Below are 111638 nucleotides of genomic sequence, written 5' to 3'. Positions count from 1 at the left end.
TCCATGATATATACACCACATCTTTTAAAAAAGAATACCAGTGCCAGATAGCTTCACTGGCAAATTCTACCAAACATTAAAGGAAGACATAACACCATTTCTACACCAACTCTTCCAGGGGAGGGACCACTTCCCAACTCATTCTATGAAGTCAGCATTATCCTGATACCAAAAGCAGACAAAGAAAATATAAGAAAACTAAAAACCAACATCCTAAATAAGAATACATGCAAAAATTCCTAACAAAAACTTTAGCAAATTGAGTCCAGTGATATATAAAAATGATAATACATCATGACTAAGAAGGGTTTAATTCCAGAAATGCTAGATTTATTTAACTATCAAAAATCAATATAATCAATGTAATTTGACAGATTAACAAATTAAAAAAGAAAAGCTATATGATTGTCTCAATAGCTGGAGAAAAAACATTTGACAAAAATCCAACATCTATTGATAAAAACTATCAACAAATTAGTAATAGAGGTAACTTCCTCAACCTGATAAAGAGCATATATGAAAAACCCATGGCTAACATCATACTCATAGGTGAAAGACTAAATGTTTTCTTCCTAAGATCAAGAAAAAGGCAAAGATATCCACTCTGATCACTTCTATTCAACATTGTACTGTAGCCAGTACAATAAGACAATAAATAAAAGGCACCTATAATGGAAAGGAAGAAGCAAAACTACCATTTCTCACAGATGACATGACTGTCTATGTAGAAAAGCTTAACAGGATCAACAATAGCTACTAGAACTAATAAGTGAGCTTAGCAAGGTTATGGGACACAAGATCAACATGTGAAAGTCAATTGTATTTCTCTATCCTAGCAAATAACTATTGGAAATTTTAAAATAATTAATACCATTTAAAATAATATAGACATATGAAATACTTAGGGATAAATTTGACAAAATGTGTAAAATTTGCATACTAAAAAACTACAAAACACTTCTGAGAGAAATGAAAGAAGACCTAAATAAATGGAAATATATACCCTGTTCATGGATCTGAAAACTCAATATTATTAAAATGTCAATTATTTCCAAATAGATCTATAGATTCAATTCAATCCCAATCAAAACCCAAGCAGGCTTTTTATAGTAACCAACAAGCTGATTCTAAAATTCATATGGAAATTTAAAAGACCTAGAATAGCCAAAACAATTGTGGAAAAGAAAAGTAAAGTTGGAGGACTTAACACTATCTGGCTTCGACTTATTATGAAACTACAGTAATCACTAATGCTAGAGTAATACAGAAGTTACAACAATGCCAATAGTGGTACTGGCAGTAAGATAGACAAATGGAAAAATAGAACTGAAGTACTTCCAGAAATACAACCAATCAACTGACTTTTTAACAGAAATGACAAGGCAAGTCAATGGAGGGAGGATAATGTTTTTTAAAACAAATGGTTCTGGAACAATTGGACAGCCATATGCAAAACAAAGTGAACCTAAACCCTTTCCTAAGACCATATACAAAATTAAATCAAAATGGATAGCAGGACTAAATGTAAGAACCAATATTATAAAATGTCTAGAAGAAAGCATAGGATAAAGTCTTAGTGACCCTGAGTTTTGCAAAAATTTCTTAACCATGACTCAAAAAGCATGAACTATAAGGAAAGTATAAATGAATTGGACTTACTAAAATTAAAAACTTTTGCTCTTCTGTTATTCAAATGAAAAGGCAAACTTGGGAGAAAATGTTTGCAAAATATATATCCAACAAAGGACTTATATCTAGGATATACAAAGAACTCTTACAACTGGGCAAAATATTTTAAAAGATATCTCAACCAAGATGATATATAGATTGTAAGCACAAGATGATCTATAGCATTAGTTATTAGGAAAGTGTAAGTTAAAACCACAGTGAGACACCACATCACTCCCACAAAAATGGCTAAAATTAAAAGGAATAATCATTCCTAGTGAGGGCAAAGATGTGAAGCAAATGTAACACTTATATGATGCTGGTGGAAATGTAAAATGGTACAGCACTTTGGAAAACAGTTTGCAAATTTCTTAAATAGCTAAATATACACTCAGTATATGACCAAACTATTCAATCCTAGGTATTCACACAAGAGAAATGAAAGCTACATCCACACAAAGACTTGTATTCAAATGTTCATATCAGTTTTATTTGTAATAGCCAAAAACTAGAAACACAGATTGCTATCAACACATGAATGGATAAACAAATTTGGTACATCTATAAAATGAAATACCATTTAGCAGTAAAAAGTAATTAATATAGATACATGTAACAACAAAAACGAATCACAAAATAATTATGCTGAATGAAAGAAGCAAAACAAAACAAGAATGCCTACAGTACGATTCCATTTATATAAAATAGTAGAAAATTCAAACTAATTTATAATGACAAAAAACAGATCAGTGGTTGCCTGTGGATGGGGGGAAGGGTGTGGGGAGGGAGGGTTGGATGACAAACGGGCATAAGGAAACTTTTAGGGGTAATGGATATGTTATTTTTATTGTAGTGATGGTTTTAAAGGTACATACATATGTCAAAACTCATCAAATTGTACACTTTAAAAAAGTTCTATTTACTATATGTTATTATACCTCAATAAAGTTGTAAAATATATCTTGGAGACAATGAGAGAAATTTGAAAATGGACTGGATATATCATATTAGATATCATATGAGAATTAGATTGATAATGATGATGTAGTTATGGGGGAGAATGTCCTTATTTTTAGGATATGGATGCTCAAATATTTGAGTGTAATGCTATAATGTCTATAATTTACCATCAATTATTCAGGAAATATTTACATATACATTGTTGAATCTAGATGAAAGTTGTATGTGTGTTCATTGTACTGTTCTTTCAGTACTTCTACATGATTGAAAATTGACATAATTAAAATGTGGGGAAAACACAATATTGTTATATTGATTTATTGCCCATCCTCGTCTTAGGAAGAGAGACATTACCTTTATTGTCCTAGAATGTAAGTAAATCTTCTCTGGGAATGTCTCCAGGGAGGGAGACATTCTCTATCTTTACTGTTCTGGAATGTAAATAAACCTGAGCACACTGGCTGTTAATGTCTAGACATTAAGAATTCATGGAGAATTATCTCTGAACAGGAGGCTAGAGCCAATCACAAACAACCAAAAAGAATAATGATATGAAACGAATGTAGAGTGGTAAGAAATGGACGGAGAAGATGACAAAGACACATTACATAGGCATACTTGATGTCCCTGAAGAAGAGAAGAGATGGACCAGATAAAAAAGTTAAACAAAATAAAACTTCCCTGAAATAAAAGGCTTGAATCATGATTGGAACAGCTCACTATAACCCAGTTAAAATTAGCTCACAAAAATCAAGACTAAGGCATATGCTTCTAAAGATCCTTAACTTCCAGTATAAAAAAAGAATCACGTGGCAGAAACATACAAGAAAAATAGAGAGCAGGTTAATCTAAGACTTCTCAATGGCACCACTCAATTTTAGAAGAGCAATGTTTACCAAGTTCTCAGGAAAAGAAAGTGTAACTTTAACAATCAGGGTTCAATCAGGGAAGTGGATTCATTATGAGTATTATGGAATAAGGAATTTTTATATGAATTAGATCATGCACAACTGTGGGAGTAGCTGGGGAAGTAAAGGTATGGAAGGGGAAGCTGGAAGATTAGAGAAGTCACTAAACCAGCCCTTTTGAAACACTGGCATGGGTGGATAAGTCAGTGCTTGCAAGAAAATCTGAGAAGCCAGGCACATCCAGCTGCTTAAGTGAGACTGTGAAAGGGGAGCTGATGGAGAAATATATGAAGAGCTGTTGCCTTTGTGGGTTGCAGCCAGGCATCTGGTGGCAGGCCTGGGGCCACTGTAGGTAAGCAGGGCTGGGAGACAGAAAGGGCTGAATACAGAGTGGAAGAGAGTGAGGAAAAATTAAGACCTTCCGGGTATCTCTGCATCTGTCCTTCCCTGTATCTAATCTCAAACTTTTGGAGTAATGGTTGCTCCTTCACTTTGACCTCCCGAATCTCATGCAATTTCTACTTTTGGCCGACTCTAACCTGGAGTCACACAGGATTCTTGAAAACACATTTCTGAGCATAACCCAGACAACAGTAGAACAATACAGCCCAATAACCTAATTTTTTTTTCTACTGGAAAAGTTTTGTGGTGAAGTAACACCACCTGAGTTCAGAAACTCCTTCAAATTTGCTCAATTGTTTTCCTTAGTTAAATTCACTTCTAAAATAACACTCACCAAAGTTAATAATGACCTCCTTGTCACAAAATCCAAGCACCGGTTTTCTTTCCTCATGTGAATTGACCTCTAGTCTGGACAGTTCCTTCACTGAAACACTCCTTGGAAACACTCTGTTCTCTGTGAACCCCTTGCTCACCTGGTATGTTTTCACCACTCCAGCTGCTCCTTCCCATTATCCTCTGTAGATGAATCTTTCTTGGCCTGGTCCTCAAATGCTGATAGCACAAGCCTTGGTCCTCGGCCTGCTTTCCCTGTCACTCTAAACATTTTCTTTAGGTAGTTGGATGAGACTAAGATACCACAGACAAGCTCTCAAATCCTGCCCAAGCATAGAGAATGGTAGGGGGGCCTTGGCAGGCTCAGGAAGTGGGGTGTATCTAGTATTCATCAAGAACTTCTCCTCACACATAGTTCTAAGTGCTTTACACAGATAAGTGCATCAACTTCTTGTTAAGAGTAATTGTGTACCCCCCAAAGATATGTTGAAGTCCTAACCTCCAGTACCTCAGAATGTGACCTTACTTGAAAACAGAGTCTTTACAGAAGTAATCAAGTTAAAATGAGGCCAGTAGGGTGGGCCTAATCCAATATGACTGGTATTCTTATAAAAAAAGGGAAAATTAGACACACAGACAGACTCGCAGAGGGAACACGATGTGAAGACGCACGGGAAGAAAATGGCTGTGTGACTGGAGTGATGTATCCACAAGCCAAGGAATGACTGAGACTACCAAAAACTAGGTGAGAGGCACAAAACAATTCCTTCTCTAGTGGCTTCAGAGGGAGTGTGGCCCTGCTGACACCTTAATTTCAGACTTCTGCCCTCACAATACATTTTTGTTGTTTTAAGCCACTCAGTTTGTGGTACTTTATTACAGCAGCCCTAGGAAGTTTATACACATCTCATGTCAAATCTATGAGATAGGTACTACTGTGAACATCCATCCTTTACAGCTGAAGAAATCAGGACAGAGAGGTTAACTAACCTGTCCAAGGTCACATAGCTAGTAACTGGTAGAGCCAGGATTGAAACCCTAGCTGACTGGTTCCTGAGCCTATCTACCCAACCACTATGCAAACTGCCTCAATATTTTGAACAGCATTGCTCCTAAGTTGAAAAGGGGGTGTATAAATAAATCTTAATATGCAAATGGTTGAATAAATTATTGCATATCCACCCCACGAACTATCATGCAATCATTCAAAAGAGTTATTGTTGAGTAATAAAGCAAGCAGAGATAGTTGTATGACATGATCCCATATTTGAAAATCAAGGAAGAAAACAATCCTTATACAGCTTCTATCTGATTATAAGCACATAACATATGTATGTCTATATACAATTATGAGCACAGATTAAAACATGAAAGTGTTCATAGTAGTTAATTAGTACTGGTTATCTGTTGGGGATAAATAGTGGAGGAGGAAATTCAGTAAATAATAAATGTATTAGTTAGCTTTTTCTCGGTAATAAGCCACCCAAAACTTAGTGGCTTAAAACAATCAACATTTTAATCCACGATTCTGTGAGTTGTCTGGGATGGGTGGGGTGGATGGCAGAGCTTTTCTAGTCTAGGCCAGTGTATTACTATTGTAATCTATTACTATCTAACAAATTACCCTAAAATTTAGCAGCTTAAAACAACATCTATTATCTCGCAGTTTCTGTGGGTCAGGAATTCAGGTGAGGCTCAGAAGGGTGCCTTTGGCTGAAGGTCTCTCATAAGGTTGCAGTCAAGATGGAAGCTGAGGCTATGGTCTTATGTGAAGGCTAGACTGGGAGAGTATGCTCCCAAACTCACTCATGTGGGTCTCTCCATAGGGCTGCCTCATGCTTCCCCTAGAGTAAGCCCTCTGAGAGTGACAGCATCCAAAATGGAAGCCCCCATCTTTCTGTAACCTAATCTTGGATGTGATATCCCATTACCTCTGCCTCATTCTATTCACTAGAACCAAGTCACTAATCCAGCCCAAACTCAAGGGAACAGAATTACACAAGGTTGTAGATGCCAAGAGGTGGGGATAATTCAAGGTCATCTCAGAGGCTGCCGACTACAGTGGGCTTGACCATGGCTAGATGGATAGAATGGCTTCATTCACACATCTGGCAGATGAAATATGGTTGGTCTAGGGCACCTCAACTGGGATGGCTCATCTCTGCCCCATCACTGCTCTGTAAGGTCTCTCATCCTCTAATAGCATAACCCAGGCTTTTTCACACTTGGGCTCAGGATTTCAAAGAGCAGCAGGAGTGGGCAAACCTCAGTGTGCAAGTACTTCTCAAGCCTCTGCTTGTGTCATATTTGCTAATGTCCTACTGGCCAAAGAAGTGGCCAAATCCAGTTTCAAGGGCTGGAGAAACAGACTCTACCTCTTGGGTGAAGTGGCAAAGTCATATTGAAAGGTGGCATATATTCTGATGGTAGTGGCCAAAGGAGACCATCCAGACTTCTGGGTTCTGGCTAGAATGTAGACACCTGAAAAGAGCTCCCATTCTTATAATTAGAAAAAATTCAGGTAATCTACAAAATCATAACTTTTCTTGAACTCATCATAGAGCAACCAACTAGCTTGATATATAAGACAAATGCCTCAAAGGAGACAGGAAGTTATCACTGGTCACCTATGGCAGAGCAGGAAGGAAGATGGGTCTACCACACCAGCAGTAAGAATTCAGCAAGAATTTTAAATAAATTTCTAAAGGCTGAGTGTGGGATAGTGTGAGAATATAGGACCTCTGAGAGCTGGAGACCTAGGGGTAGTTGGCCCCCATTTGCAGGTTCTTCTCCACAGACCTCCACTGGGTGCTCACAAGAAACACTGGGGATAGGGTGGGACTGGAGAAAGCCTCTCTCAGTGGTGTAGGCCTGCAAGGGGACAGCTGCTGATACAGAAATGGCACAAAGCCCCAATGGGACCCTATTCCCTTACAAAACAAAAGCTTTAAGCCACTGGGGGACGTGCAGCAAACCTTGTTGCCCACAGGACATAGGTGAAGATCCACTGTGGCTAGAGGAAAGGAAAAGGGAAAAAACCTTCCACTCACAGGGGAAGGGCAGGAAACCATCCTAGGCCCAGACCATTGAAGGCTTTATACTAATGGGGAGGGCAGGATCACTGAAAAAGCCTCACCCTCCAAGACCTAGGGATACAGGGCCTGCCTAAGACTGAGGCTGGCCCAGGACAACTCCTGTCCCCACACTCATCAGGTCACCAAGACCCAGGTAATAATAGAAGTCTACTACTAAGGGAGAAGCAAGAGCATAGAGAGGGAGCCTCTCTGAGATGCAGGCACATAGGAAACGCCTAAAGGCAAGGGTGGTTCAGGAATATTGAGAAAAATTATCTGGAAAACCAGTGCCTATTCTAAGCACAAGGTAACACTAGAGAAATTTGAAGTCATTGACACACTGCAGGTAAAGAGAGCAACAAAACCTAAACCCAGACTAAATCCTGACTAGATGGACTCAATTCCCCTATGCTAATGACCTATAAGGAAAGCAGCCATTATCTACTCCCAGGAATAAATATTTACCTCAGTTTCTACTCTCCTACATACAACATCGGACATTCAGCCAAAAATTACATGCAAAACAGCAAGAGAAAACAATCTACTGTCAAGAGACAAAGCAATCAACAGATCCAGACTCAGTTGATCCAGTTGTTGGAACTGTCAAACAGGGAATTTAAAATAGCAATGATTAATTAATATGTTAAAGAGGGTAGTGGAAAATGTAAACAACAGGTATGAACAGATGGGGAATTTCAGCAGAGAGAATGGAAATACTAGAAATAAAAAGAAAACATAACTGAGATGAAGAATGCCTTCAACGGGTTCATCAGTAGATCTAACAGAGCCAGGGTAGGGGTTAAAAATCAGTGAACTTGAAGATAGGTTAATAGAAATTATCCCAACTGAAATACAAAGCAAAATAATGACTGAAAACAGGCATACATATAGGGATGGAAATTTGTAGCATTTTCTATCTAACAGTCTCTCTTCTGGTCATAAGTTATTTACATTATCATACCATGCAAAATATGTTCACCTCCATTCCAAGACCTCTAAACGATTATCCCAAATTATAGCATCAGGCTCAAATCTAAGACCTTAAGTCTTCTGCATCAGGTTCGGATATGGCTGAGGCTCCTTGGGTGCAGTTTCTCAGTTTCTTGATCCAGAGACCTGTGAGTTAAATGACAAGTTATATGACCACCCCCCCAACCCAACACACACACACACACACACACACACACACACACACACACACACACACACATAAATATAAATACAATAGTGAGATAGGGACAGGATAACTGCAACAGATACTCCCATTCAAAAAGGGGAGGAACAAGAGGCACATATCAGTCACTGTTCCATAATAATTCTGAAATCCCACAGAGCAAATATTGTCAGGTATTCCTGCCCCAGAGGCAAATAATGTTTCTTGCTTAGGTCACAGTTCTACCTGGGAATGGCTTCCCAGTCCATTTTAGTACACTGTTCTTGGGTCTTCTCTCTGAGATAGCCTTCTTTTCCCATAAGAAATGGCCCATGTTTGCAGCTGAGTAACTTTCTCAGCGTGCTTCCTGTTCACAGAAGTTAGAGAGGGGAGTCCAGAGGCCACTTTTCATTTTGGACTGTTTCAGTCCCTTTAAGTCCAACCTGGAGGTAGTTTTGATAGTAAAGCTCTATTAAAAATGTTACAAGTTTCTATGAATCTGGTTTGTATTTACTCCATGTCCCAAATGCGACATCAACAATTCTTTTTACCCTCCCTACCGTGAGCAGTGTGTCAGGCTACTGGGATAATGTTGTGAAGTTTTTAGAAGCTGTTTGACTTAGCTGAGAGAGTCTCCCAAACTCCAACCTAAATATTTCACACATTTTAACAAAGGGTCTTAGAGCCACATCTACGATTTGATCTCTACCCTTGGGCCATTTTTTCACCTTGAGAATATTTTGGTGGCTGGAGAGACTGGAGATGTGAAGCAGTTATTTTCCAACCCAGCCAAGTCCTGGCTTTTCTGTTATTTCTTCTGAATTCTGCTCGCAAATGGAACAGTTATTTGCTTAGTTCATACTTTTCTTTCTGTATCTTATCATATGCAGCTAAAAGAAGCAAACTGATACTTCCAACATTCTGTTGGAAATCTCTTTAGCCAGATCCACAAGTTCATTTGGTACATTCTCTATCTTTCCACAGAGGATGGTGACTGTTTTGCTATTTTTTTTCCCTTACTAAACAACACAGACTGCCATCTTTTCCAGCCTTTCTTAACAGTTTTCCTCATTGTTTTTCCAGTCTCTGCCTGATGCTCAGGCCCAAAGCTAATGTCACGTCTTATGTTTTGATACAATACCCCCAGTAGGCGTACACTTTTAGGTATTACTTAGCATTTGCTGTGCAACAGACTACCCCAAACTTAATAGCTTAAAACAATAATCATTTTATTTATCTCATAATTCTCCAGGTTGGCTGGGATAACTGGTGTGGCTCTTCTGGTGTGGGCTGGCGTGGCTGGGGCTGGAGGTTGATGAAGGCCTCACTCCCATGTCTGGCATTTGGTCTAAGGGGCTTCAGCTGGCCTGGTTCATCTCTGTTCCATGTGGCTTCTCATCCCTCAGTAATGAGTTTCTTCACACGAAGGTCTTGGAATTCCAAAGAGCAGCAAGAGAGGGTAAGACCCGAGGCAGGCTTTACACACTTCCCCAGCATCTTCTTGAATCTCTTTGTTAATGTACATTGGCCAAAACAAGTCACATGGCCAAGCTCAGAGTCAAGGAGTAGAGAGAGAGCTCTACCTCTTAATAAGAAAAACAACAGAGTAATATTACAAAGGGGGGTGCATAAAAGGATGGGAGAGATCTGTGGCTATTTTGCATTGTACCACAATGAAGGAAGATAAAAATATGATGTCATGGAAACCAGTATGAATGATAGGATTATATTTATGTGTTTGTGTAAAATTATATCAGCAGATGTGTGTATATATATAAAACCATAATGACTTTAAAACTGTGGATTCACATGAGCAAAATATTCAATAGGAAACATATTTGATAGACACAATTACATTAAATCCAAAAAAAAATTTCAATTCAATTATTCCTCCCATTGTGCAATGTGTTCTGCTACAAATACCCTACAGAACTGAGAGCAGGTCTACACATTAAATATATCATTTTGTTGTCCTACCTTTTGTTTTGTTGCCACTTTAAATTGCTTAATATAACACAGTAAACATTACAGTCATTTATATAATTTTGCATACTCCATCTGTAAAGAATTTGGTAATAACTTGCCTTATATAATACTTTGTACAGGAAGGCTTTTCCTAATGCCTCAAACTGACAGCATTTTCCCCAGTATGAATTCTATTATATTTTGTGAGGCTGTGAAAATATGGAAGTTCCCCTTCATTCAGTGCATTCTTAGAGGGTCTCTTCCAAATAATTTTTCTCATCTCAGGTGAAAGAGCCTGATGAATTCTTTTTATTATACAATGTATTCATATATGATTGGTCTTGGTTGAATTTTATAATACACACTTAGACCTGATTTCTGTGATAAGGTTTTCTCATTTTCAAGAAACAGGGTTACTTTCATGTATGAATATTGCGATGCATACTCAGAACTGATTTCTGAGTGAAGCCCTTTCCACAGTCACTACATTTATAGGGTTTCTCTCCAGTATGAATTGTCTGGTGTTTATTGAAATTTGACCTGTCAGTGAAAGCTTTCCCACATTCTGCACATATATATGGTTTCTCTCCTGTGTGAATTCGCTGATGTACTTTGAGATGTGGTTTCTTGGAGAAGGATTTCTCACAGTCAGAACATTTATAAGGCTTCTCTGTAGTATGGATTCTCTGATGTGTAATTAACTCTGACTTCTGGATGAAGGCCCTCCCACAATCAGCACAGACATAGGGTTTCTCTCCAGTATGAATTGTCTGGTGTTTATTGAAATTTGACCTGTCTGTGAAGGCTTTCCCACATTCTGCACATATATAAGACTTCTCTCCAGTATGAGATTTCTGGTGAGTATTGAGATTTGACCTGTTGGTAAAGGCCTTCCCACAATCAGTGCATATATAGGGTTTCTCTCCTGTGTGAATTCGCTTATGCATCTGGAGTTGTGACTTAGAAGGGAAAGATTTCCCACAGTCACTGCATTCATAAGGCTTCTCTCCAGTATGAATTCTTTGATGTGCAATCAAGTGTGCCTTTTGGATGAAGGCCTGCCCACATTCAGTACATATGTAGGATCTCTCTCCTGTATGAATTCTCTGATGCATTCTGAGCGTTGATTTTTGGGTAAAGGCTTTCCCACACTCACTGCACTTGTGGTGTCTCTCTCCAGTATGAATTTTCTGATGTACATTGAGGGCTGAGTTCAGGGAGAAGCCTTTCCCACATTCACTGCATTCATAAAGTTTTTCTCCAGTATGGGTTGTCTGATGCCTAAGTAGAGATGACACTTGGAAAAATGATTTTCCACATTCACTACATTTATAGGGTTTTTCTCTAGTATGAATTTTCTCATGCATAATTAATTCTGAATTTTGGATGAACGCCTTCCCACACTCAGAACATATATATAGTTTTTCATCTCTATGAACTCTCAAATATATACTGAGTAGTGGCTTCTGTGTAAAAACATTCACACATTTGCTAAGTCCATGAGGTTTTTCCGTAGTATGAATTCTCTGAGGTGCAAAGAGGTGTGACCTCTGGGTGAAGATCTTCCCAAGTTCAGTACACATATTTGCTTTCTCCCCAACAGGAAATTTCAGATTGTGACTGAGTGCTTGTTTGAGGCTGAAGACTTTGCCACACTGATTGCTGTCACAGAATTTCACTCCTGTATGTGTATTTTCATGGTTAGTATAAGAAGAGCTCTGGGTGAAAACTTGACCGTGTCCAATAATTTTATCAAAGTTCTTTGTTGCATTGTTTTTATTATGAATAGGTACATCTAAATTATACTTTAAACTCTTTCCAAATGAGTCACGTTTATGGGATCTTTTCTGTGAAGGAATACGATTTGGGCCTGGATGAACAAATTTTCCACTGTCTTTATATTCATAATCCCATTCTGTATTCAATATTTTCTTATTGATGAAAGCAGCATGACTCAGAGGTTTGTTCTGTTTTTCCTGATAGCTTTTTATCTGTTCAGCACCGTGCCACAGTTCTTCTAAAATGGAATACAATGAATCATCTCTTGTATCTTCACCCTCCATTTCACTATGAAATGAAACTTTTCCAGAAATTCTTTTTTGTGAGGTCTTAATCCCAAACTTTCCATCTAAAAAGAGAATGAAAAAGTAAAATTGACACAAAGAATAGACAGCAGAAGATTAAAAGGTACATGTAAATTAATCCAAATTGAACACAGGGAAACCAGTAAATTTGATGATGATGATGATGATGATGATGATGACAATGACAGAAAATACATATATAGCACTTATTATGTGCCAAGCTCTTATATGACACGATGTTCCAGGCATTGTTCTAAGAAATATATACATATGAACTCATTTAATCCTTTCAAAAGCCCTATGAGGTATTTTCTATTATTATCCACCATTGTAGATAAGGAAAGTGAAGTTCAGAATGATTTTATATATATATATATATATATATATATATTCAGTGTTGGAGATTGGAGTTCAGCTAAGCAATCTAGCTCTATTTTGGTAGGGGATATCAAGAAGGGTGAAGTGAAGATTAAACAGACAAGGGTTTTAAGGGGAAATTTCTGTGGAGGGCCTAGGCTTGAAGGGGTGACTCAGAGTCTAAGTCCTCATTAGCGTTCAATTCTAAATCCTCACTTATCTCACTGCTTCTTGCTTATTAGCAACAATATCAAATTAAGGTGATAAAAAACAGTTAAATTTGCTAAGAGAGTAGATCCTAAAAATTCTCATCACGAGGAAAAATTTTTTCTTTCTCTTTTTTGTATCTATATGATATGGATGTTAACTAAACTTACTGTGGCAATCATTTCATAATATATATGTCCAGTCATTATGCTGTACACTTTAAATTTATACAATGATGTACGTCAATTATATCTCAAAAAAACTGAAAAAATTAATTTATTCATGCCTATAGGAAAAATATTGTGATCACAGCCATCTTGACCTATACAAACAATAAATGGATGTCTATACTCCAACTCTCCATCCAGGTGTTATTGTTTTCTTGGAACAAAAATTATATATATTTAACAAGAAGTACAAAATCAGAGAGATGACAAACCAACTGTGGTAGACTGAAAGCTGCCCACCAGAATCTGTTTCATCATTCTTTTGCAAAAACAGAGTAGTAGCCAGGCATATGGCTGCCCAGTCATATAACATTTCTCAACCTCCTTTGAAAATTGGTGTGGCCATGTGACAATGTTCTAAACAGAATGTGAGAGAAAATAATGGGTGCTACCTTCAAACCAGAGCATTGAAACAGTAGGCATGTTTTCTCTATACCTTCTTCTACCCTCTTGCTTACTAAAACCTGGACTTGACAGCAACATGGATTCAAACATGCAGATGCCACAAAGAATCCAAGAGACAGTGGAGTTGAGTAATGGAAGGAACCTGGATTCATGAATAAGCAGGAGCAACTAGGTTTTCCAATGGCCTGTGACATTAGAGACTTTATATAAGAGAGAAATAAAATTCTGTATTTAAGTCACTGTATCTAATGCTCTCTTTACTACTGTGAATTACCTTTAACACAATTAATATACTATTCTTGCCCAGAGTGGGAATCACAGATTGTTCCATTACAAGTACAGTTCATGAGACATATGCCAATCTCAATAATTGTAAAATGAAGAATTACACACTATCTCACCAGCAAGAGTTTTCAGATACTGAGAATGCTCTGAATCATCAAATCCAGTTTTCCCGTTAGTCATTTTGATACTGTACTCTGAACACATGTCCCATAAAAAATCTCATCCTCTTCTTTTTTTTTTATTTTTTAACATCTTTATTGGAGTATAATTGCTTTACAAGGGTGTGTTTGTTTCTGCTTTATAACAAAGTGAATCAGCTATACATATACATATATCCCCATATCTCCTCCCTCTTGCGTTTCCCTCCCACCCTCCCTATCCCACCCCTCTAGGTGGTCACAAAGCACCGAGTTGATCTCCCTGTGCTATGCGGCTACTTCCCACTAGCTATCTATTTTACATTTGGTAGTATATATAAGTCCATGCCACTCTCTCACTTCGTCCCAGCTTACCCTTCCCCCTCCCCGTGTCCTCAAGTCCATTCTCTACGTCTGTGTCTTTATTACTGTCCTGCCCCTAGGTTCGTCAGAACCATTGTTTTTTTGATTCCATATATATGTGTTAGCATACGGTATTTGTTTTTCTCTTTCTGACTTGCTTCACTCTGTATGAAACACTCTAGGTCCATCCACCTCACTACAAATAACTCAATTACGTTTCTTTTTATGGCTGAGTAATATTCCATTGTATATATCTGCCACATCTTCTTTAATCATTCACCTGTCGATGGACACTTAGGTTGCTTCCATGTCCTGGCTATTGTAAATACAGCTGCAATGAACATTGTGGTACATGACTCTTTTTGAATTATGGTTTTCTCAGGGTATATGCCCAGTAGTGGGATTACTGGGTCGTATGGTGGTTCTATTTTTAGATTTTTTTTTTTTTTTTTTACAAATGAGCTTATTTATTTATTTATTTATTTATTTATTTATTTATTTTTGGCTGTGTTGGGTCTTCATTTTTGTGCGAGGGCTTTCTCCAGTTGTGGCAAGCGGGGGCCACTCTTCATCACAGTGCGCGGTCCTCTCACTATCGCGGCCTCTCTTGTTGTGGAGCACAGGCTCCAGACGCGCAGGCTCAGTAGTTGTGGCTCACGGGCCTAGTTGCTCCACGGCATGTGGGATCTTTCCAGACCAGGGCTCGAACCAGTGTCCCCTGCATTGGCAGGCAGATTCTCAACCGCTGTGCCACCAGGGAAGCCCTATTTTTAGATTTTTAAGGAACCTCCATACTGTTCTCCATAGTGGCTGTATCAATTTACATTCCCACCAACAGTGCAAGAGGGTTCCCTTTTCTCCACACCCTCTCCAGCATTTATTGTTGGTAGATTTTTTGATGATGGCCACTCTGACCAGTGTGAGATGATACCTCATTGTAGTTTTGATTTGCATTTCTCTAATGATTAATGATGTTGAGCATTCTTTCATGTGTTTGTTGGCAATCTGTATATCTTCTTTGGAGAAATGTCTATTTAGGTCTTCTGCCCATTTTTGGACTGGGTTGTTTGTTTTTTTGATATTGAGCTGCATGAGCTGCTTGTAAATTTTGGAGATTAATCGTTTGTCAGTTGCTTCATTTGCAAATATTTTCTCCCATTCTGAGGGTTGTCTTTTGGTCTTGTTTATGGTTTCCTTTGTTGTGCAAAAGCTTTTAAGCTTCATTAGGTCCCATTTGTTTATTTTTGTTTTTATTTCCATTTCTCTAGGAGGTGGGTCAAAAAAGATCTTGCTGTGATTTATGTCATAGTGTTCTGCCTATGTTTTCCTCTAAGAGTTTGATAGTGTCTGGCCTTACATTTAGGTCCTTAATCCATTTTCAGTTTATTTTTGTGTATGGTGTTAGGGAGTGTTCTAATTTCATTCTTTTCCATGTAGCTGTCCAGTTTTCCCAGCACCACTTATTGAAGAGACTGTCTCTTCTCAATTGTATATTCTTGCCTCCTTTATCAAAAATAAGTTGACCAGGGGCTTCCCTGGTGGCGCAGTGGTTGAGAATCTGCCTGCCAATGCAGGGGACATGGGTTCGAGCCCTGGTCTGGGAAGATCCCACATGCCGCGGAGCGACTAGGCCCGTGAGTCACAATTGCTGAGCCTGCGCGTCTGGAGCCTGTGCTCCGCAACAAGAGAGGCCGTGATAGTGAGAGGCCCGCGCACCGCGATGAAGAGTGGCCCCCACTTGCCGCAACTAGAGAGAGCCCTCGCACAGAAATGAAGACCCAACACAGCCATAAATAAATAAATAAATAAATAAAATTAAAAAAAAAATAAGTTGACCATATGTGCGTGGGTTTATCTCTGGGCTTTCTATCCTGTTCCATTTATTTATATTTCTGTTTTTGTGCCAGTACCATACTGTCTTGCTTACTGCAGCTTTGTAGTATAGTCTGAAGTCAGGGAGCCTGATTTCTCCAGCTCCGTTTTTCTTTCTCAAGACTGCTTTGGCTATTTGGGGTCTTTTGTGTTTCCATACACATTGTGAAATTTTTGGTTCTAGTTCTGTGAAAAATGCCATTGGTAGTTTGATAGAGATTGCATTGATTGCTTTGGGTAGTATAGTCATTTTCACAATGTTGATTCTTCCAATCTGAGAACACGGTATATCCCTCCATCTGTTTGTATCATCTTTAATTTCTTTCATCAGTGTCTTACAGTTTTCTGCATACAGGTCTTCTGTCTCCTTAGGTAGGTTTACTCCTAAGTATTTTATTCTTTTTGTTGCAATGGTAAATGCGAGTGTTTCCTTAATTTCTCTTTCAGATTTTTCATCATTAGTGTATAGGAATGCAAGAGATTTCTGTGCATTAATTTTGTATCCTGCTACTTTACATTCATTGATTAGCTCTAGTAGTTTTCTGGTAGAGTCTTTAGTATGCTCTATGTGTTGTATCATGTCATCTGCAAACAGTGACAGCTTTACTTCTTCTTTTCCAGTTTGGATTCCTTTTATTTCTTTTTCTTCTCTGATAGCTGTGGCTAAAACTTCCAAAACTATGTTGAATAACAGTGGGGAGAGTGGGCAACCTTCTCTTGTTCCTGATCTTAGTGGAAATGGTTTCAGTTTTCACCATTGAGAATGATGTTGGTTGTGGGTTTGTCATGTATGGCCTTTATTATGTTGAGGTAAGTTCCCTCTATGTCTACTTTCTGGAGAGTTTTTATCATAAATGGGTGTTGAATTTTGTCAAAAGCTTTTTTTTTTAAAATAAATTTATTTATTTATTTATCTATTTTTGGCTGCATTGAGTCTTCGTTGTTGTGCACGGGCTTTCCCTAGTTGCAGGGAGCAGGGGCTCCTCTTCATTGCGGTGTGCAGGCTTCTCATTGCAGTGACTTCTCTTGTTGTGGAGCACGGGCTCTAGGCGCACACAGGCTTCAGTAGTTGTGGCTCACAGACTCTAGAGCGCAGGCTCAGTAGTTGTGGAGCACGGGCTTAGTTGCTCCACGGCATGTGGGATCTTCCCCGGGCCAGGGCTTGAACCCGTGTCCCCTGCCTTGGCAGGCGGATTCTTAACCACTGCGCCACCAGGGAAGCCCCTTGTTGAAAGCTTTTACTGCATCTATTGAGATGATCATATGGTTTTTCTCCTTCAATTTGTTAATATGGTTTATCACATTGATTGATTTGCATATATGGAAGAATCCTTGCATTCCTGGGATAAACCCCACTTGATCATGGTGTATGATCCTTTTAACGTGCTGTTGGATTCTGTTTGCTAGTATTTTGTTGAGGATATTTGCATGTATGTTCATCAGTGATATTGGCCTGTAGTTTTCTTTCTTTGTGACATCTTTGTCTGGTTTTGGTATCAGGGTGATGGTGGCCTTATAGAATGAGTTGGGGAGTGTTCCTCCCTCTGCTATATTTTGGAAGAGTTTGAGAAGGATAGGTGTTAGCTCTTCTCTAAATGTTTGATAGAATTCGCCTGTGAAGCCATCTGGTCCTGGGCTTTTGTTTGTTGGAAGATTTTTATCACAGTCTCAATTTCAGTGCTTGTGATTGGTCTGCTTACATTTTCTATTTCTTCCTGCTTCAGTCTCAGAAGGTTGTGCATTTCTAAGAATTTGTCCATTTCTTCCAGGTTGTCCATTTTATTGGCATATAGATGCTTGTAGTAATCTCTCATGATCCTTTGTATTTCTGCAGTGTCAGTTGTTACTTCTTCTTTTTCATTTCTAATTCTATTGATTTGAGTCTTCTCCCTTTTTTTCTTGATGAGTCTGGCTAATGGTTTATCAATTTTCTTTATCTTCTCAAAGAACCAGCGTTTGGTTTTATTTGATCTTTGCTATTGTTTCCTTCATTTCTTTTTCATTTATTTCTGATCTGATCTTTATGATTTCTTTCCATCTGCTAACTTTGGGGTTTTTTTGTTCTTCTTTCTCTAATTGCTTTAGGTGTAAGGTTAGGATGTTTATTTGAGATGTTTTTTGTTTCTTGAGGTAGGATTGCATTGCTATAAACTTCCCTCTTAGAACTGCTTTTGCTGCATTCCATAGGTTTTGGGTTGTCGTGTTTTCATTGTCATTTGTTTCTAGGTATTTTTTTGATTTCTTCTTTGATTTCTTCAGTGATCTCTTGGTTATTTAGTAGTGTATTGTTTAGCCTCCATGTGTTTGTAATTTTTACAGATTTTTTCCCCTGTAATTGATATCTAGTCTCATAGCATTGTGGTCAGAAAAGATACTTGATATGATTTCAATTTTCTTAAATTTACCAAGGCTTGGTTTGTGACTCAAGATATGATCTCTCCTGGAGAATGTTCCATGACCACTTGAGAAGAAAGTGTATTCTGTTGTTTTTGGATGGAATGTCCTATCAATATCAATTAAGTCCATCTTGTTTAATGTATCATTTAAAGCTTGTGTTTCCTTATTTATTTTCATTTTGGATGATCTGTCTATTGGTGAAAGTGGGGTGTTAAAGTCCCCTACTATGATTGTGTTACTGCCAATTTCTCCTTTTATGGCTGTTAGCATTTGCCTTCTGTACTGAGGTGCTCCTCTGTTGGGTGCATAAATATTTACAATTGTTCTCTCTTCTTCTTGGATTGATCACTTGATCATTATGTAGTGTCCTTCTTTGTCTCTTGTAATAGTCTTTATTTTAAAGTTTATTTTGTCTGATATGAGAATTGCTACTCCAGCTTTCTTTTGATTTCCATTTGCATGGAATATCTTTTTCCATCCCCTCACTTTCAGTCTGTATGTGTCCCTAGGTCTGAAGTGGGTCTCTTGTAGACAGCATATATACGGGTCTTGTTTTTGTATCCATTCAGCCAGTCTATGTCTTTTGGTTGGAGCATTTAATCCATTTACATTTAAGGTAGTTATTGATATGTATGTTCCTATTACCATTTTCTTAATTGTTTTGGGTTTGTTATTGTAGGTCTTTTCCTTCTCTTGTGTTTCCTGCCTAGAGAAGTTCCTTTAGCATTTGTTGTAAAGCTGGTTTGGTGGTGCTGAATTCTTTTAGCTTTTGCTTGTCTGTTAAGGTTTTAATTTCTCCGTCAAATCTGAATGAGATCCTTGCTGGGTGCAGTAATCTTGGTTGTAGTTATTTCCCTTTCATCACTTTAAATATGTTCTGACACTCGCTTCTGGCTTACAGAGTTTCTGCTGAAAGATCAGCTGTTAACCTTATGGGGATTCCCTTGTATGTTATTTGTTGTTTATCCCTTGCTGCTTTTAATATTTTTTCTTTGTATTTAATTTTTGGTAGTTTGATTAATATGTGTCTTGGCATGTTTCTCCTTGTATTTATCCTCTATGGGACTCTCTGTGCTTCCTGGACTTGATTGACTATTTCCTTTCCCGTATTAGGGAAGTTTTCAACTATAACCTCTTCAAATATTTTCTCAGTCCCTTTCTTTTTCTCTTCTTCTGGGACCCCTATAATTCGAAGGTTGGTGCGTTTAATGTTGTCCCAGAGGTCTCTGAGAGTGTCCTCAATTCTTTTCATTCTTTTTTCTTTATTCTGCTCTGCGGTAGTTATTTCCACTATTTTATCTTCCAGGTCACTTATCAGTTCTTCTGCCTCAGTTATTCTGTAATAGATTCCTTCTAGAGAAGTTTTAATTTCATTTATTGTGTTGTTCATCATTGTTTGTTTTCTCTTTAGTTCTTCTAGATCCTTGTTAAACGTTTCTTGTATTTTCTCCATTCTATTTCCAAGATTTTGGATCATCTTTACTATCATTACTCTGAAATCTTTTTCAGGTAGACTGCCTATTTCCTCGTCATTTGTTTGGTCTGGTGGGTTTTTACCTTGCTCCTTCATCTGCTGTGTGTTTCTCTGTCTTTTCATTTTGTTTAAGTTACTGTGTTTGGGGTCTCCTTTTCACAGGCTTCAGGTTCATAGTTCCCGTTGTTTTTGGTGTCTGCCCCCAGTGGCTAAGGTTGGTTCAGTGGGTTGTGTAGGCTTCCTGGTGGAGGGGACTGGTGCTTGTGTTCTGGTGGATGAGACCGGATCTTGTCTTTCTGGTGGGCAGGACCCTGTCCGGTGGTGTGTTTTGGGGTGTCTGTGACCTTATTATGATTTTAGACAGCCTCTCTGCTAATAGGTGGGGTTGTGTTCCTATCTTGCTAGTTGTTTGGCATTGGGTATCCAGCACTGTAGCTTGCTGGTCGTTGAGTGGAGCTGGGAGGTCTCTGGTGGACCAGTGTCCTGAACTCGGCTCTCCCACCTCAGAGGCACAGGACTGACACCCAGCCGGAGCACCAAGACCCTGTCAGCCAAATGGCTCAGAAGAAAAGGGAGAAAAAATGAAAGAAAGAAAGAAAGAAAGAAATAAAATAAAATAAAGTTATTAAAATAAAAAAATTTTTAAAGTATTAAAAATTAAAAAGTAATTAAAAAAAGAAAGAAAGAGAGCAACCAAACCAAAAAACAAATCCACCAATGATAACAAGCACTAAAAACTATAGTAAAAAAAAAAAAAACAGACAGAACCCTAGGACAAATGGAAAAGCAAAGCTATACAGCCAAAATCCCACAAAGAAGCATACACATACACACTCGCAAGGGAATTTTTGCAAGGGAAAAAGGAAAAAAAATATATATCTTTTGGGAAGTCTGAGGTCTTCTGCCAGCGTTCAGTAGGTGTTCTGTAGGAGTTGTTCCACATGTAGATGTATTTCTGATGTATTTGTGGGGAGGAAGGTGATCTCCACGTCTTACTCCTCCGCCATCTTGAAGGCCTCTCCCTCCTCTTATTCTTAAGTTGCATTTTATTCTCATACATTTGGCTTTACTTTCTTTGGAAGTTTTTAAGCCCTGGATTCCTAGGCTTGGTTTTAGAGGTGGCTTCACTTCTCACTTTACTTAACACTTATATGTATATAAAATGTCTAACATAAATAGAACTTAACTTCTAACCCCCTGCTGTATTGGACAATATTTAGATCACCAGCACCAATATTCATCGTAAAAAATTTGCTCCTGCAATAAAAAGCTTCTCTACACCTTTCCTGATCCCACAGATTCAATGAACAGTACATAAATGGAGAGTCATCAGTCTAGAAAGAGCTGTGCATGCAAGCTGGCATTCTCTTTGCCACTCAAAAAAATGCCTCACAAAAGTCCAGTTTATTCCCAAATAAAAGGACATGTTCATATCTTCTTCCTCCATTCCTGCTTAGCATCTTCTTTTGTGCCATTTAAAAATGTATGTATGCTTCATCAAATAGTTTGAGTCTTTTATTTTGAAAATTAATCTGATCATATTGCTAGTGAGACTTTTTTCTGAACCTCTGAAGCAGACACCCTATGTGCTATTCATTTTGCTAATCATTTTAATAGACTTCTAATAGCAGCCAAAATAAATAAATGTTTAAAAAATAGAAACACAATGCATAGACAGTAAACTTTTAAATATTTGATTCCATTGTCTTTACTTTCCAATTACAATCTATGTTAGGTTGAATTCCTCTCAGTAGAACTTTTAAAAACCCTTCTGAAATAGAGCAAAATACTCATATTCTTGTCCCCCACAAATTCGATTAGTTAATATTGGTATTTTCTTTGTGCTTAGCATTTGGATAACGAAAATAAGATACAGGCTCTTATTTTCAGGGACTTTCAAAATTACTAGGGGCAGAAGCATCTGAGTGGGGGGAACGGAAATGGAAAAGAGCAATAACTTTGGAGTAGGTAAGGGGAGTTTCATGGAATAGACGATAACCTGAAACAAAACGAAAGTGTCTATTGCCTAGATAGGCAAAGCACAAAATAATAAAGAGCCTAGATTCAGAGACGAACTTCATATTTGGTAGGCATTAAAGACAAGGTGAAAATCTGAGCAAAGCATGAATTAAGGAAACTGCACAGATACAACTTTAATTGGAAATAAATGGCCATGTTGTAGGTGGCACTGAGAGAAGAGCTATTGGTCATGTATTATATAACATGGAGTAATTGACACAGGAAACTATATTCAATATCCTGTGATAAACTATAACAGAAAAGAATATGAAAAAGAATATATATATGTATGACTGAATCACTGTGTTATACAGCATAAATTAACACAACATTGTAAATCAACTATACTTCAATAAAATAAATTTTAAAAAATAAAATCATTTGGACTGCAAAAAAATTAATATTTAATATTAATAGCTTTACTTCATAAAGCTAATGGCAAAGATAAATGCAGTGTCTCAGGTAATGAAATCTATCAGTGGCATTTAAGATGAACTAGAAACAAGAATGGAATCTGCAAATCCCATTAGGAACAGAGTAATCCAAGCATAAGAAAATACAGACTTACTCTAGGTGATGATACTAGGAGTTAAGATGAGAGGATATCTAAATAGTATTCTTTTAAAAAGAAAAAAAAGGAATTGCAGAGTAATTAGTAGGAGAAGATAGCTAAGAGGGAAGAAACAAGAAACAGCAGAATCTGACAAAGTTTGGAATGTTGAAGATTCCTGATTTGGGCAATGATGATGCCAATTCCTCACATACTAAGTAAGGATGAATAAAGTAGAATATTCTGTGGGAATTGTCTAATATGTAGGTAAGTGTGGTACTAAAGCCCAGTTATAATATAGCAACTAGTGGTGCCAATATGGAAGTCATAAGAATACAAATAAAAAGCTTAAGTGTTCAGAATGGAAGAATCTTTTGAATTAATTACTACGGGAACAAATATCCAGAAGACAGTAAACAACATCCATAGCCAGTGGCATCTCAGTGGGGGGAAAAGGCTCAATGGAAAAGGAAGTGAGCAAATTAGGTACAAGTCAAGAATAGAAAAAAACTATATGGTTAGACAAGATAAAATAATAGGAACAAGAAATTCACAGGAGAGGAAACCCAAATGGATAACAGATATTAAAAAGGGGAAAAAACCCCACAGTACCACCTTACACCCATTAGATTGGCCACAAAATAAGAAATCTGGATAATGCCAAGTACTGGCATAGATGTGGTGAAATGGGCACACTTGTGTACAGCATGTATACTCCAATGATCAAGCAATACCATTCCTATATAAATATCCCCAAGGAATAATCTCACAGGCTCATAAGATGATCTGCATAAGAAATTCTTCATTTATTGAGGTATAATTTCTATACAGTAAAGTGCAGATCTTAAATGTAGAACTCATGAGTTTTTTCATATTATATCCCATGTATCCACCACCTAGATGAAAATATAAAATATTTTAATTATCCCAGGAAGTTTCCTTGTGGTCCTTCCCAGTCAATTACTGACCTCCAGAGGTGACCACCATTCTGACCATGATGATACCTTTGGAAGAAGAGTAATTTTTTATTCTAATATAGTTCAATTTACTATCAAATGAGGTGGAAAATGTTTTTTGTTTTTGTTGTTCTCCAAAGGAACTTGTACGATACTGGTATTATTTCTTTAAACGACAGGAAGAATTCACCAATGAAGAGAGGTTTTAAATTCTAGGTTAAACTTCTTTAATAGATAGATAAAAAGACTACTAAAATTTTTCTCTTTCTGTTTGTGACATTTCTTATAACTTGTGTTTTTCTAGGACTGTATCCATTTCATCTCAGTTATCAAATTTGTTAGCATAAAGTTCATCATAATATCTTCTTAATATCCAGTGATACAATCCCCCCTGGTCACCAGAACCAGGTGCTCCAGGGGTATCCTCTGTGTGGGCTGCATGTACTCACCTGTTGCGGTTGGGCCATGATTGCTGTGAGCATACTGGAGGGTGGAATGGTCCCCTGGAGCAGGACCCACTTTGGGGGGGCACTGGGGCCAGCTGAGGCTGCCCACTGGGTGGAGTGGGGTGGGTCCTTAGAGGAACACTGGGTGCATGGTGTTAGTGAGGCTAATGGAGAGTGGGAGAGTGACAGAAATGGTACCTGCCAGCACCAGGCCAGCTAGGTGGAAGGAGAGTAAAAAAAATGCACTAGCAATTCTGTCCCTAGAGAAAGTTCCACTAGATCCCTGCCCCTCTGGCACATGCTCTAAAATTAGTCAGTGAATCTCATTCTCGTATAACCCAGGCACTTTCAAGCTGCTGCCTCTGCAATGGGACTCAGAGAGAGTAAGTCTGTACGTGAGCCCTTCAAGAGTAGAGTCTTAGTTTCTGACAGCCCTCCAGCTTTCCCAGATGTAAGCCCCACTGGTTTTCAAAGCCAGATGTTGGGGGACTTGTCTTCCTAGTGCAGGTATCCTGGGCTGGGGAGTGCAACGTGGGGCTTGGACCCCTCACTTTTCAAGGGGGACCTCTGCAGTTATGATACCTTCTTGCTTGTGGGTCATCACACTGGGTGTGTGGGTTCTGAATAGACTGTGTCTCTGCCCCTCCTACATATCTCAATGTGGCCTTTTCTTTATATCCTTAGTTGTGGAAAATCTGTTCTGCTAGTCTTCATGTCATTCTCAGAGATAGTTGTTCTCTGTGTAGCTGTAATTTAAGTGTGTTTGTGGGAGGAGATGAGTTCAGGATTTTCCTACTCTACCATCTTGATCTAAAGCAATAAATTTCTATCTGGGTGGTACTTGAGCTTCATCCCACAAGTTCTGATGTGTCATATCTTCATTATCATTCTGCTCAAAATATTTTCTAATTCCACTGTGGATTTTTCTTTGACTTATGAGCTATGTGTATATATGCTGCTTACTTTATAAACATTTGGATATGTTCTAATTGTCTCTCTGTTCAGAGTTTTGATTTATTTCAACAGTAACTAGAGAACATATAATGTATGATTTCAATCCTTTGAAATTTGTTGCAATTAGCTTTATGTCCCAAAATAGGGTCTATTTTGGTCAGTGTGCCACATGCACTTGAAAAGAATGTGTAATCTACAGTTGTGGGATGTAGTGACCTATGTATGTCAGTTAGGTCATACTGGTTTATCGTGTTCAAATCCTCTACATCTTTACAGATTCTTTTGTCTGTAAACAGACAAAAATCAATTACTGAGATAGGTATGTCAAAATCTCCAACTATGATTGTGTATTTTATCTTTCCTTTTAGTATAATCCATATTTTCTTTATATATTTTGAGGCTATGTTATTAAGTGCATAAAATTTATATTTTTGTAATCCTGTTGAATTGAAATTTTATCAATTTCAGAGAAAGAGGGCACATTACTGAAGATAAAACAGACATTAAAATGATAATACAGGAATATTATGAAACAACTGAATGTCAAATATTGACAACTTAGATAAAATGCACAAACTCCTTGAAAGAAAAATTATCAAAACAAGAAGAAATAGAAAATGTGAACATCCCTGTATCTATTAAAGAAACTGAATTTGAAATTAAAGATAATCCCACAAAGAAAACTTCAGACCCAGATGAGTTCACTGGTAAATTTTATCATATATTTAAGGAAAAATTATAAAATTTAAAGCAATCTTATACAAAATCACCAAACAGAGGAGTGAACATTGAAAAATCTTAGCAAATACAGCAATTTTACACAAACTCTTCCAGAAGACAGAGCAGGCATGGAATTTCAACTCATTTTATGAGGTTAGCATTAACATGATACTGAAATCAAAGATGTTATAAGTGAAAAAAATCCCCCCAAACTAAAGATTAATATCTCTCAGAAACATAGAGATAAAAATCCTTACCAAATACTAGCAAACTGAATCAAGAAATACATGAAAGAAGATAATACATCATGATCAAGTAAGGTTTATCCTGGGAATGCAAGGTCAGTTTAACATCTGAAAATCAGTGAAATTCATCACATTACCAGAATAAAATGTTCATCTCAATAAATGCAGAAAAAGCATTTGGAAAATCTCATATCCATTCATGTTAAAAACTCTTCAAACTAGGAATAAAACTAAATTGCCACAAATTAATAAAGGGCATCTAAGGAAAACCACAGCTAATATACTTAACGCTGAAAGACTGAAAGCCTTTGCCTTCAGATTGGGAACAAGATAAAATAAACATAAAGGGCATGCAGACTAAAAAGGAAATGATAAAAAGACATGATAATGGATACAGAAAATTTTAAGGAATTTACAAAAAGACTCACTAGAATTAATGAGTGAATTTATTAGCAAGGTCTCAGAATACAGGGTAAATGTACAAGGATCAACTGTAAGAGTTCCACTTCTAGTACGGAGAAGTAACCTCCTAAACAACAATCCTTCTACAGACAGTAACTGTAAGCTCTAGAAAAACAAAACAAAACATGTATTGGTAGAGTGAATAAAAGCAAGCAGATTTTGGAGAGAAGTCAGAAGTTAGAGGAAGTCTGAACAGAGATGTGAGTTGCTATCCACCTTAGGTGAGACAGCATCTCCGATTTGAGTATAACCTGGTTAATTGCCTACTATGAAAAAGCACAGAACAGTGTAACAGAATATAGTGTTACTATAACATAACACTGATAATGTTCAAGATACAATCCAAAATTACTCAATATATGATGACCTAGAAAAATGTTCTTTTGGTCACTCTCCAGTGTCTTCAGTAGTTTTTAAAATATATTTTCCAGAATTAACAGTTTTGATCTGTTAGATGGGTTGGTCCAATAGAAACAATTCAGTCCTACTATGGCTCGTGTTAATTTTTGTATATGGTGTGAGGTTTGGGTCAAGGTTTTTTCCTTCCATTTGATACTAATATCCATTTGTTCAAGTGCAATTTGTTCAAAAGATGTTCCTTTCTCCCACTGAATTGTATTTGCACCTTTCTCAAAACTCAGTTGTCCATATACGTGTGGGTCTATTTTTGGACTCTCTTTTGTTCCATTTATATATCTGTTTGTCCTTATATCAATACTACACTGTCTGAATTACTGTAGCTTTATAGTAAATCTGAACATTAGGTAGTGTAAATCTTTCATACTTTTTCTTCTTTCTCAAGACTGTGTTGGCTATTCTAGGTCCTTTGTATATCCATATAAACTTTAAAATCTCCTTGTCAGTTTTTATCCCCTATAATTACAAATAATTGAACAAGTAGAATATAATTCCATAAAGCAACAGATCTCAACAACACACAACCAACTTTAAATCTATATATATAGAGATTATATATATATATAATATTAGTACACAACACCCATCAACAGCTAAATATATTCTTTTCTCAGACCATGACAGAATTAAATTAGACAACATGAAGGAAATAGACAAATTCCTTAAAAAATACAACTTACTATGTCTGACAAAAGATGAAACAGAAAATCTGAATAGCCCTATGTCTATTAAAGAAATTGAATTTGTTATTAAAACTTTCTCATCAAGAAAATTCCAGGCCCGATGGTTTCACTGGTGAATTCCATGAAACAGTAAAAAAAGAAGTAACAATCTTACACAAACTATTTCAGATAATAGAGAAGGGAAAACTTCACAACTCATTTTTTTTGTGGCCAGCATAACTCTAATACCGAAACCTGACAAAGATATTGCAAAAAAAGAGAAAACTACAAACCAGTATCACTCATGAAAAATGCCAATATTTTTTAAAAAATCAGTAAATAGAATCCAACAATGCATTAATATAATAAGGGTAATAAATCAAAATCAACTAGTATTTATCTCAAAAATGCAAGGTCAATTTAACATTTGAAAATCAATAAATAAATTCACATATTAACAAAATAAAAGTGATCATATGATCACTCTAATAAGATGAAGAAAAAGCACTTGACAAAATCCAACATGTAACCATGATAAGAGAAAACCTCTTCAATAAGCTAGGATTAGAAAGAACTTACATAACCTGATAAAGGGCAGCTTCAAAAAACCTACAGCTAACATCATACTTCATGGCACGAACTTTTTGCCCCAAATATCAGAACAAGGCAAGCATGCCCATGCTCAACACTTCTATTCAACATCGAACTAAAGGTCTTAGACTGTGAAATAAGGAAAGGAAAAGAAATAAAAATCATGAGATTGGAAAGGAAGAAGTAAAAGTGCCCTTAAAGTGATGATGATTACTTACATGAAAAACCCCAAGGAACCTACAAGAAAACTAATAGGTGGATTTAGAAATGCCTCAGGATACAAAGTCAACGTACAAAAATAAATCACTAGCAATTTATACTAGCAATGAACATCCTGAAAATAAAAAAAAAACAATGCCATTTATAATAGTATCAAAAAACATTAAATACTTAGGGATAAATTTAATGGAGGATACATAAAACTTCTAAACAGAAAGCTATAAAACACTGCTGAAAGAAATCAAAGATCTAAATAGATGTAGAAAGTTGCCATATTCATGGATTAGAAGGCTCAATATTATTAAGATGTCAGTTCTCCTAAAATTGATCTACAGAATTAATGCCAAAATCTCAGCAAGTTTTTTCAAAAAAATTACAAACTGATTATAAAATTTATATGGAAATGCAAATGACCTAGAAGAGCCAAAGTAATTTTTTTAAAAAGCCAAGCTGGAGAACTTACCCTACCTGACTTCAAGACTCATTATAAAAGCTACAGTAATTAAGTATGGGTCTGGCAAAAGGACAGTGTATTAACTATATTTTCTTATTTTCTGTATTCTTGATGCTCTGGCATCTGATGCCTTGCTGATCCTGGAGAGACTGCCCCTCCCAGGGCTAGTTATTTCCTAGAGGCAGTAAATGACTTCCCTGTAATGATACCTTTCATATGCAAACCAACCAATCCAGAGCCCATATCCACCAATTATCTCCTTCATCACGATCTCACAGGTTGAGCCACTAGCCCCATGCCCAAATCACCTCAGGGCTGGGTACCAGGCAACTAAGGACAGTCCCTACACCCCAGAGCCCGCTGAAATTACTCAAACTAGCTAATTCTAAACCTCCCCAGCCTGATTACTCTGGCTCACCCATTATTTCCATGAAAATCACAATGAAGTCTCTTGCCCATGCTTCCTCCTCACAACTTCTACCTCCTGATTGACCCTGGTGCTCCCTGGTGTGATCCTACGTGGTGTGGCATGCCTCCTCCTCTTGAGAACTGTGAGTTACAAACTATTTTCACTGGCAGTTGTCTCTGGATCTGTTGACCTCACCATACCTAAATAATAATAAAACCTTCATTTTAAAACAGAAAGACATATAGATCAATTGAACAGAATAGAGAATCCAGAAATAGGTTCACATATATGAAATCAATTGATCTTAATAAATGTGTCTAGGAAATTCAGTGGGAAAAAAAGTCTCTTCAACAAATGGTTCTAGAACAACTGAATATCGTATTGAAAAAAATGAACAATCCTTACATTAAACACACAAAATGGATCATAGACCTAAACCGAAAAAGCTAAAATAATAAAACTTATAGAAGAAAATATGAGAAAATCTTTGTGACCTTGTAGTAGGCAAAGATTTCTTAAACAGATCACAAAAAATACTAAAAGTTTGAAAAAGATGATAAATTAGACTCCATCAAAATTAAAACATTTGCCTTTTGATAGGCACCAGTAAGAAAATAAAATTGCAAGGCACAAACGGACTCACAGACTTAGAGAATGAACTTATGGTTACCAGTGTGGGGAAGGGTGGAGGGAAGGGATAGTTAGGGAGTTTGGGATTGACATGTATACGCTGCTATATTTAAAAAGGATAACCAACAGGGACCTACTGTATAGCACAGGGAACTCTGCTCAATGTTATGTGGCAGCCTAGATGGGAGGGGAGGCTGGGGGAGAATGGATACACGTATATGTATGGCTTAGTCGCTTTGCTGTGCACCTGAAACTATCACAGCATTGTTAATCGGCTATACTCCAATATAAAATAAAAGTTAAAAAAAATATTTAAAAAAATTGCAAGGCACAGATTGGAACAAAATATCAGTGATGCATATATCTGGCTTAGGAGCTGTATCAAGCAAATATAAACAACTCTTAAAACTCAATAAAAAGAAGACAAACAACCCAATAAAAAATGGGAAAGACATCTGAATAGACAACTCACAAAAAAAATGTACAAATGGTCAATAAGCACATGAAAAGATACTTAACATCATTACTCGTCAGAGGACTGCAACTTAAAATCACAATGATATACCATTACACATCCACTATAATAGCAAAGATTAAAGAGACTGATGATAGCAAGTGTTGGTGAGGATTTGGAGCAACAGAAATTCTCATGTATTGCTGTTAGGAATGTAAAATAATACAGCCACTTTGGAAGACAGTTTGGCAATTATAAGAAATTATAAGAAAGGTAAGTAAACACTGATTATATTATACCAGCAACCCCACTCCTAGGTATTTACCCAAGAGAAATGTAAACATATGTTCACACAAAGACATATCAGAATGTTCACTGCAGCTTTATTCATAATAACCAAACAATGACCACCTGTCATCAACAGGTATAGAGATAAACAAATTACAGTATAGTCATACCACGGAATAGTATTCATTATTTAAAAGGAACAAACTAGTGATACACTCAATAACATGAATGAATTGCAAAATCATTATGCTGAACAAATAAAGTCAGACCCAAAAGGGTATATACAGTATGATTCCATTTATATGAAACCCTAATAAAGACAAATCTAATCTATAATAACAAAAAGCATGCCAGTGGTTGCCTGGGGCCAAAGTGGTGTTGAGTATTAACTTCAAGGGGCATGAAAGTGCATTCTGTGTGATGGAATGTAATATGTCATGATTGGGGTGGTGGTTATATCAGTGTGTACCTTTGTCAAAACTCAGCAAACTGTACTCTTAAAATGGATACATTTTATGGTATGTAAATTATACCTTAATAAGGCTGATTTTAAAAGAAAAAAATGCTAGGTGACAGTGATCATAAAGTCAGAAGATGGGAGAGAGGCGTGAGATAGGGAAGGTGGAGAGAAGTGAGGAATCTAAAGGCAATACCTACAAAGAGAAAAGAAGGTGAGGCTGGTTGTAGATGACAGTTTATTGGTATCTTAGAGTGAGAAGATGAAAATGAGATGGAGAAGAAGGTGAAAGGGCACCAGGGAGAACAGGAGTGAGGCAACCAACTGATCTTCAAAGATGGCAAATCCATTAAAACCTGAATGTATATGATAAGGATCTAAGACTCTGGGAGTGGGGTTTCGGTACTAAAGCATAAAAATGTGATGGAAGGAGAGAATATCCAAGAAAACCAGATCCATACTGAGGAAGCCTGTCATATGATCGAGACTATACATATTGCAGCAATTCTCCTGGAGGAAAGCCAAGCCAAGAAGACAGTTGATAACAGTAAGGGAAATAAAGGGAGAGAGCAATTTGGTACCAGAGAGGCCAATGTTATCTATTTTCAAGAAGTTTCTAAAGTTTTGTACCTTCAGTGGGAAGCAGCGGCATAGCACAGGGAGATCAGCTCGGTGCTTTGTGACCACCTAGAGGGGTGGGATAGGGAGGGTGGGAGGGAGGGAGACGCAAGAGGGAAGAGATATGGGGATACATGTATATGTATAGCTGATTCACTTTGTTGTAGAGCAGAAACTAACACACCATTGTAAAGCAATTATACTCCAATAAAGATGTTAAAAAAAAAAGAAGGGTAGCAATCATAGCCTTTTAAAAGTATCAGCCTCAAGTATTTCCATGTCCGGATCACACTCGCTCACCTGAGCAGCTCTGATGTGGGGTTTCCTCCTCCAACGTCCAAGGCTCCTCTCCTCGCTCCAACTTGAAGATGACCTCTGGCTTGGGAATTTCACACCCTGTTAACAGGAAATGATAGAAAATGGGGTCCAGCTAATTGCTTTCCATTTGTTCTTTGGAAAAGTGACCACATTTCACTGGGAAGAGTAATAAGCGCAAAGGCGCAAAGGGACTGAAGAATCTCAGACCAATCAAGGATGACACCATCACACACTTCAGATGCCCCAGAGCACTCAGCAGCTGAGGATGGAAGCAGCCTCTCTGAGGTTCTGTGTTAGTTCCCGAGGGCTGCTCTAACAAAGTACCAAAAACTGGGTGGCTTAAAACAATAGGAAGGTATTGTCTCATATTTCTGGAGGCTAGAAATCTGAAATCAAGGTGTTAGCAGGGTCATGTTCTCTCTGGCAGATATAGGGGAGAATCCTTCCTTGCATCTTCTAGCACTTGTGCTTGCCAAAAATCTTTAGCATTCCTTGGCTTGTAAATGCATTTTACTCCAGTCCCATGGCTGTCTTCTCCCTGTGCGTCTCTTCTCATTGTCTTCCCCCTATGTGTGCCTATTTCGGTGCCCAAATTTCCCTTTTTTGTAAGGATACCACTCAGTTAGGGCCCACACCAATGACCTCATCTTAACTTGATCCCCTCTGTAAAGATTACTACTTGCAAATAAGGGCACACTCTGAGGTACTGAGGGTTAAGATTTCGACATATCTTTTTTTTGAGGGGACACAATTCAACCCATAAGAGCCGGCCCTCTGATGCCCCAAAATTCATGTCCTTCCCATGTGCAAAATACACTAACCCCATCCCAGTATCCCCCAAAGTCTTAATCATCCCAGCATCAACTCTTACGTCTAAAATCTCATCTAAACATCAACTCAAAGTCTCAAATCACATCATCTAAATCATCCAAATCTTACAGGTGAGACTTGAGTATGAGTCATTCTGGGACAACATTCCTCTCCATGCAAACCTGTGGAAACAGATGAGTTATCTGCTTCCAAAATACAGTGGTGGGACGGGCAGAGGATAGATACTCCCATTCCAAAAGGGAGAAATTAGAATTTAAAAAGGGATGGGAGGTCTCAAGCAAGTCTGAAACCTAGCAGGGCAAATTCCATTAGATTTTAAGGCTTCACAATAATTCTCATTGGTACAACACTCTGTCCTCCAAGCCCACCAGGGTGGTAGCCCCACCCACTCAGCCCCGGGCCAGGAGTGGCACCACTTACTATTACCACTAGTGACCCATTAGCAAAAATTTTGCTTCCTGTACCGGCAACCTTATGCTCTGCTGTTCTACACGTTTTAGTTCCAAAGGGAGGAACACTTCCACCGAGAGACACAACAATGATTCCATTGAACTGGAAGTTAAGTCTGCCACCTGGACATCTTGGTCTTTTCATGCCTCTGAATCAACAGGAAAAGAAGGGAGTTACTGTGCTGGCTGGGGTGGTTGATCTTGACTACCAAGGGGAAATTGGACTGCTATATCATGATGGAGGTAAAGAAGAGTATGTCTAGAATACAGGAGACCCCATAAGGCATACTATCATGCCCTGTGATTAAAGTCAATGGAAAACTACAACAATTCAACTCAGGCAGGACTACTAATGGGCCAGACCCTTCAGGAATAAAGTTTTGGGTCATCCCACTTGGTAAAAAACCACAACCAGCTGAGGTGCTTGCTGAGAGCAAAGGGAACAAAGAACGGGTAGTGGAAAAAGGAATTCTGCTTCAGGACTGCGACCTAAGAAATCTGCCTAGTTTGCAGTCCGTGGCCTGCCCTGTGGATTTCAGACTCAAAAGTTCGACATCAACTCACCTGAATTTCCAGCCTGCTGGCCTGCCCTTCAGACTTGCCAGTCCCCACAACTGGGTGAGCTGGTTCCTTAAAATAAATCTCTCCCCCCTACTCTGTATTTATGTACACACGTGCACATGCGCGTATGTGTATACTCTCTATATGTATATACCCATATCCTATTGGTTCTATTTCTCTGCAGAACCATAATACAGAGTTTGGTAGTGAGAGTGGCTCTAGAGGAACAGAATCTCAAGGATGAGTTTTCTGAATTAGTTACGGAATTTCTGGAATTGGTTCCTTATTCTGATTAGATTCAAAAGCACTAATGACTCTATTTCAGTAGTAAGGAGGGCACTAATAGTCCCTGGTGTGACATGGCAATAGAGATATGCAAAATATCAACACCGGATACTCCTAATCAAATGCTTATAAGAAGTGAGGTTCTGGATAACCTTGTATTTGATACCTTGGAAATTTTTGTCAAACTTCCAAGTATAATAAGATTGCCTGATTGCTCCTAATTGCGCTGGATGAAGTGGGGAAAGAAAAGGATGAGCTCAGGGATTTGATTTCCCAGATCATGCATCACATAAGTGACCTGAAAATTTCTCTGTCTGTCCTGAAAGTAACCCTTAGCTCCTGTAGCTGCAGACCTGAGACGGCTGAAAACCAAACCCAGAGTCTCATCCTGTGAGTGGCTAAATTATAACACAAATCGAATTCCCAACCTCACAGAGTGTCTGCTGTTAAAGGAGAGCATTGATGAGGAAGGAACGGGATCCTGAAAACTAGAATGGAGACATATGAGGACACTGAACTTCTAAATTCAGATGAGTCTTTGCCAGTAGAAGCAGCCCTTTTACCCTCAACTGAGAAGTTTAACCCTCCTCTGCCAGAGGAGCCTGCAGTGGGCTCCCCTGAGGGACTTGCCTTGTAAGGTACTGCTGGTTCCCCTCAGGACCTATGCCTACCACCCTTCTTTGCTTCCAGACCTATAACTAGACTTAAGTCTCATCAAGGCCCAAGGGTGAGGTACAGAGTGTGACCCATGAGGAGGTGTGAGATACTCCAAAAGAACTGCATGATTTGTCCAATCTATATGGACAGAAATCTGGGGAATATGTGTGGAAATGGATATTAAGAGTGTGGGATAACGGAAAGAACATAAAGTTGGATCAGGCCAAATTTATTGACATGTGTACACTATGCAGATTCTGAATGTAATGTTGCCACTTGAGGGGTTAGGAAGGGCTGAAACAGTGTGTTTGGCTGGTTGGTTGAAACATGGACCAAAACATGGCCCACACTAAATGCAGCTGAAATGCCAGAACTACTCTGGTGTACTACAGAGGAAGGCATCCAAAGGCTTAGGGAGATTGGAATGTTAGAGTGGATTTATCATGGAAGGTCTGCTCACTCACGCCGGGAGGGTCCAGAGACACACCTGTCATGATGACTGTGACTAATAAATTTGTGAAGGGGCCCCGGGTAATCTGTGATTGCTCTTTGCTGCAGGTCAGAAATTTCAGCGGGAACTTCTGCCAGTGAACTGGGAAACCTAAATGCAGTGGGAGTAATTGGATCCTGGGGTGGCAGGGGCCAAACGGAGGCACTGAGTTGTCAAATGCAAGGTGGATGTGGTTACCACAGGGTCAAAGCAGTAATCAGAAAAGTCTGGGGGGCTTCCCTGGTGGCGCAGTGGTTAAGAATCCGCCTGCCAATGCAAGGGACACGGGTTCGAGCCCTGGTCCGGGAAGATCCCACATGCTGTGGAACAACTAAGCCCGTGCGCCACAACTACTGAGCCTGCGCTCTAGAGCCCGCGAGCCACAACTATTGAAGCCCGCGTGCCTAGAGCCTGTGCTCCACAACAAGAGACGCTACCGCAATGGGAAGCCCGCGCACCGCAATGAAGAGGAATCCCCTCTCACCGCAACTAGAGAAAGCCCGCATGCAGCAGCGAGGATCCAACGCAGCCAAATATAAATAAATTAAAAATAAATAATTAAAAAAAAAGAAAAGTCCGATTCACACATAAGAGTAGAAATTTTTATAATACTGTTTTAATTCATTCTCCTACTCATTAGACTTCAGACATCTTTCAAAACAAACCTTTATCTTAGTGTTCCATTATTTAAGAGATAACCTTCTTTCAAGGCAGCAGAGTTAGGACAGTCTAAGAAAAGCAGGACAAAAACAGTATATGAACATTTTGCAAAGAACAGTTTTCAGATATTTAAGAAACTATGCTACATACTCATATATTTATGTGTTATATGTCTATACCTCTCTATCCTTCTCTCTAACACTATATGAGAATAGGGGGAATAGCATTAAATGTAACACCTGTTACAGAGTGGCTCACCTGCTCACAGACAGACATATCAACAAATTAAGAGCAAGGAAAGGGGAAATAAAAGAATACTGAGTATTCATTATGTACCAGACACTGCCCTAGGCACTTTAGATAAATTCATTCATTTCATCTTCAAAATAACTCTCCTCTTAGTCCCTTTAGATAAGGAAACTGAGGCTCAGAGAGGTAAAATTCCAAAATCACATAGCTAGTAAGAGGCTTAGTTATTCATTCAACAAGTGGCCGGGTGGAGATTTAAACTTCTTTCTCATATACCATACTACTGTCAAATAGGAAAAAATGCATATATGTCTTTAATATACATTAGAAATAAACCAAACTTTCTGCGCTGCAAAAAAAAAAAAAAAAAGAAACAGTCCAATTCACAGAGATCTATGGGGTTGGCTAGTTGATCCTGACATCCCTAGAAAAGAAATAGGTGGGCAATCTACTAAATTCTTACTTGATCTGTCTAAGGAGAAGAGTCCTAGGTCAAGTGAACAGAAGTCTAACTTGAAACATCAAAACACAGAGTCCTGGCTCCTCAGTCAATTCTCAGACTTGAGCCAGTTTACACACCCGGAATGAACACTTTTGAATGAAGGGGAGGCCGGGTCCCTGAAGGAAGGAACCCATGACACTGCCAAAAATTTATACTACTAATCTTTCTCCCAACCTTCCCTAAAGGGACCTATAGCCCTTTACAGGGTACCTGTGCGTTGGGGAAAAAAACAGTGAGGCTTACCAGATATCACTGGACCCTGGCACTGAGCTGACACTAAATCCAAAAGACCCAAAACATCACTGTGGCCCACCAGACAGCGTAGGGGCTTATAAAAGTGAAGTGATCAATGGAGTTTTTGCTCAGGTTCATCACACACAGTGGGCTCAGTGGATCCCCAAACCCATCTTGCGGTTACTTCTCTGGTCCAGGAATGCATAACTGGAATACACATACTCAGCAACTAGCAGTATCCCCATATTGGTTTCCTGACCTATGGAGTGAGGCCTTTTATGGTGGGAAATGCCAAGTGGAAGCCACTAGAACTGCCTCTACCTCGGAAAATGGTAAACCAAAAGCAGTACCGCATTCCTGAGGGACTGCAGAGATTAGTGCCACCATCAAGGCCCTGAAGGATGCAGGGTGGTGGTTGCACTACATCCCTATTCACCGTGGCTATTTGGCCTGTGCAGAAGACAGTGGATTATCATAAACTCAACCTGGTAGTGACTCCAACAGCAGCTGCTGTACCAGATATGGTTTTGTTGCTTGAGCAAATGAACGCACTCCTTGATACCGGGTATGTAGCTATTTATCTGGCAAATGCTTTTTTTAAAAACAATACCTGTTAGTCAAGACCAGCAGAAGCAGTTTTCTCTCCGTTAGCAAGGCCAGCTATACACCTCCACTGTCCTACCTCAGAGGCAGATCAACTCTCCAGTCCTATGTCATAATTTAGTCTGCAGGGATCTTGATCAACTTTCCCTTCCACAGGACATCACATCGGTCCATTACATGGATGATACTATGCTCATTACACCTAGTGAACAAGGAGAAGCAACTACTCTAGACTTATGGATAAGACATTTGTGTGTCAGAAGGTGGGAAATAAATCTGACAAAAATTTAGGGGCCTTCTATCGCAGTGAAATTTCTAGGGGTCCAGTGGTGTGGGGCATTTTGAGATATCCCTTCCAAGGTCTTGAAGAGTAAGTCCTCCCAGAGTCGTGTTGCTTGAGAATATGCCCTAAGTGGGCGGTAAACTCCGTCTAAGGCTAAATACTGGCTCAAAATTGATAGTCAACAAGTACCATAAGGGACAGTTGAAGAGAGAGTTCAAGAGAGCATGTTAAGAGGTGTGACCTCAGATCAGATGTGGCGACCTCACACCTGGGTGGTGGCCCTGCCCTCTTAGCTCTGGAACCAATTAGGTGGCTCACCTTCTGGAAACAAAGAGGTGACAGCCAGTCGCCCTGCATCTTCCCAGTCTGTGCCCTCTGGGCCTGTGATGGCAGTGACAGCCCTGCTGGCTTCTGAACCATTTTGGGGGTCATTCATCCCTTTTCTTGAAGGGTGTTCACAGCCAAATAGCTTTACTGGCTTGTTTCCTGTCTGTAGAATCCCAGAACCCCAGCCTTCCTGCCTTTTTCCCTGCCTCTGTCCTCTTCAGCCCAAGCTGGCAGCGCTTCTCCTGAGATGGTTGATTGGATCCACAAATCATATACCTAATCTTTTTAGCAACTGGTTGTCCAGCCACACCCTTGGTGCTCTTTCCAGAGTACACCTTCTTATATTTTGCAGTATGGATAGGCTGAGAATTTTCCAAATCTTCATATTCTAGTTCCTTTTTACTAACAATTCCTTCTTCAATTTCTCTCTTTCCTCTAGCATTTTACTGTAAGTATGAAGCAGAAACCAAGCCTTGCCTTTAACACTTTGCTTAGAAATCTCCTCAGCTAAATATCCAAATTCATCACTCACGACTTCTGTTTTCTACCCAAGAGAACACAATTCAGCCAAATTCTCTGCCACTTTATAATAAGAATCACCTTTCCACCAGTTTCCAATCATGTGTTCCTCACTTCCATCTGAGACCTCACCAAAAACACCTTTAACACTCCTATTTCTACCAACAGTTTCTCTGAGGCAATCTAGACGTTTTCTATCAAGCACCTGAAAATCTTTCCAGCCTCTACCCATTGCCCAATTCCAAAGCCACCTCCATGGTTTTTGTAGGTATTTGTTACAGCAGCACCCCACTTCCCAGTACAGAAAGCTGTGCTAGTTTCCTAGGGCTGTTGTAACAAAGTACCACTAACTGGGTGGCTCAGAACAACAGAAATTTATTGTCTTGAAGTTCTGGAGGCCAGAAGTCTAAAATCAAGGTGTAAGCAGGGCCATGCTCTTTTTGAAGGTGCTAGCGAGGGAACTGTTCCATGCCTCACTCCTGGCTTCTCGTGGCCTCAGGCATTTCTTGTCCTATAGATGCATCACTCCAGTCACATGGTCATCTTTTCCTTGTATGTCTTCACATTGCCTTCCCTCTGTGTTTCTGTGTCTCTGTGTCTAGACGTCCCTTTTTTATAAGGATGCCAGTCATACTGGATTAGGGCCCATCTAATGACCCTGTTTTTGCTTGATTACTTCTGGAAAGACCTTATTTCTAAATAAGGTCACATTCAGAAGTAGTGGGGGTTAGGACTTCAACATAGTTTCTTTGGGGGGGGGGACACAATTTTACCCATAACAAGGTCCTTGTAGGTTCACAGAGTGGCTCTGCTTACCCAGTGAGAGGAGGTGGCTATAGTTCTCCAGCATCACGTCCTGGTACAGGCGCCTTTGAGTAGAATCCAGCTGCTGCCACTCCTCCCTGCTGAAGTCCACAGTCACGTCCTCAAAGGACACTGACACCTGTAACAACACAATCCCGTTCAGGGTGACATGGTCAGCATGGGGGGATAGGGAAGAGATAGACAGAAAATTGTTTTTAGTAATTTTTACCATAATACCCCATAGGGTATGCCTATTAAATACCTACTTATACATAATGTACAGAATACAAATATCTAATTGGAAATTTCTGCTATTCATTGTGTACAACACTCAGTCTTTCATTTTTTAAATTTATTTATTTATTTATTTATGGCTGTGCTGGGTCTTCGTTTCTGTGCGAGGGCTTTCTCTAGTTGCGGCAAGTGGGGGCCACTCTTCATCGCGGTGTGCGGGCCTCTCGTTATTGCGGCGTCTCTTGTTGCGGAGCACAGGCTCCAGACGCACAGGCTCAGCAATTGTGGCTCATGGGCCCAGTCGCTCCACGGCATGTGGGATCCTCCCAGACCAGGGCTCAAACCCGTGTCCCCTGCATTGGCAGGCAGACTCTCAACCACTGCGCCACCAGGGAAGCCCCTCAGTCTTTCATTTTTAAAAATAATATTTCGGTACAGGATTTGAACTTGATCCTATTTTGTTGCTCATTTTAATGGGAATTTGCGTTTTATAACTTTTAGAAGGAAGCATGTGCATTTTTTTTCCACTTTACATAGCTCCCTCTACTGCTGCTTTCATTTAGTCTTCAAAAATATAGCCATTTTCTCTTGATGCCTTTTTTTTTTTTGGCCAATTTTAATTTAATTCCATAGTGGTCAGAAAACATACTCTGTATGATTTCAACATATGTTCTATCCAGAAGAACGTTTCATGTGTCCCTGGAAAGGAATGCATATTCAGCTACTGGTGGGTGCAGTGTTCTATAATATATAAATCAACTTGATTGAGTGTTGTTGAAATTTTATATCACTTTACTCATTTGTCTTCTACTTGTTCAGCCAATTATTTGTCAATTTTTTGGTAAAAATTGACAGGGAGATGTTAAAAGTTTATATGGCTATGCAAAGGAACTAGAATACACAAAGCAAGGATTAGCATGGAGGATTTATACTATGTAATGTTAAGACTTACTTTAAAGCTACAATAATCAGACAGCATGGTATTGATCTAAGTACAGACACATATATCAATGGAACAGAATAGAGAATCCAGAAACACATCTGCACACATATGGACGACTGGTTTTTGACAAAGGTGCCAAAGTGATTCAATGGGGGAAAGGAAAAGTCTTTTTTAAAAATTGTGCTGGAACAAATGGATATGCGTTTTGGAGGAAAAAAACAAACCCTGACCCACATCTCACACCATATACAAAAATTAACTTTAGTGTTCTCACCACACACACACACACACACACACACACACACTCAAACGAAGCAACTCTGTGAGGTGATGAATGTATTAAGTAACTCGATTGTGGTATAAAAACAAATATATAGATCAACAGAACAGAACAGAAAGCCCAGAAATCAACCCACACATATACGGTCAATTAACTTATGACAATTAGTGTATGCCAAGAATATAAAATGGGGAAAGGACAGTCTCTTCAATATATGGTGTTGGGAAAACTGGACAGCCACATGCAAAAGAATGAAACTCGAGCACTATCTTATACTACATGCAAAAATTAACTCAAAATGGATTAAAGACTAGAACATAAGATCAGAAATCATACAACTCCTAGATGAAAACATAGGTGGTAAGCTCCTTGACATAAGTCTTGGAGGTGAATTTTTGGATTTGACACCAAAAGCAAAGGCAACAAAAAACAAAAATAAACAAGTGGGAATATACCAAAGTAAACATCTTATGCACAGCAAATGAAACCTTCAACAAAATGACACAGCAGCCTACTGAATGGGAAAAAATATTTGCAAATCATATATCTGATAAGGGGTTAATATCCAAAATATATAAAGAACTCATACAACTCAACAGCAAAAAACCCAAAAAAATCTGATTAAAAAATGGGCAGAGGATGTGAACAGACATTTCTCCAAAGAGATATACAGATGGCCAACATGTACATGAAAAGGTGCTCAATATCACTAATCATCAGGGAAATGCAAATCAAAACCACAATGTGATATCACCTCATACCTGTTAGAGTGGCTATCATCAAAAAGACAAGAAATAACAAGTGTTAGTGAGAACACAGGAAAAAGGGAACCCTTGTGCACTGTTGGTGGAAATGTAAATTGGTGCAGCCACTATGGAAAACAAGATAGAGGTTCCTCGAAAAATTAAAAACAGAACTAGGTATGACCCAGCACTTCCACTTCTGGGTATCTATCTAAAGAAAATGAATACATTAACTCAAAAAGATATCTGCACTCCCACGTTCACTGCAGCATTATTTACAATAGCCAAGATATAGAATCAACCTAAGCATCCATAAGTGGAAAAATGGATAAAGAAAACGTGGTGTGTGTGTGTGTGTATATACGCACACACACACACACACACACACATATATACACACACATACACACACAATGGAATATTATTCAGCTATAAAAAAGAAGGAAATATTGCCATTTGCAACAACATGGATGGACCTTGAGGGCATTATGCTAAGTGAAATAAATCAGACAGAGAAAGAAAATTCCGTATGATCTCACTTATATGTGGAGTCTAAGAAAAACAAAAAACAAAAAACAGAGCTCACAGATACAGAGAACAGTTGGTGGTTGCCAGAGGCAGGAGTGGGTGGTGGGTGAAATGCGTGAAGGGGTCAAAAGGTACAAACTTCCAGTTATAAAATAAATAAGCCATGGGGATGTAATATACAGCATGGTAACTATAGTTAATAATACTGTATTGCATATTTGAAAGTTGCTAAGAAAGTAAATCTTAAAAGTTCTCAACACAAGAAAAAAATTTGTAATTATGTATGGTAATGGACGTTAGCTAGACTTATTGTGGTGATTTCACAATATATACAATATTGAATCATCATGTTATACACCGGAAACTAATATAATGTTATATGTCAATTATACCTCAATTTAAAAAAATAACCAAGTGAAAAGTCTAGAGCTGAAAAATATAACCTGGAACTAAAAAATTCACTAGATGGGCTTAACAGCAGAAAGAGTTAATGAATGTAAAGACAGACAAACAGAAATTGCCCAGTCTGAAAAGCAGAGAGAAAAAATTTGAAAAAAAGAATACAGTCCCAGGATAAGACAATATCAAAAGATCTAACATACATGTAACTGGAGAACCAGAAGGAGACAGGAGAGGGGAAAGGGACAGAAAAATATATTTTTAAAAATAATAGGCACAGACTTCCCTGGTGGCGCAGTGGTTAAGAATCTGCCTGCCAATGCAGGGGACACAGGTTCGAGCCCCGGTCCGGGAAGATCCCACATGCTGTGGAACAACTAAGCCCATGTGCCACAATTACTGAGCCTGCGCTCTACAGCCCGTGAGCCACAACTACTGAGCCCGCGTGCCACAACTACTGAAGCCCGCGCGCCTAGAGCCCGTGCTCTGCAACAAGAGAATCCACTGCAATGAGAAGCCCGTGCACCACAATGAAGAGTAGCCCCCGCTCGCCGCAACTAGAGAAAGCCCGCACACAGCAACAAAGACCCAATGCAGCCAAAAATAAAAAATAAATAAGTAAATAAATAAATTTATAAAAAAAAATAATAGGCAGAAACTTCCCAAATATGGTAAAAGACATAAATTTACAGATTCAAGCAGGATAAATCCACAGAAAACCACACCTATGCACACTGTAGTCAAACTAATGAAAACCAAAGAAGAAAAGAAAGCAGCCAGAAAACAAACAAACAAACAAAAAAAGACATATTACATACAGGGAAACAGTGATTAAAATGACCACTCAGTGCTCAACAGAAGAAATAGAGGTCAAAATACAGAATACAAACTACAAAATTTTTACATGCTGAAGAAAATAAGTGTTACCTGGCTGGGCAAATTTAGGAGTTCCTTGATAAGTTCTTCATGGCTTTTGGTTCTACCCTCTGTATTTTTGGTCCCACCCTCTGAGCCATCTTTCCTATTTCATGAAAGGTTGAAAGGTAGCATTTCAGGAAAGGTAGCAGAAGAGTTTTCTCAGTCTGCTTCCTACTATGAGTTGTCTGTGAATCTCACTGGGTTCACTCCCTTAGATGAAAAGTGCACCTACAGATCTCTTTTTGAGATAAGCCATTCTTTATCTTGGACTCCTGCTGAGAGGGCTGAGGGACACACTCTTAAGCTTCCTAGAGGCCCTCTTGTTTGATTGAGATCTATGAGGCACTCTTAATCTCTTCAAGGGGAGTTTTGTGTGGCTGAATGCTCTGGTCCTCTGATCTGAGGTCTTAAAAAAAGGTTGTATAGTCACATCTTTTGCTTTATTTCTAGATCATATTTTCCTGATAGTGTTTCAGAGCTATTTCTTAACTTTAGAATCTTGTGCTATCTGCAGAGGCTAATAATTTTCAAAACCATCAAGTCCTGGATCCTTTGTGTTTGACAGTCTTTCTCTCAATTTATCTCCTTTCACATTTTGCTAAAAGCAGCAAGAAGAAACTAGATGCCTTCAACACTTTTCTTGGACATATTAGATAGATCACCAAGTTCATGAAGCACAATTCTCTACTTTCCACATAACTGCAGATGACAGTGTTGCTAAGTTTCTATCACATAAGCTCCTCCAGTTTCCAAAACATGTTCTTCACTTCCTTTTGAGCCTTCAGCAGCACCCTATAGTCCAAATTTCAATTAATAATCTATTCAGGCAATGTAGGATTTCTCTAATATGCTTGTTAAAATCCTTCCAGCCTCCACCCACATGCAAGTTTGAAAGATATTCCCACATTTTTAGGTATGTTATGACAACACCCTACTCCCAGTACCAAAATCTGTGTTAGCTTTCTATTTGATGCATAGCAAATTACCCTAAAACTTAGTGAGTTACAACAATATCCATTATCTCACAGTGGGTCAGGGGTCCAGGTGTGGCTTAGCTAGGTCCTCTCACTTGGGGTCTCTCACAAGGCTGCAATCAAGATGTTGGCCAGGGCTACGTTCATCTTGAACACTGACTTGGAATGACCCACTTCCAAGCTCAGGCAAGTGGTTGTTGATAAGATTCATTTCTCGAGGTTTGTTGTACTGAGTGACTCAGTTCCTCATTGACTGTTGGCCAGTGGCTGCCCTCAGTCCTTTGCCACGTGGATCTCCCCATAGGGAAGTTCACAACATGGTAGCTTGTTTCATCAAAGCCAGCAAGCGAGAAGAGCCAGAGAGAGAGAGTGCCAGCAAGATGGAAGTTACAGTCTTTTATAACCTAATCACATAAGTGACATCCCAACACTTTTACCTTATTCTGTTTCTTAGAAGCAAGTCACTAGGTTCAGCCCACATACAAAGGGGAGTGGATTACACAAGGGTATGAATACCGAGAAGTAGGGATCACTGACAGCCAACTTAGAAGGCTGCTTACTAAAAAAAAAATCAAAATTTGCATGAAGCAGATAAAGATAAATTTAGAAGGAAATTTATAGCTTTAAATGCTTATATTAGAAAAGAGTCTAAAATCAATGACCTAAAATTTAACCTCAAGGAGCTAGAAAGTAAAAGACCAAATAAACCCAAAGAAGGTAAAAGAAAAGAACTAGCAAAGATCAAAAAAATTAATGAAATAGAAAACAAATGACAGAAAAAGTCAACAAAAAATTAATTCAAGCTGTATTATAGACCTAAACATAAAAACTAAAACTAAAAATGCCCCGGAAGAAAACATAAGAGAACATCTTTGCAATGCTGGGACAAGCAAGGATTTCTTGACATAGTACAAAAAGCAACAACCACAAAAGAAAATTTTGATAAATGGGACCTTATCAAAATTAAAACTTCTGCTCATCAAAAGATGTCATTAACTCATAGACATAGAGAACAGACTTGTGGTTGCCAAGGGGGAGGGGCAGTGGGGGAGGGATGGATTGGGAGTTTGGGGTTAGCAAATGCAAACTATTACATACAGAATGGATACACAACAAGGTCCTACTGTAAAGCACAGGGAATTATATTCAATATCCTGTGATAAGCCATAATGGAAAAGAATGTGAAAAAGAATATATATATGTATAACTGAATCACTTTGCTGTACAGCAGAAATGTTGAATACAACATTGTAAATCAACTATACTTCAATAAAATAAAAATTTTAAAAAGATGTCATTAAGAAAACAAAAAGCCAAGACAGACTGGGAGAAAATATTTGCAATATGTATACAAAACACCCATATTAAGAATGTATAAAGAACTCCTACAAAGCAAAGGACATGTAACCCAATTTTTTTAAATGGGCAAAATATTTGAACAGACACACATGAAAAAGACATACCAATAAAGCATATTAAAAGATGTTCAACATCATTAGTTATAAGGGAAATGCAATTTAAACTACACTGAGATAGCACTATACACTCACTTTCAAAGCTAAAGTTAAAAAGAAACTGAAAAATTGCTGGTAGAAATGTAAAACTGAACTATCACTTTGGAAACTTGTTTGGCAGTTTCTTTTTTTTTTTTGGCTGTGTTGGGTCTTCGCTGCTGTGCGCGGGCTTTCTCTAGTTGTGGTGAGCAGGGGCTACTCTTTGTTGTGGTGCCCGGGCTTCTCATTGTGGTGGCTTCTCTTGTTGCGGAGCATGGGCTCTAAGCGCACGGGCTCAGTGGTTGTGGCACGTGGGCCCTAAAGCATGCGGGCTCAGTAGTTGCAGCACGCGGGCCCTAGGGCGTGCAGACTCAGTAGTTGTAGCGCACGAGCTTAGTTGCTCCACGGCATGTGGGATCTTCCTGGACCAGGGATTGAACCTGTGTCCCCTGCATTGGCAGGCGGATTCTTAACAACTGCCCCACCAGGGAAGTCCCTGGTTTTGCAGTTTCTAATAAAGTTAAATATACACCAGCCTGTAATCTGGCAATTCCATTCCTTGGTAGATACTAAAAAGAAATGACAACAATATATCCTCAGAAAAATTCCACAAGAATATTTATAGCAGGATTTATCATGATAAAAAAAACTAGAAACATTCCAAATGTTCATCAGCAGGTAAATGCATAAACAAATTATAGTATATTCATATAATTGAATATTCAGCAATAAAAAAGAAAAGAGCTACTGGTAGAACCAACAACCTGGATGACTCTCAAAAATTTACAAATAGAAGCCAAACGCAGAGCCAAACACAAACCGTATGATTCTATTTATATGACAATCAAGGACCAGCAGGGCTAATCTATAGGGATTAAAAATATTAACAATGGTTGCCTCAGGGGGAGGATATTGACTGATTAGGCGGGAACCTTCAAGGGTGATGGACATGTTCTATATTTTAATTTGAGTGATGGGTATACATATTTGTCAAAATTCATTAGACTATATACCATTTAAGATCTGGGTAATTCAATGTAGTTCAAATATAACTCAGTTTCAAAAAACAAGAAGTGCATATTATAAATACATTCAGGGTACAATGTGGGCCCCAAAGAGAAAACAGTCGATTCTACTGGGGATGTAGGTTTAGGTTCCATAGAGCTGGTACAGTTTAAACTGAATCCTGGAAAAAATAAGTGTGATAGAGATAAGTGGGGGAAAATGTTTTCCAGAAAAGACAAAGAGATTGGTGTGGAGACAGGAAAATACACAGTAATTAAGGAAAGAGCGAACAGCTTTGTGAAAAGGAGAGATTATATAATATGTCAAGGAGGCAATTATGAGAAAAAAAAATCCAAGGAAGTATGCTGGAGTCTGATCATGAAATAGTATGAATTCTTTTAGTAACAGATCACCACTGAAGTGTTTTATTTTTATTTTTTTAAGTTAAAATTTATATTTGGAAATAAAAATTCATAATAACAAATTTTTTATAAAACTGCCACACAGGAACACACCTTAAGATACCATTACATGCTTCATTTACTTAGAAAAAGTTACAGACATAGTCAAAACAAATAGCTCTCATTTATAAATGTGAGTTCCTTTCTTTTAGCAAAAGAAAGCTCACGGGAAATGTCAGACTGAAAACCAGCGGGATACAGCGATGCAGGGATAGCTCAACACCTCCTGAGCTAGAAGGCTCGGAGCCAGGCCTCCCTGGCTGGGGGCCGTGCTGCTTCTCCTCTCTGGCCTTCAGTTTCCCTGGCACCAAAGGAGGGAAGACTGGATGACTAATAAAGTCCTGGGTGCCATGGTCCTTTCATTTCAGAAAACAGTATATGATCATAACAGTATCATTCTCCTTTGATTGTAAATGTCAACAGAATACAACTTAACATGCTGAAAAATTTTACTACAAAGAGTGCTATGATTTTTCCCATACTCTGCAAAGGATGGATGAGGGCTCATATTATCAGGCCACACTCACTGCTTATATTGGAAAATGAGGAAATGCTAATGAAATTGCTCTTATGGGCTGACATTCATGGATGGCAGAAAGGGACGTTCCAGAAGGAGTCCAGGATTTGCTCTTCGGGAGTATTTCAGCTCCCGGCCAAAGTTCAGTGGCCAAGTGCACACATGGGCACACCCATGCCTGCGTGCAGTCTGTAAAGGTCACTGAGCACTTGTTAACCTTGAAGGGGAAAGAGAAACCTCAGTATTTTCCCCCAACAACACTCCAAGCCTCTTGTAAATCATATTCAAATTCATACACTTAAGCATTAATTTACATACTTAATTTCTGACAGGCTGACAACCGCAGCCCTTCTCCCCCTCAGTGTAAAGTGAAGTGAATTGCTATTCAGTGTATCCGTTACATTGGTAGTGGTGCTAAGTGTATTTTATATAATGTGCTATCTACACAAAGGCAGATAAGAATTTGATTTAACATCCAGTTAAAAGCCATCATTGAAAAATTTTTTAAAAAAAGAGTGCTATGATTTTTATTATGACTCTCACCATCTTTGGAAAATTTCCATTTCAGAAGTTTGATGTGGTTCACTTTCTTGGAGCTTCTTGCCTTGGGAGCATCCTCCACGCACACCAGTACCTATGAAGATAATTAGCCAGCATCCCTTTCCCTGAAGCTATAGTCTATGGCTCTGCCTTCATCACATAGGCTGCGCTGTGTCCCTGTTCAAGCTCAAACTATCTTCTAATTACGGAGTGCCCAGATGCTTGATTTACTGTTTCTTCCTTACACCTCACTGTGTATTCTGCAAGTTGTATTTTAGTAGGTTCCTACAGAGTTTCTTCAATTCACGCTGCTATCAGTGTGATCAAAGTTTGAGGTTTTGACATAAGAGCCCTTCAGGTATTCTGTGGGAAAGCGAGGCCCAGCAGCTAGTGGGAAGAGTTGCATTTCAGCACCTTAGAGTCCTAACTCTGTCTCCCTCTATTAATGTTGCATTTAACCTTGAGAGCGTCAACTTAGTTTTCTCACACATTTTCAAGTAAAACATTTAGTTCCTTTTTCAATACTAAACATGATTTTTTCTTTTAACAACAAAGACATGCGTCACAAAACCATGTGCTCAGATAAGTGATGTAAAAATACCATTGTCTTATCTCCAAATACTAATTCTAAGATCAAGGTCTTCAAGCCTTTGACCACGCACATGGACCGCCAATTTCTAGGATACATTATTCCACATCATCATTTCTATAGTTTGACAAAAACCATAACACATTCTCTGATACAACAACATATCCATATCAATGAAATACATTACTGCAATATTTAACTTCTTCCATAATTCCTTGAAAATCTGTAGCATAGCATAAGCACTAAAACTTGCTAATTATGAGAGCTGTTAATTTACAATCCTCTCATAATGACTGTACCACTATCCATTTTTATTTATTCTTAAATTCAATTTCAACTACCTGATTGTGTCTGAGGTAGCTTCATAGTAGTTTTATTGCTATGAAAGTGACATGTTTCCAAGTATCACCTGGGGGATTAGATTAGATTTAAATGAGAGAGGAAAATATAGTATCAGTTACACCGTTTCCTCATTTGGCATACAAATTAAAAAAAAAAATCATCCATTTCTTTAGTGATTAAAAATACAGTTCTTTTGTGAGCGTAGACACAATACACAAGGAATCTGTTTCTTTGCGTGAAAAGCAGAATCAGTGGAAAAGGACTCGAATTCTATCGCTAGCTTTCGGTTCACCCAAGTGAGAGTATGCATAAGCTCAAGCTTGTAAGCGTACTGTTTCAGCATCGCACAAAGTGACTGGATGAACCAGGATCCGTCCTTTGAATTTCGCCAGGAATAGTAACCAGGTGCTGTAGAATATGCACACAAGAAGTCTGCCTCAAGCGGTATTTTCTGACAGGCCGTGTCATCCTCAACACCACTGTCTGTCTCACTACCACAGTCCAGTTCTGTGCCTCGGCAGGCCTGAATAATGAAAAGTTTGGGTTTTCCAGTTAGACTTCTACAACAGTCCCCTCTGAAGAAACCTGTTAATCTTTTCAGATCGACAGGTCCATCTGTTCCAAAATTTTTTCCTTCCTCGCCATGGCTTAGAAGCACGCAAATATAACTGCTCCTTTTGCTATGATCTTCTTTAGAAACACTGTACATTAATTCCAAAATTTCTTCACATGTAAGATCATTTTTATTCCTGACTTCATATTTCAAGTTCGTGAAGGTTTCCCAGAGGTTTGCTGCATCTACATCTGTACCAGACTGACATGACATCCCAGTACTTTTATGAAAGTTCTTGTTATTAATTATCATACATAAACCCATTTCAGGATAATCCATTTTGTAACTATCATCCAAGGATATTCCAGAGTTCATTGATTTGCTTCCATGTAAGATCTTTGTCTCTGAAGTTTTAATGGATTTTGAATCCACTGAATTTTCAGTGTTCTCCACGGATACTTTTATTAATGTTCAGCCCCCATGCCACAGCCACTGGCTGGCTCTGCTTGGCTCGGTTCTTGCTCTCTGAAGTGTTTTATATATCAGGAAAGAGTTTTACACTAAAATGATTATCCTTCCTCTAAGTACTGCATTTCAGGACACACCAATAGTTGATTATGGAAATTTATTCTTTCAGAAGTATTCCAACTAATAAATGCTAATAAAAGCAAGAATCACCAACGGCTGCCAAAACCATTGGGTGAAAGAATAAAGGGACTTTAAAACCTATGGATTGGGTTGACAACACCTGAACATACTGAGAGAGAGACAACCAGGCATTATGTGCCTTCTGGGGGGATGAACTAGCAAGCACTCAATACCACCTATGGGGCTTCCCTGGTGGCGCAGTGGTTGAGAATCTGCCTGCCAATGCAGGGGACACGGGTTTGAGCCCTGGTCTGGGAAGATCCCACATGCCGCGGAGCAACTGGGCCCGTGAGCCACAACTACTGAGCCTGCACGTCTGGAGCCTGTGCTCCGCAACAAGAGAGGCCGCGGTAGTCAGAGGCCCGCACATCGTGATGAAGAGTGTCCCCCGCTTGCCGCAACTAGAGAAAGCCCTCGCACAGAAACGAAGGCCCAACACAGCCAAAAAAAATAAATAATAAATAAATAATAAATAAATTTAAAAAAAATACCACCTAGGAAGTATTTTTGCCTAAAAATTGAATCTGTATTGATCAAGCCTCTAGATTTATCTGTTCGCATTAATATGGTGATATGGGAACTATTAAATACTCCACAAGAATACATTTATCAAATTCTAAAATGTGGAACACAGCTCAGGGCAAGTGGTCCAATTTCTTCAATAAATAAATAGTAAGGGGAAAAACAAGATGGAGGAGAATTGGTTAGATCTGTTCCAGATTAAAAGGGACTTGAGAGACTATTGGGAGAAAATTCTCCACAAATCTCACATTTCTGTATATCTTTCAAGCAGACTCATAACTGCCTTTTTTCCAAATTATCTTTTCAAAGATATTTATATAGTGAACAGGCTTAGAAGATAGAGTGCCCCTCTCCAGAGCAAAGGGCAGGTTATACTAGAAATTGTACTCAAGATATTTCTTCCTCAAGGCAAGGATCAGGCAGGCTTACTGCCCTTCATGAAAGGTTCGAGATCCATAAACTTGGGGTTCCTCTCCTATAATGGAATCCACTGCATGTGCAGGTATCACCTGGCCCTCTGCATCACCCTGTGGGAATTGAGGCTTAGAGAACTGGTGCAAATGTTCACACTCTGGCTACCACTAATGCTGTGAGTATTCAAGTCCTTTGTCTCGGACCCAGGAGTTCATGTCTTCTACCAGCATCCATGAAACTGTGCCCAGCTAACTTGTTAGCTTGCAAGTAGGATAAAATCTCAGACCTTTGGGCTTCCCTGGTGGCGCAGTGGTTGAGAATCTGCCTGCTAAGGCAGGGGACATGGGTTCGAGCCCTGGTCCGGGAAGATCCCACATGCCTCAGAGCAGCTGGGCCCGTGAGCCACAATTACTGAGCCTGCGCGTCTGGAGTCTGTGCTCCGCAACAAGAGAGGCCGCGGTAGTGAGAGGCCCACGCACCGCGATGAAGAGTGGCCTCCGCTTGCCACAACTAGAGAAAGCCCTCGCACAGAAACGAAGACCCAACACAGCCATAAATAAATTAATTAATTAAAAAAAAAAAGTGGGACTCCTGATATTCATCCCACTTTAAAAAAAAAAAAAATCTCAGACCTTTCACAGTTCTTGGAAGTTTTGATGATTAGGATGGGCAGTGCAAGGGCTAACCAAGCACTTGGCCCAACAAGGATCCTGCAGGAGCCACAGAAGCTGTAGGAGCTGCAGGCTGACTGGTGTCCCACACCACCCTGCTGAGCCAGCAGGTCACTTCCAAATGATGGTGGAGTAGAAGGACATGAGCTCACCCCCTTCTTATGAAAACACCAAAATCACAACTAATTGCTGAACAACCATCGACAAAAAAATGCTGGAATCTACCAAAAAAGGATACCCTACTCCCAAAGACAAAGAGGAGGCCACAGCAAGATGGTAGGAGGGGCACAACTGTGATAAACACAAATCTCATACCTGCCAGGTGGGCGACCCACAAACTGGAAAACAATTATACCACAGACGTTATCCCCCAGGAGTGAAAGTTCTGAGCCCCACGTCAGGCTCCCCAGCCTGGGGGTCTGGCAACAGGAGGAGGAGCCAGAGAATCTAGATGTGAAGTCTAGTGGAGTTTGATCGTAGGCCTTCCACAGGGCTGGGGGAAACAGAGGCTCCACTCTTGGATGGCACGCACAAAGTCTTGTGCACACCAGGACTCAGGGGAAAAAGGCAGTGACCCCGTAAGAGACTGGGCCAGACCTACCTGTTAGTATTGAAGGGTATTCTGTGGAGGTGAGGGGTGGCTGGGGCTCACTGCGGGGACAAGGACACTGGCAGCAGCAGTTCTGGGAAGTACCCATTGGCGTGAGCCCTCCTGGAGGCCGCCATTAGCCCCACCAAACAGCCTGTAGGCTCCAGTGCTGGGTCGCCTCAGGCCAAACAACAAACAGGTAGGGAACACAGCCCCACCCATCAGCAGACAAGCAGATTAAAGTTTTACTGAGCACAGCCCTGCCCACCAGAGGGACAAGACCCACTTCCACCCACCACCAGTCCCTCCTAGCAGGAAGCTTGCACAAGTCTCTTAGATAGCCTCATCCACCAGAGGGCAGACAGCAGAAGCAAGAAGAATTACAATCCTGCAGCCTGTGGAACGGAATCCACAATCACAGAAAATTAGGCAAAATGAAACGGCAAAGGAAGTGGAGATAGGCAACCTTCCGGAAAAAGAATTCAGAATAATGACAGTGAAGATGATCCAATATCTCGGAAAAAGAATGGAGGCAAGGATCAAGAAGATGCAAGAAATGTTTAACAAAGACCTAGAAGAACTAAAGAACAAACAAACAGAGATGAACAATACAGTAAATGAAATGAAAAATACACTAGAAGGAATCAATAGCAGAGTAAATGAGGCAGAAGAACGGATAAGTGACCTGGAAGACAGAATGGTGGAAATCACTGCCTCAGAACAGAATAAAGAAAAAAGAATGAAAATGAAGACAGTCTAAGAGACCTCTGGGACAACATTAAATGCACTAACATTCGTATTATAGGGATCCCAGAAGGAGAAGAGAGAGAGAAAGGACCTGAGAAAATAGTTGAAGAGATAATTGCTGAAAACTTCCCCAACATGGGAAAGGAAACAGTCACCCAAGTCCAGGAAGTGAGGAGAGTCCCAGCAGGATAAACCCAAGGAGGAACATGCCGAGACACATAGTAATCAAACTGACAAAAATTAAAGACAAAGGATAGGCTGTGCACAGAGATGTGGCTTTCTGGAAAAGGAAATATAAGGGACTCACAGACCTCCCTGCCCCGAAGATGTCCACATCCTAATCCCTGGAACCTGTGGATATGTTATACTACATGGCAATGGGGAATTAAGGTTGCAAATGGAATTAAGGTTGCTAATCAACTGACCCTGAGACAAGGAAATTATCTTGGACTATCCGGTTAGGGCCAATGTAAAGAGTCCTTAAAAGTGTAGGAGTGAGGTAGAAGAGAAGGTTAGAGTGATATAGTGTGAGAAGAACTGACCCACTAATGCTGGCTTTAAAGATGAAGAGGACCCTATCAAGGAATATGTGTGGCCTCTAGAAGCTGGAAAGAGCAAAGAAATAGATTCTTGAGCCTTCAAAAAGGAACCCACCCCTGCCAACATCTTAACTTTAGCCCAGTGAGAGCCATTTTGGACTTCTGAACTACAGAACTATAAGATAATAAATTTCTGTTGTTTTAAGCCACTGAGTTTGTGGCGATTTGTTACAGCAATGATAGAAAACTAAGACAGGCAAATTAAGGAGATCTGAGGGAAGTCTATGGAATCAGTAGTGAAAATGTTCAACCAAATTGTGTGGTCAACTGTTCAATATATGGTCCTCCACTTTACTGTCAGTCAATGAGGAGGAACTGGAGAAGTTATTGCACACCAAGTACCACAAAGTAGGTTTAAAGACAGCTGTCTGAACAGTGTTCTGGTTGGTCCTAACTCTCATCCAGGTTGGGGGTTTCCTCACCAATCTTGTGGCCAATCTCAAGTCCACCCCATTGTAACAGCTAGGATAGGCATACCTCAGAGATACTGTGGGTGTTCCAGACCACCACAATAAAGCAAATATTGCAATAAAGTGAGACACACAAATTTTTTGGTTTCCCAGTGCATATAAAAGTTATGTTTATACTATATTGTAGTCTATTAAGTGTGCAACAGCATTATATCTAAAAAAGCAATGTACATATCTTAATTTAAAAATACTTTATTGCTAAAAAAACACTAACCATCATCTGAGCCTTCCACAAGTCATAATCTTTTTGCTGGTGGAGGGTCTTGCCTTGATGTTGGTGGCTGCTGACTGATCAGTGTGGTGGTTGCTGAAGGCTGGGCTGGCTGTGGCAATTTCCTAGTAGAATATAACAGTGAAGTTTGCCTCATTGACTGATTCTTCCTTTAATGAATGATTTCTCTGTAGCATGCAATACTGTTTGATAGCATTTTAACCACAGTAGAACTTCCTTCAAAATGCGAGTCAATCCTCTCAAACCCTGCCACTGCTTTATCAACTAAGTTTATGTCATATTCTAAATCCTTTGTTGTCATTTCTTTACTAGTGAGCTTTCCCATTCATAATTTTCTTGTTCCTAGTTGTGGCCTTTTCTTTTCCCTAGAGAAGTTCCTTTAGCATTTGTTGTAACGCTGGTTTGGTGGTGCTGAATTCTCTTAGCTTTTGCTTGTCTGTAAAGCTTTTGATTTCTCCATCAAATCTGAATGACAGCCTTGCTGGGTAGAGTATTCTTGGTTGTAGGTTTTCCCCTTCCATCACTTTAAATATATCGTGCCACTCCCTTCTGGCCTGAAGAGTTTCTGCTGAAAAATCAGCTGATAACATTATGGGGATTCCCTTGTATGTTATTTGTTGCTTTTCCCTTGTTGCTTTTAATATTTTCTCTTTGTCTTAAATTTTTGTCAATTTGATTAATATGTGTCTCGGCATGTTGGGTTTATCCTGTATGGGACTCTCTGCACTTCCTGGACTTGGGTGACTGTTTCCAAGAAAATGTTAGGGAAGTTTTCAGCTATTATCTCTTCAAATATTTTCTCAGGCCCTTTCTCTCTTTCTTCTCCTTCTGGGTCCCCTATAATGCAAATGTTGGTGTGTTTAATGTTGTCCCAGAGGTCTCTTAAACTATCCTCATTTCTTTTCATTCTTTTTTCTTTATTCTGTTCTAAGGCAGTGATTTCCACCACTCTGTCTTCCAGGTCACTTATCCGTTCTTCTGCCTCATTTATTCTGCTATTGATTCCTTCTAGAGAATTTTTAATTTCATTTATTGTGTTGTTCAACTCTATTTCTTTGTTCTTTATATCTTCTAGCTCTTTGTTAAACATTTCTTGTATCTTCTTGGTCTGTGCCTCCATTCTTTTTCTGAGATCTTGGATCATCTTTACTATCATTACTCTGAATAATTTTTCAGGTAGATTGACTATCTCCACTTCACTTAGTTGTTTTTCTGGGGTTTTATCTTGTTCCTTCCTCTGGCACATATTCCTCTGCTGTCTCATTTTGTCTAGCTTTCTGTGTTTGTGGTCTCCGTTCCGCAGGCTGCACGACTGTAGTTCCTCTTGCTTCTGGTGTCTGCCCCCTGGTAGGTGAGGCTGGTCTAAGAGGCTTGTGTAAGCTTCCTGGTGGGAGGGCCTGGTGCCTCGATTCTAAACTAACTTCTTAATCAATTGACACCCAGTGGATTTGGCACATGTTTCATTCCATTTCTAGTTATAGAGACTGAGCAGTCCAAGAACAAAGGGCCAGCATGAAGGTTCTGGTGAAGGTCTGCTTCCTCCTCACTGTGTCTTCAGGTTGTGGAAGCAGCAGAGATTTTTAAAATAAGAGATTCCCAGAGAACTTCTGCCCCTGAGGCAGGCAATTTTTTCTCCTTTATTCACTCTACTCTGCTGGCTTGGATAGTTCAGTGGAACAGTTTAGTTACTCTCCATCCTTGATAAGACTGTCTTGGGCCTCACCACCCCAACCAGCCTTCAGGTACTTCTGTATTAGGAGATATTCTTTCTTGAGAGTATAATTCTGACTGCTTCTGTCTCAATCTCGATTTTAATTGTTGAGATTAAAGCTCTGCCCTCAAAGTCATTCTCCTCTACAGCACTCACGTCAGCCAGGCGCTCCCCAGAACTAAATGAGAGACTAGGCTCAGGTTGAGGGCCGATGGCCTAGTCCCTTTGTTGTCACTTCAACAGTATTCACAGCATCTTCACCAGGAGTAGATTCTATTTCAAGAAACCGCTTTTTTTGCTCATACATAAGAAGCTACTCCTCGTCTAATCAAGTTTTATGATGAGATTGCAGGAATTTGGTCACATCTTCAGGCTCTACTTCGAATCCAAGTCCGCTTGCTATTTCCACCACATCTGCAGTTACTTCCTTCACTGAAGTCTTGAATCCCTCAAAGTCATCCATGAGGTTGGAATCAACTTCTTCCAAACTTGTGTTAATGTTGATATTATCTCTTCCCATGAATCACGAATATTCTTAATGGCATCTAGAATGGTGAATCCTTTCCAGAAGGTTTTCAATTGACTTTGCCCAGATCTATCAGAGGAATGACTACCTATGGCAGCTATAGCATTATGAGATGTATTTCTTAAATAATAACACTTGATGTTGAAATTACTCCTTGACCCATGGGCTGTAGATGGATATTGTGTTAGCAGGCATGAAAACAATATTAATCTTGCTGTACAATCTCCATCAGAGCTTTTGGGTGACCAGGTACATTGCCAATGAGTAGTAATATTTTGAAAGCAATCTTTATTTTTCTGAGCAATAGGTCTCAACAGTGGACTTAAAATATTCAGTAAACCATGTTGTAAACAGATGTGCTGTCATCCAGGCTTTGTTGTTTCACTTACAGAGGACAGGCAGAGTAGATTTAGCACAATTCTTAAGGGCCCTAGGATTTCCAGAATGGTCAATGAGCATTTGCTTTTTCTTAAAGTCATCAGCTGCATTAGCTCCTAAAGTCGGCCTTCAAAGTTAGAAACTTTGAAGCCAGGCATTAACTTCTCTCTAGCTATGAAAGTCCTAGATGGCATCTTCTTCCGATATAAAGCTGTTTCATCTACACTGAAAATCTGTTGTTTGGTGTAGCCACCTTTATTAGTTATTTTAGCTAGATCTTCTGGATAACTTGCTGCAGTTTCTACATCAGCACTTGCTACTTCACCTTGTGCTTTCATGTTATGGAAAAGGTTTCCTTAACCCTCATAAACCAACCTCTGCTAGCTTCAAACTTTTCTTCTCTAGCTTCCAAACCTCTCTCAGCCTTCATAGAATAGAAGAGAGTTAGGGCCTTGCTCTGGATTAGGCTTTGGCTTAAGGGAATCTTGTGGCTGGTTTGATCTTCTATCCAGACCACTAAACCCTTCTCCATATCAGCAATAAAGTGGTTTCACTTTCTTATCATTTGTGTGTTCACTGGAGTACCACTTTTAATTTCCTTCAAGAACTTTTTCTTTATACTCACAACTTGGCTGTTTAGTGCAAGAGGCCTAGCTTTCAGGCTATCTCAACTTTTGACATGCCTTCCTCACTAAGCTTAATCATTTCTAGCTTTTGATTTAAAGTGAGAGACTCTTCCTTTCACTTGAACACTTAGAGGCAATTGTAAGGTTATTAATTGGCCTAATTTCAATATTGTTATGTCTCAGGGAATAGGGGGGCCTGAGGAGAGGGAGAGGGACAGGGAACGGCTAGTCAGTGGAGCAGTTTGAACACATACATTTATCAACTAAGTTTGCCGTCTTATATGGGAACAGTTTGTGGCATCCCAAAACAATTAACAATAGTAACATCAAAGATCACTGGTCAAGGGGCTTCCCTGGTGGTGCAGTGGTTGAGAATCTGCCTGCCAATGCAGGGGACACGGGTTCGAGCCCTGGTCTGGGAAGATCCCACATGCCGTGGAGCAACTAGGCCCGTGAACCACAATTACTGAGCCTGTGCGTCTGGAGCCTGTGCTCCGCAACAAGAGAGGCCGCAATAATGAGAGGCCCACGCACCGCGATGAAGAGTGGCCCCCACTTGCCGCAACTAGAGAGGGCCCTCGCACAGAAACGAAGACCCAACACAGCCATAAATAAATAAATAAATAAATATTTTTTAAAAAAAATCATTGGTCAAAGATCACTGTAACAAATATAATAATAAGGAAAAAGTTTGAAATATTGCAAGAATTACCAAAATGTGACACAGAGACATGAAGTAAGCAAATGCTGTTGAAAAAATGGTGCCAATAGACTTGCTCAACATAGGGTTGCCACAAAGCTTCAATTTGTAAAAAAACCACAATACCTGCAAAGCAAAGTGCAATAAAACGAGGGATGCCTGTACTAAGAGTCAGTGGAGGGCAGCGGTAGCTCCCAGCACTTCTCAGACAACAGTTACAGAGATGAGCATCTATACTCAGGGCAAAAGGAGGGAAACTTGTAAACAGTATGGGCAGAAGCCAGGCACATGGTCACAGCTTTGGCTGGTTGGTTGAAAGAGGAGCAGGAGGGCATGTGAAGTTTGTTATGGAAGAATGGAAACAGCTGGAATGTCTTATGGCTCAGCCCCTCCTACAGTCTATCATGCCAACCTCAGATCTATTGAGAAACAACAGCCAAAGGTCCCAGAGGTTTTTTGCAGTAGGTCCTGCCTGCTATAATTCAGCCTTCTTGGTGAGGTTTCCCTGAGACAAACTCCTGTGGGAAACCACAGATGAGGCAGTGACTAGCATCCAGGCTCTTACTGCCCCATACTGGATCTTTAATGCTGATGAAGATGAAAATGACCTACTGCCAAATGAGAAACTGACCCAAAGAATTCTAGATAAAATTTTGAGGTCAGCCTCACTGCCCTGAAAGACTTCCCTAGCCTTTATCTTAAAAGTAGGTGAAAACTTAAGATATGCTATTATAGATGGGGTTCAGGATTGTGCTACCCCCACATATGGCACCTTGGCATATTGGATATTTTAAGCTGAAGGGGTTGGAGAACACAGAAGAAGTAGGGAGGTCATGCTGACCTTCCCCCACCCGTCTCCCCTGAAACAGATCACCCTCATGTGAGAGGTGCCCTGCCTACACCCAGAGGAAAGGGGCATCCTTATCTCCAAAAACAAAGGGATCCTAAGAAACAAGTCGTGCTAACTTTCCCACAGTTTACTACATTTACCTCATACTCTCTGCCCTATCATATTCCTCCACAACTGTCCACTCTTCATCAAACCCAGCATAAAACTCCTCAGGTCTAACTGTTTCTTTGGGTCTTAATTTCCTTATGAAGGCTCCCACGTCATGTAAAACTTACAAATAAATGTGTATGCTTTTCTCCTGTTAATCTGTCTCTGTCAGTTTAATTTTCAGATCCAGCCAGGTACCCTAAGAAGGTCGAGAAAAACTTTCCTCTTCCCCTACACTATCATGAAAATGGGCAGCAAGTGCCCCGGATTAAAGTGGACATCTTAAAAAGAAAAAGTTGCTACTGCACTAGTAATGCCTGAGCTAGCCAATGGGCGCAAACGGAAAGCAATATGGCTGTGGCTGCAGAATTGAGGCATCCTAAACGTTGAAAGAGATGGCATCAGTCACAAGGACCTTGCTGCCCGATGCAGAGCTCTGGGCATACTGAAAACATGAGATCATTTGGTTGAGCCACAAGCAGCCGTTGCATTGTTCAAAACTAAACATAAAGACTTGCCTGCTGGCATGGAACCACCCTCTCACTCCATGCCTCATCCCTCCCTTCCCTTCTACCCTGAAATCAGCTGCTTTGAAGCAATGATTGGGGTGGGACAGAGGGCTCCCTGTTCCCAAGAGGGACCAGAGGCCATACACCCCCCTGAGTATGCTGGAGAACTTCAGGGAACGGAGAGTCTCAGCCTTTTAAAGCTCTGTTGGATACAGGTACCCGAGACCATCCTATCTGATCTCGAGGGAGTAAGGGAGCACCCAGATTCAGCTGATGGGGTTTAGGTATGGATTAGTGCGGAAAGGAAACTTAAGTGACCTCGGGGGTTGAGGGGGCCCTTTGGGCCAATTCAATGTACACCTGACCCTTGAAAAACATGGGTTTGAGCTCCGTGGGTCCACTTACACATGGATTTTTTTCAAAAAAATCTATTGGAAAAATCCTTGGGGATTTGAGACAATTTGAAAAACTCACAGATGAACCACGTAGCCTAGAAATATCGAAAAAATTTTTTAAAGTTACGTATGTCATGAATGCATAAAATATTTGTAGATACTAGTCTATTTTGTCATTTACTACCATAAAATATACACAAATCTATTATATAAAGTTAAAATTTATCAAAACTTATGCACACACTTACAGACCATACATGGCACCGTTCACAGTCAAGAGAAATGTAAACACATGTAAAAATGCAGTAATAAATCATAGCTGCATAAAATTAACTGTAGTCCATACCGTACTGTAATAATTTCGTAGCCACCTCCTTTTGCGATTGCAATGAGCTCAAGTGTTGCGAGTATCCGCTTAAACCGCTGTGTGACGCTAATCATTTCTGCATGAGCAGTTTCTCTCTCCAGTAAATTGCATATCACAGTAACAAGTCATCTCTCGTGGTTCTCATGTATTTTTCATCGTGTTTAGTGCACTACCGTAAACCTTGAATAACACCATGGGACCCATACAAAGTGCCACTAGTGATGCTGGAAGTGCTCCCAAGAAGCAGAGGAAAGCCATGACATTACAAGAAAATGTTGAATTGCTTGCTATGTGCTATATGTTGAGGTCTGCAGCTGTGGTTGCCCGCCATTTCAAGATAAATAAATCCAGCATAAGGACTATTTTTTTTTTTTAAAAAAAGGAAATTGGTGAAGCTATCACTGCAGCTATGCCAGCAGGCATGAAAACCTTGCACTTTCTGTGAAATTTTTTTCAACTCGTATTGAAAATGCAGCTTTTATTTGGATGCAGGATTGCTCTGAGAAAGGCATACCTATAGACTCTAATATGATTTGAGCAAAAGCAAAGTCTTTCTACAACAACCTAAAGCAAAATGAAGGTGAAGGATCTAAAGCTGGAGAATGTAATGCCATCAAAGGATGGTTTGATAATTTTAGAAAGAGGTTTGGCTTTTAAAATGTCAAGATAAGAGGAGAAGCAGCTTCTGCTGACCCAGAGGCGGCAGGTGAGTTCCCAGACACTATTAAGAAAATCATCAAGGAGATGAGGTATCTGCCTGAACAGGTTTTTAATGCAGGTCAAAGTGCCCTATTGTGGAAAAAATGCCACAAAGGACATTTATTAGTAAGGAAGAGAAGTGAGCACCAGGATTTAAGGCAGGAGGGACAGGCTAACTCTGTTTTGTGCAAACACAGTCGGGTTTATGATCAGGACTGCCCTTATCTATAAAGCTGCTAACCCCTGAGCCCTGAAGGGAAAAGATAAACACCAGCTGCCAGTCTTTTGATGGTACAACAAGAAGGCCTGGACAACCAGAACTCTTTTTCTGGATTGGTCCCATCGATGCTTTGTTCCCGAAGTCAGGAAGTACCTTGCCAGTAAGGGACTGCCTTTTAAAGTTCTTTTGATATTGGACAATGTCCCCTGGCCACCCAGAACCTCATGAGTTCAACACTGTAGGCGTCAGAGTGGTTTCCTTGCCCCCAAATAATACACCTCTAATTCAGCCTCTAGATCAGGCAGTCATAAGGACCTTTAAGGCTCATTACACACAGTATGCTATGGAAAGGATTGTCAATGCTATGGAAGAAAACCCCAGTAGAGAGAATATCATGAAAGTCTGGAAGGATCACACCATTGAAGATGCCATCGTTGTTATAGAAAAAGCCATGAAAGCCATCAAGCCCGAAACAATAAACTCCTGCTGGAGGAAACTGTCCAGATGTTGTGCATGACTTCACAGGATTTACGACAGAGCCAATCAAGGAAATCAGGAAAGAGATTGTGATGTGGCAAAAAAGGCAGGGGGTGAAGGGTTTCAAGATATGGATCTTGGAGAAATTCAACAGCTAACAGACACTACAGCAGAGGAATTCACAGAAGGCGACTAGATGGAGGTGAGTGCTTCCCAACCAGTGCCAGACAATGAGGAGGAAGAAGATGTAGAGGAAGCAGCGCCAGAAAACAAATTGACATTAGGCAATCTGGCAGAAGGGTTCTGACTCTTCAAGACTGCTTTTGACTTCTTTAACGACATGGATCCTTCTGTGATACGGGCATTGAAACTAATGCAAATGGTGGAGGAAGGATTGGTACTGTGTAGAAACATTTTCAGAGACATGAAAAAGCAAAAAAGTCAGACAGAAATCATGATGTGTTTCCATAAAGTTACACCGAGTGTGCCTGCCTCTCCTGCCCCCCCCTCCACCTCCTCCACCTCTGCTGCCCCTGAGACAGCAAGACCAACTCCTCCTTTTCCTCCTCCTCCCTAGCCTACTCAACGTGAAGACCAGGATGAAAACCTTTATGATGATCCACATGCACTTAATGAATAGCAAATAATCATCGTGCCGTACAGTTACCCAATGTATCCGATGTGTGTTTGTCTTCATTTGAAAATCTAATAACTGTATGGCAAGAACTCTATGAGATGTTTCTGTGCCATTATCATCGCCTAAGTATGCTTCGTATAGAACATTGTGTGCAAGACTTGTATTCCAGTGGACAGCCTATCCTTGCATAGGCATAAGGTGAGTGATATTTAATATAAAATAGTGTGTTAGTTTTCTTACTGTTTTACGACTTTGCTCTCAAAGAATTATGTTATTGTACAGTATGCCTCTCTCCTAAATGGAGAAACTGCTTATCAGCCTATCATCAGAGGTAAGGGTTTTTTTTTAAGTAACAATGTTTCCAATACTGTATTATGAATATGACTGTAATATTGTATGCCACAAAAATTTTATAACGATTCATTCGTTAGTGTATAGACTAAGCTACTGTGAAGCAATCGTATCGATTACACTAGTCTACCATAAAGCAATCATATTGCTGCTTCTTCATTATCAATGCATGAATCAGTATAACTGTAAATACATATGAATTTCTTTTTCACATTACCTTTTCATTTTTGATATCTAGTGTTAATAATATATAAAACATCTACAGTGTTTTGTATGATATAAGACAATATTGATGTAGGTACTGACGGATGATTCCTCTTGTAAACAGATGACATAAACTTACAGTATCACTAAATACAGTACAGTACTGTGAATGTATTTTCTCTTCCTATGGATTTTTTTTTTTGACACTGCCTCTTTTCTTTATTCCAGGCTTTGGGAGAGACAATGACAGCGTTTCCCGCCTTGACAGAAGGCAAAACCTGGTCTTGTAAATAAAGAACATCCGAACACTGCAAATCCAAATGAGACCTAGTTCCCTCAGAGGGGTGTGACACCCAGGGCGCCGCTTGGCTTCTGGAGGCTTCCGTGTAGCTGCTCCGCGACAAGGCTGCGGGAGGGGCGCGGGGTGGGAACGGCCTCTTTCCTGAGCTGTGGGGGCAGCGACTCCCGTCCCCTTCTGCCCTGCTCGTCACTCTCCCGCTGGTGGCCAGGGCGGATGGAGGATGGCCCCCGAGAGAACCTCGTAGGGGCGGGTTCTCTGGCAGAAGCGTTTGACAGCCCCCCTCCCCCGGTGATGGGAGACCAAGATTTTGTACCACCTTAATTGGCAACTTGTTCCGGACATCCACCGTCTTATCTAGTTGATTTAGTGGGTTAAAGTGTACTTGGAATTGTCTCAGGGTCACCTGGATCCAGGTCTCCAAGCAGCTAAAACATGGCTACAGCCACTCGGGATGCTCGCCACGCACCTGTGCCCTCGTGCGGGATTTGGGAGGCAGAAGCGGCCTGCAGTTTTAACCCAGAAATTGTGAAAACCAAACCCCAAACCAACCACACTAGCTCTTGCTGGGTGGGAAGCGGCCGGCAAGCCCAGCTCCTTCGGTGTTTGGCCTGCTTCTCGTTTGGAAAATTACTTCTCTTTCTAGTGAGAACGGGAAGTCGGGCGGCCCAAGTGAAAGGCAAGTGAGTTTCCATATATATGTGTTAGCATATGGTATTTGTTTTTCTCTTTCCGACTTACTTCACTCTGTATGACAGACTCTAGGTCCATCCACCTCACTACAAATAAGTCAATTTCGTTTCTTTTTAAGAACCTAGGGACAAGATGGGAATAAAGACACAGACCTACTAGAGAATGGACTTGAGGATACGGGGAGGGGGAAGGGTAAGCTGTGACAAAGTGAGAAAGCGGCACGGACATATATACACTACCAAACGTAAAATAGATAGCTAGTGGGAAGCAGCCGCATAGCACAGGGAGATCAGCCCGGTGCTTTGTGACCACCTAGAGGGGTGGGATAGGGAGGGTGGGAGGGAGGGAGACGCAAGAGGGAAGAGATATGGGAACATATGTATATGTATAACTGATTCACTTTGTTATTAAAGCAGAAACTAACACACCACTGTAAAGCAATTATACTCCAATAAAGATGTTAAAAAAAAAAAAAGGCGAGTGAGTGAAGTGTTCAGAAAGGTACCGTCACCCTCGTTTTGGGGGCCGATACCCCGGGCTGGCACCTCCCTCCCTGAACTCTTCACATAATAAAGCCCACTCCTGCCGGCCATGGCCATCTCGGGCACGACAAAACCCTCGCTGCGTGAAATGAACATAGCGAGCCTGACAAACCAAAATCTTAAAAAAAAAAAAAAGTATACAGCAGCAAAACCTCAGGACTCCTGCACCACACCTGTAACCTGCCCACTTAGTAAATAAACAGAACATCAAATCACAAAAGCTACGCAAGGGGTAGGCCACCCGGGCAGAGAACCCGACCCACAGCAGGGCGGAGGGAGCAGGTGCAAATGAGCTGGAAGGGGCGAGTCTCCCACTATCCCCCCTTGGGGCCCTCAGTCCTAACACTGCACTGGGAGCCTGGGTTGATCCGGCCACGTAACTCTCAGCTTCTTCTTGTGTTTCTAGTAGGGGAGGAAGGCGATGCCTTCAATCCCTCTGCCTCTGGGTCAGAAGGCAAGATCCTCTGAAACCCAGGTGTACGGGACATGTGGGAGGTTGAGCGTCTTCTCCTGGTTGAGGATGGGCGCACGGGCTCCTAGAGAAAGTCCGTTGTCCGAGCGCGTGATCCTGAAGCTTCTAGCACCGACAGCTGGCTGACTCCTTTCCCCTCTCCCTGGGGAGGCAAGGAGGCCATGGAGGCGGGAGAGCCCTTCCCCCATTCCAGCCCCTGGAAGTGCTACTTTACCAAATTCATTGATTAGCTCTAGCAGTTTTCTGGTAGCATCTTTAGGATTCTCTATGTACAGTATCATGTCATCTGCAAACAGTGACAGCTTTACTTCTTCTTTTCCGATTTGGATTCCTTTTATTTCTTTTGTTTTCTCTGATTGCTGTGGCTAAAACGTCCAAAACTATGTTGAATAACAGTGGTGAGAGTGGGCAACCTTGTCTTGTTCCTGATCTTAGTGGAAATGGTTTCAGTTTTTCACCATTGATAAAGGCATTTTAAAGACTCTCACTACACCTACCAAAGAGATGAACTTATTCAAAACATATTAAAGAGATGTGCTATCTGTCAGCAGAATTCTTTACAGGCCACTCCCAAGGTAAGCACCAGAAGTTTTCCCCAACCAACTTCCCATCCAACAGGAACTGCTGGCAGTTGGATTTCATAGAAGCAATGCTTGCAGAACGTAGGAGGTTTTGTCTACTTATGGTGTGCATGATGTCAGAATGGCCTGAAGTTTTCCTCTCTTCAAAAAGCCAGTGCTCAGGCAATGGTATAGGTTCCCTTAATAAACGTCATTTCCACCTTGGGGATACCAGAGCATGTTGAATCAGACAGAAAAAGTCAATTTATTTCCACTGTTGTTCAGGAATTACAAAAATGTTTGAAGATTTCTACAAGCTATCATATACCCTATCATTCTTATTCCTGTGGCCATGTACAGCAAATGAATCAAACTCTAAAGAAACTCATTGGCCAAGATTCAGCAACCAATTAGCGTTAAAAAGGCCTACAGCTTTACCACTAGCTTGTTAAAAATTAGAGCAACCCTTGCCAGCAAGCATGAAATCACTCTCTTTGAACTTATGTTTAGCAGGCCTATGAATTTTGGTCAGAGACCATGTCCTGTGCCTAATTTAACTGAATCTTCCCATAATCATATTCAATTCTTTAAAGGGTTTCTCTCTTCCCCAGAAACCCTGAGACATAAAGTCATAAGAACCTGGAAAGACCCCCTGGAAAAAGTCTGCCACCTCTATCAAAAGGGAGATTTCATCTACATAAAAGAGTCCCAGGAAGAGACAGGCTGTCACCACACTGGGAGGGACCTTTCCAAGTAAAAAAAAAAATACAGTTGGATTCATGCTTTCCCTATGAAGCCAGTACCTCAGGAGGATTGGACTGTCGCTCCCACAAAGGACTTGAAACTGGAGTTTTCTACAGTGACTGATACTGGTATTGAGCTCAACTGAAATGAGGTTGAAGGGTAGCAGAATATGTCACTTTGGCATAAGGATTATTTTGAGCTGAATGCAGTTGAGAAGAAGCAGGTAATAGAAAAGCTCCCTGCCCTCCCATTTGCCTAAAAGTAAGATATAAATTTTCATGGGAGATTGGGATTGACATATACACACTACTATATATAAAATAGATAACTAATAAGGATCAATGAATAGCACACGGAACTTTACTCAGTACTCTGTAATGATCTATATGAGAAAAGTATCTAAAAAAGAGTGGATATATGTATATGTATAACTGAGTCACTTTGCTGTACAGCAGAAACTAACACAACATTGTAAACCAACTATACTCCAATAAAAATTTTTTTTAAAAAGATATAAATTTTCAAAGGTGTCTCTCCTCTCCTCTCTCCCAGGAAGGACAAAAGTTAATCACGGGAGGCAACTTTAGACCCTACCAGCCTGGAGATGGCACCTACATAACAAACTTTATTAACTAGCCTTTATCTACCATTAGCCTCCTCCCATATATTTACGTTCCCACAGTATGCTGCCCTTGGAAACCTAAAACTGCTTTCCTTTGTCCTGTCGTTTCCCCATAAATTTATTGTTCTTTGTTGAAGATGTTATATAAGCTGGAATTCTAAGCCACCGTTTTGAGTGACTCATTGTTCCCTGGGTATCTCCCATATATACATGAGGTATATAAGTTAATAAACTTGTTTTCTCTTATTAATTTATCTTTTATTAAAGGGGTCTCAGCCAAGAACTTAGAAGGGTAGAAAGAATTATTTTTTCCTCCCCTACAAGCAAACATTACCATTCTCATAGACTGCCTTGCTGTCCTAGTCACAGCAGAGTTATTTCAATTACCTAAGAATCAGATTTTACTAGAAAACCCTGAGTCTATTTTAATAGCCCCTAGGATTATAGGTGGATAGTTTCTCTTAATATATCTGAGGCTAAAATCAGTCTTCACAACTAGACTTGTATCCCTGAGCCCTTCCACTATGGAATCTGTTTAAGGGGCCTGTTTGGGACCACACAAGGGCAAAAGAAGGCTTATCGGAATACAATCCTGGAAGAAACAGGAACAGGCACAGGTATAGCTAACTCTTTTGGTAATGAGATTTTGAATAATAAACTTGGTGCTTTGGGATAATTACAAAAACACATAATACAATGGCAAACTGAATGGAATCACATCATGCAAGATGTTTAAAAGCCATGGAAACTCAAGTCAAATGGAAACTGAGAAAATTCTGGAATTGGACTGTTTGGAATAATTAAATGATGGGGCAAAAAAATCACCACATAGGTCTCAGAGCCACTCATCTGTACAGTCCAGGAGCAGTTAGCTATCAAACAACTCTAGGATAGCATCACTAGTTCAGAATTACAGCATATTCAAGAGATCAAACAGGTATTAGACTATGACTATACCAGAAGGGATAAATGGTTTAAAACAGCATCTAATTAATAGACAAACAGAAACCTGGCATGTATAGATAGCGACTGCAGAAGATAGGTCTTATGTCACTGTATTAATTTTAGGATGCAAGTTCTCTCCAGTCCCAGTATGGATAAACAAAAGTAGATGCCTATTATTCAGGGAGATTTGCATGCCTGTCATTGATTTGGACCAATGCAAGCAACTGCCCATAGGCTGGGTTGTTCCTCAAGACTGAAAATAATTAAAACCAACTACATTAAGCACTGGAAGTTCAATCTGTACCCTTCAAAGAGTGCCTCATAATAATATACTAGAAATGACCATGGGTGTCTCTGTGTTTTGCATCTGGGAAATACTATTTGGGGAGATGGAACCATTACTGCAGGGCTACATTATGTATGTGTGATGTTAATTACTGAACAACAGGAACTCGGGAGAAATTCATTGGGCTTATGAGAAAAAAATCTTTTCTTTCTTTCTTTTTAATTTTTTTAACAGCTTTATTGGAGTATAATTGCTTTACAATGGTGTGTTAGTTTCTGCTTTATAACAAAGTGAATCGGCTATACATATACATATATCCCCATATCTCTTCCCTCTTGCATCTCCCTCCCTCCCACCCTCCCTATCCCACCCCTCGAGGTGGTCACAAAGCACCCAGCTGAAATTAGAAAACTCCCTAACACCATACACAAGAATAAACTCAAAATGGATTAAAGACCTAAATGTAAGGCCAGACACTATAAAACTCTTAGAGGAAAACATAGGCAGAACACTCTATGACATATATCACAGCAAGATCCTTTTTGACCCACCTCCTAGAGAAATGGAAATAAAAACAAAAATAAACAAATGGGACCTAATGAAACTTAAAAGCTTTTGCACAGCAAAGGAAACCATAAACAAGACCAAAAGACAACCCTCAGAATGGGAGAAAATATTTGCAAATGAAGCAACTGACAAAGACTAATCTCCAAAATTTACAAGCAGCTCATGCAGCTCAGTATCAAAAAAACAAACAACCCAATCCAAAAATGGGCAGAAGACCTAAATAGACATTTCTCCAAAGAAGATATACAGATTGCCAACAAACACATGAAAGAATGCTCAACATCACTAATCATTAGAGAAATGCAAATCAAAATTACAATGAGGTATCACCTCACACCAGTCAGAATGGCCATCATCAAAAAATCTACAAACAATAAATGCTGGAGAAAAGGGAACCCTCTTGCACTGTTGGTGGGAATGTAAATTGATACAGCCACTATGGAGAACAGCATGGAGGTTCCTTAAAAAAATAAAAATAGAACTACCATATGACCCAGCAATCCCACTACTGGGCATATACCCTGAGAAAACCATAATTCAAAAGGACACATGTACCCCAATGTTCACTGCAGCACTATTCACAATAGCCAGGACATGGAAGCAACCTAAGTGTCCATAGACAGATGAATGGATAAAGAAGATGTGGCACACATATACAGTGGAATATTACTCAGCCATATAAAGAAATGAAATTGAGTTATTTGTAGTGAGGTGGATAGACCTAGAGTCTGTCATACAGAGTGAAGTAAGTCAGAAAGAGAAAAACAAATACCGTATGCTAACACATATATATGGAATCTAAAAAAAAATGGTTCTGAAGAACCTAGGGGCAGGACAGGAATAAAGACGCAGACGTAGAGAACGGACTTGAGGACACGGGGAGTGGGAAGGGTAAGCTGGGACGAAGTGAGAGAGTGGCATGGACATATATACACTACCAAATGTAAAACTGATAGCTAGTGGGAAGCAGCCGCAAAAAATCTTAATTAGGGACTTCCCTGGTGGTCCAGTGGTTAAGACTTCACCTTCCAATGCAGGGGGTGCAGGTTTGATACCTGGTCAGGGAGCTAAGATCCCACATGCCTCCCAGCCAAAAAACCAAAACATAAAACAGAAGCAATATTGTAACAAATTCAATAAAGACTTAAAAAATGGTCCACATCAAAAAACAAACAAACAAAAATTAATTATCAGGCCCCCAGAGAGCTACTCCTTGGCCTTGGACTGGGTAAGACTTCATAAGGAACTACAAAATAATACTTAAATAATTAATCATTTGAAAGAGCAAGCAATAATGATAACACAACAGTTTGTAAAAGTAACGTATGAGGAACAGAGAGCTTTTGCACATTGCTAATCAAGAATGTGCTTTAACTACTGGTAAGACATATTTAAAGGTTTTTTTCCCCAACGCGTAAATTGCACTGACTTTTAAAATTCACCCTATGGTAATTTTCCTAATTGCTTTGCTTAGCTATTGTATGGACTTACTAGATATTTAGGTGGCAGCAAACTGCCCACAGAAAGGTAGAAACTGCAGTGAGATAATTAGAAAAGTGTGGTGTTATTATAAAAGGAAAGTTGTAAGGATAAAAAAAAAAATGGAATTTTCCCTGTTGCCAAAAGAGGAGACCTTTTCCCTCTTCCTTTTTCTTAAAGTATTTCCTTGAGAAACCTGGTATTTGTAAATCCTCCCTCTGCCCCTTTGATATGTATGTAAATCTTTTAAAAGGTTAAATAAGCCTTTTGTCAGCATTATAACCCAGGAATGTTTTTCTTAAGGGTCTGGGAGATACCTCATTGACATGTAGACAACAAGGAAGATAGTACCCTATCTCCCTGTCACCCTGGGAGCTTAGCCTAGGCACCTGGCTCTAAGCTGGAACTACCTGCTTGTCATAGAGACAGGAGAAGTTTGATTTTGCCTTTAGATAAAAGCAATTAACTAGCACAGATGGCCGCTCCCATTACCAGGTGAACTTAGGATGAACTATGAAAGAATGTAGACAGAATTGTCCTGTCAAGTTCTCTTGCATGAGGACTTGATAAGTTATCATTTATCTTGAAAACAAGCAGGTAATGGACTCTATCTGCTCTGTCCCAGAAAAGGGTGAGATTTCCTTCTGTCTTTGCAATCTCTTAAGCTAATTGCTTGTGATGCGCACTGTGGTCTGCTTTGATGCTTATTCAATAACAAAACAATTTTCTTTCTATTTTATATTTGTAGAGGTTTCCTGGGTTGCTAAGAGATTTAATTTTTTTTTCCCTAACATGCAACCACGCTGACTCTGGCTACTGATTTTTCTGTGACTAATAAAGTCTCCCATCACTGACTCAGGAGTCTCATGGCCTCTGTCAACATACTTGAAACTGTGGCAAGCCAACTTCTTAGCTTACAAGTAGGGTAAAATCTCAGCCCCTACACAGTTCTTGACACCAAGGACCACGACCAATCTGCATTCATATGGCAAGGCCTTCCATATACGTTGGCAGTGCTCTCCCAGAAGTAATGAGAGTACCTTGGCGTTTCGCACCAGTGAGTGGGTCAGGCTTTAGCGAGACTGCCTCTACCCTCTGCTGTCCAAACTTTTCACTATATAGATGAAGTCTTCTTGGTTAGCCAGTCGGAAGCCTTAATTTCAATGGCTCTGCCCATAGTGTTATTACGCCTTTGCCATCAGAGGTCGCTGGTAAACCCTGACAAAATTCGACTAAAGTGTCTGGGACCTCTGGGTGGATGGACGATGCTCTATCCCTCTTGCAATCAAAGAAAAGCTTCTACCTCTTTGAACCCTATGCCAAAAAGGAAGCCCAACATCACACTGGGCTCTTTGGGAATGGGAGACAATATGTGCCTCACCTGGACATTCTATTTGGTCCTTTATATTGGCTAAACCACAAACAATGTCTTTTGAGTGGCGCCCAAACCAACGGTCAGTGTAGGATGCTGTCCGGCACGCTGTGGCACATTCTCTGCTCTCTGCCTTCAGGGTCCCCAAAGCCTAAATGACGCTGTTGAGCTACCAGTCTGTGTAACTGATGGATGTTGCCTACTGGGGCCACTAGCAAAGGGGGGCAGCCTCCCTTTGGAAAAGCCCCCTAGGGTACCAGCTTTGTTGTCTTCCTTACACAGCTACTAGCTATACCCCTTATGAAAAGCAGCTATTAGCTTACTACTGGGCCCTTGTCGAAACTGAACACCTAACCCATGGAGGCCTTGCAAACCCTCCAGCTTGATACTCCCCTTTGCGGGTAGGTCAATTCAGACTCGATGACTAACAAGGTGGGAAGGGCCCAAAAGGCCCTTTGTCAAAAGGGCCTCATTTGTCAAAAGGAAAGAGTATATTCAAGAGCACAGCTGGCCTGGCTTCACATGAAAATGGGACAGATTTTCCCTTTGGGGGAAAATCTGTTTCCCACTCTGCCAACCGTGGAGCAAGGCTGCTGGGCTTCATGGGGCACTCGATTCATAGAAGATCCCTCAAATGGCTACACCTGATCCACTAATGACTGGTCTAAGCTGGAATCTAATGGTTTCTACCGGGCTCTGTGGCTGTTCAACCTTAGTAGAACTGAGAATGGATATGAGCACTCCCTCAGCAGGCAGAACTCAAGCCTATGCTTGTAACTCTGGCCAATATTCCCTTTGATATCTATTGACTCTTAAGCTATTGCCAACGTCCAGCTGTTCAGTCTCCCACTTGGAAGACTACGGGCTGGGAGACTGGACAGCCTTCTTTGGTATCGTGGGCCATGGAAACAAATCAAGGCTACTAATTGAACCGTCTGGGTCACCCACGTAGGTGCCTATGGTAAGGGTCCAGTCTCTGATGACACTGACTGGAACCACACTGCTGATGGAGCCTTCAGGGCCTATATTACTGCTATTGCTTTTCTGCATCCATCATCACGTGGACATGGCAACACAACCATCATCACAGACTCGGCGCAAAATGCAAGACTATATCTTTCTGACGCAGAAGCTACCACTGCCTGCCAAAACGTGACTCCTAAAAGATGACCCACTGGGATGAGGAAGGACACACTGCATGAATTGTGGGCCCGCCTGCTCCTGGCATACTGCAGCACACCTCAAGAGCCTGCTCTCAGGGATGTCAGCACTGTTGCACCATTGTTGACATTTTTTCAGGTTGAAGTGTTGCTGTTTCAGTCTGCTCAGCTGACTCCAGCCACACCGCTGTGGCCCTTAGAATTAATCTGCGTCAGGTTTTCGGCGTCCTGGACTATTTATCTGCAGCCTGAAAACGGTACACCTTTTACTGCAAAAGCCATATAATGATAGGCTGATAGTCAAGGTATATGACGGACTTCCACACTCCCCACCATCCACCAGCATCTGGTATTGTCGAGTGTTGGAATGGCCTCCTCAGAAATGGACTCAAAAGGATTTCAGACTCTATCACCCTTGCCTCCTTCTGGTCCATACACCCTAGTAAAGCAGTTGGGTCAATGAATATGGCTCTCCCCAGGAAGTAATCAGTTCCTTTCAGCTGCTCCCTGGGTAATTAGTGATCAGGGGTTATATGGACACATTTTGACAATCTGGGATCCTCCGTTGAACATTCCTGGGTATAATCTTTCTTTCACCTAGTGACCCCAGACCAGCCTGGCTGGTAACCCTCTGCGTGGCAGCCCAGCCAGCAGGGAGGGAGCCTGAGAGACTGAGATTTAATTCTGGTTCAGCTACCTGGATTCTCTGGTTGGATGGACACTGTCCTAGATCACAAGGCTAATTACTACTTGGTTCAGTACATTGCTTACTATGTCTCCCTACAGTGACCCATATGGGCCAAAGTGCACAACATAACAGATCTCTGTGAGTTTATAAAAATGCCCTTGTCTTTCTTGTACCTGACCCTTTCAGATGAAAGGTCTGGGAACTAGTAGAAGATAATTGGGAAGGGGGAGGTGAATTTATAGCTACTAGAATGGGCCATAATGATTTTGTGTCAGTAGAGGATGAGGAACAACACAGAACCTGAAGAGGAAACACCTCAGACCTCAGGAAGTACAGGAAAGGGACAGGCATTAATGATCTTTGCCTTTCAGAACCACCCCCTGGAGCCTTCCTCACAAAGGAAAATGCCCTGGCACATCTCTCCCAAACTGTTGCAAGAGCCTTAAATTTAACTGTCAGGTCTTCCAATACCTACTACCAGGATGCTATCACCATTCCCCTTAATCTTGCTGAGAAGTCTGTCAGAAACAGCGGGTAGGGTCCCAGCTCCTGCATCTCACACTCAAAACACCTGCCAACACCTCCAAATGTCTCCCTGAACCACTTCCCTTGGTCATCACTCAGCCATTCTGTGGGGCAGAAGAATGCCATGTGGCCGGGGGCATGGACATCTAGGACTAGATGCAAGTTTTCAAACAGAACTGAGAACCCCTGACAATGTCAAACTTCACCTGAGCCCTGAAAACAGTGACAGTTAAGAAATCCCTCCTACCTATTTGTGTTCCTTTTCGAGAAATGACCTACCACAAACAACCATTCTTCCCACATGACTTAGATAAGTCTGGCTGTCCATTCTTTCCCATGACCCCCATACGACTTGTAAATGACTCCCTTGTTTACCTGTGACAAGAACAAATGCAGACCTTTCTCCTTTTGCCTGTATCTGCAGACAAGGCCAGACACAGACCCTCCAACTCCCCATTTTGTCTCATGAATGCTTAACTGAGATTAGAAATCTGTCTCCCTTAAATATTTACAAATGATGTGACTGACAAGGGCTTAATTTCTAAAATATACAAACAGCTCATACAACTCAATAACAACAACAAAAAAACCCAATCAAAAAAATGGGCAGAAGACCCAAACAGACATTTCTCCAAAGAAGACATACAGATGGCCAATAGGCACATGAAAAGATGCTCAACATTGTTAATTATTAGAGAAATGCAAATAAAAACTACAATGAGGTATCACCTCACACCAGTCAGAATGGCCATCATTTAAAAGATCACAAACAATGAATACTGGAGAGGATGTGGAGAAAAGAGAACCATAAGTATACGCTTGTTTCTCTAACAAGGTCTATCAATATCAATATCGTTCTCCTGAACAAGAATAAAAGAACCACAGGATTCTTTGTTTTTCCTTTCACTCACTCTCCAACTATCTCTTGTGTGTATAATTGTCATTTTAGTTCCATTTTGTAATGATGTACATTCATATACATTTGCATTGTATTTTTTCATTTAGATAACAGAAACAAGCACTGATGTCAAAAATATACTTGAAGAAAACTTTATCACACTAATGGAAAATGCAAAGATTACTTGAAAAAAATACAGACATACTCTGTACTTTAGTAGTAAATCTGAATTATCATAAAGAGACGAATGGTCCTATCTTAAAATACAAGTTTAATGCAAACTCACTGACAACAACAAGAGGATTATTTTTAAATTTGGTAAGCTGATTATAAATTGTGTACAGAAAATAAAACAGTCAAGAAAACAGTAAATTTCTGAAAAAGAAGAGTAATCAGAGACTTAGCCCTCGTATGTATTAGAATAAACTATAAATACAGAGGAATTAGAATCATAAAGACTACAACTATTAGATCAACAGAAGGGAATAAGGTGCATAAATATACCCAGAGTTATGTATTAGAATATAAATATTTTATATATATATATATATATATCCTAATGTAGTGTTGCATATTAGTGGGGAAAATATAGGTTATTCAATAACTGGTATTGGGACAAATGTGTAGGCATCTTGAAGAAAATGAAGATTGATCCCTAGCTAAGGCTTTACAACAACAACCAAAAATCCAGATAGTCACAGAAGTAAAAGCAAAACTAAAAACATGAAAGTATCAATACTAAAAAGAAAATGCAGGAATTTTTTTTTAAATATAGCTGAGCAATGGGGAAGGCCTTCTCCTTATGACACAAAGCTTGGAGGACATAAAAGATTGATAAGCACAATTATGTGAAATGCACGGAGAAAAAGTCAATATTTTCCTTTAAAAGACAACTGAGAAGTTGAGGGAAAATATTTGGGACCCATATAAAAGACAAAGAGCTACTGTCATTAATACGTAAATACCAAAAACCTAATAGAAAAACGGGCAAAGGAAATTTAAAATCAGCTCAGGAAAAATAATATAAATGGATCTTTAAACACAATTACATATATTCGACCTTAGTCATAACATGAGAAATGCAAATTAGATCTGTACTAAGATACCATGTTTTAACTTATTATATGGGCCAGAAAGAAAAATATGACAAGACACTCTTCTGTCTTGGGTATGGTGAAAACAGGCATTCTTATACAACTGATACAACCCACAAAGAAGGTCATTTTGCTATATCAATCAAAAATGAAAATGCATATATATCGTTTGTCCTGAGAATTCCATTTGCAGAAATTTCTCTTTAAACATATTCCCTCTTGTGTTAACTGAAATATGTATAAGGATGAAATAAGGATTTTCATTGCAGCATTGTCTGTAATAGCAAAAGACTGGAAGCATCTTAAATGTCTATTAACGGGGGGCTGGTTATATTGTGATATATCCATATAACTGAATAAGATTCAGCCTTTAAAAAGAATGAGGCAACTCATTACATCTACTGACATTTAATGATCACCAAGATTTATTTTTAAATGAGAGAAGTGTTGGAAGTTTAAAAATGGCTATAGCAGAGTGTGTGTGTGTGTCTGTGTGTGTATGTATGTATGTTTTTGTAGCTGTCTTTGGAAAGGGTTTATGGGAGACTGCGGTCAAAATTGGAGGGTAGGTATTCTTTTCCTTTTCAAAAGATTTTTACAAAATATAATACTCATTCAAAAAATACATGAAACATAAATATTTGGCTTAACTAATTATTCAAGGCAAATACCTACGTAATTCCCACTCTGGTCTGGAAACAGAACATTGCCACCTCTTTGCCCAGAAACCTTCCTCATGCCTCTTTCCCTCCTTCCACCCAGCCTCCCCATCAATCATGGAAACCACTATCCTGCCTCTGATAGTAAGCACTTGCTTTTGAGTTTCACCACCTAACCATACATCCCTGTACAATGTGGTTTTGTTCTGCTTTAATTTACATAAATTAAAACAATACAAATTATTTTGTGTCTGGCTTCTTTCACTCAATATTATGTTCAATTTCTGTATCCATTCTACTATTGATGGACATTTAAGTTATTTCCAGTTTCTTGCTGTTACAAGTAATGCTACAGGGAGCATTTAAATGTGTGTCCCGGTACATTAGCCAAGGATTTCTCTTGGGTATTTTCCTAGGAGAAGTGTTTCCTCATATGGTCTATGTATGCTTTGATAAAGAAGGCTAAAATGTTTTCCAAAGAGATTGTGCCAATTTACACTCCCACCAGCAGCATATGAATTGCTGATATGAGCTAACATAGCAGCAGCTATATGTGCTGAAATGAGTATATGAACTACTGATATGACCCCCTATTCTTGCTAACACTTGTCATTGTTAGGCTTCTTAATTTTAGCCATTCTGGTGGGAGTGTAGTGGTATTACATTGCGGTTTAACTTTTGCATTTCCCTGATGACTAAAGAGATTGAGTACCATCTCAGGTGTTATTAGCCATTTGGATTTCTTCCTTTGTTACACACCTATTCAAATAAGGCCTCTGACTACCGGGTAGTCTGCTTTTTCTTATTGTTTTGTTGTTCTTTATACATCCTGGATATAAGTCCTCTGTTGTCTGTTTCTTCTTCCACTCTGTGTCTTGTGATTTTCTTCTCAATGGAAGTAATTATCATAAAAGTCAGGAGAGTACTTATCTTTGGGAGTAGGGGGATTCTGGAATGCTGACTATGGGCATTTTCTAGACCTACATAGTGAAAAATCACTGAGCTGTACATGTCTGTTTTGCACACTTTTCTGGATATATGTTATATTTCACAATAAAAACATTTTTAAAAGATAGGCTGAATCTACGACCCACTAACTCCACCCCTATGCATATAGTCAAGAGAGGGGTGGACACATGTACATGACAAGACATGAACAAAAATGTTCATGGCAGCATTGTTTATAATTCATATTCTATCTCACCAAAAGACTTAAAATTACTAAAAATTGATAAAAATTTGTTTTGTGGGACACCTTTCGTGAACTTAAAAGGAGAAAATAAGAATATGTTCTCAGCTGCTTTTATCTGCATAAAGAAACTCATGCAGAGAAAACTAACTAACTTGGTTATATGTATTAAAGAGAGATGAACAGATAGGAGAAAGATGGGTAAGAGAATTTAGACTATATAGCTTTGTATATTTAAAATTTTTATATATATTTTAATTTTTTATTTTTGAGCCACGTGTCTATTATTTTTTTAAAATTAGATTAAAAAACTATTACTAATATCCTTAGAGTGATAAGATACTACATCCATAAAACAAAAATAGTATGCTATTATAAGGGAATATCCTGAAAAGAAACAGAGCTATTTAAAGTAAAAACGTATGTATGGCTGTTATCATAACAGATGCCATCTTGGGCCTCTGCAGTTCCTCCTGTCCTTCCAGTGACCCTGCCTAGAGCTGTACTGTGTAGTAAGCCTCTTCTCTGTCACCAAGGGCTTTGTAGTTAATAGATATTGTTTCACGATCGTTAGGTCTGGTGGCCTCTATGCTCTGGTAGTCTTTAAACAATAATGAAGGGCTTCCCTGGTGGCGCAGTGGTTGGGAATCCGCCTACTAATGCAGGGGACAGGGGTTCAAGTCATGGTCCAGGAAGATCCCACATGCCACGGAGCAACTAAGCCCGTGTGCCGCAACTACTGAGCCTGTGCTCTAGAGACCGTGAGCCACAACTACCAAGCCCGCTGCCACAACTACTGAAGTCTGCACGCCTAGAGCCCGTGCTCCGCAACGAGAAGCCCATGCACTACAACGTAGAGTAGCCCCCGCTCGCCACAACTAGAAAAAACCCATGTGCAGCAACAAAGACCCAACGCAGCCAAAAATAAATAAAAATAAAATAAATTTATAAACAATAATGAAGACCTTCGCTGACATATTCCCAGTGCTCATAAGACCAGTTACCCATTCATAAACCTTGACTTAGGAATGCACTTCCTGTTTCCAAGCACGCACCCCCATACCCTAGGTTAACTATGAAATTGTCCCAATCGTCCCTCAGCTGTGCAGAATGCAGCTGCAAATACTTCTGGATCATCGCCCCCCTGATCCCACCCTGTGAGTAAGTTACCCTATAACAATAAACTGATCCATTGATTATATGGAGCTGCCTGCCTCATTTTTCAGTCTCAAGATACCTTCCCAGTTTGATGGGCACTTTTCATTGCCTCCATCCTCCAACAATATAGAACAGCATTAATGAGAGACACAGAAGAAAATCTGGGAGATGAAGTTTAAAAAAAAACTTCTAGAAAGGCGAGCAAAAGAAAAAGAAATGGAAATCAGTAGGACAAAGAATTTAAAATATGGAGGATCAACAACTGAACAAGAATAGTTTTTTGAAAAGCAGAGAAAACGTGTGTATGGGTAGAAAAGGACTAGACTGGAAACAGACTTGTAAAATTCTACACAAAAATGATTTCCAACCTAGAATTCTATGCCCAGCCAAAAAGATAAATTTAGTGTCAGGGTCAAATAAATATATTTCCATGGTATTTAGTATTTACTTTTTTTACTTCTACAAGTTTATTTATACAATTAAATCATTATACATTTATATATTGTGTATATATATATATATAGTATATATACAATATATACAATATATATATTGTATATTATACAATTACATATATTATATAAATACATTTTTGCATGACATTTTCAGACATGCAAAGCTTCAAAAAGTTCACCTGTCATGCATCCATTCTCAAGGATATACTGGAGGATGTGCTCCCAAAAAATTAGGGGGTAAACCAAGAAAGAGGAAGACACAGGATCCAGGAAACAGGAAGGAAGATACAGGATTCCCAGGGAAGGGAATCTGACACAAGACAGAGGTAAAAAGGATTTCCTGAGGGATGGTGAACAGAACACACCAAGGTCATAGCTGTGTGTGAAGCTGAGAGAGCAACCAAACTAGCCTTCAGTGAATCAATAAGGTCCCGGAGAGATTTCTTCAAAGAGAAGACATTGATACCCAGAGTTGAGATAGCCCCCCCTCCATTACTAGCTGTGTTAACTTGGGCCAGATAGTTTTTGTTTATGCCACAGTTTCCCCTTCCATAAAATGGGAATAACAATGGTACCTACTTCTCCAGGTTGTTAGGAAGATGAGTTAGTATATGTAGTGTGTGTGTAACAGTGCTGGGCATATAGTAAACATTATATGAGTGTTTATAATTATTGTCACTATGATCATTACCTAATATGTTTGAATATACAGAGTGGAGATTTAAACAACTGGAAAGAATTTGAGTTGAATTATTGATATGTATATAGTAAAGCAAAGAAATGACTAAACCAGAAAAAAAATAGTTAATTCCAGGCAAAAGAAAAAGTTGTGCAGAAATAGTAATCACAGCATGGATACTACATGACTTAACTATAAACAGTCACAATAATAAACCTTGACAGTAGATCTAATCAAAACAGTGATAGCTAGAGGCAAATGTGTGTATGAGTGGAGGTGCATGGAAAAGCTGAATCTCTACCTTCCATAGTGGAAAGTCAATAGATAATGCCCAAAACGAAAAAAAAAATTCCATTAAAAAGATTAAGAGTACTTGCTTCTAGGGAGTTGGAATCTGGGAGAAACAAAGCAGGGAAGAGCCACTGTTTTAAGAAGACTTCGAAAACTACTTGTCACCTTTTGCCACTTATAAATAAAACTAGAAACTAATTTCAAATTACAAAGTGGCAAAAAATATTCACAAAAATATATAAGAATGATAAAGGGTTATTAACCTTAATATTCAAAAAAAACTATAAACATCCATAAGCTAAAATAAATAAATCAGCAATGGACAGGAAAAGGAAATTCACATAAGGGAAATAAATCCAATAAAAATCCCCTGATTATGTTGCCTGGTTAAAAAAAAGTCATACAAATTAAAATAATGAGATATTATCTTTCATTCTGGATGAATTCCAGTCCCTGGGCACCTCTTCTTCTTCCTTACCTCACAGGAGTTGTCACATCCCCCTGTAGTCAGGGCCAGGGATGGCCCAGGAGCGCACTTGTTGGCTGGCATCTTCCCCCTGGGCCTAAGCACCCGGGCTCTCTTGCTGACAACTCCACTCTTCCCAGGAACCCGAGGTCAGGTGGGCACCTGTGGACTCAACCAGAGCTGCTGGGGCCTGAAGGAAGATCCTGCAGCCTTCACTATGGGGTCTGGCCCAGGGGCTCCACAGAGACTCCAAGAAACCTGGAAAGACAGTGTCCACTTGGTCAGGCATTCAACATTCACCCCACAAGCGCTTCCTGAGGGCACCGAAGTATAGTTCACGACACTGGATACTGTGGAGTAGACAAAGCCACATCAACACCGATTCGAGTTATTCATCAAAATGGAATATGAGCAAGACCATGAGATTTAGACTAAAATTAATAAAAGCTTCATTTCTAGCTCTGCCAACCTTTAGCTATATGAATATGAAAATGTTTCTTCAGATTTTTTTTCCCAAAACAAATCAAAACTATTTATTTCAAGGAGTTGTGAAAATTAAATGAGATGATGTTTTTAAGGCACTCAGCACCAGACTGGCCCAGGTAAACATTTAATTCATATTAGCAAGTACTGTTATTATAAGGAATCACGTAATATACAGAAGGAGGTACCTCATTTAATTTGCACAACAATCACGTCATCTATGTGTTGCTGTAGTTATTATTATCTCATTTTATGCATACAGAAACAGAGGTTTAGTGATGTTAAATCAAACTCAGTCTACCTGGCTTCCAAGTTCACATTCTCAATGGTACACCACATGGTACCTTTTATGTGGGAGGCTCAAAATAAACATGGTTCTATTTAACAGATGTTGAAAACATGACCGTAATTTGGAATAAAAATGTTAAGTAAAGTTTCTTAAAACAGAAGAGATATGCCATAAGGAAAATACTAGTAGCCTGGGACTAAAATTTTTAATTACCTCAAAAACATCCAGAGGTGAAAACTGTTTCTCCTGTTGAGGGAACTAGGGAGGGGAGGGTGTCTCTGTGTCCAAATTGAGGTACAATTTTATTACGATCAACTAATACAGGCACTACAGATTTAGTCATTCTTGTTGGGAAAGGGTAAATATCACATAAAATGAAGAGGAACTTAATTAGGACAACAAAAGTAAGAAATGAGATGAAGAGGAAACAAAAGAGTAAAAGAAATAAGGAGTACAATAAAATTAAAGGTATGAACAAATTAAATTTTAAACACATAAAGATGATGTTGTGCCAAAGAAAGAGAATATGCTTTCTTTTCTTATGCCCATGGAACTTTTACAAAATTCTATCAAATAACCTGACCACACAAAAAATCTGGTAGATGTCTGAATGTTGGGAATTGACAGACTACATTCTCTGATTATAGTATAAGATGTTCAACGTCATTAGTCCTTAGGGAAATGCAATCAAAACCAAAAATGTTCTGGGACTTCCCTGGTGGTCCAGTGGTTAAGAATCTGTCTTGCTATGCAGGGGACTTCAGTTTGATCCCTGGTCGGGGAACTAAGATCCCACATAACGCGGGGCAACTAAGCCCGTGCGACACAACTAGAGAACCCGACTGCTGCAACTACAGAGCCCACGCACTCTGGAGCCCGCGCACCGCAACGAAGAGCCCACACGCCACAACAAAAGGTCCTGCATGCCGCAACTACGACCCGACACAGCCAAAAAATAAATAAATATTTTTAAAAATAAAAAATGTTCTATTCATTAGGAGACCACTTCATATACACAAAGATGGCAAAAAAAAAAAAAAAAGACAGGGCTTCCCTGGTGGCGCAATGGTTGAGAATCTGCCTGCCAATGCAGGGGACATGGGTTCGAGCCCTGGTCTGGGAAGATCCCACATGCCGCGGAGCAACTAGGCCCGTGAGCCACAATTACTGAGCCTGCGCGTCTGGAGCCTGTGCTCCGCAACGAGAGGCCGCGATAATGAGAGGCCCGCGTACCGCGATGAAGAGTGGCCCCCACTTGCCGCAACTAGAGAAAGCCCTCGCACAGAAATGAAGACCCAACACAGTCATAAATAAATAAATAAATAAATAAATAAATAAATAAATAAATAAATAAAAAGACAGTAACAAGTGTTGGTGAGATGTGAATGAATTTGAGCTCATACATTACTGGTAGAATTGTAAAATGGTGCAGCCACTCTGAAAAACAGGTTGGCAGTTCCTCAAAATGCTACCCATAGAGTTGTCATATGACCCAGCGGTTCCACTCCTAGGTATCTACCAAGAGAAATGAAAACCCATGTCCACTCCAAAACTTGTATACAAATATTCACAGCAGTATTACTCATAGTAGCCCAAAAGCCGAAAGCACTTAAATGTCCATCAACTGATGAACAGATAAACAAAATTTGGTGTGTCCATACAATGGAATATTATTTGGCAATAAAAAAAGAAGTACCAGTACATGGTATAACATGAATGAACCTTGAAATCATTATCTTACGTGAAAGAAGCCAGTCACAAAGACCACATATTTTATGATTCCATTTATATGAAATGTCCGGAATAGGCAAATATAGAGAGACAGAAAACTGATTAGAAGTTGCCTAGGGCTGGAGGTGTGGGGTGGCATGAATGGTGAATATCTGCTAATGTGTGCAAGGTTTCTTTCTGGGGTGTTGAAAATATTCTAAAATTAGATTGTGGTGATGACTGAACAACTCTGTGAATGTACTGAAAACCACTGAATTGTATACTTTAAATGGGTGAATTTTAAGGTATTGAATATATATAAATAAGTCTGTTTTATATATCTAAATAAATAAATCTGTTTTAAAAGAAAAGAAACAGTTTGCTAAATAACCCAGGATCAAAGTCGGAAATCAATACAACAGCTAAACAATTTTTACCAGAAGTCATGGAACACGCTAAAGTTGTATACAGAGTGAAATCTATAGATTTAAATGGCTTTATTTTTAATTAAAAATAAATACAACAGGTGCAGATGGTATCACCTGGAGCTTGAGCAGCTGCACGAGGGTATCAAAGACAATGGCCAAGAACAAACTAAGAGGGCAGAAGTCCAGGAATGTATTCCATAGAGCCAGCCAAAAAACTTTAAGGTTAAAAAATACAGCAAAACCAGTTACCACTAATCTTAAGAAGATAAACATTGTGAATGATGAAAAAGTTAATAGAGTGGAAACAGCTTCTGTAGATATACAAAAGGAACCTGCACATTTCTTAAAAGGCCTTTCTCTTGAACCTCTGCAGAAACAGCTGATTCCTCAGCAGTGTCATAAAAATGAACCAGTTCATAGTGAGGAAGCTACAAGATTAATGGCTCAGCTGTAATACACTGGTGATGTATCAAACTGCCCCCAAAGACCAACAAAGTAAATGTTTTATACAATAAATAAATAAATAAATAAATAAATAAAACAAAAAAGAGCTAAGTATTCAACCTAAAACGTCAGAAGTAGAAAAAAAAACAAAATGAAGCAACCCCCCAAAAGGAAAATAGTAATTAATAAAAACCTTAAATAAGTCAAATAAATATAACAATGGGAGTTTAAAGAAAACAAAGAGCTGGTCCTTTAAAATGACCGATGTCACAGATAACCCCCTAGCAAATGAGATAAAGAAGAGTTTAAAAACATACACACACACACACACACACACAGAGAGAGAGAGAGAGAGAGAGGGAGAGAGAGACAGAATGAGAATCTTTCCCAGATGAGGCAGTGTTTCAAAGTAGTTATTGCGGGATATTATGCATAACTGTATAGCAACATATTTTAATATTGATGTGAAACAGATGCTTCCCTAGCAAAATGTAAATTAACAAAGTTAATACAGGAAAATACAGGTAGAAAAGAATAATGAATGTAGAAGAGACCAGGGAAAAAATGACATAACAGCAAATACAAATAGAAAGACTCTGAAAGGTAAAAAGGAAAGGCAGATGATCCACAGACCTCAGGGCCTAAGGAACAACATAGCGGTGAGTTCCCTGGGTTTCATTTTCCCTCCCATATATCACAAACAGGGCACTAGAAAAGTTTATAACTCAGAACCATCAATAACTACAGACAAAAAAAGCTCTAAGAAAAGCCTGCTCCCCTTAATCAAAGGACCAAGAAAAGGGTGTCCTAACTGAATATACCCATCCTACTGCAGCCAAACACTAATAGAATACACATTCTCTTCAAGCACCTGTGCTACATTCTCCAGGGTCATAAAACCTTAATAAATTGAAATCATACAGCATATGTTCCCTGATTATAATAGCATCAAACTAGAAATCAATAACAGAAAGGTAACAGGAAAGTCTCCAAACATTTGGAAATTAAACAACACATTTCTATATAATCCATGGATCAAAGAGGAAGTCTCAAGGGAAATTAAAAAGTAATGAATGAAAATCAAAATGCAACATATCAAAATTTGCAGGATGCAGATAAAGCAGTGTTGAGAGGGAAATTTATAATGCTAAATGTTTATATTAGAAAAGAATTAAGGTATTAAATCAGTAAGGTAAGCTCCCACCATAAGATACTAGAAAAAGAAAAGCAAAGAAAACCCAAAGCAAATAGAAAGAAAGAAGTAATAGATATAAGAGCAGAAATCAATAAAATTGAAAACAAAAACAATAGAGAAAAATCAATGAAAACAAAAGCTGGTTCTTTGAAAAGACCGATAAAATTGGTAATCCTCTAGCAAGACTGACAAAGGTAAAAAGAGAGAAGACACAAATTACCAATATCAGAAATGAAACAGGAGATATAACTATAGATCCTGCAGCCGTTAAAAGAAAAGTAAGGGAATACCACACACCACTTTATGCACATAAATTCAATAACTTGGATGAAACAGTCCAATTCCTCACAAAACAGAGACTCCCACAACTTACCCACTATTAAATATGAAAATACTCTGAAAAGATATTAAATAGATAACCCGAATAGTCATTTGACTACTACAGAAATTGAAGCCATAATCAAAAGCTTCCAAAAGTAAATTTCCAGGCCCAGATGGTTTCACTGGAGAATTCTATCAAACATTTAAAGAAAAATAACATAATTCTACACAATCTCTTCCAGAAAATAGAACACTTTCTAACTCATTTATTGAGATCAGTATTACCCTAATACTAAAACCAGAAAAAGAAAGTACAAAAAAAGAAAACTATAGACCAACATCTCTCACGAACTTAGACACAAAAATCCTCAAAAAAAAAAGCATTAACTAATCAATTCCTGCAATATAAAAAAAGAATTATACACCACAACCAAGTGAGGCTTATTCCAGGAATGTAAGGCTGATTCAATATTCAAAAATCAATAAGGGCATTCCCCCATATTAACAAGCCAAAGAAGAAAAACCATATAAATTCATACAGTATTGACAAAATTCAACACACATTCATGATAAAAGTAGACAGACACATAAATAAATGGAACATAATAGAGAACCTAGAAATAGCCACACAAAAGTATGGCAAATTTATTTTTGACACAGGTACAGAACGAGTCCGTGGAGGAACTACAGTCTTTTTAACAAACGGTGCTTGAGTAATTGGACATCCAAATAAATGCACCTTGATCTAAGTCTCACACTTCATACAAAACTTAACTCAAAATGGATCATGGGCAGCAGGAAGGAGAAATGAACAAATCATCATCACAGTGAAGACTTAATCTCTCCTTTCTCTGTAATAGAACTAGCAGACAAAAAAAGTACAAATTTTGTACAACACAATTGACGACTAAACAATTAAATATTATTTTCGAATTATACATGGAACATTTATAAAACAATTCACCAAGGACTAGGCCATGACTCCCCTCATATTTCAAGGAATGAGCTTCATGTAGACATTTTTCTAACCACAGAAAACTAAGGTTAGAAGTCTAGTAAAAAGATAAACTTTTGTAAAATGAAAGCGCACTTCTAAATAATTCATGGGCAAAAAAAAAAAAATCAACTCTTAGAAAACACTTAGAACATAATGCACCAAACCTTGTGGGTCTCAGAGTGAACTTTAAGACCTTAACGTTGATATGAGAAAAGAGGAAAGCCTGAAAAATAACAAGCGAATCATCCAACTACGTTCAGACAACCGATTCCATCACTGACCACACAGAATTCCCCAACACTCACCCTCCCCGGGTCCCCATCACCTCCACATCCCTCCGGCAAAGAGCACTGGGATCCTCTTGACAACAACTATTAAACCGCGGCTGAAAACCACAGCAGCTTCCGGTCACCACCCCTAGCACCGCCCCTTCTCGGGGTTTGGGGCTTCGCACCAAGGGGCGCGGTTCTGCACATGCGCAAAATCACATTCGAAGCCGTAGTCAGCCAGAGCCAACATGGAGATGTTACGGAGTCGGTGTTTTGGTTGCCTTCAGTGCCCCTAGGCAGCGTTGTCAGGCGGGGAACATGGCCGCGCCCAGGTTGCGCTTCCTCATGGGGTACGCCATGTTGGAGGAGTGTCCATTCCGTACAGAGGATGAGGAAGCCTCTAAACTCACATTGCTGAGCACTGGCGCTGTCTCACAGGTGGTGGGGAGCGGGGGTGGGGACGTTTCTCTGGGCGGGCATCCTGGGATCTGTGTAATAATGTTTAGAGAAGCTGAGAGGCCTCTGGAAAGACGCAGAGGTGCCCGTGGCTGTTATCTCCTGGCAGATACCACAGGATGAGAAGGAGAAATAGGACTGCTTGCGGGCCTCTCCTGGAACATACCACGAGGGGAGAAAGGGAAGAAATCAGGGACCTGCAAGCTCTCCTAGGATATAGCCCTGGGAAAAAGGGGGAGGAGTCAGTGTTAGATTCCCCTCTGCTGGGCTTGTGGGGGTTGCCTGTGAGGTTTGGATGCTCCCATAATCTACATTATCTCCCACTCCAGCTACTCGAGCTAAAGTAAAAGTGCTTACCAATAATGGTTTTTGATTTTTCCCTTAATCTAATGCAATATGTCAATAAAAGTATCTTTAGGAAAATTTATTTTTATTTTCTCATAAAATAAAATCTAAAAAAAAATAAAAATAAAAATAAAATAAAATAAAATAAAATCTATATAGTAATAGTGCCCTTACTTTGCAAATGTAGCTTTAAGGCAAGATTGATTCTGCCCTTCAACCAGTTTGTTGCCCCTTATCACCCCCAATATGGAAATTCTGGAGATGCCTGTGCCCTCCGGGAGATGTTACAGGGGCAGAAGGGGAAGAAGTCATGCTACCCTTCACCTGGGAATGCCTACTTATCTTTCAAAACCAAGTTCAGATATCTCCTCCAGGGAATCCTCCTGAAAGAGGTAGAAGGCTCTGTAACCCTCTGAAGGCCTTTCTGAATCCTCAAGTGAGGAAGGTGTTTTGAGGGGTTCAGGTGTGAACTTGCTGGATGCTCTCAGTCCAGTCACATCCCCTCTGGGCCTCAGTTTAACAATCTGGAATGTAAGGGTGTCCTATCCCAATTAGCCTAAGACCATCTGGGATTTATCTGTAGTCAGACAAATCTATCAGTCAGTGAGGGAGACCACACGCCAGAGGAACCATGGGGTGGCTCACTGAACAAAGGAAAAAATAGAGTCATTATGGAATTCTGAGGAATGGTGAAGTTCAGGTGAAATGTGAATGAAGCAGTGTTTTGGTAAACTCAAAGCAAAGCAGGGCTGTATGTGGACTATGAAGCGAACCCAGAATCCTGTTTCCTTGGAAACCATAAAGTTAAGGTAGATACAGAATTTTGTATCTAGATACCCCTTCTCTCTGCACTGGGGTTGGAAATCTTAGCTGCGGTGTCTAAGTGACTTAGAATCTTCAGCAAGAGTGGGATGTTTTATCTGTACTGATATCACTTCAAACAGCAGTTTCTGATAGCCTGTGATTGTAGAGAACAGTTTCTCAGTGAGTAAAAAAGCAGTAGTCACTCAAAGTAGGAGTTATTTATGGCATTACAGCTGCAGGACATCCTTGGGAGAAATAATATTTTCTGTTAATTTTGCATCTGACTTTATCTGTGTCTGTTCTCCCAGCCTTATGAGTGGCAGAGCAGACTTTTATACCCTGAGCTAATTTTTACTTTCTTAGAGGGTTGGACTCTCTGATTATCCCAGATTCTCTTTCTGCCCCTATAGCCCTGGTCTGAGTGTTTGTTGAATGAATAAATGAAAGAAGAAATAGAATTAGTGGAAGCATGTTTGGCATGCATACATGTCTAATAGAGCACCAGGAATCATTGTTAATGTGAGTGTCGTAATAGCACTATGGTTACGTTTTTAAAAAACTAAGTCTATTAGACTATTTCAGAGAAGAAAAAAAAGAGCCAACATATGAAGAGATGTTCAAAGTCATCAGCGATCAGGGAAATACAAATCAAGACATGATGAGATGACATTTTACACCCATTCAGTTTGCAAAAATTTAAGTCTGACAGTACAATGTTGCAGAGGATGTACAGCTACAGGATCTTTTTGCCCTGTTGAAGGAATATAGATCAGTGTAACTACTTTAGAAAATAGTTAGCATTTCCTCCTACAGCGAATATGTACATACCTCACAATCTATCCAGTCCACTCTTAGGAATATATCCACGAGAAACACTTGCACATGAAACCTAGGATATGCATGGCATCCTGTTCACAATAGCAAGACCTGGAAACAAAAGTGGATGGAGTCAAAATGAATGAACTAGAACAGTACCCAACAATCAGGATGAATTTAAGGGAAAAAACAAACCCTGTGATTCCCAAAATAGTGTATGAAACATAACACACGTTTATAAAATTAAAAGCTACTAATATAAAGAACATGAACTATTTAGGATTTTGTATAGTTGTGATAAAATTATATAAAAAGGAAATCAAAAATTGATGAACTTGGGATTTAGGATGATGTCTACCTCAGCTGAGGGCAGGCAGGGCCATCAATTGGGGGAACACATGGATAGATGGAGGTTATTAAGGCCATACCTTTTCTTTTGGGTGGTAGGTGCATAAGTGCTAATTATATTATTGAAACTAACTTAATATTTAAGTGAATTGGGAAAATTAAACTGTTAGATAAACATCTAAATGTAAAAAGAGAAAGTCTGCATGGAGAAAAGTGATGTCCCTTTCTTGAATGGGGTAAGAAAATCTTTGGCCCCAGCCCAGAGATGCCACCCAGTTGTGGGATGAGCAGGGAGGCAGGAGCTCCATGGCATTGACACTTTCTGTGGCCCCTGCCAAAAGTGCTCTGGCCCCAGGGTTCACTCCATCACACCACTCGTGCACCTGCTCAAATGTCCTTTCTTCGGATGTTTTTCTTCCCCGATCTACCCCACAACTCTCTAGCTCCTCACCATGCTTTCGTTTTCTTCATAGCCTTCCTTTTTATCAGAAATTACCTTATTCATTTACTGTTTGCTCATTTCTTTGTTCGTGCTGATACTGCAGTGATTTCTGCTTCTCACATATGTGGAGTAATCAACTGCTTTATTTTTAGTATCTTACCATACATGTAGAGAGCAGCAAAACACATGCACTGGATTCATTTTCTTAAAAGATTAATTATTCCCTCCTAAAGACTCTGCAGGCATCTCTGGATGACATGACTAATTATAAAATTGATTTCTAGAGTAATGCAGAAAATACTAGAGATGGAGAACTTCTAAGTATGTAAGACCCTATTTGTTCATTCACCAAATATTTATTGATCACCAGTCACTGCTCTTGGTACTTGATGTTTGGTAAAACAAAACAGCCCCCAAGTCCCTAGCTTCCTGGACCTGGCATCCTAGTGGGGAAGAGAGGCAATAAACATTGTTGAAAGGTGATAACTGCTAAAGAGGGATGGATAGGGCAGAGTGATGTGAATTGGAAATGCTGGAGGACTGCACTTTAAGTAGGAAGATCAGAGTCTCCTTTTAAACTCTACCACTGACTGCCCTGCATCCTGGAGCAGGCCAGTCTCAAATCCTCACATTTATATGGGCATGTAGTTGAAAACGAGGAAGAACGCAAGGTCAGAATATTTTCATATCTGCAGCTAAGGATGTAATGATGAGTACCTCTTTGCCCTACGGTAGATGCAAGGAGTAATATCCACAGTCTTCTGATCAGTCTTGTCTTGCATGCCTTCCTTCAGTAGGTAAAAAATAGTTTACAATATTTACTGAGCAGGGACCTCTGGACAAACAGCCACAACCATTTACATGTGTCAGTAGATAGAAGGCAATGATAGCTTATTTATTTTATACCCAGCTTTTTAATGGAAAAATTTCACACTATTATTGGGTAATCACAGAGTCCAGCCCTCTACTGTCCAGAATGTTGAACTGGGGCCCAAAAAGGACGTGACCGATCTGAGGGCACAAAGACATAGAGAACACCAGAGCTCAGGGCCAGGTCCTTTCAAATAGGACCTGCGCGTCAGAAGGCCCTTCAGCTGGCATGGAGCCTCTACCACCGTCAGAGAGGGCTTCCCACAGGAGACATGTGAGATGGGTTTTGAAGAATGTGTAGCAGTTCATCCATCGAAGGGATATCGTGGATTCTTCTCACCTCTGCCCCCACGACATCTCCCAGAGGGGCAATGGCTTCTCCATAATTTCCATATTTGAGGCCCTAAGGGGCAGCAAACTCCTTGTGGGACAGGATTGGAAATTTGTTGTAAGGCTGCACTTGCATAATTATTACTTAGATGTTATTTTACAGGGAAGTATGAATAATCCTAGAAGATGTTTTTATTGACACATTACATTAGACAGAGAAAACAACCATTAGCCATATCAATTTAAAACTAATTGTGGGGGGTGTCCCTGGTGGCCTGCTGGTTAAGATTCTGGGCTTTCACTGCGGTGACCCGGGTTCAATCCCTGGTTGGGGAACTGAGATCCTACCGGCCAGGAGGTGCGGCCAAAAAATAAATAAACTAATTTTTGTTGATACCAATTATTTCAGTTGGAGTGACTAGTGTGAGGGTTGATTGAGATTACCCCGACGCTCCCACCCCAACTTCTCTCCCCTCGTGGTATCTGGGGGGGGGGGGTACAGCATCGCCCCTACTCTCCCTTCTACAACACTCCATAGTATCGGCCAGGGGAGGGTACCATCCTGATATTTCTCCCCTCAACTCCAGTGGTATCTCCCAGACTCACTCTGGGTTCTTATTCTTACTCTTTTCATTAGTAATGGCTCCCCTCTCACCCGTGCCATGTCCCTAGGAGCCCCTCAGAGGCTAAATGCAAAGACCCCCATGCACCAGGAAGTCTACCCAAAGAAGCGTAGTCCACCTCCTCCCAAGGCAGCCCCACTGTTCTGCTGCGTGAGGCAGGAGGCAATAGCTTCTTCCACTGTACGGCACGGACACCCTTCCATGATGGCGGCCCCCTGAAGCAGCAACATTTGGGTGCGGCCATATTCCGAGCCCAGCAAAGCCGCAGAGGGTAAGGGAACTCTCACGGACTCTGCGTGAAAGTGCCCTGTTAATTGGGGAACGGAGCTTCGCAAGTGCTTTTGAGCATGCGCATGAGACACCCCCGCCCCTCCACTAAACACCCGGGTGTTAGAGGTCGGCACTTGGAAGGGAAGCGGTTCTCAGCTGTTTACGAGTTAGCGTCGCGCAGAGGTGATTTTGAAGGGGGTTGGCTACTCTGAGCTGAGTGATGGTGGGGGGCGGAATCTGGGTCGGTGATGGGGCTACTGTGGATTCAGTGATGGGATCTTTTACATCGAATGCCCAGCTAATTGTTAGTCAGCCTTTCTTTTTCTAATTTAAGCCTTAAGGCTATACATTTCCATCTAAGACCCACAAGATTTGTTGTATCGTATTATCATTATTGTTCATTTCCAAGTATTTTAAAATTCAGTTATGATTTTTTTCATTTCACAGTGTCACTTTGAAGCGCGTTTCTGTTTTGCAATAAACAGTTAATCCTTTTGTTATTGATTTCTAACCTCATTTCTCAGAGGTTAGATAATGTGATTTGTGTCATGAACGTTCCTTGAAACCTGTGGAGACTTGCCTTATGCCAAGTCCCATAAATGTGCCATCTATTGCTTTCAAAGAATATGTGTTCTCCGATTTTTAATTGTGTTGTTCAAAACTGGTATACCCTCTCTGATTTTTTTTTTCACCTACCTGCTCTGTAGAGGGCAGTGTAATGGTGATTTGTGCGTTTCTCTTTGCTTGTGTCGGCTTTTGCTGTATTTGAACCTTATTATTAGGTACAAGTGTGTGTATTTTTAAAATAGACATTGCCAAATGCCTCTCAAAAGTGTTATATATATATTTTATAATACATTGTGTATATATTATATCGATATATACAATGTATAATACATATATCTATGTATACGGAAATGTGTATGAAATATTCCCATCAGCAATATATAAATACCCCCATTTCCCCAAATCCTCTCCAGCACTGGATGATGTTCTTTTTCATTTTTTATTGTTCTGAGGGCTGAATAATTATATCTAGTTCTGTTTTACCTTTTCCACCTATTAGTGGTTGAGATCTTTTCTGGTTATTTGGGCACTTTGATTCCTTCTCTGCATTTCCATAGCCTTTGTTCATTCCTCCTCTTTCCCCTGGCTTTTACATAGTGAACTTTTCTGTACTCCCTCAGTTGAACATCGCTGGTGTCATATCTATTTCTGTACATATTAAGATCAAAGTGTGGACATTTTCTTTTATTTTACTGGCCTATTTATCCCTGTTTTGATTGCATTAGTTTTATTGTAAATGTTAATATCTGCTAGTCCAAGCATCCCTTCAGTATTCCTTTACATAATTTTCTTGGCTATTTATACTTGCATACACAGTTTGAAATTGTTTTACCAAGCTGGAAAAGAACTGGAATTCTGCTTGGCACTTGGTTATGTCAATATGGTTAATATTGAACCAGTGATATTTTTATTTTATTATATTCCTGCCCAGGAATATGGTCTTGTCTCTCCATGTGCTTAAGTTTTATATTATATTCTAGAATAATAACTATTAGTTTTTCTATTTTGAGTCCAGCACCGTTCTTGTTACATTCACTTTTAGGTATTTTGTGTTGTCATTATTGGAAATAGGATATTTTTTTCCTCGCCATCTGTTTCAATCTTGTACCCCATCACCTTGTCAAAATTCCCTGTGCTAGTTTCCTGAGTATACAATGATATAACCTGCAAATAAAAATGATTTTCTCTCCCTTCTTGATATTGAAGCAGTTTATTTCATCTTCATATTTAATTGCATTAGCTAGAGCTTTCAAACACTGTTGTGATAGGAACAACCCCATGTTGTTACTGGTTTTAATGGAAATTGTCTTCAGCATTTTACCTTTTAGTTTTATACTTCCTGGTGGTTTTGAGACTATGATCTTTGCCGAATTTTTGTAGTTTCCTACAAAATTTTAAGAATTACTGCTGAATTGTGTCAAATGCCCTTTTTATATCCATTGATACAGTTGTATAGTTTTTCTTCTTAATTTGTTGATGTAATAAGTAAATTGATAAATGGACTAGCATTAACCATCTTTGTCTTATAGGAAAACCCAATTTGGTCATGGGGTAAATTTTTCTTTTGATCCTTACTGGACTCAAATTGCTAATATTTTATTAAAGATGTTTGCATCTATAAGATGAAATAATCTCCAGATAACTGTTTGTATTAAGACTATATTTTTTAGGTAAGGTAACAGTGCTTCATAAAATAAATTTGGAAGATTTCCAACTTGCTATTATTATTTGAAACAGGGATTAGCAAACTTTTTCTGTAAAGAGCCAAACAGTAAATATTTGAGGCTTTGCCAGTCCTAAAGTCTCTCTTGCAACTACTCAACTCTGCTGCTGTAGCAAATGCAGCCACAGACAATATGTAAACGAACGGACATGGTTGTTTTCCAATAAAATTTTATTTACAAAAACCGGCCAAGGACCAGATTTGACCTGCAGCCTGTAGTTTGCCATCCCCTGGTCTAGAACTGTTTAAAAACTGTAGAAATACTGTTTTTTAAAGGTTAGATTGCACTCCATATTAAGTCAGTTTCATCCTGGTACCTTTTTTTTGTACTTAACTTTCTTTTTTTTTTTTAATAAATTTATTTATTTATTTATTTATTTTTGGCTGTGTTGGGTCTTCGTTTCTGTGCGAGGGCTTTCTCCGGTTGCGGCGAGCGGGACCCACTCTTCATCGCGGTGCGCGGGCCTCTCACTGTCTCGGCCTCTCCCGTTGCGGAGCACAGGCTCCAGACGCGCAGGCTCAGTAGTTGTGGCTCACGGGCTTAGTTGCTCTGCGGCATGTGGGATCTTCCCAGACCAGGGCTCGAACCCGTGTCCCCTGCATTGGCAGGCAGATTCTCAACCACTGCGCCACCAGGGAAGCCCAACTTTCTTTTTTTAATTGAAGTATAGTTGACATACTATATTATAATAGTTTCAGGTACACAGCATAGTGGTTCAACATTTATATTTCTTACAAATTTATCACCATGATACGTCTAGTAACCATCTGTCACCATACTGTATTTAACTTTTTATTGTGAGATAATTATAGATTCACAGGACATTGCAAAAAATAGTACAGAAAGCTGGGTTTTTGGTTTTTTTGTTTTTGTTTTTGTTTTGGCTGCATTGGGTCTTCGTTGCTGTGTGCAGGGTTTCTCTAGCTGCAGCGAGCAGGGGCTACTCTTCATTGCGGTGTGTGGGCTTCTCATTGCGGTGGCTTCTCTTGTGGAGCATGGGCTCTAGGCTCACAGGCTTCAGTAGTTGTGGCACGCAGACTCAGTAGTTGTGGCTCGCGAGCTCTAGAGCACAGGCTCAGTAGTTGTGGCCCACAGGCTTAGTTGCTCCACGGCATGTGGGATCTTCCCAGACCAGGGCTCGAACCCGTGTCCCCTGCATTGACAGTGGGTTCTTAACCACTGCGCCACCAGGGAAGTCCCAAAGCTGGTGTTTTTTTTAAAATGATACACATTACAAACTTTCTGACTTATATACACTGGTCACTTAGAGATTCTTTTGCTCTTTCTTTTTTTGCATTAATTTATATTTTGCTGGAGAAGCACCTGTTTCACCTCCATATTTAAATGTTGCTATGGATTTGCACATGATATTCTTCTAGAAATAATGTTTAGTGGAATATCTCCTCTAATAGTAATATCTCCTCCTTCCTAATATTGTATTTTTTTCTATTTATCAGATTTGCTGGAAGTTTATTCATGTAACTGGTCATTTCAAAGGATGAGCTCTTCACTTTATTTATACTCTCAATGTACATATAATATACACACATATATCGCATTTAGGTTTATTAGGGGATTTATTAGCATATTTTGAGTTTTTTCTAATTTCTTTTTCTAATTACTCAGGTTGAGTACTTAGCTTTTTTGAGGTTTTCTCTCATTTTAATAACGAATCATGTAGGACTGTACATTTTCTTATAAATATAGCTTTTGCTGTGTGAAATAACATCTGGTACAAAGTGTATAACTTCAGTGTTGTCGGTGCATTTTGAGTTTGATTTTTATTTCTTTATCTATTTTTAATTACCTTTGTTGTGGCAAAAATAAACACGTACCATAAAATTTACCATCTTAACCATTTCTAAGTGTACAGTTCAATAGTGTTAAGTATATTCACATTGTTCTGCAAACAATCTCTAGAACTTTTTCACCTTACGAAATGGAAACTGTATACCCATTAAACGACATCTCCCCATTTCCCCCTCCTCCAGCCCCTGGCAACCACCATTCTACTTTCTGTTTCTATGAATTTGACTATTCTAGATACCTTATGTAAGTGGTATCGTCCAGGACTTTTCTTTTTGTGACTGGCTTATCTCATTTAGCATAATGTCTTCAAGTTTCATCCATGTTGTAGCATGTGTCAGAATTTCCTCTTTAATGCTGAATAATATACTATTACATGAATATACCACATTTTGTTTATCCATTCATCTCCTGATGGACACTTAGGTTGCTTTCACCTCTTGACTATTGTGAATAGTGCTGCTATGAACAGGAGTGTGCAAATTTGTCTTTGAGATCCTACTTTCAATTCTTTTGGATATGTACCCAGAAGTGAGATTGCTATTTTTCATTTTTTGAGGAAAGCCGTACTATTTTCCATAGTGGCTGCACCATTTTATATTCCCATCAGCAGTGCACAAGAGTTCTGATTTCTCCACGTCCTCGCCAACAGTTGTTATTTTCTTTTTTTTTAATAGTAGACATCCTAGTGGGTATGAGGTGTTATCTCACTTTTTTTGACTTGTATTTTCCTAATGATTGATGTTGACCATCTTTTCATATGCTTGTTGACCATTCATATATCATCTTTGGAGAAATGTCTGTTCAAATCCTTTGCCAATTTTTTAATTGGGTTATCTGGGTTTGTTATTGTTGTTGAGTTATAGGAGTTCTTTATATATTCTGGATATTAGCCCCTTATCAGATATATGATTTGCACATATTTTCTTCTATTCCCTAGGTTGCCTTTTCACTCTATTGATTGTGTCCTTCAATGCACAGAAGTTTTTAATTTTGATGTAGTCCAATTTGTCTATTTTTGCTTTTGTTTCCTGTGTTTTGGTGTCATATCCAGGAAATCTTTGCCAAATACAAATGTCATGAAGCTTTTCCCCTGTGTTTTCTTCTAATAGTTTTGGGTCTTATATTTAGGTCTTTGATATATTTTGAATTAATTTTTGTATATGGTGTAAGGTAATACTTTTGCACATGGATATCCAGTTTTTTTCCCAGCACCATTTATTGAGGAGACTAACCTTTCCCGCATTGAATGCTTTTGGCACCTTTGTCAAAAATCATTTGACCATATATGACCCATTTATTTCTGGGCTCCCTATTCCATTGGTCTATATATCTGTCTTTATGCCAGTACCACACTGTTTTGATTACTGTAGCTTTGTAATAAGTTTTGAAATCAGTAAGTGTAAGACCTCCAACTTTGTTCTTCTTTTTCAAGATTGTTTTGGGTATTCGGGGTTGGGTTTAATTTTTTGAATTAGAGTTCCTAAGTTCACTCTTCCAAAGTTCCTTAGTCTACTAGCTCTGCCTTTATATATAACCTGTTTATACCGATTGGATGCTTCTGACCTTGAAATTCCCTTTGATAATTATATCACCAAACTGGCTTTCCTTTTTCTGGACTTTGCTTGGCATATCTTTGCCCAACCCTTTATTTTGCAAATTGCTGCTGTGTTTTAGTTATGCTTCTTATAACTATGTCTCATTGTGCTTGCTTTTTTATTCCAATCTTATCTCTCTCTCGACAGAATGAATCAACTGATTCAATTTCACATAACCATAGTATACCTAATTCTATGCCTTGTTTCTTATTTTATGTTTACTATTTATATTATTTTCTGCTTTCTTTTTCCTGTTCTTACTTTTGATGACTTAATGCAGGTATGACCATTCACCCCCTCTCTCCCCAACCCACTCACCTTTTAAGTCAGGGAATTTTAACTTTTATAAAATCTTTAAAGGTATATCTTCCCATTTCTATCAAACATAATTAAGTTTATATTTTCCCTATTTATACCTATAGAGACATGCCCTCTCCTTTCAATTTTCTTCAGCAAGACAGTTATACTTCTGGACCTTTCAAAGATAATTTAAAATTTTTATTACAGGTCATTTATATTTTCTTTAGGTTTCTGCTTTAAAAGGTACTTAGCATTTTAAATTTCAAATTCCCAGTCACATTTTCTTCCTCTGTTATGATTGTACACACACTTACATACATACATGTCCTGTTGTTTTCAAAGATCTCACGATGACCAGGTGAACTTGTGTGTTTGCATATGCATTGTTTTGTTCTTTTGAGATCTCACTTCTGATTCAATTTTCTTTTATTTAGGATGTTCCTTGAATGTTTTCCTTCACTATGGTAAATTGATGGAACACTCTTCAAATTATTTCATGTCTAAAACTGTCCTTCTTTAGTTCTGGCTGAGAAATAGGATCTTTAGGAGGGATATAGTCTCCTTACACTGAAGTCCTCTTCTCTCCATGGTCCGTAGATGTTAAATGACTCTGGCTTCCATTGTTGTGAGAAGTCTGATGCTAGGAGGATGCATGTGGGGGAGGATCAGATTTAAGACAGTGGTTCCCACTCCTCACAGTGCATCAGAATCACTTATGCAGTTTTTATAAATACAGATGCCTGGGCCCACAGATATTAAGTTACACTCATTCAGGAGTGGAACTTTGCATAAGCATTTTTAGAAGATTTTAGAAGATCCTAGTTTGATTCTGATGTGCATGCAGAGTTAGGAACCACGGATTTCAGGCCTAATGGTATCAGTGATGGGAAGTCCTGCTGGAGTTACTAATTTGTCAGCAGTAAATGTGCATTTGAAGGAGCCCTTAGCAAATAATACTTGGGCATTTTGGGGGAAAGTGATTACATCTCTGTAGGAATCATTGATTGTAGAAGTCAGTGATTAAGATCTCTGCAAGGTAATGATTGAAAGGCTGACGTAGTCAGTGAGTTGACTGAGAGCCTTGAAGCTTTGGCAACTGGAGACTTTGGGGAGGTCTTATTTTGAAAATACTTGGGATCAGTGATTTGGTGTCCTATGGGTATCAGGAACTGTGGCCATGTGGAGTCAGTTAATTGGGGCCTGGAAGGTCAGCATCTGGCCTCTCCTTTAGTCCATTTCAGGTACTATAAGGATCAGTTATTAGCTGTCTAGACAGATCAATGATTGGATTCCTGGTGGGGGTATGTTATTGGGATCCTCTGCTGGGGATTATTTGAGGGGCCTTTGAAAGCCAGGCTAATTACCCTCTTGGAAAAGTAATTTGCAATCTGTTTGAATTAATGTTAAGAGTCTGTGCCATGTCAATGTTTGGTTAGTTTTTCAGTAGCACCCTGCATTTGATGTGGTTCAATGAGTCATTGATGGCTTCTGCTACCAGCCAGAGATAACAGTGATGTGGTCTCAGGGATCTGGGACCTGTAGTGACCAATTATCAACAGGTTAGAGCAGGTCAGGGATTGGGCATTTGATGCAATATTACTGAGTGGCTGAGAGTGTGAATTTTGGAACTAACAGATCTGGGTTGAATCCTGTCTTTCCACTTAGTTTTGTGATCTTAGTACACATGACTTAAAAATCTCTACGCCTCTATTTTCTTATCTGTAAAATGGGTAGAATAATAATAGTTGGAACTGTCAGAGTTGTGAAAATTAAATGAGGTGCCTGATGTGTGCCTTTTAATAACAGTAATTGCTAATATTTATTCAGTGCTTACCATTACAAGTATCATCTCATGTAGTGTTTATTATCTCTTAAGATAGGCATATCTGCCTTGTTTTGGAACCTGTATCTGAAAGTAACTTCTTCATATTCTCCCAGCTAACATGTGAGAGACCTGGGATTCAAACCTTCAGTAATTTTAATCCAAATTTTATCATTTTTCCTATATTCCACCATGACTATAAACTAGAGTTAGTTTTTTCTGAATTTTTCTCTTCCGCAGTATTCAACACAGCTAGCCACTCCTTGGTGCCTGCAGGAAGTGTTTGTGGGATGAATGCTGAGTAACTGACCATGTGGACACTGTCTTTCCAGGTTTCTTGAAGTCTCTGCGGAGCCCTTGGGTAAGACCCCATAGTGAAGGCTGCAGAATCTTCCTTCCGGCCTCAGCAGCTCTGGTTGAGTCCATGGGTGCCCACCTGGCCTCGGGCTCCCGGGAAGAGCAGAGTTGTCAGCAAGAGAGCCTGGGGGCTGAGGCCCAGCAGGAAGATGCCAGCCAACTGGAGCTCTCCCCAGTGGTCCCCAGCCCTGGCTGCAGAGGGACATGGCAGCATGTGTGAGGTGAGGAGGGAGAGGTCTCCAGGGGCAGGAAATCAGTGAGGAGATGGCCCTAACCTGTCACCAGGGCCTCAGGGCAGGGGCAAGTGGGTCACAGAAGCAGCAGATTCTGGACTTGCTGCCCCGAGACAGATCACCGTCCTTCTGCTGCGTGAGCACCAAGTCACTGGTGTCCCATATTCAAAGCCCTGCGTGTTTCAGTGGAAAATGATGCAGCTGATGGAGGAAGGGTGGGATGGGAGGGTCACCCCTACAGCCTAGGGGAGGGGGAGGCAGCTCCCTGCTGATTCCAGACTCTGGAAGGTACCCTCTCACCTGTAACCCCTCATTTCCCCAGCTCTGACCACAGATCTCTTCTCCTTCCCAGAAAAGAACTAGAAAATACTCAGTCTCTGGTGCATTGTCGTTTGTTCCTTTATTTGTTTAGTTGCTGCTTCCATTTACCATTGGATTTATGAGGTTTATAATCAGTATAGTAAAATGAACACATATGAATCTATAAAGTTAGGATCAGGGAAAATATAGACAGAGTGGACAAAGTCAACAACAGAGCACAATTAGACTGTAGCTATTTACGCAATGCTGAATGAATTTTAGTAACATGGCTATTAAAATCAAACTGCAAATTTGTGTTCTTTGTGGCAGATACAGAATAAAAGAAACACAAGCAGTTAGGTGATTAAATTGTCCACAAGGACAGCATGACAGTTCCTCTGTGGTAGAAACTTCCTGGTATGGGGTTTTCAAAAGGTTTTTGATAGATATTCATATAAATTGATAGAGGGGACTCTGTTCATAATTATGCTGTGACAACTTGGACATATAGTCAGCCTAATAATAGAGAAACAATGTAATTTATAGCAACCCCATCTTTTTTTTTTACTTTTTAAAAAAATTTAAAGTTTATTTTTGGCTGCATTTGGTCTTCGTTGCTGCACGCAGGCTTTCTCTAGTTGTGGCGAGCAGGGGCTACTGTTTGTTGCAGTGCACTGGCTTCTCATTGCGGTGGCTTCTCTTGCTGCGGAGCATGGGCTCTAGGCACGTGGGCTTCAGTAGTTGCAGCACGTGGGCTCAGTAGTTGCAGTGCACGGGCTCAGTAGCTGTGGCTCATGGGCTCTAGAGCACAGGCTCAGTAGTTGTGGCGCACGGGCTTAGTTGCTCCGCGGCATGTGGGATCTTCCTGGACCAGGGCTCAAACCCATGTCCCCTGCATTGGCAGGTGGATTCTTAACCACTGCGCCACCAGGGAAATCCTTTACTTTTTTATATTGAAGTATAGTTGATTTACAATGTTGTGTTAATTTCTGCTGTACAGAAAAGTGATTCAGTTATATATATATATATATATACATATATATATGTATATATATATGTATATATATATATATATTCTTTTTTTAATATTCTTTTCCATTACGGTTTATCACAGGATATTGAATATAGTTCCCTGTTATAGCAACCCCATCTTGCATGTAGTACTGTGTGTTTTCTTTGGCTGTCTTCTAAAGCAGCCCTTGGCAAATATTTTCTGTAGGGCCCAATAGTAAATATTTTAGGATTTGTGGCTCATAGTCTCTGTTACAACTACTCAACTTGGCTTTTGTAGCATGAAAACAGCCATAGTCCATATGTAAACAAATGAGTGTAGCTGCCTACCCCTATTCTAGAGCATTTTTTCCAGAGGAAGCCAAAGCCCTACAGTCAAAGCAGATCTCAGCAAATGTATTATAACAAGAAACCAAAACTGTCTGAGGGCACACCTTTCTGATGGTCTGACGTCATACAAACAGAAAAGACTAAATTATATGTATCAATGCGTGGGCTAAATGCACTTCAGTAATACTCTGTAATAATTTTTCTTGGTCAGCCTTTTGACACTGCTTGAGCAACAGCTAGGTCAAAATTATAAGTGGCATTAGTCATATATAACATTTTCAGTCCAGTTTTTTCCTGTGGTCATTTCCTCCCTTTTTCTTAAAAATTATCTTTTATTTTTTGGCATTACAGAACTTATCCATGTGTACTGTATAATATTCAAGCTATTCAGAAATGCAAAAAATAGTATAATAAACCCCTTGTACCCATCGCCCATGTACAACAACTGTCAACAGTTATGAACATATGACTAATCTTGTTTTATCTACTACTGCTGGATTATTTTAAAGCAAATCACTGAAATGATATATTTTGTCCTTATTTCCTTTAGTATGTATCTCTGTTTAACTGCAATACCATTAACACACTTAAAAATTAACAATATTTTCTTAATATCATTTGTTACCTACTTATTAAACAAGTGTCCTTAATTGTCCCATACATGCCTTTTTAAATTGGAATTTTAATTAAAATAATTGTGAACTCATATGCAATTATGACAAATAATACTGAGAGGTCCTGTGTATCCTTTACCAAGTATCTTAGTCCATTCAGGCTGCTATAATAGAATACCATAGACTGGGTGGCTTAAACAACAGAAATTTACTTCTCACAGTTCTGGAGGCTGGAAAGTCCAAGATCAAAGTGCCAGCAGATCTGATGTCTGGTGAAAACCCACTTCTTGGTTTGCAGGTGGCTATCCTCTCACTGTATCCTCACATGGTGAAGAACAGACAGTGAGAGCTAGTTCTCATGTCTTTTCTTATAAGGGCACTAAACCCATTCATGAGGGCTCCACTCTCATGACCTAATTACCTCCCAAAGGCCCCACCTCCTACTACTGTCACCTTGGGGGTAAGGATTTCAACCTATGAAATCTGTGGTGGACACAGACATTTAGTTCATAGCACCCAGTTTCCCCCAGTGGTAAGATCTTGCAAAACTATGATCACAATCAGGATATTGACATTGATACAGTACACTGATCTTATTCTGATTTTCCCAGTTTTACATGTATTCATTTGTGTGTGTGTGTTTAGTTTCATACAATTTTATCACAGTTATAGGTTTGAATGAAGATAGAGAACACTTCTATCACAGGGATCCTTGGTGTTGCAGTTTACAACCACACCTACCTCCCCCTCCTATACCTTTCCTTAACCCCTGGCAACTACTAACCTGGTCTCCATTTCCAAAATTTTGTCATTTCATAAATGTATTAGGAGGTGGGGCTTCCTGAAGAGAGGAGAGAGGTGGGTGTCTGGAAAAAATATTGGCTGAAATATTTCCACATAAGATAAAAAAATATATACCCAAAGATACAACAATCAACAAATCCTAAGCACAAGAACATGAGAAAACTACTTAAGGCACATCATAATCAAGTTGCTCAAAACCACTGGTGAAGAGAAAATCCTAGAGAAGAAAAGAAAATGCACAGGAACAAAGATAAGGACGAAAGCAGTTTTCTTGTCAGTAACAAGCCAGGAAACAGTGGAGCAAGAACTTTACTGAAATTAACAACAACAAACCAGCAACCTAGAATTCTCTACATGCAAAATTATTTTTTTAATGAAGACATTTTCAGACATACAAAAGTTTAAAGAATTCATCATCAGCTGACTTGCACTACAAAAAATGTTAAAGGAGGTCCTTCAAGCAGAAGGCAAATGATACCAGATGGAAATCTACATCTACACAAAGGAATGAAGAGCACCAGAAATGGTAACTACATGGGTAAATATAAATACTTTTCTTATTATTTGGATCTCTTTAAAAGATAATCAACTGTTTAAAATTAAAATACCAATGAATCATGCCATTTATAATATATGCAAATTGAAATATATAACAACAATAGCACAGAACTTAGGAGGGTACATTGAAGTATGTTGTAAGGTTCTTGAATTATACATAAAGTGCTATAATATCACTTGAAGGTAGACTGTAATAAGTTAATGATATTAATACTATAAACTCTAAAGCAACAACTAAAATAAAATGAGAAAGTATTAAAGCTCTTAAACCCAATGAAGAATATAAAATGGAATCATAAAAAATACTTAATTCAAAATAAGACAGAAATAAAGGAAAAAGGGAAAAGAGAACAGATAGAACAAATAGAAAACAAATAGCCATATGGTAGATTTAAACACAACCACATCTATAATCATATTATATGTAAATGGCAAATAGAGATTTTTCAATTGGATAAAAAAGCAAGACGCAACTATATGTTCTGTGCAAGAAATCCACTTTAAATATAAAGACAAAAATAGGTTAAAAGTAAAAGGATGGCAAAACATGTACCATACTAACACTAATCCAAAGAATTCATACATGCACCCCAATGTTCATTGCAGCACTATTTACAATAGCCAGGACATGGAAGCAACCTTAATGTCCATTGACAGAGGAATGAATAAAGATGTGGTACATATATACAATGGAATATTACTCAGCCATAAAAAAGAACAAAATAATGCCATTTGCAGCAACATGGATGAACCTAGAGATTGTCATAATGAGTGAAGTAAGTCAGACAGAGAAAGACAAATACCATATGATATCACTTATATGTGGAATCTAAAAAAATGGTACAAATGAACTTATTTACAAAACAGAAATAGAGTCATAGATGTAGAAAACAAACTTATGGTTACCAGGGGGGAAGGGGAGAGGGATAAATTGGGAGATTGGGATTGACATATACATGCTACTATATATAAAATAGATAACTAATTAGAGCCTACTGCACAGGGAATTCTACTCAATACTCTGTAATGACCTATATGGGAAAAGAATCTAAAAAAAGAGTGGGTATATATATATGTATAACTGATTCACTTTGCTGTACACCTGAAACTAATACAACATTGTATATCAACTATACTCCAATAAAAAAATTTTTTTAACGTCTTTATTGGAGTATAATTGCTTTACAATGGTGTGTTAGTTGTTGCTTTATAACAAAGCGAATCAGTTATACATATACATATGTCCCCATATCTCTTCCCTCTTGAGTCTCCCTCCCTCCCATCCTCCCTATCCTACCCCTCTAGGTGGTCACAAAGCACTGAGCTGATCTCCCTGTGCTATACGGCTGCTTCCCACTAGCTATCTATTTTATGTTTGGTAGTGTATATATGTCCATGCCACTCTCTCACTTTGTCCCAGCTTACCCTTCCCCCTCCCCGTATCCTCAAGTCCATTCTCTAGTAGGTCTGCATCTTTATTCCCATCTTGCCCCTAGGTTCTTCATGACCTTTTTTTTTTTTTTAGATTCCATATATATGTGTGAGCATACGGTATTTGTTTTTCTCTTTCTGACTTACTTCACTCTGAATGACAGTCTCTAGGTCCATCCACCTCACTACAAATAACTCAGTTTCGTTCCTTTTTATGGCTGAGTAATATTCCACTGTATATATGTGCCACATCTTCTTTATCCATTCATCTGTCGATGGACACTTAGGTTGCTTCCATGTCCTGGCTATTGTAAATAGAGCTGCAATGAACATCGTGGTACATGACTCTTTTTGAATTATGGTTTTCTCAGGGTATATGCCCAGTAGTGGGATTGCTGGGTCGTATGGTAGTTCTATTTTTAGTTTTTTAAGGACCCTCCATACTGTTCTCCATAGTGGCTGTATCAATTTACATTCCCACCAACAGTGCAAGAGTGTTCCCTTTTCTCCACACCCTCTCCAGCATTTATTGTTTGTAGATTTTTGATGATGGCCATTCTGACCAGTGTGAGACAAAATTCAACACCCATTTATGATAAAAACCCTCCAGAAAGTAGGCACAGAGGGAACTTACCTCAACATAATAAAGGCCATATATGACAAACCCACAGCCAACATCGTTCTCAATGGTGAAAAACTGAAACCATTTCCACTAAGATAAGGAATGAGACAAGGTTGCCCACTCTCACCACTATTATTCAACATAGTTTTGGAAGTTTTAGCCACAGTAATCAGAGAAGAAAAAGAAATAAAAGGAATCCAAATCGGAAAAGAAGAAGTAAAGATGTCACTGTTTGCAGATGACATGATACTATACATAGAGAATCCTAAAGATGCTACCAGAAAACTACTAGAGCTAATCAATGAATTTGGTAAAGTAGCAGGATACAAAATTAATGCACAGAAATCTCTTGCATTCCTATACACTAATGATGAAAAATCTGAAAGTGAAATTAAGAAAACACTCCCATTTACCATTGCAACAAAAAGAATAAAATATCTAGGAATAAACCTACCTAAGGAGACAAAAGACCTGTATGCAGGGAGATCAGCTCTGTGCTTTGTGACCACCTAGAGGGGTGGGATAGGGAGGGTTGGAGGGAGGGAGACGCAAGAGGGAAGAGATATGGGGATATATGTATATGTGTAGCTGATTCACTTTGTTATAAAGCAGAAACTAGCACACCATTGTAAAGCAATTATACTCCAATAAAGATGTTTAAAAAAAAAGTTTCCCTTCTCCCCAGTTTATTTTTCATTTGTTTATTTATATATGAACAGACATAGATTCTTATATCATTCAATCAGTTTATAATCTTTTTATTTATTTACTGTGCTGAAATCCAAAGGTAATTTATTAAATATTTCCCCATTAAATTTTTGTTAACTGTAGGATTTTTGGTGTTTTCCACTATGGTTTACCACAGGATACTGAATATAGTTCCCTGTGCTATACAGTAGGACCTTGTTGTTTATCCATTCTATATATAGTAGTTTGCATCTGCTCATTCCAAACTCCCAGTCCATCCCTCCCCCACCCACCCTCTCCCTTGGCAACAAGAAGTCTGTTCTCTATGTCTGTGAGTCTGTTTCTGTTTTGTAGGTAAGTTCATTTGTGTCATATTTTAGATTCCAGATATAAGTGATATCATATGGTTTTTGTCTTTCTCTTTCTGACTTACTTCACTTAGTATGATAATCTCTAGTTGCATCCATGTTGCTGCAAATGGCATTATTTCATTCTTTTTTATGGCTGAGTAGTATTCCATTGTATATATACATACCACATCTTCTTTATCCATTCATCTGTCAATGGACATTTAGGTTGTTTCCATGTCTTGGCTATTGTGAATACTGCTGCTATGAACATAGGGGTGCATGTATCTTTCTGAATTATAGTTTTGTCTGGGTATATGCCCAGGAGTGGGATTGCTGGATCATATGGCAACTCTCTTTTTAGTTTTTTGAACAACCTCCATATTGTTCTCCATACTGGCTGTACCAATTTACATTCCCACCAACAGGGTAGGAGGGTTCCCTTTTCTCCACACCCTCTTCAGCATTTGTTATTTGTAGACTTTTTAATGATGGCCATTCTGACCAGTGTGAGATGGTACCTCATTGTAGTTTTAATTTGCATTTCTCTAATAATTTATTACTATATTTATTTTGAATTTTAAAATATTCTCAGATTTGGCCAGTGGGAGTCACTTGCAGCTGGAATGTTATGTCCTTTTGACATGTCCCATGATGCCTTGAGCACATCCTGACCTTCTGGCACAACAAAATGTTCAGGTTCATCTTGTACTTTTCCCACCCCAGCCCAGAATAACCCACATCTCCTAGTTAATAATTTTTTAATGAGTTTTAATCCTGGTGTATAACATAGTATGCCTACTACTAAATACCTAATATTATATAATATTTTATAGGAGAAAGAAATATAATTGAAATTTCTGCAATTCACTGTGTTCATGCAGTAAAAGTTATTCTTTACTAAAAATGAGAACTACATTGACAGATGAATGGATAAAGAAGATGTGGTACAAATATACAATGGAGCACTACTCAGCCATGAAAAAGAATGAATTAATGTCATTTGCAGCAACATGGATGCAACTAGAGATTATCATACTAAGTGAAGTAAGTCTGAAAGAAAAAGACAAATACCATATGGTGTCACTTATATGTGGAATCTAAAATATGACACAAATGAACCTATCTATGAAACAGAAACAGAATCATGGACATAGAGAACAGACTGGTAGTTGCCAAGGGGGAGGGGGCTGGGGAGGGATGGAGCGGGAGGTTGGGGTTAGCAGATGTAAGCTTTTATATATAGAATGGATAAACAACAAGGTCCTACTGTATAGCACAGAGGCCTATATTCAATATCCTATGATAAACCATAATGGAAAAGAATATTTTTTTAAAAAGAATGTATATATATGTATAACTGAATCACTTTGCTGTACAGCAGAAAGTAACACAACATTGTAAATCAACTATACTTCAATTTTAAAAATATTGATAAAAATGAGGACTAAACAACCCTCTTAAGTCCTCCAGCTATTTTGAGAACTGCCAGAAACACCTTTCCTGGGCAGTTGAGTACCGAGTAGCAGATGTTATGCTGGGAACTGGGAAGGGAGAAATATATTATACACACCCCTTGTCCTGTAGCAACCCCGAAATGTGAAAAACAAATACAGGTAGGTAGGAAAGGTAAGTTCTCCATGAGGGAGTAAGTTTACCCGCCAGTGTTGGAGAAGCTTAAATTGGATGATAAGGCATGTGATACAAAGTGCAAAGGTATGGAAGTGAAAAAGAAAAACTATTTGATGTCAAATAGCTCTATGTAGAAGAAGAAGGGTCTACGTGACATTCAGGGAAGCAAAATGAATTTAAAATCTGAGGACAAATGCTGGACTCCATCATAGAAAAAGTAAGAATTTTTTCCTTGATCTAATGGATCGCCATGGAGGGATTATATATGCAGGGAAGATATATTAACTAACTTTTGTATCTTGAAAGAATTATAGTCCCTATTGCAATTGTATTTTATATTTCAGGATAACATATTTTAAGTAGAGATTTTTAAAAACAACATTAAAAGAGGAACTGACCACAGAGTCTTTGCACAGAATTTTAAGCCCAGACTGAAAATGGCATATTCTATTACCAATTTTTAAAAATATTTTAAAAATTTTGCAGCTTCATTGAGGAATGGTTGACAAATTAAAAATTATATATACTTAAGGTGTACAATATGGTGTTTTGATATAAATATATTCTTTTAACTTTGACCAACCTAAGGCCCAAGTAGCGTCAAAAGCCCCAGAGGAAAGTTAAAATGTAGGATGGTTTGCACCTGTATGAAATGAAATCATCAGTGAGATGTGCACATGAAGAACCCTATCCACTGTGTTCTGCTTTGGCCCTACGCCCTCGGCTTCTTTTAGATGGTTCTAAACCAGCGGTTCTCAAACTTGAGCATGCATCACAATCACCTAGAGGGCTTGTCAACACACAGACTGCTAAACCTCATAACCAAAAGTCTGGTGTAGGACCCGAGAATTTGCATTTCTACCAATCTCTCAAATGATACTGCTGGTGGTGGTCCAAGGAACATACTGTGAGAACCATTGTTCTAGAAGATGGCTGTGGCAAACCCTATCATCCTACACTTATGACAAGATTATTATTGACGACACTCGTCTTTTTCATTAGGCTGACCGTCTGTCCAGTTTACACCTGTTGTTCCGGCATAATTATTAATGATGCCCCTTCCCATTCTAAAGTGTCCTGATTTGGATGATAATGTATAAGGTTACCTCACCCATACTCCATAATGAGATCAAATTTGTTTTTGAAATTCAATTATCAGGAAACCTTTACCCTGGAAGAATTGTCATATTTTCTCCCTGTGGCCAATGTAAATCTTACAAACGACTGCATTTCCTTTCCAGCTATATCTGATAGGAAGATAAGAAACAAACTTCTAGCTCAAATTTAATTACTCTGCAGGACCATCAGGCCCAAATGCCTATAGTCCAAATAGATTCTGGTGCTGACTTTGTTCGTTCTGTCTATATCTTCTCTGACCTAAATTTATAGAGTCATACCTGGACATTTTACTACAGGGATTCTTTAATGCCCCCTAAAAACACTGGAAAAGCAATGGGTGCAACAAACAAATACATGAATTAATCTATTAAATTAAAAACTTGGTTATTAAAAACTTGGTTATTTCCTGCTTTTCTTGGGAAGGGGCTTGGGTCTGTGAAGTCAAAGTTGCAGAGGGGATGATGTGCAGGTACGTTGCAGAGATCAGATTCACCAGCCTGGAAACACCCACACTTCAGCTAGGGGCCGCACCCTGTGGGAGACCCAGGGGGCACCACATTTCTGTGGCCACAAGCTGTGTATCTGTGACTGATATGATTGTGTGACACTTGGAAAAGGCAGGTTTCTCATTGGGACCAAGTGTACAACTATCCCCTCCTAAGTCGTTTAATATCTGTCCTTGCACCCTGACC

The 111638-nt window shown here is 39.3% G+C and overlaps 3 protein-coding genes and 1 pseudogene across 3 annotated transcripts; 2 read left to right on the top strand and 2 right to left on the bottom strand.

The window, feature by feature from the left end:
* Positions 1-10879: 10879 nt before the first annotated feature.
* LOC133082066 (zinc finger protein 81) lies at positions 10880-87880 on the bottom strand. The gene is made up of 5 exons (XM_061178485.1): positions 87817-87880; positions 81657-81902; positions 39607-39733; positions 32123-32218; positions 10880-12591 (listed from the first exon to the last, which is right to left on the bottom strand). The coding sequence occupies exons 2-5, from the start codon at positions 81726-81728 to the stop codon at positions 10883-10885; spliced, it is 2004 nt and encodes a 667-aa protein (XP_061034468.1). The 5' UTR covers positions 81729-81902; positions 87817-87880; the 3' UTR covers positions 10880-10882.
* On the bottom strand, positions 49737-50575 carry LOC133082354 (caspase-3-like). Its single transcript, XM_061178902.1, is given in 2 exon segments — positions 49737-49775; positions 49778-50575. Coding segments are annotated over 2 exon segments (750 nt in total). The 5' UTR covers positions 50489-50575.
* LOC133082530 (ribosomal biogenesis factor-like) lies at positions 84706-85008 on the top strand. Its single transcript, XM_061179138.1, has 2 exons — positions 84706-84828; positions 84934-85008. Exons 1-2 carry the CDS (start codon positions 84706-84708, stop codon positions 85006-85008), a joined length of 198 nt encoding a protein of 65 aa, XP_061035121.1.
* Positions 87881-88028: 148 nt separating the features above from the next.
* On the top strand, positions 88029-88685 carry LOC133081773 (uncharacterized; annotated as a pseudogene).
* Positions 88686-111638: the final 22953 nt, after the last annotated feature.

The sequence above is a fragment of the Eubalaena glacialis genome, chromosome X (assembly GCF_028564815.1).
Source record: "Eubalaena glacialis isolate mEubGla1 chromosome X, mEubGla1.1.hap2.+ XY, whole genome shotgun sequence".
NCBI classification, from domain to species: Eukaryota; Metazoa; Chordata; class Mammalia; order Artiodactyla; family Balaenidae; genus Eubalaena; species Eubalaena glacialis.
The sequence above is the reverse complement of the archived record's forward strand: the minus strand, read 5'-3'. Positions and strand labels throughout refer to the sequence as shown.

Bases quoted from the DNA above. Each gene is read 5' to 3' on its own strand.
- LOC133082066 (XM_061178485.1), bottom strand. From the start codon at position 81,728: ATGCCAGCCAACAAGTGCGCTCCTGGGCCATCCCTGGCCCTGACTACA. The intron at 32,219-39,606 runs GTAAGCAGAGCC...TCCTGTTAACAG, and splicing joins TAGCCACCTCCTCTCACTGG to GGTGTGAAATTCCCAAGCCA. The intron at 12,592-32,122 runs GTGAGCGAGTGT...TTCTCTTTTTAG, and splicing joins CCCACATCAGAGCTGCTCAG to ATGGAAAGTTTGGGATTAAG.
- LOC133082530 (XM_061179138.1), top strand. From the start codon at position 84,706: ATGGCCAAGAACAAACTAAGAGGGCAGAAGTCCAGGAATGTATTCCAT. The intron at 84,829-84,933 runs GTGAATGATGAA...CTGCAGAAACAG, and splicing joins ATCTTAAGAAGATAAACATT to CTGATTCCTCAGCAGTGTCA.